The sequence below is a fragment of the Sinohyriopsis cumingii genome, chromosome 6 (assembly GCF_028554795.1).
Source record: "Sinohyriopsis cumingii isolate HCF-2022 chromosome 6, ASM2855479v2, whole genome shotgun sequence".
NCBI classification, from domain to species: domain Eukaryota; kingdom Metazoa; phylum Mollusca; class Bivalvia; order Unionida; family Unionidae; genus Sinohyriopsis; species Sinohyriopsis cumingii.
This window is the reverse complement of record NC_142966.1, coordinates 166,374,014-166,518,192: the sequence shown is the minus strand read 5'-3', so window position 1 is coordinate 166,518,192 and position 144,179 is coordinate 166,374,014. Positions and strand designations below refer to the sequence as shown.

Here is a 144,179-nt window from a genome sequence, read left to right as displayed (position 1 = left end):
TCTTTTCTCCTTGTTTAATCTCTCTGTTTTTTGAATTTCTTCACCTTCACACTCTTTTCCTCTTCTTCCTCCTCGCTTTCTTCCCTTCTTCTTTTTTTCTCCTGTTTCTTTTTCTTCACCTGTCTTCTTTCTTCCTCAGAAGAATCCCTCTCTTCCTCTGAAGAATCCCTCTCTTCTTCTGAAGAATTCCTCTTTTCTTCTGACTCCTCTTGTTTCTTTTTTGGGCAATCTGGAGACCAATGTCCTTTTTCTTTACAATAATAACAGGTATCTTGACTTTTGTCTTTTTTATCCCCTGTTTTTTTTCTTTTTTGACGGTCTGGACACTCTGAAGACCAATGCCCTTTCTTCTGACAGATATAGCAAGTATCTTGACTTTTATCTCTAAAGGAAGGAGAGTAGTCCGTAGGCTGGTCTGAAGAGAATTTTCTAATGACCCCTCGCAAAGCTCTGACGAAACGTTCCATCTGGTTAGTCTCTTCCATCGTTGTGCTCGGCTTGAGAGTGAAATGAATAGTGAAAGGACAAGACACACACCCTTTTATATACGCTGGTCTGCTATGACTATAAAGTAGTTTATGGTGTTTGAACTTGAGTCATTTGACTTTTTGCTTTCAAGATGAAACGATCCCATTCATTCGAGAAGAAAGAAGAAGAAAGTAAGAGGCAGAAACGTGATCTATCGCCTCGTACCAGGGCTGAAATCTTGGCACAAATTCATGCTAGTGATTTTGAAGAGGACATGAGTGAACCAGAATTTGAAACTTCTAAACCAAATTCACCACCCTTAGTCAACCCTGAAAAGTACTATTCCATTCGAGAGACGGAAAAGCGCTCCTCTAGAAAATTTAGAACTACGGCTTACAAATACACGGTGAAGTTTAAAGATTTCAAGGCTGAAGTGCCGTTAGAGAAAGCAGAAGTGTTCATCACCGAGGTGTGGGATTCTTTGCTCACTGCACTCAAGCGACAATGTCAACCCAAAGAAGACGATCGCTTGAGACTTTCCATACAACACGACGGTTTGAAATCCCCTGTTTGGATCGAGTTTAGCACCCCTGCAGAATTGACTGCTTCCAAAGTCATGGACAAGATTCAACACGTACAACAATCTAATGATCAGTTTGACATCACCGATGGTAAAGCCACACTGGACATGACCCACGTCTCTCCTCCTCAAGGGACAGGACGCAAAAAGATGTTATTGGTGGACGACCTTCGCAACACCAAAAAGAGTCTCGTCCGAATTAACAACCCTCATGACCAGATGTGTTTAGCCCGTGCCATCGTGGTGGGACGAACCTATGCCAACAAGAACGACACGGTAGAATGGAAAAGAACCTGGGACACTATTCAACGTTCCGACCGAGCCAAACAACGAAATGAAGCAGAACTCCTGTTACAACAAGCCGGACTGTCCAAAGACACACCCTGTGGCATTCCTGAGATGCAAAAATTGCAAGATGCCCTAGCTCCACGATACACCTTGAAAGTGCACCCTCAAGAAGTGCGCGGACCTCTGTTGTTTCGAGGCCAAGACTTTAAGGACGGAAAATACATTCACCTTTATCATCACGATGACCATTTCGATACGATTACCAGTATCACTGGATTCCTGAGATATGTTTATTATTGTGAGAAATGTGACTATGGTTATAATAATCGAGAGCAACACAAACATTGTGGATGGAAATGCTCAGGATGTTTGGCCTCTCCACCCTGTCTGAGCGAAGAACCAGTGCCTTCTTCCACTTGTCTGCGCACGTTTGTCAGCCCTACCTGTTACCAACAACATTTGAAGACGCAAGGTTCACAGCAGAAATGCGCTTGTCAACTCCTGAGATTGTGCCCTACGTGTGGACAAGGCATACGTACCAATAATACCAAGGCACACGTATGTTCAGGAAAGAAAAAATGTCACATTTGTCACCACATCGTGGACTTGGAACACGAATGTTACGTGCAAAAATACCAATCCCCACCAGAGAAAGAGGACGGTCACAAGAAGAAAGGCAATTTCATCTTTTTCGATTTCGAATGCATGCAAGAGACTGGCATTCACATTCCTAATTTTTGCGTGGCTCATCGAGCGTGCGAGAAGTGCATTCAAGAACCTATCTTCAGTCATTGCCCTCACTGTAGCAAGATTCCCGGAGGGCGTGAAAAAATCTTTCGGGGACCAAACACGTTAGCCGATTTTGCCCAATGGGTCTTAGACCCCGTCGACAAGACGTGGAGCCAAGAGGACATCGAACGTTACGGAGATTGTCATCGCCATGCCACAGTGATGGCTCACAATTTCTCCGGATACCATGGACAGTTTCTTCTCAGATACTATACGGAACAAGGTACCGAGCGTCCTAAAGTGACTTTAAACGGAGCCAAAATCATTTTCATGCAAGTGGGACAAGTGCAGTTTAAAGATTCGATGAGCTACTTGGCCATGCCTTTGAGCCGAATGCCTAAAACGTTTGGAATGACAGAAATGGCTAAAGGGTACTTTCCACACTTTTTCAATACGGAAGCCAATCAACACGCCGTTCTACCCCATTTGCCTGAGGCTCACTATTACGACCCCGACAACATGCGTACCGAACAACGAGAAGCTTTCTACGCTTGGTACCAGATTCACGCCTCGGACCCTTTCGACTTTCAGGAAGAAATGCTAAAGTATTGTCGTTCCGACGTGGACATTTTACGGCGTTGCTGTGGAAAATTTCGAGAACTGTTCATGGAACACGGAGGGGTCGATCCTTTGAAAGAAGCTTGCACCATTGCCAAAGCGTGTTCCCTAGTGTATCGACAACGATTCATGCCTGAAAACACCGTGGCTGTCATCAGCCCTCAAACGACCCACTTTGTCAAGCGTCAATACTCGGTCAAAGCCCTACGTTGGTTACATTACTTGTGCGACAAGGAAGACAAGTGGATTCAAGTGGGATGCGAAAGTGATGCCGCTCGACCTCTTGGACATTTTACTGGGTTTCGTTTTAAAGGGGAATGTTCACTTTCACGTCTACCCCCCTACGGATGTCATCCAGCCCTGAGCAAACTCCTACCCATGTCACTCAACCCTCATCGAAACGAACCTGTGAAAGACGAATATTCGTTCCCTGTGCGTTTGTCGGAATACTGCGACTTTGAAAATCGTCTTCAATCGTTCAAAGGAAAATGGCCTAAGTATCTGGGAGGACCGACCCCCGAAGAATTAGCCAGAGCCGGATTTTTCTACTTGGGCGAAGGAGATAAAGTCAAGTGCTTCAGTTGCGGTGTGTCACTTCACCACTGGGAACCGCAAGATTCGGCCTACGTAGAACATGCTCGATGGTCACCGAATTGTCATTACTTACCCTTAGTGGGATCGAGACATTGAAGTAACTTCTTACCATAATAATCTGTTCATGGATACTTTACAAGAGAACATTTGTGCTTTGCCTGTGGAGTTGAGAGAACGCATTTATCGAGAACTGGTCAAAATACAAGTGAAACGTAAAGAACAATTGCATCCGTTACGTCACCGGTGTTTGAACCACTGGTACCTGAAAGCTATACAAGGATTGATTCAATTGAAAGTGTTCCATCGGACAGACATTGATCAACGATCCTCTAGTTTTCAAAAGGATTGGTTTGGTATGGACGATTGTAGTTACATCATTGTAAACGTACTGCATCGAATTCCAGAGGAAGAGTTAACGAATTACCAACATCTTGAACACAATGTCAACTTAGTGAAAGAGGAAACTTCTGAACGAATTGTAATGTGTAGATTAGTGACTCAACGATTTAAATTCGACACTGAAGTGAAACCATGTTTGTGCAAAGAGTACATTTCTTGTGTCAGACCAAAGAGGATTTAGTATGACCTATTCATGGATACTTTACAAGAGAACATTCGTGCTTTGCCTGTGGAGTTGAGAGAACGCATTTACCGAGAGCTGGTCAAAATACAAGTGAAACGTAAAGAACAATTGCATCCGTTACGTCACCAGATCTTTAACCACTGGTACCTGAAGGGTATAAGAGAACTGATTCGTCAGAAATTGTTTCAGTGGTCAGACCTTGTTCAATACTTCCAGGCCCCCGATGATTCACGTGTTGATCATTTTGGTTACTTCGAGATTCACCTAGAGCAACCCATTGAGGAAGACGAGGTAAAGGATTACCAACATATTTTACGTGGAATCTACTTAGCGGAAGAGGAAACTTCTAATCGAACTCTGACGTTTCGGTTACAGTATGCAAGATTCACATTACCCACTGGAAAACGAACATCACTGGCTAGAAAGTACGTGTATTCTTTTCGAAACAAAGAGACTATAAAAACAGGCAGCTATGCCACGACTTATGTCGTATGTAATCCAACAGATTCCGTGGAAGGAACTCAATGACCATATTCAAACCGTGGATCATTACCATCGATTATTGCAAGAACTGTATCCATTCAATTTGGGACGACAAGTGGTGTGTGTCTTAGTGACTTGTTTTCTGGGATTTCGTTTACCAGCCGATTCTTTGTGGACTCTTTACGATTAGTACTTACCACCTCCATGGCCTTAAATGGTCACGAAAAACTCCTTTTGCTCAAAGCCTTGCGGTTTCATCTGGATACTTCTCGACCTCAACAGGAAAAAAAGATTCGTCAACTTTTAGCTACCCAAGACGTGTATGACGATGTGTGTGTAGCTTGTGACTTACACCCTCATTGGACAGATGTTCGTGACTGGAAAAAGGGGGGTTTTGAGGTTTGGACCCAAGAAGTGGCCCAGTATGCACAAGAGTTGTTCAAGGAAAAAAGTTACTTTTCAACCTGTGTTAGTGACGGTGCCAGAAGAACCCGTCACCGAGAACAACCACTCGCTTCAGGACAGGACTGTCATGGACATTCCTGAAAGGTCATTCCGGGAGGACACTTGTGTGACAATACCTCATGTAGAGACTGTAAGAACATTACACACTGTCCCTAGGACATCTTGGTTAACCAAAACATGTTGTACAGACACTTGTTTATATTCCACTTTGATCGCTTTGCTGTGTTTTATATTCCTGTACATCACTATTTGGGTTGTATGTATTTTTGTCTTTCGTGTTCATATTTGAAACATTCAATAAACGTGTTCTCAAAAAAGTATATAAACTCTTGTCTTGTTTGTTTTTCGTGTCACAAGTGACATTTCTCACACCATGGCTACCTCTGCTGTCTCTGCTCCCTCTTCCTCTACTGTCAAAGTCATCGACGAACACTTAGATCGTGCCAGTTGGGAGGCTTTGTATCTTCGCCATCCCTTTAACATGCTCATTGCTGGACCTAGCGGTTCAGGCAAAACCGAATTCGTCAAACGTTTGATCGAGCATAAACATCATTTGATCGATCGGCCCCCTCAACGAATCGTGTGGTGTTACAAAGAGTGGCAATCGGCGTACAGCCTTTTGCGAGAAAGTCAAGGCGATTCCATCGTGTTTGTGGAAGGCATTCCTAAAGAAGACGACGGCATCGTCTCTGACTCCCGTCTAACCCATTTGGTCATTTTCGACGACATGTTAGGAGAAGACGAAGAAGAAATTAAATTGTGGTTCACGCGCAAAGGGCATCACCGTAATGCCAGTGTCGTTTACATCACCCAAAATTTGTTTCAACAAAGTAAAGCCCATCGCACCATCAGTCTCAATGCGCATTACGTGGTCTTGTTTAAAAGCCCTCGAGATAAATCGCAAGTGCAAGTCTTAGCCAAACAGTTAGGAACGCCTTGGCTGACTCAGGCGTACGACGATGCCACTCAAACGCCACACGCCTATTTACTCGTCGATTTGAAACCTACGACTCCCGAGGATTTGCGATTTCGTACCCACTTGTTTCACCACTGGTGCCAAGACGGAGGGCCTGTCCTGTACACGTCTCCGTCCTCGACTTCATTTCACTCCCCATGAAAAAAATCTATAAAAACCTCAGACCCTTTTTCGTCTGTCTCACACTCAGTGCGAACATGACGTCCCTTCAGTCGCATCTTCCCGTCAAATTGATTCGTGCCTTGTATGGCATCAGTCGAGAAAAAGATCCACAAACACGAGCTCGTGTCTTAGAAGCTAGCCTCAAAGAAGTCTTACGATGGTTCACGGTGACGGCACGTCAATTACTCCAAGGAATCATTCAGATTCCTCATCAAACCCAACGCTTTTTCGATCGAAACAAAGTCGCTTTGGTCCAACTGGCCGATCCCCGCATCGACACTCAAACCAAAAAACAAATCATTTTGAAACCTGGAGGGAGCGGTACTCTAGGAGGGGTCATCATTCGCTCACTCTTAAGATGGGATCCTAATGCCCCCAAAGTTATCCCTAAGACAAAAGTTCAACGAAGCCCCAAGAAGAAAAAGACCAGGTCCCCAAAGAGAAGAACTTCTCCAGTGGCGGGACCCTCCTCTTACCAGACACCACCCCGAAAAAAGAAAAGAAGCCCCCAGAAAAAGAAACAGAGAAAAAGTCCTCAGAAAAAGAAAAGTCCACAGAAGAAAACTAGTCGCAAGAGAGGCACTGCGGCCAGGACGCAGCCTTACACTCGCAAACCACGACCTGCCACAGCGTCTCCGACAGCCTCACGTTTGTCCACTTCTCCGTTGATGTCACCAGGAACTGAAGAGTACTTGGAGACGTTGATTACACCAAGAACTTCTCCGTTGATGACCCCCAAAAGAACTTCCCCAGTGGCAGGACCTTCCCATTTAGCGGCAGTGGCTGCTGCTCACAAAGTACCTTCTCCCAAAATCAAAGTCCATGAAAGATCGGGCATGTTACAAAGTTTACTGGATTTGTCCAAGCAAGAACTGGCTCGATTTAGTCCGTTACGTACCCCTGCACGACGTGTCATGCCTGTCCTCAAACTGATACGACGTAAAGACAATCAATGGCGACGCGTTCCAGTATAAAAAAGGCCTGTGACCGAGTAGGATATCAGTGTTTTTTGGTGCTCCTGAAGACTCAAAGATGTCACCCTCCAGAAAACCCCAAGGAAAGAAAAGGAAAGGACTGCCACCACGTTTAGCCAAACATGGGGACATGTTATCTGTCCTGTCCAAAGCTTCTCCACCCCTACGAAAAAAACTCATTCAAACGGCCTCCAAAGAGGTCATCGATACCGTGTGCGAATGTTGTTTGAACGTCTTGAAAGGTACGATCCCTTTGTCCAAACACCAGAAACAATGCTTAGGCAAACATCGTCACGTTCTTCGGAAAATGGTTCAAAAGAAAATTCCCATTCGTCAAAAAAAGAAGATGTTGGTCCAACGTGGAGGCATTTTACCTCTCTTGTTAGGCCCCATACTGAAAGGAGTCTTGGGAACCATGTTGGGAGGACTGGTGGGAGCAAGATAAAAAGGCCCTCGGAAGTCCCAAGATCTCAGAATTGACCCCTGACAACCCCATGGAAGGACGAAAACTAGCTTTAGTGCCTTACAAACGATGGATGGAATACCATCGGTGGCAAGAACAACGCACCCCGCATTTACCTCCCAATCCCAATTTGAGCGAGATGTCCCAGTTACAACACGAAGTGCAATCCTTGATGGATCGCCAAGATTTGTCCGAAACAGAAAAATCGCAAAAGTACGGTCAACTCTTGCAAAGACTGCAACTCTTTCACCAGAAAGCTTTAGACGAAACAGCTTTACCCACTCTGAAGGATTTTAAGACCTTAATGAAAAGTCCAGCACCATCATCATCATTACCACCACCACCACCACTACTGTCATCCCCAACCGTCACCAGAGATGCTACCCCACAAAGACCTGAGGAAGAAGAGACGCGCGAAGTGTTTCAAACACCGTCAGCAGCTCCCATTTCTAGTAAGATTGCAGCATCCTTGTTGACCCCGTCCCCCACACCCCAACGAGAAGAAATGAAAGCTTGGGTTAAAAAGATGATGTCCACACCTCCTTCGACAGAAGTGAAAAAGAAAGAAGAGAAACCAGAAGCGAAAAAAGAAAAGGAAACCAAAGCCATTCCATTGCCACCTCCACCACCACCACCACTACCTTCGACTTCTACTCCCATAGCCCATCGGACACGTAAATCCGTTTCCAAACCACCCTTTCGACCCACCCAAAGTAGCATCACCGAAGAGTGGGTGACTTATTAACACACCAACCAACACAAAAAAAAATGGAAAAAGTCTTAGCCAGCATTTAGTACGATCCCTCCCATCCTGCAGGTTACGCAGGAGTTCAAAAATTGTATCGTGCTGCCAAAACTCGACTGAAAAGTCTCCGTTTACCTCAAGTGCAACGATGGTTACAAGAACAAGCTACCTACACTTTGCACAAACCCATTCGACGCAAGTTTGCCAGAAGTCGCACCCGAGTGGAAGGCATCGATCATCAATGGCAAGCCGATTTAGCCGATGTCTCTCATTTGGCCAGCTACAATCGTGGCTACAAATATTTGTTTTGTGTCATCGACGTCTTTTCCAAATTTGCCTGGGTCGTGCCCTTGACTTCCAAATCGAGCAGCGAATTAGTGCGAGCCCTGCAACGGGTGTTGAAACAAAGCGGTCGTCACCCTCTTCGATGGCAAACGGACAAAGGCACCGAATTTCTGAACCAAGCTTTCCAAAAAGAATTAAAGAAACGTGGCATTCATTTTTTTACCACCGAGAATCCCGAAACCAAAGCCAGCATCGTGGAACGTTTTCAACGCACTTTGAAAGAACGCATGTGGAAATATTTTACGCATCACCACACTCTGAAGTACATCGACATCTTACCGCACCTGGTGCAAGCGTACAACCAATCTTACCATCGAAGCATCGGACGTGCCCCGCAAGACGTGACTCCCGACAACGAAGTGCTGGTGTTTGAGCGCCTGTTCGGTACGTCCCCGACGAGGGCTGTCCCTAAGAAAAGTGGAGAGTTGACCGTAGGAAATTGGGTGCGCATTGGCAAAACCAAACGCACTTTCGACAAAGGTTACTTACCTAACTGGACGACCGAATTGTTTCGCGTCACTGGACGAGTGCATGGCCGTCATCCTACCGTCTATAAATTGGAAGACATGAACGGAGAAGTGCTCAAAGGAACGTTTTATTTGCCCGAGTTACAACGTGTCACCAAAAAAGAAGACGACGTGTACGACATCGAAAGCATTCTCGAACGCAGAACCCGTAAAGTGGGCAAACGACGTGTCAAAGAAGTCAAAGTACGTTGGAAAGGATATCCACCCAGTTTCGATTCTTGGATCGACGCTTCGCAAGTCATCGACTATAAAAAGAAGAAGTGACCATCATGCCCTTTCACACAGCAGACGCAGCTACGTCGACCAGTCCTTCTTCCCCTAGTTCTTTTGTGCAAGATTTACAAAAACAACCCTTGTGGGTGTGGTGTGGAGAACGTGTGCCTAAAACGCAAATCGTCTTTTTCTGCCAAATCTTCGTGGTGTATTGTGTCATCGGGGCAGCCATCGCCAATTTGAGTTTGCAACAAGGAGACAAACAATTGTGGACCATTTTATTGAGCAGTTGCATCGGTTACCTGCTTCCTAATCCCTCCCTGAAATTCTCCTCGAACGGGAACGTTGTGTCCAGCGCCAGTGTCAGTCACCACTCCAACAACCACAATCAGAACCCCATTTTAGACGGAGACACGCCTCTGACGTCCACTAACCCCTCGGACAGCCACAGAACTCTGGAATTATGAGTCACCAAAACCAATTTTACTTAACTTTACCCAGTGACAGTTCCATGGAGGTGTTTCCCCACAACACGTTGTGCTGTTACACGGCCAAAATACCTCAGGCCATCCCCTTAGATCACGAAGCCCATTGGGAAGTGGCTTTAGTGGAAATGATTCACCCTACACAAATCAAAAACATCACTGAAACTCAAAACACTTTTGACATCGAAATTTTGGACCCAGCACTGCAGCAAACCATGACGGGCAGTCCTCAACATAACTCACATCTTGCAAAGGACCTATTACCCCGCAGCAGTGACTCTTCTCCTCCTCTTTTCGTTTATCACTTTAAAATTAACTCAGGCCATTATTTTAGTGGTCAACATCTGGTGGAAGCCATCGCTGACAAATTCTATGCAACCTTTGACAAAGTTCTGACCACAGCAAAAAAACGTGTCACCATCGAGTACCACAAACTGTCTCACCGTCTACTCATTAAATTTCAAAGTGAGGAAAAAAGTATACGTATTAAATTTTGCCCTGAATTGTATGACATTTTGGGTGGAGACCTCAATATGATCACGGATAAGCAGACCAAAAAAATTATTAAAATGGCAGAGATTGACAACGACATGCATTTTGCAAGGTATTTTCGTTTCCCGGTAGAACTGAACCAAGGACTGAATTTGATGTTCGTGTACTCCGATGTGGTGGAGTACAACGTGGTGGGACACACCTCCGTACCGTTACTGCGTGTCATTCCTTTCAAAGTAAATTCTGCCACGGTCACTGACGATGAAGGTGGAAACACTTACCACATCCACCGCGAATTTGTCCATCCTCACTATTTGCCTATCAGCAAGTCTTATTTGGACACGGTCAACATTGCTATAAAAGGAGATCTGGGACAAAATATTCCATTCACCAAAGGAAAAGTCACGGTGAAACTCCATTTTCGAAAACGGTTCTCTCACGACTCGTAAGTAAGTAAGTCATGTATCCAGTGTACCGAGGGGTTGCTCGACAGCGTGGACACGGTTTAGGAGACATGTTAAAATCGGCCTTTCGTTCGGTGGCCCCGGTGTTGAAACCGATGGTGACACGCGGATTGCACGCCTTGAAAGATGCGGCACTGACGCAAGGCAAAGAATTTCTCCAAAATGTGATCATCGACAAACAAAACCCTAAAGAAGCCTTCATGAGGGCTGGCAAAAATGTCTTGCTGCAAACGGGCAAAGACATTTTGGGCCGACGAGACACACCTATAAATGCCCCGCACGCTACCGAATCAGGCATTCAGCAAGGACAAGGCAGAAAGAGACGACGAAGAAAACACCCTTTCACCAGACTTCAAGCAAGAAAGGCCAAGAAAAGAAGAACCGTTCGAGACTTAGACGTTTTCGATTATTGAGACACAGCAACAACAAAAAATGATGCACCGAGAGTCTTGCGCCTGTTCCAAGACGGAACTGGATCTGTTTGCCATGCCCCCCACCATGATGACCATGCAAGAATCCCAATGGGTGGAATTTAATCCCATCTCCTCACTGATCGATTCTGCTCCCATTGAGTTTGAAATCAAAGGACAGCCCGAAGATTACATCGATTTGAATAGCAGTTACTTGTACTTAAAAGTCCAAGTTCTAGATAAGGATGGTAATAAAGTAGAAGACACTGAGAATATAGCTCCCGTCAACAATTTCATGCATTCCTTGTTCAGCTCAGTGGATTTGTACTTGAATAACAAACTAGTCAGCAGCAGCATGGATACATACCCTTACCGTGCCTACCTGGAAAATCTCTTGACGTACGGAATAGATGCCAAGGATAGTCATCTCAATGCCTGCGTGCTGTGGGAACCTGACGAAGCGAAGGCATTTGACGAAACAGATAAAGACAATGACGGTTTTGTGGAAAGACAAAAGAAAATCCTAGGTGGAAAGAGTTTAGAACTGATGGATCGTTTGCATTTGGACATGTGGTTGCAAGAGAAATATTTGCTGAACGGGGTCAATGTCCGCTTGAGACTGAATCGTAGCAGTGCCACTTTCCATTTGTTGGCTGATGAGGATGCTACTAAGACTGGCAATCCTAAAAGCAAAATCGAGGAGGCCAAACTCTACGTACGACGCGTGGAAGTGTTACCCAAAGTGGGTAACGACATCAGTCAAATGTTGAGCAGAACGACCGCCAAGTATCCCATACGACGTGTGGAAGTGAAAACGTTCACCATTCCCGCTAACCAGCAATCCATAACCCAAGATCATCTGTTCCAAGGACAGTTACCCAAACGTTTGATCCTTGGTATGGTCGAGAATGAAGCCTTCAACGGAGCCTTCAAAAAAAATCCTTTCAACTTTCAACACTTCAACGTGAAGAAAGTCGAAGTCAGTCGTGATGGCAAGACCTTGTGTACCCGACCTTTAGAAACTGACTTTAGTGACAAGAATATGAATTACTTGAGATCGTACTTGTCCCTGTACGAAGCCACCGGCCAGTTAGGAACCAACACCAGTCACGGCATTACGTACGACGATTACGCAGGAGGCTATGCTTTGTGGGCTTTCGATTTCACTCCAGACCAAGGCAGCGACGAGGGACATTTCCACCCTATAAAATCTGGCCAGATTCGTGTGGAACTTCAGTTTGCAGATAAACTGGACAAGACAGTGAACGTCATCCTGTATGCAGAATTCGATAATACCATAGAAATCAACAGTTTGAGAGAAGTCATTCTAGATTATTAGAAAGCCATGGAAGACTGTTATCCCTCATTACCTAGTGGAGAAACTTTGGACATGGAATGTGAGGAGACCGTGGAAAAAGAAGAAGTGATCATGATGAAATCGAGATGGCCAGAACAAGAAGCCCATTTAGTCTCCTGTTTTGCCAAACACTTGGTCGACAAAATAACGGAATTGATCAAGAAAAATTGCTATGGATGTCAAAACGATCATCCCAGTCAAATTCAACACGATAAATGCCTGATGTTAAGTCAAGAAGAAAAATTGGACGAGTATCTGGACGAAGCTTGGAGTCTCATCTCGAACAAAGACGTGTTGCACCAGTGGTATAAAGACTTGCGTGAACATTCTTGTCCACCATTAACCACTCAAGAGATCCATCGTATCGAAGCTCTCCTGAATCAGAGTGAGGAAACAGAACGAATAACCGTTTATTCGTCAGACATTTTCAAGCAAAAAGTCAGGATCGAATTGACGACTTATTATTACCTGTGAAGAAGAAGAAGAAAAACCCCACACAAAACAATGGATACCTGGGAACTTTATTACCTTTTGAACCACAGTTCGTATACGTCTTCTTGGAATCCTGTCGTCTGTGCTAAAGATGAACTCCCTCATCGCAAACCTAAAGACCATCAAGCTTACGTGATCAACACGGACGACAGTCATCTCCCAGGAACCCACTGGGTAGCCGTCTACTTTCCTCAAGAAGGATGTGTGGAATATTTCGATTCGTACGGATTGCCCCCTTTGGAAGACGATATCATCGACTTTATGAGAAGAAATGCTCAAACCACCCGATTCAATAACGTGAAATTACAAGGCACAGATTCCTTGGTGTGTGGACAATATTGTGTGTATTTTCTGCATCATCGCAGCCTGGGCTATTCCTTAGAACATTTAGTGACTCATTTTGATCCTCGTTCTTCTGCTAGAAACGATGTGAAAGTAGATCGATGGTTCTGTGACCATTATGCTTATCTTTTGTCTCAAGCTAGGAAACGTAGTGTCCATCAATGGCCTAATGATTTCCAACAGTGGAAATCACAATTTCATTCACAACGTTGTCAGCCCTGTTCAAAGTAGATTGTCCATTGAGAAAAAAATGTTTGTGATTTGAAAAAAAATTGTTTGATGTTATAGTGTTGGATTATTGTTAAAAAATGTTAGAGTTGTTGTTGTTAAGTGTTAAGTGATTTTTGAATAAAAAATGTTGTGTTTTGAAAAAAAATGCCTTTGTGGTTTGTTTAGCTATAAGAATGTTGAATTGATGCTCTTTCATTTCTTACTATCCCTCTCATGAACGTTGCGGCTCGAAAACCGTGTGGGGATGTTTTCCTTCACGTCCGCGCTTTCACTTTAAGAACCGGGGTTGTTTCCAGTCTAACCATCCATTGTCGACTCATCCTCCTACGAAGATGTGCTCCAAACTAGCTAAACTCAACGAAGCCTACGTGAATTTGCATAGGGTCAGACACAGTCTGATACCGAAGCCAGAAGAAATAGAGAATGTGAGAATGTTAAAAATCACTGAAGACCTGATAGAAGAGCTCTTCAGAGAAGAAATGAACAGGGAAAAAGAAGAATGGACAGAGAAGTACAGACTTCAGAGACAGCAGCAACAGCAGCAACAGCAGCAACAACAGCAGCAACAGCAGCAACAACAGCAACAACAACAGCAGCAGCAACCTGAAGCTGACAGAGGCTTTGTCGATTGTCGTATCGACACCAAAGAGTTCTTCTTCTCTTTCCGAAGAAGCAGACCTATCGCCAGAAAGTCTATCCTCAAAGGACATCGCATTCTTAGAAACTAAAAAAGAATGCCATAGCAAAACAGCCCTTTTCAGGGCTACCCAATACTCTAGAAAAGAAATAACCATCCATTTGCCAATGCGTGTAGGTAGAGTAGTGTGAAAATAAACACTAACTCTTTATTAAAAAATGTGAGGGAATGTGTTTGTGTATAGGATTGTGTGTTTGTGTGTTAGTAAGTAATCAAGTAAGTTGGTATGCATAGTAGATTAAAATGATGTTTGTTTTTTTGGCTGTTAGAGGTGTATATTTGGGGTTAGATTGGATTGATTTGGGTATGTGGATAGTCTATTGAAGTGATTTATAAAAAATTTTACAATAGTGATGGGTAGCATAAAAAAGTGAGTGAGTGTTTCTTTTAGGTCCGCGCGTTGTTGTTTTTTGGTCATGATCTAGGTAAGATGAATTTTATGTTATTAGGGGGATGTTTTCCATCACGTCCGCGCTTTCAGTATAAATTGAAACTCGTTCGGCAGTCCAGCTACCCTTGTTGATTGATCAACACCAAAAAATGAACACGAGACTTGAGAAACTGTTGGAGCTTCATGTGCATCTGGAATATGCCAGGCGCATATTAAATGAACTGGCCGCGGAAGCCATTGTCGAGGAGGGAAGGATAAGAGAGGAGGAAAGAAGAAACAAAGAAGAGGAGGAGAGAAGATATAAAGAAGAAGAAGAGGAAAGAAGATACAAAGAAGAGGAGAAGGAAAAGGAGAGAAGAAATTTCAAAATCCCAGAGAGCGAAAATTGGGATTCTGAAGCGACATATCCTGCCTCTGCTCTCTCCCCCCAAAAGGTAAAAAGTAACTGGGGGATAAGATGCGTATGTGGCGCCAGGCCTGGAAGGTGCCACCATTAACCAGGTGTCCATGAAGTTCCAAACAAAACAGCCCTTTTCAGGGCTACCCAATACTCTAGAAAAGAAATAACGATCCATTTGCCAATGTGTGTAGGTAGAGAAAATAAACACTAACTCATTTTTATAAAAATGTGAGGGTATGTGTTTGTGTGATTGTGTGTTTGTGTTTGTAAGTGATAAAGTAGGTTGGTGTGGATAGTAGATTATGGGTTTCTTAGAGTATGTGAAGAGTATAATTGGGGTTATATTATATAAAATGAAAAAGTAGGGGGATGTTTTCTTTCACGTACGCGCGTTGATGGGTCATGATCTAGGTAAGATTAATTTTATGTTTTTTAGGGGATGTTTTCCATCACGTCCGCGCTTTCACTATAATAACCCACAGTATTCGTCGTTCAAACCATTCTGCAAAGAATAAAAAGAAGATGGCGTCAAACCAAATGGACAAAATACAAACCTTGCAAGACGTTTTAGACAACTTAGGAATAATGGAACAGATGCTAATAAGACTCGTTGAAGACCATTATTCCTATAGTCCCCATCGTGTGAAGATGGAAATTAATAACTTAAGGAAAGCAAAGGACAAGATTAGTGGTGTCATGAAAGAGATCAAGGAGGAGAAGGAGGATGAAGAGGAAAGAATAAGAATACGCAATTGGAACGAAAAAATTGAAAAAGAAGAAGAAAATGAAAAGAGGAAGAAAGAAGAGGAGGAAGAGAAGAAAGAAGAGGAGGAGAAGAAAAAAAAGAAAGAGAAGAAGAGTGTAGGAGATAAAATAAGAACTTGGTGGAGGAAAAGAAGAAATTAGAAGAAGAAGAAAACCCAAAGGCCCTTTTCAGGGCCCCATATTTCTCGTAAAGAGATAGCCTTTGAATTGCCTACCCCTTTTTTAAAAATTTTTAAATTTAAAAAAATCCCATGTTAAATTCCCCTTGTCCCTAAACAAGCCCAAACTCTATTCCCCATGTTAAATTCCCCTTGTCCGTAGAGTGACCCACGATTTATTCCCATGTTAAATTCCCCTTGTCCGTAAAGTGACCCACGATTTTTCGCCATGTTAAATTTCCATTGTCCGTAAAGTGACCCAGGGGTCCCTGTAATGCTAATTCCCATTGTCCGTAAAGTGACCCCTTTCACTACTTATGTACTCTGTATTTTCGCGGACAAAGCTGATGCCACTAATGGATCTTCTAGAAGAATTGGGTCGTCTGTGCTAGTTATCCTTAACTAGTACGCTGTATATTCAACTACAACATAAATGTTTGTCAATTATGGTAGTTGAGTTAAAGCGGTGTGCATCCATTCCAATATGTACGATTACAATCTATGTGTAGTAAATGCAAGGCATTATATAGATGGATTGTTAACCGAGGGCCTGACTATTATGACTAGCATGTCTGTCAAGTTAATCAGATGTACATATGTTAACCTAGTTAGATTAGAATATTTCATTAGATCGCTTTTACAGACTGCATTAGAACATAAATGGCTGAACAGAATTTGAAATACTGTTTTGTTATTTTATGTATATAACACTCATATTCGGTTCCTTCTATTCCGCAGCTAGAGATACAATCATCCTTACCCCGTCTCCCTCTCTCTCTCTCTCTCTCTCTCTCACACACACACACACACACACACACACACACACACACACACACAAACAGTGCTTAATTAACAGCTAGGGTTCAGTCTATAAAACAGAATATGTACACGTACATTTAACTGAATATTTTATATTCATCATATCAACCCATCTCAACCTGTAAGTAGCATTCAACTTTACTGTCAAGTACAGGTCGAAGTCTGTGTGCATCTGTGCGTAATGTGTATGTGTGTGCAAAATTATAAGCATTGTTTAAAGATACCGTTGCGTACAATTTGCCAATACAATTTGAATAAGCATTAAAGAGAAATAATATGAAAATATCCCATGCTCATACTAAATTAATGTATCATTCCACTGTCTCCGTTTTTATCAGTTAATTGTATCCATTGTAATAATTATTTCTTCACGATTTTTATATTAAATGCTAAAAAAGCGGTATTTTGACGTTACAATTTGACACAGTTACATACGTCAGACACATAGACAGACATAAACGAACAGCATTAATACCTGAGCTGGAGACTTTTTGTACTTTTCAGCTGTTTTTACCACTAATGGATCTTCTAGAAGCACTGGGTCATCTGGGCTAGCCCTGTAATTACAAAAAGGATATAAATATTGTTTTAAATGATGCTGCAGTGTCGTTTGTATATGCATTCGTGCCTTGCAAGCACATATGCAGACCGACCCATTAGTTAATTCTCATCTAAGTATAGCCGCTTCGGATTCCTACAACAGATACCACGGTTTATTATCGAGAATTACAAACTTAAACTAAACAGAGCGGAAGGTGATCGGTGCCGTAACCCGCGGACCTGAGTTCAAATCTCCATAGAATAAGGATTAAATAGTATCTAGCCAGTATGATAATGTTAAGTCTTCATATGTAAAATTCACACACACACAACATATATATATATATATATATATAGAGAGAGAGAGAGAGAGAGAGAGAGAGAGAGAGAGAGAGAAAGGATCTACCAAATAAATAAAATTTAGAATTTCTTAAGATAATTAGCCTCTGAGTGTTTAGATTTTGATGTTTTAGGAGCAAAATCGATTGAATCAGTCTTCTTCACTGCTTTTGTGCTCTTTTTTGTAAATTTAGTCCACATTGCCCAGAATACCGTTTTTAATCAGTTTAAAGATTACTGCCTCATTAACATTACAAATTTTAATGCGTATACTAATAAGCAAGCACGCTATTTGAGTAATCAGAGATGAACATTTGCAATATCAAAATGCACAATAGATAACTGTTTCCTCATTCTGAAAATATTTTTAGACAATCTTAATTATTTTCACGTAGCATTTTTGTTTTGCCTGTGCATACCAAGGTCGGGTTTGGGATCCAAGAGGTGCGTAACCCACCACCGCAATATCTTTACTCTTGCAGAACTGAAGAAGCTTTTCATTGGTGCAGTAAGGGGTGATTTCAACCTAAAACATAAAGGCTTCAAAATTAACACAAGAAGTAAACTCAGCTGCTGAAGAAAGTGTACAGTAGTTTAGCAGTTAATTTTTTTAAAAATCGTCCCGTATAAGAGTTTAATTTACTTCAAAAAGACATTAAAATAATCGTTGGACAGCTACTATCATGCTCGCATTTAAATGGATATATTATTGCATTCTCTTGTGATAAACCTTTTTACTTTTTGATATGAAGGTTTCGAATATATCTGAATTTATAAGAATATATTCTCTAGACGCACTTACTGCAGTGCAATAATGTCTGGTACTAATCTCAAATTTTTTCGGTCATGAATAGCGTATTTACTTTTCTCTGAAGTTCTGTCTTTTATTCTGGATGCCGATCATTGAGTACAGTCTGATCCGCTAAACAGTATGATCCACTGTACTGCATTCCGTCATGCCCCACTCACCAGCGATGGTTCATTTCTTATGTTGCCACAGTATGAACATGGCCAATCTGATTAAAATCAGAGCTCCACTGTCCTACGTGAACATCTGACAGCGACCACTTATGGGGTATTGTTCTGGCGATATTTGAATTAGCCAATAGAAATGCAGCTTTCAAAATTCGGCGAGTGAATCAAATCGTTCGGCACGCATTGCAGCTCTTCAGCCACACCCTACGTCTCCCAGATGCGAAGTTATAAGACTTCATCTGATTGGCTGATAACATTAGCGATTATGTTAATAAAAATAGGTCACCAGAACAAGACGCTAAGCGGTCGCTCTCAGATCTTCAAGTAGGAAAGTGGATATATGATTTTTAGATATTCATATTGGAATGTGGCGCTCAGCTACAGAAACTCGTCGCTCTGCAGATGGCATATCAGTGGAGCAAATAAAGCTGGGTGCCTGACTGAAGTGGGTGTCCATCTATGTTTGACGTTTAGCTCCAGATCGGAAATTCCGTTCCGCCAGCTTGTGTTCACAACCTATTTCCAGATGGCATGTCGTGAAATGTGTTAGCACATTTGTACGGAAACCAATATTGGACATCCCCCGAAAATTAGGTGTCGTTTGAATGAGTTAATAACTCGTTTCGACAAGTTTTGAAATCGTTTTAATATCTCTTTCATAAGAGCCTTTACACTTGTCTAAACGAGATTATAACTCGTTTAACACAGTTTATAAGTCGTATCAGCGAGTTTAGAACTCGTTTGAATAACTTTGTGAGTAGTTTGAACGAGCTAAGAACTTTGAAAAGCTTAAAATCCCGTTTAAACTAGTTTAAATGTCATTTGAACGATTTTTAAAACTAATTCGAACCATTCTGAATTCAGTGGCATGACTTAAATATCGTTTGACACGAAATTATGCTTAATTTGAATGAATTTGAAACTGGTTTAAATAATTTGCAAATTATTTGAGCAGGTTTTTGACTAGATTGTACTATTTCAAATCTCATTCGGATAAAATTCTTACTTGTCTGAGAGACTCCAAAACTAGTTTGAACGAGTTCGCTTAAAGTGATTTAAACTTGTTCAAGTGAATTATTAACTCGTTCAAATAAGATCTGAACTTGCTCAAAAATGTGTTGAAACAAGTTAAAATCTCATTCAAACGATTTATAATCTCCCGCAAACAAATTTATAATTTACTTAAATCTTGTTAAAACGAGTTATACAGTTTTCTGAACGAGTTATATTATCGTGCCAACGTCTATAAGCAATCACTGAAATGTAAGTTTAATGTTTTCAAAACAATTTTAAACTTACTGAACCGATTCAAACTCGTTAAAAGGATATTTTAAATCGTATGACTAATTGTATTCCTAGTTCCAATAAGTTTTAAAAATCGGTCAAACAAAATTTAAACTCAGTTAAACGACTACGAAGCTCGTTTGAATGACTGTATACCTTGCTCAGATGACTTTTAATGTTTTTCGGATTCCAAAAATAGACTTCGATAATTTTGTACTGCGGATGTGCAAAAACAGGGTTTGGATCTCGTAAAGTTTCAAATATTTGTTATTAGACGTTGACGAGGAGTTTAATCTGAAGAAAAAAATAACCCACACACATTCAGAACCACCTTGTAACAAATTCGTGCCAAAGTTCATTTCTGAATTCACGTTTAGCGTAAACGCCTGATTTAAAGATCGTCAGTTTTTATCTGTGACTATTGTCTTTAATTTCTACATAAGCCAAAGATAATCAAGAAATTACCTCTCTTTGTTTTATTGGTACAGATAAGTCTAGCTACCTGATTGTATACGGGTTTGTGTTTCAGGCCCTTCATGCTAAGAATATCCTGGAGTTGTTTAATACTGAAGTTGGACACTCCGATGGCCTTTACCAGTCCCTTATCAACCAGAGTCTCCATTACCTGTAGATAAACAAGAATGCATAGAATAAGAAAGAAGGAACAAAAACTAATTTAAAACGAGATCCTCCTCGACTGATTGTAAAATGTATGTTGTAGGTCGGGCGAATATAAGTAATTTAATATATGTACCGTAATGATTATGTTTACTTTCTTTTTTAATCTGGGGTCTGAGAGTTCAAAAAAAATTAGAATGAATTCAATATACTTATCGTAATCGCATAATCGTAAGAAAACATAATTTATTTTCAAATATTGAGGGAAAATGTAATTATTTGCATTGGAAGAAAAGCAGCTTGATAAAAAATATAAAAATAAGTTAAATAAAATAGAACTAATACGTTTACTAATTGAACTAAATGATTAATCATTTCATTGAACATCCTCACCTTCCATGTCTCAGTAAAACGGTGTTTGGAGGGAATAATGTTTCCAGTCCTGTCAGATGGAAAGGGGTCTTTTCCTTCCTGTAATGAGAAAGAATTGGAATCAAGTTTCTATAGGGAAAAATACAAAACGTTATAATAATATTCATGAAACGTACATTGTTTTATCTTTTGTTTTCTTTTTCTTTCACATTACATTGAACAGGTGTGGAAAATCTTTAGGATGGGATCGTTTGTCGTGTCCTTCTTTATTTCATTCCTACTGTAACCACTACATCGTAAAATATCAGTGCCACACTGTGAACTTCCTTTCAAAGTAAAAGTTTAGCAAAGTTGCGACCATGTTCTTTTTATATGACACGACGAATGCAGTACAGTTTTCCTGGTTTAACTGTCAAAACATAGCTGAAAGAAAATAATACCTTTTCGCTTCTTTGTTTCTTTTTACTTTATCGTTCTGCAGAGCCTACAAGTTTTTGAATGCTTCCAGGCTTGGCAGATATTTATAGTACTGTACCCTGGTAATGACACCAAGCAGGTTATCAGATTGTAACTTTTCTTTTCATTGTGTACAAAATGGTACTTCACGTACCATGCTTGCGTCCATTTTTTTTGGTGGACCATTGCAAGAGGCTATAATTTCATCCAAGCATAGCACAACACGTGTTTTATCTTTATAAAGATTTCGTTGCCATATCGTATATTGTAATAATCTGAAATAACTTTTTTGATGACACGGAATAGATTTAAATATTTAGGTCAGACGTGTAATTGGACAGATATAGCTCCTATCGCAAGTTGCCTCTCTTTCACATGTACTCGATGTCACATGTCTAAAGACTATAGATGAGTTATCGCTAACATGTCCGATCCGGATCCTGTGGAGTTCGTTGAGTTTATAGTCAAGCCACAGACGACATTTTGAAATTCTCCAATGCAACGTAGACTGATATCACGTGGTCTCGCAAATATGCATGCCTGTACGTGAGCCTGTTTTGGCTGACACATAAAATATCCACGTAGGTATTTGACATCGTGCCTTTCTTGGCCACATAAAACTGCAGTAAGATGAAAACTAAATCCCCGCCTACACAGACTAAAGTGCAGCACTTTACATTAACGACCTCAAGGCCAATATATTAGATCATATCTCGAATGTATGCAGATAGCTGCCTTCATACCATCTTAGCTATATATGAAGCAAGGATTGACCGAGAAGTTGCCAATGCATCGAACTATTTATCATTTCGTTATCTTCTCGTTCAATCCTACAATTAACCGAAGGGGGGCGGGGGGGGGGGGGCGGTCAGTTACTTCCCTTGATGTTGTAGGTGGAGCTTTTGTCACGTAGGTTCCTTGCATTTCCGGTTTACTTCGTCTATGTTCAACCGATTTTCATGACTTTCTGAAAAGTGATTGTCGTGCCTCAATAAAAAGCGAGTTACCTATATTATAGACATAATCATTAAAAGGATAGTCCAATTGATCAGTCACAAAGTAGATGTGGTCTTTAAATTTGTTCAACTTACTATATATGTCGGTATAACAACTTGCCCAGAGTCAGTGTTTTTATGTTTTCTAGACTTCGATCACGAAAAAAGATTTCTTCCATCGTGTATTTTTTATTTTGGAATTTCAATGCTCTTTTTGTGCAAGTGTTGTAAATAACAGAACTTTCGATTTATCTTCTGCTCCGCCGTGCATTATGGTGTGTATCTACGCATTCCGGCGTTCTTTATTTTTAGGAAAGAGATGCCCACCCTTCTGCGAATAGCCTGATATGAAACATGTCATTTCAGATATGAATTAATACCTTTTGTTATTCAAATGTCAAACAAATACTGCACAATAATAGACCCGTGATGTGAAATAAAATCAAAAGCGTTCCGAACGAGCGAACTACTTGCCTTCGCCACCATCTAAAAAATATCGATTGGGAAGACAACCGGTCGATGTCCTTCATTGTACAAATAGCCAACGTAGTCCGAACATATAGTGGCTTCTCCTTCTTGTGGAGAATTTTTTTCTGCAAATTTCTGCGACAACATACAAGCGAATAACGTATGTGTCTAGAATGTTCCCACTATATAATTTAGCTTTCACAAATTATAGGTCAATCCCCAATAGGTGTTACGAATGCATCGAACAATGTTTTCATTCGTATCTTTCTTGGTCAATCCGATAGTCATTCACTTATAGAAATAGCTGAGGTGGTCCAAATTGATTGTGGTTATTTTTCTTTTGCGAAGGTATTTGTAGCGAGGAAAATGTATGATTTTTTTTTTCTAAATTACATCAGAGATATATTTTGTCTCGAAGAAAAATGCTCCGAATTAGTAATTTAGTTCCGCACATGTCATTTGAAATACTTCTGCTATTTCTGCTAGACAAAAATATGCAGCGGATGTATATCTACGCAGTAATTTACAGAACCATCCTAAATTTTGTTCGCTGGAAATTTCATTCGAAAAAGAGAACTCGGAATTTATTCAGACTATCTCGGCTACTTCTGGTCTGACCATAGCATTGACCAAGAACTTTGAAATCAAAATATAGTTCGATGCATTCACAATTTCTACGTCAATCCTTATTTCGTATTACAAACATGATGTGATCCAACGGCAGAGATCGGCATGCATACGAAGTATGAACTGTTGGAATGGCCTCGAATGTTTTGAATGTGCGAAGCTATACCAATGCATCAATTCGACTAGTATTCTTGCTTATACGGGTGGATTTGCATCATAAAAACTGAACACCTTCCAAAACTAATATACTCCCTGCCGCTTGACGAGAAACAATTAGCCACATTTTTTGTACGTCGCAAAATGATTTACCCTAATAACGCATTTTATATATATATATATATATATATATATATATATATATATATATATATATATATATATATATATATATAATGTCATCACCTGTACATTAACAGAGCATTTTTATTGATGTTGTACAACCTGATGTAGACAAATAGGAACTTTCTTTTTCTGCCTCAAAGATTACATTTGCATGCCCTAAAACACTAAGGCGTTACGACTGCATCGAACAATGTTTTCATTCGTATATTTTTGATCAATCCAAAAACAGTGTCCCGCTGAATTATTGTTAAAAAAAGAATTACCAAGGAGAGAAGGTGGTTGAGGGATGTCATACCTTGAATCCCATTGGCCAATGAATGAGGTAGAGGTCTAAGTACTTTAGTTGAAGTGCCTTCAAACTGCCTCGGCATGCTCCCTCAACTAATGCCGGATCGTGAAATGTATTCCAAAGCTGGAATTGAGAGGGTTACACGTAGGTAAAATCTAAAATTCCTAGCTTTCTAAGTAATGTACATATAAATTACCGTCCATGTTTCAAAGCGTCATTTACAGGAAATACATTTTTTTAAAAATAAGGACATAATACATGTATTACGTGCCTTTTGTCATTTTATGTGGAACATTTTTCAAGTCTGAAATGTCTGAGGTATTTTCTCCTTGTGATCTTCAACCTTTATGAGCCATTTTATGACTTTAAATTGTGTAAGTTTTGTGGCTGTTGAAAACAAAGGGACACGAATGTCGATAGTAGTTAAGTGGGCCACTATACGTACAATGGAAATTAGCATTACGGAGACCCCTGGGCGAATATACGTACAATGGAAATTTAACATGGCGAAAAATCGTGGGTTAATATACGTACAAGGGGAATTAACATGGGAAAAAATTGTGGGCCGATATACGTACAAGGGGAATTTAACATGGGGAATAGAGTTTGGGGGTTGTTTAGGGACAAAGGGGAATTGAATATGGGATTTTTTTTAAAAAAAATTTTTTTTTTAAAAAAGGGGTAGGCAATGGAAAGGCTATCTCTTTTCGAGAAATATGGCTGGCCCTGAAAAGGGCCTTTGGGTTTATGTTAATGTATTCATTAACATAAATGGTACCGCATTGGTCTTCTTCTTGTCCTTAGGCTACGTCTCACTGTTGGTCCGTAAATCAGCACTCTTTTCAGGCATCCTTGTCTTTCTACGTAGATCCTACGTAACCACAGGCTGGTGTTTGTCCTGTGGACAACGGTCCACTTGGATCGGACATACATGAGCATGTCCGTCCGGAACATCATGGAAGACACAAGCGTAGAAGATTGCACATCGGTCCACATCTTGAAGCGACGAGAACAAGTGAATCAATGCAGTGAACTGCGCTTATTTATAGGTACAGGAAGGATTGAAACGGATTGAATTCATTCACCAATCCGAACACGCGTTACAAAATTCAGTCAGCTCGCATCCAATCCGAAGAGAGCAGTCTGTGACGTCACGTGGTCTATATAGATTCGTCAGCGCTTGTGTGCAGCCAATCTATGCGACAGTGATTCAACATGACGGAAACTCAGAAAACGATCCATTGGGGTGCACCAGCAGGGGAGACTGCCCAAGGGAACCCGGACTTACTTTCAGAAGAGGTACATTGGGATTTTGTGGATTTTCTTACCTCGCAAGAATTTGTTCCGGAACCTTCGTTACCTTCTTCATTACCGCAAGTGGAGAATTTTAGACAGAGACAGAAAGAAGAATTGGAGAAATTTATGCAACGACAAAAGGAAGCGGAACAAGCTTTTCTCCTACAGCAACAGCAACAGCAAGAAGAAGAGGTAAGAAAAAAACAACAGCAACAACAGCAAGAAGAAGTAGCAGCAAAGAAACAAGAGGGTGAAAATCAAACGGCTACGGTACTGTTGGACATTTTAGCGGAGTTAAGAAGTCTGAAACAAATGTATCAGACTTCTTTATCACGACCGAAGAGAATACGACCTTCCCGAGCTAAACACGCCAACCCTGTGACTAAGCCTGTCGTACCACCCTTAGTGATTTCAACCCAATCATCAGAAGTAGGCCTTGGCCGTGGCAAAGGCTTAAGGCAGTTAAAGTTGATTGGTTAAACTCACCCCTACACCAAAACAAAAAGGCTCTTTTCAGGGCCACCCACATTTCTCGAAAAGAAATACAATTTCAATTTGTCAATAACTCAAAAATAAACCCCCACCCATTTTACCCTTATAGTACGTGTTTGTGTATGAGTGCGTGAGTGTAGCTTCTTATTTTAAAATCAAAACTCAAAGACACTTACCTTATATCATTCATGTATTCTTTTATCCATTTTTTTACAATCCAATTCACAATTCACCACAGAACACTTTAATTAAAAGTTCATTGACTTCTTCTTTCTCCTTGTTTAGTCTCTCTGTTTTTTGAATTTCTTCACCGTTTTTTCCTCATTTTCTTCCCTTCTTCTTTTCTTCTCCTGTTTCTTTGCTTCTTTTAAATATAATTGTCTTCTTTCTTCCTCTTCTTCCTCTGAAGAATCCCTCTCTTCTTCCGAAGAATCCCTCTCTTCTTCTGAAGAATCCTTCTTTTCTTCTGACTCCTCTTGTTTCTTTTTGGGGCAATCTGGAGACCAATGTCCTTTTTCTTTACAATAATAACAGGTATCTTGACTTTTGTCTCTTTTAGTCCCTGTTTTTGTTCTTTTTTGACGGTCTGGACACTCTGAAGACCAATGCCCTTTCTTCTGACAGATATAGCAAGTATCTTGACTTTTATCTCGAAAGGAAGGAGAGTAGTCCGTCGGCTGGTCTGAAGAGAATTTTCTAATGACCCCTCGCAAAGCTCTGACGAAACGTTCCATCTGGGTAGTCTCTTCCATCGTTGTGCTCGGCTTGAGAGTGAAATGAATAGTGAAAGGACAAGACACACACCCTTTTTATATACGCTGGTTTGCCAAGACTATAAATTAGTCTATGGTGTTTCAACTTGAGTCATTTGACGTTTTGCACTCACGATGAAACGATCCCATTCATTCGAGAAGAAAGAAGAAGAAGAAAGTAAGAGGCAGAAACGTGATCTATCGCCTCGTACCAGGGCTGAAATCTTGGCACAAATTCATGCCAGTGATTTTGAAGAGGACATGAGTGAACCAGAATTTGAAACCTCTAAACCAAGTTCGTCACCCTTAGTCAACCCTGAAAAATACTATTCCATTCGAGAGACGGAAAAGCGCTCCTCTAGAAAATTTAGAACCACGGCTTACACCTACACGGTGAAGTTTAAAGATTTCAAGGCCGACGTACCCTTGGAGAAAGCAGAAAGGTTCATCACCGAGATGTGGGATTCTTTGCTCACCGCACTCAAGCGACAATGTCAACCCAAAGAAGACGATCGCTTGACACTATCCATAGATCACGACGGTTTGAAATCCCCTGTTTGGATCGAGTTTAGCAGACCTGCAGAACTAACCCCTTCCAAAATCATGGACAAGATTCAACACGTACAACAATCTAATGACCAGTTTGACATCACCGATGGTAAAGCCACACTGAAAATGGCCCACGTCTCTCTTCCTCAAGGGACAGGACGCAAAAAGATGTTATTGGTGAACGAGCTTCGCAGCATTAAGCGTAGTCTTGTCCAAATTCACAATCCTCATGACCAGATGTGTTTAGCCCGTGCCATCGTGGTGGGACGAACCTATGCCAACAAGAACGACACGACAGAATGGAAAAGAACCTGGAACACTATTCAACCATCCGATCGAGCCAAACAACGAAACGAAGCAGAACTCCTGTTGCAACAAGCTGGCCTGTCCAAAGACAAACCCTGTGGCATTCCTGAGATGCAAAAATTGCAAGATGCCCTAGCTCCACGCTACACCTTGAAAGTGCACCCTCAAGAAATGCGCGGGTCTCTGTTGTTTCGAGGCCAAGACTTTAAGGACGGAAAATACATTCATGTTTATCATCACGATGACCATTTCGATACCATTACCAGTATCACCGGATTCCTGGGATACAGATATTACTGTGAGAAATGTGACTATGGTTATAATAATCGAGAGCAACACAAGCATTGTGGATGGAAATGCCCAGGATGTTTGGCCTCTCCACCCTGTCTGAGCGAAGAACCAGTGCCTTGTTCGACTTGTCTGCGCACGTTTGTCAGCCCTACCTGTTACCAACAATATTTGAAAACACAAGGTTCACAGAAGAAATGTGCTTGTCAGCTCTTGAGATTGTGCCCTACGTGTAGACAGGGCATACGTACCAACAATGCCAAGGCACACGTATGTCGAGGAAAGAAAAAATGTCACATTTGTCACCACATCGTGGACTTGGAACACGAATGTTACGTGCAAAAATACCAACCCCCACCAGCGAAAGAGGACGGTCACAAGAAGAAAGGCAATTTCATCTTTTTCGATTTCGAATGCATGCAAGAGACCGGCATTCACATTCCTAATTTCTGCGTGGCTCATCGAGCGTGCGAGAAGTGCATTCAAGAACCTATCTTCAGTCATTGCCCTCACTGCAGCAAGATTCCTGGAGGACGTGAAAAAATCTTTCGGGGACCGAACACGTTAGCCGATTTTGCCCGATGGGTCTTAGACCCCATCGACAAGACGTGGAGCCAAGAGGACATCGAACGTTACGGAGATTGTCATCGTCATGCCACGGTGATGGCTCACAATTTCTCCGGATACGATGGACAGTTTCTTTTGAGGTACTATACGGAACATGGCACCGAACGTCCTAAAGTGATTTTGAACGGAGCCAAAATCATTTTCATGCAAGTGGGACAAGTGCAGTTTAAAGATTCGATGAGTTACTTGGCCATGCCTTTGAGTCGAATGCCTAAAACGTTTGGAATGACAGAAATGGCTAAAGGGTACTTTCCACACTTTTTCAATACGGAAGCCAATCAACATGCCGTTCTACCCCATTTGCCTGAGGCTCACTATTACGATCCCGACAACATGCGTACCGAACAACGAGAAGCTTTCTACGCTTGGTACCAGGCTCATGCCTCTGACCCCTTCGACTTTCAGGAAGAAATGTTAAAGTATTGTCGTTCCGACGTGGACATTTTACGGCGTTGCTGTGGAAAATTTCGAGAACTGTTCATGGAACACGGAGGGGTCGATCCTTTGAAAGAAGCTTGCACCATTGCCAAAGCGTGTTCCTTAGTGTACCGCCAACGATTCATGCCTGAAAACACCGTGGCTGTCATCAGTCCTCAAACGACCCACTTTGTCAAACGTCAATACTCGGTCAAAGCCCTACGCTGGTTACATTACTTGTGCGACAAGGAAGACAAATGGATTCAGCATGCCCGCAACGGAGGAGGCGAAAAGACCATCGGAACGTATTCGGTCGATGGCTGGGACTTAGAAAACCCCAAGATCGTGTACGAGTTTAACGGTTGCTTATTTCACGGATGTCTCGTCTGCTACCCTGACCGTGACACTAAAAATCAGTTTTTACAACGAACCATGGAAGACTTGTACCAGGACACTTGTCAGCGACGCCTAAAGTTAGAACAGCAAGGATACCAAGTGGTGGAAATGTGGGAACACGAGTACGATCACCGTTTGAAAACCGATCCCGAGTTTAAACGCCTCGTGGAAAGTTACCAGTTCATGGACCCGCTGAACCCGAGGGATAGTTTGTACGGAGGAAGGACCAATGCCACCTGTTTGCTGTACCAAGCCGACGAAGAGAAAGGAGAAGAAATCAAATACTTGGACGTGTGTTCGCTGTATCCCTACGTGTGCAAATATTGTCGCTTTCTTGTAGGGCACCCGCAATTGTTGACGGAACACATCGACCTGAAAAACATTCGACAATACGAAGGCTTGATCAAGTGTAAAGTTTTGCCTCCCACGAACCTATACCATCCCGTCTTACCTCACCATTGTCAAGGCAAACTGATGTTTCCCTTGTGCCGTACTTGTGCCGAAACGTGCAACCAGGACCAACCTTGCCATCACAGCCAGGAAGAACGTGCCTTGACGGGAACCTGGGTCAGCGTGGAATTGTTCAAAGCTCTGGACATGGGATACCAACTGTTAGAAGTGTACGAAATTTGCCACTTTCCCAAGACACAACAGTACCACAAGAGTGACCCTACTCAGAAAGGCATTTTCGCCGACTACGTGGATGCCTTTTTGAAACTGAAACAAGAAGCCAGCGGCTATCCGTCCTGGTGTCACACTCCCGAAGACCAAATACAATTCAAAGAGAAATACTATGCACAAGAAGGCATCTCTTTAGACCACATCGAAAAAAACGAAGGCAGGCGATCGTTTGCCAAAGTGATGTTAAATTGCTTGTGGGGTAAAATGGCACAACGACCGTGTTTACCCAAGACGGAATATTTGACAGAACCTTCCCGCTACTTCCAGATGATTCACGACAAAACCAAATACATGAAACACGTGGACGTCGTTCGAGAGGATTTGATCTTGGTCAATTACGAAGAAGATCTGGACTTTGTACAAGACGACCCTCTTGGAAATGTCATCATTGCGGCTTACGTGACAGCTCATGCTCGCTTAAAATTGTACGAAGCTTTAGAACTGTTAGAAGAACGCGTCCTGTACTTTGACACGGACAGTTGCATTTACATCCATCACCCGATTCAACAGCACCCTGACATCGAAGGAGACCGTTTAGGAGCCTGGACAGACGAGCATCCCGACGACAAGATTCTAAGTTTCGTCAGTGGTGGTCCCAAAAATTACGGCTACGAATACCGGGACAAACAAGGAGAAGTGCACACAACGTGCAAAGTGAAAGGACTGACTCTGAATCATCGTACCAGTCGAGTGGTCAACTTTGGGGTATTGAAAGAAGCCTTGCAATCGGGAGAGGATGGAAACTTTAAAGTGACCACCTATCAACCGAACAAGATTGTACGTTTACCCACTCACCACATCGTCAGTCGACCCTTGGAAAAAGTCTATCAAATTGTATACCAGAAGCGAGTGCGACTTCCCAATCACTTCACCTTACCGTACGGTCACGTCGGTATTGGTCTGTATATAAAAAGGAACCCTAGGCAAGATCGATAGTTCATTGTTCATTGAAGTAACTTACCATGTCGTTGACGAAGAAGAAACCAGATTGGTTAGGAGTCAAATGTTGGACATCACCGAGACCAGGGTTTTGAGGCTTGGACACAAGAGGTGGCCCAGTATGCACGAGAGTTATTCAAGGAAAAAAGTTACTTTTCAACCTGTGTTAGTGACGGTGCCAGAAGAACCCGTCACCCAGGACAGGACTGTCGTGGACAGGCCTGAAAGACCCTTTCGGGAGGACACTTGTGTGACCTTACCCTACTATAGAACTGGTTAGAACTTTACCCAAAACATGTTGTACAGACACTTGTGTTTATTCCACGTTCATGGTTATCATGTGCCTTTTATTCTTGTACTTAAGCCTTTGGCTTTTATGTATTTTTGTCTTTCGTATTCATGTTTGAAAAAAACATTCAATAAACGTGTTCTGAAAAAGTATATAAACTCTTGTCTTGTTTGTTTTTCGTGTCACAAGTGACATTTCTCACACCATGGCTACCTCTGCTGTCTCTGCTCCCTCTTCCTCTACTGTCAAAGTCATCGACGAACACTTAGATCGTGCCAGTTGGGAGGCTTTGTATCTTCGCCATCCCTTTAACATGCTCATTGCTGGACCTAGCGGTTCAGGCAAAACCGAATTCGTCAAACGTTTGATCGAACATAAACATCATTTGATCGATCGACCCCCTCAACGAATCGTGTGGTGTTACAAAGAGTGGCAATCGGCGTACAGCCTCTTGCGAGAAAGTCAAGGCGATTCCATCGTGTTTGTGGAAGGCATTCCTAAAGAAGACGATGGCATCGTCTCTGACTCCCGTTAAACCCATTTGGTCATTTTCGACGACATGTTAGGAGAAGACGAAGAAGAAATTAAACTGTGGTTCACGCGCAAAGGGCATCACCGTAATGCCAGTGTCGTTTACATCACCCAAAATTTGTTTCAACAAAGTAAAGCCCATCGCACCATCAGTCTCAATGCGCATTACGTGGTCTTGTTTAAAAGCCCTCGAGATAAATCGCAAGTGCAAGTCTTAGCCAAACAGTTAGGAACGCCTTGGCTGACTCAGGCGTACGACGATGCCACTCAAACTCCACACGCCTATTTACTCGTCGATTTGAAACCTACGACTCCCGAGGATTTGCGATTTCGTACCCACTTGTTTCACCACTGGTGCCAAGACGGAGGACCTGTCCTGTACACGTCTCCGTCCTCGACTTCATTTCATTCCCCATAAAAAAATCTATAAAAACCTCAGACCCTTTTTCGTCTGTCTCACTCTCAGTGCGAACATGACGTCCCTTCAGTCGCATCTTCCCGTCAAATTGATTCGTGCCTTGTATGGCATCAGTCGAGAAAAAGATCCACAAACACGAGCTCGTGTCTTAGAAGCTAGTCTCAAAGAAGTCTTACGATGGTTCACGGTGACGGCACGTCAATTACTCCAAGGAATCATTCAGATTCCTCATCAAACCAAACGCTTTTTCGATCGAAACAAAGTCGCTTTGGTCCAACTGGCCGATCCCCGCATCGACACTCAAACCAAAAAACAAATCATTTTGAAACCTGGAGGGAGCGGTACTCTAGGAGGGGTCATCATTCGCTCTCTCTTAAGATGGGATCCTAATGCCCCCAAAGTTATACCCAAGACAAAAGCCCAACGAAGCCCCAAGAAGAAAAAGACCAGGTCCCCAAGGAGAACTTCTCCAGTGGCAGGACCCTCCTCTGACCAGACACCACCACCACCCCGGAAAAAGAAAAGAAGCCCCCAGAAAAAGAAAAGTCCACAGAAAACTAGTCGCAAGAGAGGCACTTCGGCCAGGACGCAACCTTACACTCGCAAACCACGACCTGCCACGGCGGTGACTGCGTCTCCGGCAGCTTCACGTTTGTCCACTTCTCCGTTAATGACACCCAGAACTGAAGAGTACTTGGAGACGTTGATCACACCAAGAACTTCTCCGTTGATGACCCCCAAAAGAACTTCCCCAGTGGCAGGACCTTCCAATTTAGTGGCAGTGGCTGCTGCTCACAAAGTACCTTCTCCCAAAATCAAAGTTCAAGAAAGATCGGGCATGTTACAAAGTTTACTGGATTTGTCCAAGCAAGAACTGGCTCGATTTATTCCGTTACGTACCCCTGCACGACGTGTCATGCCTGTCCTCAAACTAATACGACGTAAAGACAATCAGTGGCGACGCGTTCCAGTATAAAAAAGGCTTGTGACCAAGTCGGGTATCAGTGTTTTTTGGTGCTCCTGAAGACTCAAAGATGTCACCCTCCAGAAAACCCCAAGGAAAGAAAAGGAAAGGACTGCCACCACGTTTAGTCAAACATGGGGACATGTTATCTGTCCTGTCCAAAGCTTCTCCACCCCTACGAAAAAAACTCATTCAAACAGCCTCCAAAGAGGTCATCGATACCGTGTGCGAATGTTGTTTGAACGTTTTGAAAGGCACGATCCCTTTGTCTAAACACCAGAAACAATGCTTAGGCAAACATCGTCACGTTCTTCGCCAAATGGTTCAAAAGAAAATTCCCATTCGTCAAAAAAAGATGTTAGTGCAACGTGGAGGTATTTTACCTCTCTTGTTAGGCCCCATACTGAAAGGAGTCTTGGGAACCATGTTGGGAGGACTGGTGGGAGCAAGATAAAAAGGCCTCGGAAGTTCCAAGATCTCAGAATCGACCGCTGACAACCCCATGGAAGGACGAAAACTAGCTTTAGTGCCTTACAAACGATGGATGGAATACCATCGGTGGCAAGAACAACACACCCCGCATTTACCTCCCAATCCCCATTTGAGCGAGATGTCCCAGTTACAACACGAACTGCAGTCCTTGATGGATCGCCAAGATTTGTCCGAAACAGAAAAATCGCAAAAGTACGGTCAACTCTTGCAACGACTGCAACTCTTTCACCAGAAAGCTTTAGACGAAACAGCTCTACCCACTCTAAAAGATTTTAAGACCTTGATGAAAAGTCCAGCACCATCACCAGTACCAGTACCAGTACCAGTGACCAAGACAGAAAAAGGAAAAGAAGAAGAAGAAGGGTTTCAAACTCCACCAGAAAAAGTACGCAAGTTAACAACACCACCTACCTCCAGAATTGGATGGATTAAAAAGATGATGACCACCCCTTCTTCATCACAAGAGAAAAAGAAAGTGAAGACAGAAGTGAAGACAGAAGTGAAATAAGAACCGATATCCCCCGCTCAGACATCCTCCTCCTCTTCAACACCTATTGCCGGTCGCACACGCAAAGCATTGCAATCCAAGAAAATACCCCAAGAGAAAAAGAGACGCATCCTCCAAGAGTGGGTGCCTTATTAACACACCAACCAAAACAAAAAAATGGAAAAAGTCTTAGCCAGCATTTACTACGACCCCTCCCATCCTGCAGGTTACGCAGGAGTTCAAAAATTGTATCGTGCTGCCAAAACTCGACTGAAAAGTCTCCGTTTACCTCAAGTGCAACGATGGTTACAAGAACAAGCTACCTACACTTTACACAAACCCATTCGACGCAAGTTTGCCAGAAGTCGCACCCGAGTGGAAGGCATCGATCATCAATGGCAAGCCGATTTAGCCGATGTCTCTCATTTGGCCAGCTACAATCGTGGCTACAAATATTTGTTTTGTGTCATCGACGTCTTTTCCAAATTTGCTTGGGTCGTACCCTTGACTTCCAAATCGAGCAGCGAGTTAGTGCGAGCCCTGCAACGAGTGCTGAAACAAAGCGGTCGTCACCCTCTTGGCAAACGGACAAAGGTACCGAATTTTTGAACCAAGCTTTCCAAAAAGAATTAAAGAAACGTGACATTCATTTTTTACCACCGAGAATCCCGAAACCAAAGCCAGCATCGTGGAACGTTTTCAACGCACTTTGAAAGAACGCATGTGGAAATATTTTACGCATCACCACACTCTGAAGTACATCGACATCTTACCGCACCTGGTGCAAGCGTACAACCAATCTTACCATCGAAGCATTGGACGTGCCCCGCAAGACGTGACTCCCGACAACGAAGTGTTGGTGTTTGAGCGCCTGTTTGGTACGTCCCCGACGAGGGCTGTCCCCAAGAAAAGTGGAGAGTTGGCCGTAAGAGATTGGGTGCGCATTGGCAAAACCAAACGCACTTTTGACAAAGGTTACTTACCTAACTGGACGACCGAATTGTTTCGCGTCACTGGACGAGTGCATGGCAGTCATCCTGCCGTCTATAAATTGGAAGACATGAACGGAGAAGTGCTCAAAGGAACGTTTTATTTGCCCGAGTTACAACGTGTCACCAAAAAAGAAGACGACGTGTACGACATCGAAAGCATTCTCGAACGCAGAACCCGTAAAGTGGGCAAACGACGTGTCAAAGAAGTCAAAGTACGTTGGAAAGGATATCCACCCAGTTTTGATTCTTGGATCGACGCTTCGCAAGTCATCGACTATAAAAAGAAGTGATCATCATGCCTTTTCACACAGACGCAGCTACGTCGACCACTCCTCCTTCCCCTAGTTCTTCTGTGCAAGATTTACAAAAACAACCCTTGTGGGTGTGGTGTGGAGAACGTGTGCCTAAAACGCAAATCGTCTTTTTCTGCCAAATCTTCGTGGTGTATTGTGTCATCGGGGCAGCCATCGCCAATTTGAGTTTGCAACAAGGAGACAAACAATTGTGGACCATTTTATTGAGCAGTTGCATCGGTTACCTGCTTCCTAATCCCTCCCTGAAATTCACCTCGAACGGGAACCACGGGAACCTTGTGTCCAGTGCCAGTGCCAGTCACCACTCCACCCACAACCAGAACCCCATTTTGGGCGGAGACACGCCTCTGACGTCCACTAACCCCTCGGACAGCCACAGAACTCTGGAATTATGAGTCACCAAAACCAATTTTACTTAACCTTACCCAGTGACAGTTCCATGGAGGTGTTTCCCAAGAACACGTTGTGCTGTTACACGGCCAAATTACCTCAAGCCATCCCTTTAGATCACGAAGCCCATTGGGAAGTGGCTTTAGTAGAAATGATTCACCCGACCCAAGTCCTCAATGTCCTTCCCAATCAAAATTTTTTTGATGTGGAAGTTCATGACGAACAATTGCAACAGTGGATGGATAGCAATGTCAAATATGGCAAGAAAACCCGTACACAAAAGTACACCACCTATCACTTGTTCATTTCCGCAGGCTATTATTTTAGTGGTCAACATTTGGTCAGCACCATAGCCTCCAGGTTTAATGCCGTGTTTCTGAAAGCTTTGGAGCATGTTAACAAAAGTGTCACCATGGAGTACCACAAAACAGCTCGTCGCTTCTTAATAAAATTTGAACGGAGTAAAATCCTGTCCATTTTATTTTGTCCTGAATTGTATGACATGTTGGGCGGAGACATGAACCTGAGAATGAGCATGATGAAGAAAAGCGAATTACCCATCCTTTACGACAACGAGTCTTTTAGCAAGTTATTTCGTGCCCCGGTAGAACTGAACCAAGGACTGAATTTGATGTTTGTGTACTCCGATGTGGTGCAGTATAACGTGGTGGGACACACCTCCGTACCGTTACTGCGTGTCATTCCTTTCAAAGTGGATTCTGCCACGAACACTGACGAGGAAGGTGGAAACACTTACCACGTCCACCGCGAATTTGTCCATCCTCACTATTTGCCTGTCAGTAAGTCGTATTTGGACACGGTCAACATTACTATAAAAGGAGATTTGGGACAAAATATTCCATTCACCAAAGAAAAGTCACGATGAAACTCCATTTTCGAAAACGGTTTTCTCACGATTCGTAAGTCATGTTTCCAGTGTACCAAGGGTTGGCTCGACAGCGAGGACACGGTTTAGGAGACATGTTAAAATCGGCCTTTTGTTCGGTGGCCCCGGTGTTGAAACCGATGGTGACACGCGGATTGCACGCCTTGAAAGATGCGGCACTGACGCAAGGCAAAGAATTTCTCCAAAATGTCATCATCGACAAACAAAACCCTAAAGAAGCCTTCATGAGGGCAGGCAAAAATGTCTTGCTGCAAACGGGCAAAGACATTTTAGGCCAACGAGAAACACCTATAAATGCCCTGCACGCTACCGAGTCAGGCATTCAGCAAGGACAAGGCAGAAAGAGACGACGAAGAAAACACCCTTTCACCAGACTTCAAGCGAGAAAGGCCAAGAAAAGAAGAACCGTTCGAGACTTAGACGTTTTCGATTATTGAGAAAAGAGACAAAAAAATGATGCACCGAGAATCTTGCGCTTGTTCCAAGACGGAACTGGATCTGTTTGCCATGCCTCCCACGATGATGACGATGCAAGAATCCCAGTGGGTGGAATTTCACCCCGTCTCCTCACTGACCGATTCCGCTCCCATCGAGTTTGAAATCAAAGGACAGCCCGAAGATTACATCGATCTGAATAGCAGTTACTTGTACCTGAAAGTCAAAATTCTAGATAAGACTGGAGGTGCTATAGACGATGAAGCAGTAGCTCCCGTCAACAATTTCATGCATTCCTTGTTCAGTGGAGTGGACTTGTACTTGAATAACAAACTGGTCAGTAGCAGCATGGATACTTACCCTTATCGTACCTACCTGGAAAATCTCTTGACGTACAGAATAGATGCCAAGAACACTCATCTCAATGCCTGTGTGGTATGGGAAGCTGACGAACCTACCAAGTTTGAAATATTGGAAACTGATGAAAAGAAAGACAACAATGATGTATTTGTAGAACGAAGAAAGAGAATCACGGGAGCCGACACAAGTTTAGAACTAATGGATCGTTTGCATTTGGACATGTGGTTGCAAGAAAAGTATTTGCTGAACGGGGTGGATGTCCGCCTGAGACTGAATCGTAGCAGTGCCGCTTTCCATTTGATGGCTGATAGTGACGGCTACAAAACCAAAATCCTAGAAGCCAGACTCTACGTACGCCGTGTGGATGTGTTACCTAAAGTGGGAAACGACATCAGTCAGACTCAACGTCTCAACGCAGAACGACTGCCAAGTATCCCATACGACGCGTGGAAGTGAAAACCTTCACCATTCCCAAGGGACAGCGATCCATGATCGAAGATCATCTGTTCCAAGGACAGTTACCCAAACGTTTGATCGTTGGTATCGTCGAGAATACAGCCTTCAACGGAGCTGCCGAAAAAAAATCCTTTCTACTTTCAACACTTTGGCGTGTCCAAAATCGAAGTCAGTCGCGATGGCAAGACCTTGTGTACCCGACCTTTCGAACCTGACTTTACCAAGAAGAATTACTTGAGATCGTACTTGTCCCTGTACGAAGCCACCAGACAGTTAGGAACCAATACCAGTCACGGTATTACGTACGAGGATTATGCAGGAGGCTACGCTTTGTGGGCTTTCGATTTCACTCCAGACCAAGGCAGCGACGAGGGACATTTCCACCCTATAAAATCCGGCCAGATTCGTGTGGAAATTCAGTTTAAAGACCGAGACCCTGATGAAACGGTGAACGTCATCCTGTATGCAGAATTCGATAATACCATAGAAATCAACAGTTTGAGAGAAGTCATCCTAGATTACTAGAAACCATGGAAGACTGTTATCCCTCTTTACCTAGTGGAGAAACTTTAAAGATGGAATGTGAGGAGACTGTGGAAAAAATGTTGTGTTTTGAAAAAAAAATTGTTTGATGTTATGATGTTGGATTATTGTTAAAAATGTTAGAGGTGTTGTTTAGTGTTAAGTGATTTTTGAATAAAAAATGTTGTGTTTTGAAAAGATTGTTTGATGTTATCATGTTGGATTATTGTTAAAAATGTTAGAGTTGTTGTTTAGTGTTAAGTGATTTTTGAATAAAAAATGTTGTGTTTTGAAAAAAAATGCCTTTGTGGTTTGTTTAGCTATAAGAATGTTGGATTGATGCTCTTTCATTTTTTACTATCCCTCGCATGACACTCACTGAACGTTCCGGCTCGAGAACCGTGTGGGGGATGTTTTCCTTCACGTCCGCGCTTTGACTTTAAGAACCGGGGTTGTTTCCAGTCTAACCATCCATTGTCGACTCATCCTCCTAAGAAGATGTGTTCCAAACTAGCTAAACTCAACGAAGCCTACGTGAATTTGCATAGGGTCAGACACAGTCTGATACCGAAGCCAGAAGAAATAGAGAATGTGAGAATGTTAAAAATCACTGAAGACCTGATAGAAGAGCTCTTCAGAGAAGAAATGAACAGGGAGAAAGAAGAATGGACAGAGAAGTACAGACTTCAGAGACAGCAGCAACAGCAGCAACAACAACAACAGCAGCAGCAACCTGAAGCTGACAGAGGCTTTGTCGATTGTCGTATCGACACCAAAGAGTTCTTCTTCTCTTTTCGAACAAGCAGACCTATCGCCAGAAAGTCTATCCTCAGAGGACATCGCATTCTTAGAAACTAAAAAAGAATGCCATAGCAAACAAAAAAACAGCCCTTTTCATGGCTACCCAATACTCTAGAAAAGAAATAACAATCGATTTGCCAATGTGTGTAGGTAGAGTAGTGTGAAAATAAACACTAACTCTTTTTTAAAAAAAATGTGAGGGTATGTGTTTGTGTGTTTGTGTTTGTAAGTGGTTAAGTAAGTTGGTATGGATAGTAGATTAAAATGATGTCTTTTTTTTGGTGTTTGAGGTGTAAATTTGGGGTTAGATTGGATTGCTTTGAGTATGTGGATAGTCTATTGAAGTGATTTATAAAAAAATTTTAAAATAGTGATGGGTAGCATAAAAAGTGAGTGAGTGTTTCTTTTAGGTCCGCGCGTTGTTGTTTTTTGGTCATGATGTAGGTAAGATCAATTTTATGTTTTTAGGGGGATGTTTTCCATCACGTCCGCGCTTTCACTATAAATTGAAACTCGCTGGGCAGTCTAGCTACCCTTGTTGATTGTTCAACACAAGAATGAATAGCAGAATAAGCAAACTTCTTGAACTCCAGATACATCTGGAATATGTCAGGCGCCTGTTAAATGAACTGGCCGCGGAGGCTATAGTAGAAGAGGAAAGAATGAAAAACGAAGAGGAGGAGAGAAGACAGAGGGAAGAGGAGGAAAAGAAACTAGAAGAGAGGATGTCGTACAATATTCCCGAGACAGAGGATTGGGGTGTTGAAGCGAATCATTCTCCCTCTGCGCTCCCCAGAAGAAAGGTGAAAGGAGACTGGGGAAGAAGATGCGTGTGTGGCGCCAGGCCAGGAAGGTGCAACCATTAGATAGGTGCATCTGGAGTTCAAAAAAAAAAAACAGCCCTTTTAAGGGCTACCCAATACTCTAGAAAAGAAATAACTATCGATTTGCCAATGTGTGTGTGTGTGTGTGTGTAGGTAGAGTAGTGTGATTATAAACGCTAACTCTTTTTTCATAGTGCGAGGGTATGTGTTTGTGTGTTTGTGTTTGTAACTGCTCACGTACGATTGTGTGGATAGTAGATTATGGATTTTGTTTATTGTTTCTAAGCATATGTGGAGAGTATAGTTTGGGTTTTGTAACCGCTCACGTACGATTGTGTGGATAGTAGATTATGGATTTTGTTTATTGTTTCTTAGCGAATGTGGAGAGTATAGTTAGGGTTTTATTATATGAAATGAAAAAGTAGGGGGATGTTTTCCTTCACGTCCGCGCTTTTCGTATAAGAACCCACAGTATTCGTCGTTCAAACCATTCTGCAAAGAATAAAAAAAGAAGATGGCTTCTAACCAAATGGACAAAATGGAAAAATTGCAAAACGTCCTCGACAATTTAGGAATGATAGAGCAAATGTTGGTTAACCTAAACGAGGATCACTATTCTTATAGTCCCCATCGAGTGAAGATGGAAATAAACAATTTACGAAAAATGAAGGTAATCATCAGTGATCTGTTGAAAGAAATAAAGGAGGAGAAGGAGGATGAAGAGGAAAGGATAAGGATGAGAGCATGGAATGAAAAAATTGAAAAAGAAGAAGAAAATGAAAAGAGGAAGAAAGAAGAGGAGGAAGAGAAGAAGAAAGAAGAGCAGGAGAAAAAAAAGAAAGAAAAGAAGAGAAAGAGTGTTGGAGATAAAATAAGAACTTGGTGGAGAAAAAGAAGAAACTAGAAGCAGAAGAAGAAGAAGAAAACCCAAAGGCCCTTTTCAGGGCCAGCCATATTTCTCGAAAAGAGATAGCCTTTCCATTGCCTACCCCTTTTTAAAAAAAAAAATTTTTTTAAAAAAAATCCCATATTCAATTCCCCTTTGTCCCTAAACAACCCCCAAACTCTATTCCCCATGTTAAATTCCCCTTGTACGTATATCGGCCCACAATTTTTTCCCATGTTAATTCCCCTTGTACGTATATTAACCCACGATTTTTCGCCATGTTAAATTTCCATTGTACGTATATTCGCCCAGGGGTCTCCGTAATGCTAATTTCCATTGTACGTATAGTGGCCCACTTAACTACTGTCGATGATACTGATTAAAATGGTTGAGATTATATGATCTTCCATTCTACTCTTTTTCTGGACCAATCGACTCTATGTATGTATGTATGTATGTATGTATGTATGTATGTATGTATGTATGTATCTATGTATGAATGTGTATGTATGCATGCATTGTATGTATGTATGTATGTATGTATGTGTGTATGTATTTATGTATGTGTGTGTGTGTCTGTATGTATGCATGTATGTGTGTATGAATGCATGCATTGTATGTATGTATGTATGTATGTATGCATGCATGTATATATGGGTCTTTTTGTCTGTATGTATGTATGTATGTATGTATGCATGTATGTATGTATGTATGTATGTATGTATGCTAATCACATTTACTATGTCTTGTTTATTTATTAAGAGAGTATCTGACGTTTAATAAAAGAATACAATAGGTGTCGATCCCCTTCTTCATGATTACCATTACGTAGTTTAGTGCCATGAAATATTGATTGAACTATCTGGTGCTTCAGGTCAATCAACCAATCGATCAGTCAAACTTGATAATATTTTCGTTTACATACATACATACATACATACATACATATGTTACTCATTACCTTGGTAACAATAAAGAGATCCTCTCTTTTGACTTTGCCTCCAGTAATATTAGCATGGATTGCCTGCCCTATCTCAGCCTCATTACCATATATATAGGCACAGTCAATATGCTTGTAACCAGCTTCGATGGCAGCGTCTACTGCGACCTTTACCTCACCTGGCTTGGACTTTAATAAAAAAGAAAATTTAAAAAATACATCGCCTTCATCCCTTTCCACATTTGGGTCCTATATCATTATTTTTCATTATATCGTCATGGGTGAAATGTATATGAAGCCTAAGGGTCTTAAAATTCATTCGCAAATGCTATAAAACATATTCACGTTTTACAGCATGACTTTGTGTACACATATGCAATAGTCATACATAATTGTATGTTTTCTTGATTAAGTTTCTACTGATGGTTATATGTTCAGATTGAAACAAAAATAAAAAAAATACTTATTGACATCAGTTCTTCTTAACTACATATTTCCATTTTATGATCATATCGATCTGCCTGTATGATTCAACATGCTGAGTGGTTTTTCCGGAAACTTTCTGAATACATTTCCCACAAGTTATGGGCGCAGCCTGTTTTTATTGTAGTAGCAACGCTAGATTGGTTTAAGTACATCCGGGTTCACTGCTATAAATAACAATACTCAGAAATTGCGGAGGTTATAGTTCACTCAGGCACGCTCCAACCAAATATTATTCTTGATCTGTTTCTTAACAAAATGCATGCTAGACCCGTTAATATTAGACAGGCCTGAGTTGCCATACTATTTCATCAATATATACTATATGTGTTGCTCTACCTATGATAACTGCAATACAAAACCGTGGGCTATATTTTAAGGACATTGTACATGTAATACCACCGCAATGTTTTGAAAGTTAATTTAGGAGTCGTTTGCCATACGTTTGACTCGTACAGCGACAGCAAACACACCAATCACCGTGGTACGTAGCGATCAATAGGGACGAGGAAGTATAAGTACAGTCAACGGTGGACTGATCGATACTTAAGCGCTCATACAATACGTTAGTTTCAACGCATCTTGTATATCATAAAACTGTTGGTGGCAAAATGGTCAAGTAAACAAAAATATCGTTCGATGTTTGAGAGAAAGAGAGAGACTCTAATTTTTAAATTAGTACATAAAACGACAAAAAACAAGAGTCCCAAGTGAAATTGATATCACTCACTTACCTGACATCAGCCTAGCAGCAAAAGACAAGTGGTTGGCCAAGACATCCGGGTTAGTTGGTTGTTTTCTGTAGCAATTTTTTCCAGTGCTATTTGACAATGTATTATCCTCATTGGTAAAGACGTGAAATGAGGCTTTCTGTCATATTTATTCAAGTTCTATTCCATGAATTTTAAAGAGAAGTGTTTTTATTCTCAAGTTTTATTTTGTGAAACAGCAACCATATTTTTACATCATATAAAACCAGGCATTTCAACGAATTATATGCTCTCCTTCTTGATACAAATATGTTTGACTTTCCAATGACCTTTACTTTGCATGAGGTTCACAGAAACGATAGGGTTACATTACTATATAAATTCTGAGCTTCTTAATTCCACAGTTCAAGTATAATAGCTGTCCATCTAAAGGTTTGGGACCTATTATCCTACAGAATAAGGAACAATGATTACTGACTCTACTTTCCAGGATTGTCAGCAATCCATCTAAAAGTTCGGGACGTATGACCATAGAGCAATCAATCTAAAAGTTCGGGACTTATGGCCATAGAGCAATCAATCTAAAAGTTCGGGATATTGGCCATACAGCTATCCATCTAAAAGTTCGGGACTTATGGCCATACAGATAAACTTTAACCGAAACATTAACCAAACCTGATTGAGGGTATGTGTACAATGAATGGTGACCGTCTCGCTAATTCTATAACCCAGGTATAATACATAACCATTCCTTGATCCTAAAAGAAAAACTTAAAAGCAAATCTTAACCAAGATTTTCAAAGGAACCTAACCTTCTTAACGGGATATACTGGGAGGGGAGAGGGTGCATGAAGTTAAAAGTGCAGTGAGTACTCATTGTACCATGAAGGTATGACAACAATCTCTCTAAGTGTTTGGGACAGTGTGCTATACGAAAACAAAAATTGAACAGAAAACTTGACCAAGATTTTCAATTGGACGTATAACAAAACATAAAAACTGTAAATAACTTTAATTAACTTCCACCAAAAATGATCCAATGTTAATGCCAAGCAGCATAAATGGATGACTCCTATGCTAAAGCAGGCGAAGCATAAATTGAAATGCCTTTGATTCAGTTTTTTCTGGTCAAATTTGGTCAGAATATGTTCAGAGGTTTAGGAAAAATCATTTTAAGTTGTTTTCTTCTCCTCCCCCAGTTTATTTACGGCTTACAAATTCTATGATGGCTTGACATAATTTATAGTAATCTGAAAGATCTTCGTACCGGAATGCTCTTGAACTTTAGGCCACATTGATAGCAGATCTTCATACCGGAATGCTTTTGAACTTTAGGCCACATTGATAGCAGATCTTCATACCGGAATGCTTTTGAACTTTAGGCCATACTGATAGCAGATCTTCATACCAGAATGCTTTTGAACTTTAGGCCATACTGATAGCATATCTTCATCATTTGTAAAAAATTTTAAAGGCCTTTACTCCAGAATTCTTTCTTTTAAATGTGGTGAAATTCTGCTCAAAGATTGTTGATAAGTTTGAAGGTATTTCTAAATTTAGTACCGACATCCATATTGGGTATCTGGTCGACGTCATTTTAGTACCAGATTGCTTTCTTCAAAATTTGGTTATATTCTGTTCAGCGGTTGTTCAGAAGCAGTCGTTTCAATGTTTGTCTGTTTGTAGCAGCGTTAGCCATATTTGAGGACGAATCTGGATCTATTGTAGAGATGTGAAAGGTTTGATACAGGTCGGAAACATTAGTAAATATTTAAAAACTCTTCATGTCAGGATACTGTGTTCAAATTTGGTCATTCCTACACAATCGAAATACCTTCATGCCCAAAGGCTCCCTACAAGGTTGGTTGAAATTGATTCAGAGCTTGATTTTTTATCAGTTGAAAATAGCAATTGTTGACGGACACGAGGATGACAGACGACTCAAAGTACACGACCGACGCGGGGCCTAACTTAGAATAGGCATGAGAGCACATGCCTCAGAATACTGCTCATTTAATGATGGAAATGAAGTAAAATCAACTTATTCAGATAAAAAGGGAAGGAAAAAAAAAACAACAGCGCGCTATTGTGCTTTAACTTTAAATTTGTCGCATACACCCATTTTTAATCTAACTATAGTCCCCACCCCTCCTCCTTAACCGTTGGCTGGAAACTCAAGAAAATTAGTGCTTACCTTGAAACCACTGAAATACAGCTAAAATTATTTACTTTCATCCCTATGAAGTGGTGAAAGATGAAAATGTACACAATGAAAACTTAGATTAATATTTAACTTATTTACAAACTGTAAATCGTATATATAACTGATTTTTGAAATTTATTTTGACATCTGTATCGCTCTTCGAGGGTGGGGGTTTTGCCGCGGAATATAATATGAATAAAAAAAAAGAAGAAGCCTGGCATAAAATTAAAACGACTCGCCACTTAAGTATTCGCATTTGAAAATCAATAAGTTTATCAAGGCCAGGGAAAATATTAAGCGTTCTCTTTCGTCAAGATTAAAATGTAAAATCATGGGAAAGTAAAGCACAATTACCTGCCATGTACCCAGTCCAACAACTGGCATTCGCTGTCCCGTTTGAAGTTTGATATCGTTGACAGGATACATTCTGATATTTCTTCTTCAGTGTCCTCAGTCTTTCTGTTTTCAATTCCTGCGGCGTTTTCTTAGTAGTGACTCCCTCGCTTTAAATATAGCCCATTTGGTGCACTGTATTATAAACCCGGACTTCCCTGTTATCGTATACGTCATTACTTAACATACAAGGACAAACACTCGACTTACCTAAGCGTATCAGGAATGTAGTCGATATTTGTCTCTTCTAATCGATTGGAATATCGCTCGGACATTTCCGTCAGGTCGTGTTATTTCAGTGCCTGACGAAAATGGCCGAGTTACGTTTCGATTGTCTTCGATTATGAATTCTGATTGTCTTAGAAAATGACAGCGGAAATACAGCAATCTTCAATCCTTCTTTTCACGTTTAATTTACTAACCCGCTGACTTATATACTATAATTGAACGTGTGGTATTAAAAAATATAATTATGCAATTGTAAATACACGGCACTGGCAGATCTTTGTCGTCTCTGTTTAAAGTTAGGCTCATTTAAATGCAAGTATATATGATAACCAAAACTGTAGAAACAAAGTGGTGACAATATTAGGGACCTGTTGCATGAGATTAATCTTGTTTCAATGCAAGGTCTATAGTCCTCAGAAATTTAATTCAAAGTAAAGCATACTGTTGTTTTTGGTTGAACGTCATTTTTCAGTGCATGATGGTCTATACATGGCGGCCAGTATAAATGGTGGAAGAATACCTCGGGAAAAAACCCAATAAGAACCACCAAACCACGGGAAGATACCGGCAACATTTTTCACATTCCCACATCGGCCGAACCCGAGACTCGAACCCATGAGGACAGAGGTTAGATGGCAGTGATCGGTAAAGGCGAGAGTGTTAGACCACTCGGCCACCTGAGACCTTCCAATTAAGTAAATGTAAGGTTTATATTTTATATTACACTTTTTTTCTTTAGCCTCAACGTGACGAATGCAGGATACCACACACGCACACACAGTGCAGAGGATATACAACTATATTGCTCAAAATTACTCATGCAGCTGAGATTTGACATTGTCATATTTATGATACTTTAGACAGTATCAACCTTTTTATCAGAGTTAAAGATAGTGGACAGGATGCAAATTCGCTTGTTTTAAAACTGAACACTTTAAACCTTTTTTATATTGTAAATGCAACCGAGAATTCATATGGTTTGACGACACACTCAACATTTCAATTTCAACGAATAAACACGCACATAGACACACACACACAGACACACAACCACATACAGAACCACACAGACACACACACATGACCATGTGACTACTGAATGTTCGGTGAAAAACCTGTTATGAACCAACCAAAAATAAAAAATTGTATTAAAAAATCTCAGTATGAGGAAGACATTTTCATATCTTAGGAAAATCTGGTTCCTGTCCGTTGCCTCCTGATAATGAGTTCTTGGATATACACAGAGAGAAATGCAAACATTTGATCTTGTACACGACGCTTTGACGTTTGGTTTTGATTTCGTTTTCTTCTGTTTTTGTTTGTTTTTTAGTTTTGGTAGTGGGAGGGAGGAGGGTATAGGATGGGGTAGACATGCTTACAGCCAGAGATCAATTTTCCAAATGTCAAAGACCATTCCTCCAACTGTCATATACCATCTGTTGAAATCTCAAAGACCATTCGTCCAGTCGTCAAAGATATTATACATCTAGTCCGCGATTGTTTCCCCCTTATTCCTAGTAGACGCAAGTTTCTGAGAAATCAGTAAAGTGCCTTTTCGACGAAGATATTTAGAGTGATCGGTTTTTATTAAGCCGATAGTAAACACTCCATTTAGTATGAAAACAGGTCTCTCTATGCGTTAATATATGTTGGAGTGAGGGTAAAGATATAGGGGGTGGTCCATTAATTATGTCGACAAAATAGGGGGGAGGGGGTTTGAAGAAGTTTGACAATTGTTGACATGGGGGAGGGGGGAGTTCAAGATAAAATGACGTCAACAATGTTATATTTTACAATAAATTTAATAAATCAAAAAATAGGAAATTAGTCGGTGCGTTGGTATGGCACACACTCGCTCGCCCGTCAACAGCCCACCAGTTTAATCCTAAACCGGTTGAGCTCTTGCTAAGGAAGTCATAGTCTTGCATCATCATATTTTGTTTTTATTCAGTGTAGATTGTAGACTGTAGACAGATTAACCACATATGGTATTAATCTGAAGAAATTAATGAAGCAGCCACTATGCCTATTATAACAATTGAGGAACATTTGGCTTCCCCATGGGAAGATGATAGAAGCTAGAATATAAAGTCTCGATTTTTTCATGAATTCAAAGTGTTATAGTCAATTTGAAATGTGTTAAACAAGTAAAAAAAAAATGTATTAAAATTTATTTGTAGACCTTTTAATTTCCATAATTCTATTTTAGCATAAAAGCCAGCCGTATAAATATTGTTAGTTTGTGGGGGGGGGGAGGGTAAAAAAAAATTTGACATAATTTTATTAGGGGGGTCACTGAAAGTTTGACAGTTGTTGACAAGAGGGGGGTGTGAAAAATTGCCTAACAATTGTTGACATAATTAACGGGCGTCCCCTAGAATCGTGTATGTATTGGGGTTTAAACCCACGTCAGCACAATAATAGCTATATAAGTTAATTTTTAAAAAAATGGAATGATAAAAGAGTTGCTATTTTCTACCTTGGTACATCAGCATAAGGTTTCCTTACTGAATTCACACAAATAATAATGATGATGATGATGATGATGTGAATTTAACGTCATTTTTTAAGCTCTCGATGGGCTATTCATGGTGGCCCGTAGAACTGGTGAAGGAAGAACCCACCAAAAAAATAGCTAAGAACCTCCAAGAAGCTACTGGTGAGCTCTGTCCTATACCCACATCCACGCTTTGAGAAGTGTGAGGGTAATGATTTGATATAGGCGCTTTGTTTAGCCACTCCCCCACCCAGGGCCCCAATAATAATAATAATAATAATAATAATAATAATAATACTGATGATGATGTTGATGATGATGATGATGATGATGATAAATTTTGTCTCATTGGGTTGAAGTCGACTCGCTCGATAAGAATGTGCTCCTCTATTAGATATAGTTCGAGTTTCCTCTGACCCTTGTCTCCCCATATTTTATATTTGGACATTTATGTTGGGGTGTAAGGTCAGAGTCCATTCCCTATCGAAAAGTTAGAATTCGCCGACACCATTTGGTGTTGGTATGGGGTAGCCGCTTACTAGCCGGCCCAGCAAGCTTGAACGAACTTTCATCGAGATATACCTACATGGAATCGATAGGAATGTGATTTATTTTCTCAAAACTCACGAGCATAGCATTCGTCATGTCTTTAATCCGCTGACAGACGAGACGAAAGTACGTCGTTTGCTGAAATTTGACCTGGATCTGGCCATTTGCATTCCGAGTCACATGACTATATAAATCTCGCAATCCTCATGTCAATGACATCAGAGGTCATATAGTCACGAGATATCGACAATAAACAAATTTCCAAAGTTGTTGTACATAGAATTTGGACATATTATATAGAAGCACTTAATGTTTGTAAATAAATATAATGCACACTTAATTTTCAACATATTTATTCTGAGAACAACGACCAGAAACCTGTCAGTATTGCAGGATGGTGGAGAAAACCATTTTCATCAAGTACCGAGCACGTGTCGGCGATGTTTTTGTTAGTGTTACGTGACTACCACATTGACATGTGCTCTCTGCGTAGTGAGTCTGGTTTTCTTCAACTTGCTGCAACATTTACAGATTTTCGGTCTTTGTTTTCACAATAAATACTTGGAGAAGTTTGTTTTTTCATTTTTCTATAAAAATTACGTGACATTCATTTATATGTTCGATTTGTTTTCTTACAGCAACACTAGAAATGGTTTATTGTTGATATCACGTGACTGCATGACCTCAGATGTCATCGACATGTAGGTTGCGACAGTTACGTATTTACGTGACTATGAATGCGAATAGCCAGATCCAGGTCAAATTTCAGTAACGATGTACTTTCGTCTCGTCTGTCAGCGGATTAAAGACATAACGAATGCTATGATCGCAATTTCTGAGAAAATAAGTCATATTCCTATCGATTTCATGCAGGTATATCTCGATGAAAGGTACACCCAACATAAATGTCCAAATATTAAAAATTGGGTGGCATGGGTCAGAGGAAACTTGGACTATGTCAGATACAGTTATACAAGTATCATTCAACAGGTACAAGTTTCATTGCATACTGTAATAAATCTACGGCATGTGGCATTTGTATTTACGTTTCCGTGTATAGCTTTGATAGATCAATTGTTTGATTATGGGAAGTTGCTGTTGAGGCACTATTTCTCAGCCAGATTGATTAGGCAATTTCAAAGAAATGACGTTATAATGTATACTATTCCTGAGGCTTTATGATTGCGTGGATATGGATTAGTTTCGTAAAATTTGTCAGAGTAGGAAAAGAATGGTTCCGGTGGGCATGCTAGTTCCTGTCTTAATTAGGGGTTTCGTTCAGTTGTATCCTTTAGTGCGAGGAATTCATCACATATATTTTTCAGTCCTATATTTTGACCTTTCCTTTGTTGTGGTAAAGAGGTTAATGTGGTGGAAGGGCACATGTACGGTATTGTGTAATGCGGTTCGAAATTGTCGCGTGATTTTCTCGGAGATGAATCAGTGTCCTGAATTATTGATGTTCGGCCTTTCCGTTAATGGAGAAGCCATTCAAATGGGAAAAAAAGGAAAAATCATGCATTTGTGAAGTCATTGTTGCGTACTTGTGGTCATTGATCGATTAGAGGTAACTTGTCTTAAGTTTCTACGAGTTATATAATGTACCAGTTGACAACAACCGTTGTCTTAAAGTTCTTAGAAATAAGGGAAAACAACGGACATCCAGCATGGACTCATGCGAATGATTGATGCACACTGTAGAGAGGCCCGTTTACGTGTAACAATATTTGTAAAGATTAACTAATAGATTGTGTATCAGTGTATTCTCTTTGTTTGGGGTGTTTTACATGTATCACATGAAGTCGTCCATTGTTGCCATGAAGAAACCAATTTAAGCACTAACAAAAAATATTGATCTAATCTAATAAGAAAGAAAGATATGTGTATAACCAATCTATCGCTAAGAAAAACATGAATGTAACCAATTTAATCACCAATAAAAACACGGATAACCAGAGTGCTCATCCCATTTCCTGCAACTTTCAGCACACAAGTACAAATCCTTGGTCAGTCACTGCGATTGTCTTTCAAAGAAGAAACAAAAACAAAAGTAAAAACAAACAAAAGCCAATTGAAAAAATCGCTACGCTATATAGTTGATGGAACATTTCACCTTTTTCCGAGAAGTCTACTGGTCTCTTAGATAATAGGACCTTCGCCCACCCAACTTATTTACATATGCATTTATATTTTCATTTGTTGTTTGTTGTTATTTTTAGGCTTTTCATAAGGAAACTGCATAGTTTTAGCTTGCATCGTGTTAACTTAAATCCCACAAGATGATCAAATATTGACCAATAGATTTGAAGATATTGGCACAGTTACCATCAATTAAACTGAAAGTACCTCACTAATTTAAAAGGAAGGTTGGTCTGTCTCCATGTACATACAGTTCTGATGACACATACGGCATAAGGCTTCCTCACGAATGTAAATATTTGCGTCGACAAAACAAGTCATGAAGGAAACAGTGTAATCTCGTAATATGCACGATTTTAGGATCTTTCCTGCTGTGGACGAATTCATACCATTGAAACAAAAAACTGTACAATCGAATCAATTCTACCGTTTTAGCTACAGGTCATTGGCATTCCATTCATATATGGTGATGAAGAGCGAGGTAGATTATTAGATACGTTCATTATAAACTAAATTAACTCTACGAATCTAATTTTTAAGAAAAGTATAATTCTTACGAGTAGTAGATAAGCACAGCAACCAAAAACAGACTATGGCGGAAATTTGTTTCTTTATTCGTCAAAAAGATATACGAGCAGGGATTATACGGAAATTCAACATACGATCTGCTAGACTTTTTATGCTGAAGTAGTCTTAGGTCATATAAATGGGTTTGTGGGGGGACAAGGCAGCCAACAAAATCGAGGACAACACTTTTGTATAATGCAGGTATGGGCATCTTCTACCAGGACTCGGACCTGATAAGTGTTTTCTTTATAGCCGAACCTATGATGTAAATTAACTGATAAAACCACATCATGGGGCGATCCGGCCTGCGGGCCATATTTTGCCCACCCCTGAAATGATCGTAGTAGATGGGATGGCATATAATAATAAAATTATTAAATCCGTAGAAGAGGAAAACGTGCTGGGTCATGTGTGTGAGAGAGAGAGAGAGAGAGAGAGAGAGAGAGTTACGAAATGCCCGATATGGCTCATTTAGTCTTCCATACTTTTCATATAATCATGTTGTCTTGTTTCACGCGCCGTAATATTTCTGTAAATGTAATTTTTCGTCGTATCGCGTGACGCTTTTATTGCTCGCGCGGCACGTGCCAAATAATATATTATTGCGCACTACTATATATATATATATCGGGTAGAGATATTGAAGGGCACAGCCAATATAGAGGGAAGCTCTTAAACATATTCAGCTGTCGGGCAGGTGCCATTGTAATTTAGTTAGAGCCAAACAGTTGGGTGAGTCGAATGTTTTTTAGTTAACTCTTTTTATTATTTACAATAATTATTCAGTTTCGTAAAAGCACGTTCATTGTTGTATTATGTGGTCACATCGTTTATCGTATTTGCAATTCAGTCTATTAAGATATAACCTAGGCAATGTGGTAGCGAGTTATTTTCAACTAGTCGCTATCACGACTAATTTCGAAAACATTATGTATGTATTAATGTCATAGCATTACGTATATTTATTTTTATTGCATAGCATTCCTATGTCATGCTTCGTACCTATCGTATATTAAAGTAGTTGCAACAAAACCCATTCCAATTAAATTAGACTATTGGAAAGGTGTGTTTATTTTCCATATTCAGCTCGCCGGTTATGAGCAGCCGGATGGACTTGTGGATACCATGACGTCTGGGGTACCATTACTAGTATAAACCACCAATTCAGTGCCAACGTACGGGTACAAGTGCGGAGGGGAAAGTGACCGTGCCAGAGAGAAGGCCGTGTCAACCTGTATTTTCCAATCAAGTAGTGTATTGACTACAAGTAAAGCACAATAACAAGTAGTGTATTGACTACAAGTAAAGCACAATAACAAGTAGTGTACTGACTACAAGTAAAAGCATAAAAACAAGTAGTGGTTTGACTACATGTGAATTGTGACAGTAGTGTCTGACTACATCAATGTTTGCAACCAGTAGTTGAGTATATAGGTTTGCAACAAGCATTTATTTATATGAAAGTTTGCTAGAGATATTTGTATACATGAAGTTTATATGGAGTTGCTAGAACTTTTTGACTACATGAATGTGACATAGTAGTCAAAGTATATTTCATAGTGTTTTATATTCATTTTATATGCTTTTCTGTGTTATTTTCATATCATTAGTACCAGTGTTTAATATATTGTTATTTGTCATCCACGAACGTGTTTATTGTTTCTTTAAAACCCTGCCCGGTCTCAAAGGGTCAGCTCGACTACGTTACAGAGAGAGAGAGAGAGGGAGAGGGAGAGAGAGAGAGAACATGCCTTTTGCTGAGACGTAACTTTGAAAACTAAATCCCTTATACGAAAGAAATATAAAAAATACGGTCACTGACGCTAAACCAAAGCCTCTAACTTTACCGAAAGTTTCTCTCCCACTCTCTCACGGAGTCTCTCTTGGGAGTTAGTTATTTTTGTTACTTTATTTTTGTCATTAGTGTTTTTATAAAAAGTATATATGTTGTCGTTTAACCGCCTGACGTCTCACTGAGGTCGCGCCTCCTCTGCTGCTATAATTAAATCATTATTATATCGACCAAAAATTTGATCAAGGCCTATACGATATCGCGACCGAGGATCATGTACATTTATTGATATAAATCTGTTTGGGGTAGTTTGTGTTTTTGAGAAGAAATTTCTAAATCTGATTATATCCATATCTCCTTTGCACCAAGTTTGACGAATATTTCTCCGAGTAGGTGTATCAACTTCATTAAACACAACTAAAATATTAGTTATCTCTAATTACTTTGGGTATTTGTGTATATCTCTGAGTGACATAAATTACATCTGTATTTTTGTCTGCCTCTGGAAAATATTCTAGCTGGATTTGATTGCTTGTCCAGCATCACATCATCGTAAACTACGAGATTATTAATAAGCCCGTCTAGTTCATCTACAGACGGTGCTTCATCAATATCGGTTATAAAATTAGTAATGTCGTCACCAGTTTCATTTACCAATTTTGCATTTTCATTAAAATCCCTAAGTACATCGTAGCATCTCTGATCATCCACTGATGGTGCAACTAAATATAACTTGTCCCACTTTAACCATCCCATTATCAAATTAAGAAATAATTGTTTTACCTGATCCGAAAGGATATATTATAATCATTCTGATGGAATTCGGTAATGCTGAAATATGTTTTACCGGCTCTTGTTTTCGTGTCGCTGCGAAATCAATGACATCCATGTTGTAGAAATATAATAAATAATATGAATCTATATTGTGTTCGATGTAGAGCACATACTCCTACGAATATGTTGACAATAATAACCAAAAATAAAAGACGCACACTTGCAGGCAAATGTGTAAAATGTGTAAAATGTGGTATAAGTAAATATAAATTATTTCTAGCAGCAAAATATCTAGGGATATCGCTATTGCATTAGGAAAATTAACAGGAACGCCATGGGCTAAATACCCAGGAGAATAAAACCTTCCTGGATAAAAATTATTGGATTCCTGGAGCTCGACTTGATTTTGACTGACGAACGAGATCAACCAAAACATGGAGAATACCCTATAAATGATATTGATAAAGCATGTCACGCTCATGATATAGCTTATAAAAGTAAAGATTTACAACAACGAAATATTGCAGATATGAAGTTGATTCATTCATTAAATTCCATAAAAAATATCTGAGAATCATTAGCTAATTGGTTAGTAAGATATCCGATGAAAGGTAGATTGTTATTCGGAGCCGGTAATTAATCAACCACTTAAAATAATGGAATCGAGGTATTATAGCCCAAGAGGATATTGGAAAGGTAGAGCAGCAATTAGCAAACTCGCTGATGCAGCAAATGTTACATGTTTTGCTGCTGCAAATTGGTTGGCACAACCGGCAATATGGCAAATTTTGCAACCACCACCTAAAAAAATCCAGACGACATTATTTCTGATTTTAAATCATTACAAAATCATAAATTTGAAGATAAATATGCACAACCAGCTGAGTATAGGTTCATGAAAATCATACAGCAGGCTATGTTCCAATCTTTGGCTACTGTAAAAGATACGTAAGTTAAAAAAATTAGTATTCCTCTCAAGCGTGATGGAAAAAAGTAGATCAGATTTAGCTCACGAATACGAAATGAAGAAAATTATTCACACACGCGTGAGATAGTTAAGACAGATTATGTCATATCGTGAAAGCAAAAATAGTGAGAATTTTGAAAATGAAAACAGTGAAAATGACAACGTCACTGATGAAAATGAAAGTTAAGGCAATGTCGGGGTTAATTATCATCTGACTTCTATTCTACCCGAGAATCAGTAAAACATATATGCTGTTATAATATATATTTTCCTTCAGAATAAATGAAATTAGATTTTTATTCAGAATTAAACAATATTTTTAAGCTGGTCAAATTTAATACAGGAATGTGCATAACTCAGAATCTGATCTCTATCACACGTGATCATAGAAACGTGTTCTCGCCGCATTTGATTTAATTGTTCCTGCGTCAATAGAAAGTCTTCGTTGCCGTATTCATCAATAATTATATTAACACTAAATTGTTCTGTGTTGACTGGAGGCTGTTTCATATTGTTCTGATGGCGTTTTCAAGTACCTCGCTCTTGTCGTGTATAAAACCCTCACGTGTTGATACATTATATAATATATCTCCTAATTTTAATTGTAAAACACTCTGTAAAAATAACTTCATGAATATAAATCAACGGACAATATTTTTATTATAATGATTCTTTTCCTAAAATATTTTATTTTTCTGAATTTTGGTGAAAATTTATCGTTTCTTCAACCATTTTAGTCATTTTTGTCATGGAAACAATATCATATTTCGAAATTTTTGAGGTTGAAAACCCCCTTGATTAACTAATTGATTTTTACCATTTTTCGATAAAATATCTTTTTTTACTCGAAAACTAGTTAAAAAAAACTGAGAAAAAAGTCCACATGAAAATCATCATTTTTAGGTGTTATACAAGAATTTATCGAAACATTATCGATTTATCGGTAAATCATTTAGAGAAACGCTGGTTATTTCACCCTTAATAATTACGAAATCTGATAGATTTTCCTAGACAATTTTATACCAAAAAAATAATTTGTCATCAGAATAAAATAAATCTGATTTCACGCTAAGGTTGACAATCGTTAAGTCTTAGTTATAAATTTACATTAAGAAATTTTCAATGCAGGTCAATTAAGTGTCCGGACTGGTCAGTAAGTTTAAAATGTATTCTTGATAATAAATTAGTATGACAAGTAGATAAACAGGATTAATAGGTTCTTATACAATCAAATATCCAGGAGGTACTTGCGGACTAAAGTTATACTTAATATATCCTTGTTGAACCTGATTTGATTGTTCAAGATCTATTTGATAGCTGCCATCAATTACGTCACATACAAGATTGACTGCGAATGTTGATGTTATATTAACGATTCCTGGTGAAATATGGATCATTGTTATGTTTGAGAAGAGATGATGGTGGCAATATTTTTCTCCTTGATTCAATGATTTTCATTAATAAGATCGTTAAGTGATCGTTTTAGCCTGTCGGTTTCAAATCCGGATGGTATACATTTTAGTAAAGCTGATTCAGTTATTTGGTAGTGATTAATATATAACTGTCTGATATTTGTTATTTTTTACTCCCTATATCATAAGTACTAGCATTTATAATTTCGATGATAACTCGATTAGCAAACTCAATATCAGATATAATTTTATTTAAATGTTGTATCGTTTCAGTAATTTTCTTTCTTAGATCGTTATTAGGATACTCCAGAATATATTTTTTTACTAATTGCAATAAGGTCGTGAATGTAGTCTATGTTCGATTTTAATTTCCTTAGCTATAATCTGAAATCTTTTTCATAAATAATATGATCGGAAGTTTTTTCTATCAAAGTTAATTATTGAAAACGGTGTTTTAGGAAATAATCTTAGATCAGAAAGTTTAATACGATCATCTGCATAATGACGCCATGGATATACATCTCGATATTGTTGTTCATTTGATGGAATTTCAGTCCGTCCTAAAATAGATCTAATTGACGATTGATAACTATCTACAACGTAATCTGGAGAATATATTTCAGTTGCAGCTGGCAATGTTGGTTCGTGAACCGAAATATCTATTTTTGCTTCTTTTTCGGTTATAGATTTTATTTTGAGCTGAAGTTCATCATTTATTTGAACGATTTGATAACATCCTGTAGGAATAGAAACAATTTGCCAATCGGCAGTTCCATCTTGTCTATTTTTACTTGCAAATACAAGCGAATTATTCTCCTGTAATCCACCAAATGATTTTGATTTGGTATTTGACCAGTTTTAATATACTTGTAATTGTGCTAGTGCGATTTCTTTCACTGGAATTGCATTTGGAAAGTTAACACTAAATTCTGGATTAGTTGAACTCACTTATATCATCGTAGTTTTTGACGGAGTTGTGATTGTTACGATTTGTTAAAGTAGCTTTCTTGGCGATGTCATTGGAGTTGACATTGTTATTTAAATCTTGATTTTTTAAATCAATCATAGTTATTGCTTCTTTGTAGATTTTGATAATCTCCGTGAACTCAGAATCTGATATTTTCCATCACTAAGGCTCGTTGATAATAGCGAGGATAATTTGGAGTATGCTAACGTCGCTGTGTGTAATTTTATTATATAATCATGCAATTTTGCATTTGTGCACGTGCATGTTTTTTTGCAACAATATTAAGAATACCGGCAATCGTTGTTGCACTTGAAACACAAATTGTTGCAACTGCTGGTGCCATCATTGTTTTCGTTGACAGTAATATGCAGGTTCCAACAATAACAGCAGGCGCTGAATAAACAATTATATCAACAATAACTACACGTCTGGGATATTTCTTTATTTTTACTATATTCTCGTGAACGATATTCTTCAATTTTGTTTGCCATTCACGTGCTTGATTATATCTATAATGTTGCGCTGTAACATCACGTTGAACGTTGATCGGAATACTCATTGTATTGTAATTAGGTGGAATTTAGCTGCTAATTCAAGGCACCAATAATAAATCAAGCCGAGTTGTTCTTCCTTAGGTTCCATAGTAAATATTACCTCGTCCTTTTGATCTAACATCACTAACATGGATCCACCTGACACATAACGCCGTAAAAATCGTGGTAGATATTATAAATGTTACAACACCGAATACTGAGAGAGTGTATATTCCGGTAACCTCAGGGAGATGTTTAATGTTTTTGTATATACCATGTTGTTAATTTACATGTGGGGAATTTTAATCAGATTTTTTTAAACGATCTCAGGAATTCCACTCATAACATCTAGTTTTTTTCTAATCGTTTCAATATCTGATATAGCTGTATTAATATAACCAAGTTTTAAGTTAATATCAAGGAGTTTTACGATAGCAATCAACGGGGTGCCAAAGAAATCATCTGCAATTTCATTAAGTTTTTGAAAGTTTCTACGAAGTCTTGTAAACGCGCTTACGTGAGAATCATACTCAGCTCGTAGAGTGGATAATTTAGTATCTACTGTGTCTACCTATTTTTGTGTTGCAGCATCCTCATCAGATGTTGGATCTCTTTAAACAACTATCTTATTACTTTTCAAACGTAATGGAAAACATTGTTTTGTGCTTACGCTTGTACTTGAAAGTGCATTATCACCTGATATAGGAGTTGACGTTTTCTGTGTTAGTCCTAAATCTATCGCTAGCAATTTCTCTTTAGAGTGCACATTTATGTATGCATAATTATCAAGAGAGAGTTATTATTTTGTCAGTTACATTTATGATTTAGTAAAGCTGTATAATTTTCTAGTGCATGTTTCAAGTCATTTCATAGTTATTTTTGAAATACCTTAGCATCCCAAAACGGATTGAAAATCTCTATCACCCGGACATGATAGAAAACATGTAGGTAGCGTATTTAAGTCTTTAGTTCTGTTGTGGAAGTACCTAAGCACTTTAGTAGGGATTGAAAATCAACATCACGCGAACCAATTTGTATCATTGTTTTTGTCTTTGGATAATATCATATCTATATTTGAGGTTATATAAAGAGGGTTATTCTTTCTAGGAATAATGTTCTTTTTAAATTATTTGGAAGATGAGCTTCATTCAATTTCTGTTATGCGCAGAGTTTGGATACCATTTATTTAGGCAAAATTAAAGTCATACTTGGCTGTAGTGAATTCAAAGGAAGTATTTTTATTTTAAGCAAAATTAATAATTTCAAAAATCTTGTATTCTTTAGATCAAAGAAATGGATTGCCGGTATAGTTTCGGCAAATTGAAAGCTACACCACAAGTTATACTACATTGATTTTGGTTTAAGTGTTGTAGTGTTATAGCATCATAATGCTTATAAAGTACCGAGCATGATAAGATAAGAAAAACGGATTGAAATTTGTAAAGGCGCGGAAAACATACTAATATTGGCAGTTTCAATATTGAGGTACATTATCACATCCCATATAATTGTGACTTCAAACGTGAAGGAAAACGTGTCTATTCAGTCACTCGCCTTTTTCTTGTCCTTATTATTAAGAATTTGTAAGGTAACGTTTTCTTTTATTGTGTTTCGGATTTTGTGTTGTACTTGTTGGATCCGTCAGATAAGTTCTAAATACAGCTACAAGGCTCTTCCTGTGATCTATTTTTAAAGTGCAGATCTTATCAATGGCTTAATCACCTAAAGAGCCCTGGTTCTATTTCTTCTTTGTGATCAAATTTCGAATAGAGTACATTAGGAAAGTTCTACTACAGTATAGTGTTATCTGAAGTTAAGGTGGCAAAGGTGTTAACTCATGGGTTCCTTTAAATAGCCTAGGCTTTCCCATGAGTATGGCTATGAAATTTCAGTTATGGGTCATTTTTAGATAGCTCGTTTTTCAACGACTTTCCCATATTCTAGTTGTGAATATACAGTTATAGGTTCTTTTTAGATAGCTCATTTTTCGACAGCTTTCCCATATTCTGTTATTTTGTATATATTTATTTATTCATTTTCAGTAAGCCATATTTTACTTTTTCCAGGTTTCAATTAATATAATTATGCAGTTGGTTACTTCTTTATATAAATATTAATCATTAACTAAATTTGTATATAGTAAGATGGAATCTTCCAAATGACCTATTTTATGTATTATTTTTTGTTTATATTTTCTCTATGTATTTCTATTTTTTATAGAATAATATAATGTGTCTTTTATTATCAAATTGTGATTTGCATATTGGACATGGTGAATTATTTCTGATTATGTTTCTTAAAAAGGTTTTTTTTCTCCAGTCCACCATGCATTATGAATATATTCAAATATTTTTGCTTTATTCTTGTATTAAAGTGACTACTCTTCCTAAAATATACGAGGTTTCCAGAAGTATGCTTTGTAGGTTATGTTCAGACATTTACAGGCTAAATAGTAATAAGGCACACTAGCTATCATAGAGTTTAAGGCAATGTGGGAATGGTAAGGTTTGATTATTGGTGAAACAATTAGTTCATGTGTGTGTGATTTTTATTTTTAACATAGTTTTAACAATTTTCAAATTCTGATCCCAGACAGTCTAAAATATTTTGAGTCATGTGAGATAGGTAACCATGTTAAGATCAGCAGGACAAGGTTAATTCAAAAAAGTTGAACATTTCTCGTGTAATGTTAAGAATGAGTTAAATATTATTATTAGCAATTAATAATGCATAAGTAAAATGTTTCATTACAATGGAATATCAGCTTATACCACACTTCGTCCATCAATGTATTAACTAAAATAAATAATAGAAAGGAATGTATTTCGAGATAGACATCATTTTGATGTTTTCTTACATGCAGTGATAATAGACTTGGAGAAGGTTTATTTTATCCGTCTGACCTATATTTATTGGATATTTTTCATTCTCTGATATTATAAAATAGCGTAGTAGACAACTTAAAAAGGTTGTACTAAAAGGGTTTTATCCCTATCTTCTCATTAAGAACTATTCAAGGAATTACTAAAATCCATACAAGCAGATACCTGCTACTTATATAATCACCGATCAAAAACACATAAATTAACTGCTTGGACCCATAATAAAGAGTAAAATAGCCCTTAAAGAACAACATCAACTAGAAAAGTGTTTTATGTGTTTTAATAGAGGCCACATTCTGACTTTAAAAGATATTTTCGGACATAATTTCACAAATAACATCTGCAATTCGTAAGTGGGACGAGATCTCGTTACTAAGAAAGTCTAGGAATGCAAAATTATTTTGCAATATCATTTCAATGATAAGCTTGAGTTTTCTATGTGCTATTGATGCTGCTGTGCCACATGTTTATTAGCAAGTATACAATAGTGCCACAGGACAAAATATACTTATGAAGGTAAATGAAAATGCATAATGTACTACACAATCTTTAGGACAAGGGGTCGTCTGGACGAAAGCTCGTTAAGAATAGTCTGAGTGAATATATAATTGTCATTTCTTATCCATACCTTGCTAACAATTATCCCTATCTTCTCATTAAGAATTATTCAAGCAATTACTAAAATCCATACAAGCAGATACCTGCTTCTCGTATAATCACCCATCAAAACACATTTATTAACTGCTTGGATCCATAATAAATAGTAAAAGTGCCCTTAAAGAACAACATCAACTAGAAAAGTGTCTTCATGTGTTTAAATAGAGGCCTAATTCTGACGTTAGAAGATATTTTCGGACAGAATTTCACAAATTCTCTGCCACATATTTATTAGCAAGTATACAATAGTGCCACGGAAAAAATATTCTTATGGAGGTGCGTGAAAATGCATAATGTTCTAAACGAAAGCTCGTTAAGAATAGTCCGAGTGAATATAAAAATTGTCATTTCTTATCCATAACTTACTAAAATAATTAATGCTTCCCAAATAATGAGAGATATTACTCTCAAATATTAATTTCTGAAAAGGTAAAAGTAAGTGTTTATGTGCGTCAAAATTGGGTAGTATATGCAGTGTTTCCACCAAAGTTAGATAAAGATTTAAGAACTATTCCAGACCATAAAATAATAATTTCCAGACCTAACGATGTGACAACTTTATTGATCAAAGGCTAATGATAACAACGTGGGATACATTTTTAAAACTTTAATAATAGATAAAATTGGAACAATTTTCTGCATAACTCGAGTGTGCCTAATCGAAAACTGAACTCATCTTCATGATATCTTTTCAGATAAAGTCTCACGAAGCACTGAAACACATGCACTGTCCACCATTTTTAATATTTTTCTTGGTCACTTGCAAAATCTTGACCTCATGTTATTTCAAACTAACATTTGAATATTCCTTACATATGGGTATATAAAAATATTGGGTGAATATTCAGTTGTAGGAATAAATAGACTTTTCCTGTGTTCCAGGTACATCGGAAGCCTTCCTGCGCATTTTCATCAAGTGGCCCCTACCCAACATGTTTGTATGAAATACTATATTCTTGAGTCATATACTATGTTGAAATTATATGTTGCTCTTAAAATTTAATGTATTATGCACAATTTATGTGTACAGAATTCAAAACTGAACTCATCTTTATGATATCGTTTCAAATTAATTCACACCGTGCATCCAAACACTTGCACCATCGGCCATTTTAATATTGGTCTTTGGTCACCTTTTTGCAAAATCTAACATCGTCTTTATTACAAGCTGAAATTTGCTTATTTCTTACATATGGTATTATATAGAATTATTTTGTGAACATTCAGCTTTAATAATAAATTTACTTTTTGATTGATTCTGGTACTTCTTAAAGCTTTTCTGTGCCTTGTTTCAGTGACCTTCCAATATCATTTATTTCATGAAATATCATAATGATGTCTTAAAATAGTGCATAATCATTACAATATTCTTGTACACATAAATGTTGATATGAAATCACAATTTAGAAAACAGAAATTGCCACTTTAGAATTAAATTATGATGAGATAGGTTTGGTTCCTTGTTATATCTTTAAAATTAATGACAAACAATAAACAAACAAAAAAAAATACTTATATAGAATACTTCCAGAATTCTACAAAAGATTCAGTCACATGGGCACAATTCTTGAAAAATTCCTCATTCACTTTCATATTGAGCAGGTTTTCCACTAATTTATTATTACAGTAAATCTGCATTTCTATGGAGTAAAATGTGTACGTTGCAACATAAAATTCTCAATCATTTTTTTTTTCTTTTTTACTTTCTTAATAATTCTGATAAATTCTGAGCAATATCATACAGTTCATGCAGTGGTATGAAAATGTAAAATCAGAGTCTGCGAGAGAAGTAACTGGCACAGAATTCTCACGAAATATTTATGATTATGTTTTTAAATAAAGTGATAACATGTACAGATCGACTGTTTGTTCTTTAAGATATCAATGTTCATAACAGATTGATATTCACAATAGATGCCATGAATTGGTTTTCTTTCTTCTTCAAAATAATTTAAATTCTACCTCTTTTTGCCTATAACAGTACAATTTTAAATTAAATAGGCCTACCAATGCATCTATATATCACGCGTCATTTATACATACAAGTCCTAGTTAAACCTCGAAAATACATTACAAAGTACTGTACCAAATGTATTTAACACATTTCGTATAATAAATGAAAACAGGTTTGCATCATCTGATTTCTTGGTATAAATGTTCATTTTGTCATAAAAGGAGTTTTTCTGTGTTTATGAACTCAATTTATGCCGCATTATTGCCATTAATTACATTTTCACGGACGCAAGTGCCGGGAAGAGTTACTGTTCTTGCTAGCAATAGCTCGGTCCAAGGAGGTCAAATCAAATATCAAGTCCAACTAAATTAAAATAAATACTAACGAGAACAACACAAAACTAAAATTACTGAAATAATCAATGAAATGGAAAAGGTAAATTAATCCTCAACGAGTCAGCAAACACCAGTCAAAATTATGTGGCCTTCTCCGCAGGTGAGTTTTTGCATGGAACAGGATTCCCAAAGTTGATTCGAGTTAATGATAAGTATTAAACTTACTTTTGCATCTGCCAATGCTCTGTAATTCAAGAAGGGATGCACCATAGAGTTTAAAACATTGTCCATATAACTCTTGTCACCGGTTTTCACATGAGCACGGAAGTGTCCACAATGAAAAAACCTCGCGAAAATCGCATGTTTCGGAGCCCGTAACTTCACTTTGGTACAGCGCAGAAAAGTCAATATGGCTTGATGGATAGAAAAATATCTCAGAAGTAAAACAAGCCATATAATATGGTCGTGTTCCTTTAAAGACGGACATAACAGAAGGAAATCAAGGGTCATGGGTGGAGCGAAGTATTTGGAAGTTCCGTACCTTCTCTCTTATATATTATAATAGAGGGTCCAATGTCAGAACGGGTCATGAGGGTAATTTAAGGTATTTTTGTCACTCTGTATGATTTTTTTCCTTTACATGATTGTTTTTTTTCTTGACATCAAGCTTGCTTCGAGCACCTGTAGCCTTCTCCCACAAATTTATCAACAACACTCACCTTGATATGTTGAGTTCTACAGTAACGGCCGAAGGACTCCGAAAAGATTCTTTTGTGAGCTAATAATAGTTGTAAGTTACAAATAGAGGCAACGTTTTATTGATGGAATTTCAGACTCTTAACAGTTTTGAGTTTAGAACACTCATTACTAAAATTAACAAATGACTCTTTGGTGCGGAATTGAAAGCACGTTTCAAAAACGTGCAGGTCCAGAAAAAGAAGTGGCTCATGTCCTTTCCTCTACACTGAAGCTGATATCCAGGTTTCGTCTATATTGATAAATATAGGTTTGATAATGAGCACTCAGTAATTTTAAGGTATTGAATTTTTAATATCATGGTGTTTGCATAGGTTTAGAATGGTAACTGAATTAATACCATGGGTCTTTAAGATGCCACTCTCTCAGAAGTTCAATACGTCTGTGTCGCGCCACTAGACTGGTACTCTATGGTATTTGTAAGTATAATTATCATATATGGGTGGTTGATATATATTGGCCGGGAAACAACTTAGCAGGCTATAAGTAATACGAGAAATGACGAATGAGAGTCATTCTTACAATTATTTTACTGAATACTATTACACCATTGGTTTCAGCGACATCGCACGTGATCGATCTCACTGCCACGCGGATTGGAAATGGAGGAAACAAGACAAATTAAGCATCTGCAAGGTCTAGATCGTGTTAAATACTTTATTATTGTACTGCACGAAAATAAATCACCGTCTATAGATCATACAAAGATTTCTACATTTATGAGAAACCACACATCTATGATCACATAGAAGAAGTAGCTTTTCGAACGTGGATAGTTCTTAAACAGAAAAAGAAGTGGTTACTAGGTACAATAGCTGGAACATTTCACCATTTCACGATTACAGTGAAATGATGTGATATTCTCCTTATAGTCAAGATACACGTCATATTGTAATCATGGTGACAAACACAATCAAAGACTATGCTATCAAATATAAAGAAACGCTGGAAAACGCCATTTCAGATAAAATGTGTTGGGAAGTGATTGACTTAAACCGCACCATGGATTCCAATGGAAGAATTAAGTGGATCCTATCAGAGAGAACTGAAGTGAACCCGGAAAAGAAAGAAGCTTTAAAAAAAATACACGGGATGGTATTTTGAAAATAGAACCTTTGATACCAGTGTATTATGATTATTAGTGGTAGTATCAAACCGCAACAAAGATTGGAAGACTTGGATGGATCATACCGGAAAAAAGAAGCTTGAAAAAGAGGTTCGAAATGGTATTATCAAAAGAGAACTTTTAATCAAACCAAAATGCATCACTCTGTAAACATGGTGTACTGCTAGAATACATATTCACTCGTAAAAAAGACAAAAGGAATGTAAAATGTTTAGCAGTAAAACTGCATTTTGTATTTTACTTTTGCATCTCGACTTTTTTTTTCCTTTTTCCTGGAGTGTTTTAATTCCAGTCGTTCTAGTCTTCCCTATTTTCTATCATACAAACGAGTACAGCAATACAATTTATTTTTTCATAAAGGATGTTTATTTATAACTAACGAAAGAACAAGAGTGATTTTTATTTATGTAAAAAGATTTAAATTAATGTTTAAAAAATTAAATTAAAATAAAAATATTAATTTGCCTTGCATTTGTTCCTTAAAAAGAAAACTCAAGGTAGCTATCTTTTCTGAAGTTTGAGTACCTATATATTTATTAATTGAAATTTAAAAGAAGGAAAAAAGAAGAAAATAATTGACACAAAGGAGAAAACAAAAGATTGAAATTAAAAGAAGGAACAGGATATTTTTCACTCAGTGTTTCCTCCAGAATACAGTACCATAATTATAGAATGGCAATCTTAAACTCTCTTCTTTCTCAATGGGGGTACTTGTTTCATTGTTAAATGTTGTTCTTGATATATTATAGATGCGTTTTAAGTGCCCTGAACACGTATAGCAAAATTTGACATAAGCAACTGTGGGAAATAGACACTTCGAGTAGACACACTGCTACATCAGTTCAATAAACAAAGACTACTATTATGTTGACGTATCACCACATGGTCTTAATCAATGGACACAGTTAATAGCCTCAGCTGTATGCAAAGACGGATAGCCAGTTATGATTAGGGAAATATAAGTGACCAATTTCTTTTAGCAAGACACGAAAAATGACATCTTGCAACGCAACTAGATGTAAAATAAATAGGCTGGCTTAGAGAAAACAATGGTCTTGCATGGGAATAGTACGGTATGGAACGACACCATCGTAAAATGTGGAAACATTATTATTTGATAATTAATGTAACTTTTAAATTTGAAGATTGTTTTTTAATTTTGTCGCACATTGTTCAAATTTTCGATATTTGGCAACTAAAAGTAGTAATTGTCCATGAGCTGTTCATTTAGAAGAAGACTTTAAATATTTAGTGAAAACTATTTTCAGTGGTTGAGAATATTGTTTTGTAATTAATTATCATTATAAATGAAATCAAATAATAGAGTGGTTGAAGCAGAGGAAGAAACAGAATTATTGAAATTGATCGAGAAAACATGCCTCGGTTATTTAACAATTAAAATTTTACGGTACAAAGGTGTTTTTTATGCTACTGGCAGAAACCAGAAGAACGTATTGAACGGTCTTTCGTACATCGTCTGTCCTATAGAGTAAGCTTGTTATGACTACTGCTAAACTGCATGGTCAAGTTAGTCCTCAATAAAAATGGACATCTATTCTGCCACAGCAGCCATTTGAAAGTAGTGTTATCGCCACTTTTCGTACATGCCTGGTCATAACAACATGGGCTTTTTACTAAAAGTCAACCTTTTGTCTTGTTGGTTACAAACAAAAATTTCGATGATCTTTCTTACAATAAAGCCCCCTTGATGGCTATCTTGAAAAACTTGTTATCACTTATCCCGAGCAAAGGGAATTTTGACATGGACGTTGTCACAGAAAGACTTATTAAGATGTCCAATTGTCTGATTTGAAATCCAATATAGCAATCACACATTGATCATCTTGAAAATCGTGTTATCCCTCATCCACCTCTATGGATGGTTGTATCAAAATTGAGTTTTCACTGAAAGACTTCTTCTGATGTCTGGTTGGTCCTAAATTAATATAGTGGTTATCTGACATCAAATGAAGGCCACCAGAAGCTGTATTAAAATAACTGTATTCGTTAATTCTACAAGGCTTTAATTGCCGTTTGGTCCTAGATAAAAAATGGTGCGGATCTGATATCAAATATGGGCACAATAGCATCCATCTTAAAATTTTAATATCACATCTCCAGAGGAATTGAAAGTTATATTGACTAAGGGAAATCGCAGTATTTAATGGTAAAATTAGGGGAGAAAATAAGATTAAAATAATTGAGGTTTAATAGTAACATTTCACATGATGCTACAGCAGAGGTTTAGCAATTACTAAAGATTAAAAATAAAAGAAATTAATGGCCCAAGTAGATGAGAATGCAAAAATAGTGAAAAACAAATGATAATATATAACGTTTTCCATAATTTGTCTTTTTTAGACCAAACTGTACATATTACAACTTTTGATAAATTAATCAATCTTTATTATTTTGTTCACAAAAAGGAGGACATTCAAAATAGGATAGTAACTGTTTTCCAGGTTGCAGACTTTTGCTGTTTTGATTGTCATTAAAAAAAACTGATAAAAGAAAAGAATGTAAGAAGAAGAACAAGAGAATTCAAAATAAAGCAAAGAACTTTGATAATAGAAGAGAACGCTAAGGATTAAAATTAATTTATTTAGTAATGAAACTAACTTTCACAACGCAAGAGTGGTTTTATGATATCACCTTAATCATTAAAAGTGTCAAGTTTTGATACAGTAAAATACCGATTTTATGTCAATTTGTTCATTGAAAATAGAAGTTTCAACGTTCAACTTTCTTCCAGGGTTGAGATACACGGATGCTTATTAATTATCGATAACAAAATTTAAAATTCTGGAGAAAATGGCAAAAGCAGACAAATAAAATAAAAGATTGAAAATGTATGAGAACAATCGTAGAAACAAAGGAGAAAAGAGCATGTTCAAAATAAAAAAGAAAGTAATCAACTGATATGATAGAAGAATTTTAACTTTTGATCAAAATTTTAGTTCTCCTTAAATCAAAACAGGAATTTTTATTACTTTGCTAATAAACACGTAAAGCTTCAAGATAGGATAGTAAGTGAAGAATAAATGACTTGTAATTATAACTAACTTAACTTTTGCAATAAAATAGTGGATTTTCTCTTTGAGATTGTTTTTAACAATTTTATAACTTTGTAAATTAAATGAGTACTTTTCTATGCATTTGCTGATTGCATAAAAGTCTGTCAAGTCTGCATGGTGTATTTATTTAAAGATTGTGACTATGGGTGTTTAATAAATATAATTTATTAAATTGAAATTACAGGAGGAAACAATGTCAGAAGAGAAAATGAAAGATTGAAAATACAAGAGAAAACAATGGATGAAGTAGATGAACAAACAAGAGATTGAAAATAAATGAGAAATAAAAGTATTTGTAAATTAAACTTTTACTATAGAAGACTATTTTCTTATCTGAAACAATAGTAAAAAATTAAATTTTAGTAAATTAAAAGAGTACTGTTATGTTAGTCACTAAATTGAAAAGAAGATTTTCTTCGAGACTAGCCAAGTCCCTATTTGCATTTGCTTCATAGTCAAATGTAGTTACAGAAAAACCACCACCTCCCTCGTTATATTCTAACGCGGAAGTCAGACTAGTAAAAAGCCTCGAGAAAGAACTGGTAGGCATCCAAGGAGAATTATCAAAAAGAATGGCCTCTGCTTTTGACAACCAGCAAACATCATATTGTTCAACAAAGCTAGGGTCTGACATATCTGGAAAGCATTTGCGAAAAAAATCAGGTGAGAGACCACAGCTACATCACCTGCCAATACCAAGGAGATACACGTAAAACTCAAACCCCAGCTGCGGCTTAGCCTGGGAGAAATTAAAGTATATGACATTATCCACAATCTGTAAAACTACGACAGCCACGTGGTAATGACAGCTCTGGGAATGGTCTCTACATCATATATCAATATTGTCCCAAACATCATGACGAAATATATGGTATTTTTTCCGAGGCCATCTGGGACCGGCTAGAAGATGTGCAGCTAACTGCCATTGAGACAATCAACAGTAGCTTTAGCCATATAGGTGTACCGTCCAAGGACAACCTGCACGCCCACAGCGTGTGGGATACATATAGCTGTAAAACTATGGGAGCCTTTCAAAATCTCCACCTTTTGACGGATGTTCTTCTGGCTGATGCTTCTGAAGATTTCCATGTCTCCTCTTTGAAACAATGGCATAGACTATTCTCACTATGTTAGGACTCCAACTATAAGTGGGACGTCCTGTCCTGACCTCAATGGTCAGACAGCTGTACGTGAAGGACAAGCACCCAAATCAAGGTGCAAACAATGGTAGAAACAAAGGAGAAAACAGAAGGATGAACATAAACGAAAAACAATATTAGAAGCTGGAAACACTAAAGCTTAAAGCAGCGAAAATAAGAAGGGATACAAAAGTAAAGGTGAAATCAATTTTTAGAAGCAAAGAAATAAACAAAAGGTTGAAAGCTAAGAAGAAAATAATGTTAGAAGCAGAGGCGAATGCACAAGATTTTCATTAAATGAGAACGACCGATTATTTTATTTAATAATTAAACTAGTTTTACATTACAAGAAGGCTGTTCATCTTTTGGCAAACATTTTTCAAATATGTCATTTTGGGATATGAATATAGTAATTTTCTGCAATGTTTTTCTAGGCTAGAGAAGGATTTCAGGGTAGAAAAGTAATTATATTTTAAGGTTGGGTCTACAATTATTTATTAATTATAATACAGGAATAAAAAATTAAGGAGAAATAATGGAATAACTGTAGAATACAAAGAGCTGAAATAACTAAGAAAACTGGTAGAAGTAGAAATGAACAAAGTATTGATATTAGAAAATGAGCACTTGTAATTTTTACAATGTAAGAGGGAGGTTTAGACAAAAAGTGTAAAACGTTTAAACTTTATGTGAATTAAAATTGCAACCCCTTCTAGTTTCTTCCTTAGAAAGAATGCTTTCTACTTTGTATGGTAATTTATTTCCAAAATTCAAATGACTGTTGAATACTAATCATCAATGACCATATTGCAACTGGAGGAAAAACAATGGCAACAACTGTTAACTTGTAAAAATATCATTACACTCCACGGTAGCCAACCGTTGATTCAAACCCGCACCCAATCGGTCTTGATAGGCTGGTTGGCGTAAATGGTATGCTGCATTATAATTATGAGGTACTAATACTACCACTACTACTACAACTACCCACTTCACTTTTTAATTTAATTTGTTCGCTTTCGATCGACAGACCTATCGATACTGTAGGAACATGCAATATGACTTTACATAATGACATTCTAATAAATCTGATAGCTATTAACCAAGCTATTCAAGGGATAATTGTTAGAACCACTACAAAAAATATGATACTGACCTCTGTTAGAAATATATTGCGCAATTGCCCATCATACATCAGAATCGAGTTATTAATAGTGCAAATAATAATCAAGGAGGTCGGATGACGTGATCCAAACTGAACACCAAACAAGAAATATGATTACTTAAATACTGATAGTAATCTACCAATGGCAACGAATATGCATGCATCGTTTGAAAAGACATGGTACTGAAAATTAATTATGCCACTCTGCTCACGAGATAGGAGGCTGATTCGATTATTATTCAATTACTTCAAAAAGGTAGACTCTCTGTCTTTGTGCTTAGTTTGACCCTTGATATCTAGATGAGAATACAATAGTTTCTTGGCTAAGATAGCTGAGATTTTATAAAGCATGGTTTCATGTTTGACACTTTGTCGACATATATTAATGTATACATATATCATCATTTTCTTCAGGAAGCATTTTGTGAAACGAAAAATGAACAGAAAGTTAGCTACTCGTTTTCTCCTTCTGTTTCTATTTCTACTTTTCTGCTTTCTTCCCCTTCGTCATGCTATCCATTACAACTAGCAAATGCACTTTTCTCTTTATTATCATCATTACCAAAGATGAGTTCGTCTGTGTCGGACTCATCTTGACTTCGAAACGTTTCGTCTTCTTTTGACTCTTTCGTTGCATTTGACAATCCCTCATTCTGACAGCTATCATCCGAAATTTTAGCGTCCGTATTTTCATCAAGAGAAACGTCGTCCTCTTTTTCATTGGATAAAACGTGTCCATCAAAGTTAAGAGAATTTAAATGTACTGTGTTTTCACTAACTGTATTATGTACCGCATCATCGGCATAAGGAAGACACCGGCTTATATCGTCGTCCTCATCTTTGTCTTTTGTAATATCGCTTTTGGAATTATCTCCGTCCTGTCCCTGGTCTACGTCGATAACAATTTTTTCATCAATATTGCTGGATGCATCTCCATTCTTTTGGACATTTGGTTTTTGTACTTCTGGTTTTGTGTTTAATCCCTGTGCAACGCCCTTTTTTATGATTGGACCATCCTTGTATAAGCATACTGCAGGCCACACAATATATTCCACGTACATGCCAAACTTTGTGTAGCTTACAAATTTTGTTGTGTCAAAATGTGAACGAAAGTCGTTTGCGTCATCTTCTGGTGTCCCCTTTCTTTGGCTTCTGTAGAAATCTAGATGCATTTGAGGTTTTTTTATACCCATAAACCAGCATAAACGAGTACATTTCTGAATATATTTGTCGAGAGTATCGTGGACTTTCCCCTCAAGCTCATCCTTCAGTTGATCTTTGATATCCTATTTAGAAGAAAGACTTTGTAAAAAATGAACATATATTTATAAATTACAATCTCTAGTTTACAGCGAAAATTTGAGGCGCCTTATACTTGGAAATGAAATTGGCAATAAACAAACAGTTTGCGCAGAGACGTTCATATTTCACAAACAATAAATAATGTAAGACCGCTCCGGTGGCCTAGTGGTTAGAGCGTCCGCCTCGGATGCGGGAGGTCGTGGGTTCGATCCCCGGCCGAGTCATACCAAAGACTTACAAAAACGGTACTAACAGCTGCCTCGCTTGGCGCTCAGCATTAAGAGGTTAGTGTTAGGACTGGTCGGCCCGGTGTCAGGATAATGTGACTGGGTGGGACATCATGCTACATGTCTGCGGCATGATGCCCCAGTGCTAGACATCACTATAAACTGCCACATTGCAGACATCGTAGCGATATGACTGAAAAATCACATCACATCACACTAAATAATGTAATGATACATTTATAGAAAAAGTATCTTAAAACGATTTGTGAATATTTTGCATTTATTACACTACGCCCAAATTAAATGTTTGCTACATGTGAAAACAAATATGTGGAAAAGATCTTTCTTACTCGAGGACTCTATCAATAATACGCTTGCAAAAAATGATGCATAAATATGAATATACTAAACGTAAGCATACATGAAGTCTATTACAGTCTTTCAAAGTGCACCTATCTTTATTAAAAATGATATATAGATAACAGAAAAGTCTTGTAGGTTCTTTCCCTGTTTCTTTTGCAAAGTTTAGAAATGCAGTTGAGTCATTTATGCAGATGAAAACTTTGCCAGAAATGTTTGCAAAAACAGTAATATATCCACGACTTTCCCAGACCTGAATGAAGGTTGCGATATTGCTCTCAATAACTTTCTGCGATCTAAACATTGCTATAGAGCTTCGTTCAAAAAAAAACGAAACCTTAAAATTGATCCAACGGCTAAAATGTTAAGAAAACTCTTATCCAAAATCGACCTGAATATTAAATCGATTACTATTTTTTTTACTTAATAATTTCTGAGAAATTTCCATTCTCACAAAACATAATTAGGCGGATGCGTTGGCAATATATTAAATTAAATGATTGATTATTTAAGCACAACAAATAAGAAAGGAAAAACAAAATGAGAACGTGACAAATAAATATGCAAGGGCTTAATAAATGTAAGATGGTTTGAAAAATGTAAGGGTGTCAGCAACACATACCCCCTGTAAAAACCTTTTGGCAATGAATTAGTCATTTTCTTCTGATGTTGTATGGAAGTAATAAAACGTTTTGGAAGAAATGACGATTGACACATAGACACCCTACCTAGCAAACAATAGTATATGTTTATGTGCGTGATGAAATCATTTCTTGTTGTATAGATGTGAAGAAGAAATTCACTGGAAACAACCTTTATGACACAGCCAAGAGTAGGCTCCAACTGTTTAGATCTGTATTCTCTCAGTCTTTTTTCTGCTTCCTCCACTGTAATATCAGTTTTATTCTGGAAAAGATATTAGCTTTGTAGTCTGCATTAATTGTACATGAAGAATATTCAGTAAACAATGTGCAATATCATATACATTAATTTTATCCCAAGTGATGTAAAAGAATACATATACGTTTTGCAATAACGGAAAAACTGTATCACATCAAAAACAGGAATAAATGTACAATATCAAATACATGAATTAATGCAAGATTGTTACGTGTATTTGATTTAATTTATATTTGATTTAATCGTTTGCAAGTTTAACAAATTATGTTTAATTTCATTACATGTCAAAATAATGTTGTTTTGTTTACTAGGAACTCGATATCTTTTCTTAAAATAGTTTGAGCTTGACTCTTCAATAGTAAACACCGAAGACTGACCTAGTTCGTGATATTAATTCAAAATTAGTAACAGCCACGTGAACAAGTTCTTTTTTAAATTTATTTTTATTGTGGGAACAATAAGGGTGAGATCGATGTTGTATTCGATACGTGACCATTTGACTTGTAAATAGTTTCAGTGAAGCAAACAACTTTTTATCATTTTATTCCAAGAGTTAAATGATTGATTTTTGTCAGGGCCATGTTGAGAGTCCGTGATGTAAACACGATAACGTGATTCTCATACGAGTACCTGTTGTGCGTATCAAAATTACTGCAGAACCATTGTTTTATAGAAATAATCTCAGTCTGGGCTTGAAACACTTGATGTCAAGTCGTTTTCTTCTATTTGTAGCTCATTTTCAAGTTATATGTTAATGTTTTTCAGATTATTTGGATTCGAAAAGATTAATTCTTTTTTCCTGGAAATGTCTAAGCGCTCATACAAAGTTATTGGACGAAGACATTTATTTAAATTTTATTCTGAATTTCTAACACAACAAATATTATTGACGGTGGAATAAAAAACAAATGTAAACGATACAATGCCGTACTGATTACAGTGTACGTCATTGCCTTCCATTTTGGATTCTTCCTGGGAATTCGAACTTGAATTCATTACAACATTTCATTATTACATTTTATTATTAGGACTTCTACAATTTGATTCGTGGATTATTCTTGGATTATTTTTGGATTTGATTCTTAAAACAGTATGTTCTTATTTTTTCAATTTTACAGAGTTTTTCTAGGGAAATAAATTATTTGTTAAATTTGTCAAAGCTTGTTGTTTTCACTCCTTCAATTTGTTACTGTTTATTCAAGCTTAGAAACGTAACATAAGACCATATCAAAGAAAGTTTGTATGTTTGTTACTTGAGTGATATCTGTAATATTCCTTCCCTTTTGTGGCATATGAAAACCATGAAGTTTCAAAACTGACATTATGAAAATATGGACACCAAGGCCCTGACCATAGTGGTGCCTACAGGGTTTTGTATAAAATACCATTGTGCCTGTCAGCTTGGTCGTCCATAGTTGTTGTTTTAGTTGTTAACGCCATTTATCAGCACACCATAGGCTATGCATGGCGGCCAGAGGAAGAACCCGGGCAAACCCCGGGAAGAACCACCGACCCACGAGAAGCTACTGGCAAGCTTTCTCATATACCCACATTGGCTGAATCCTAGACTCGAACCCACACATACAGAGGTGAGATGGCAGTGATCCGTGGCTGAGAGCGCTTTCGACCATTCGGCCTCTCGGGGCCCCAGGTCGTCCACAATAAGGTGCTTAAATAAATAACAGCAGTCATCACGATAAACTCGACAACATTGCTACGATTGATTATTTGCGACAGCAAATGACAACCTTAAGAGTATTTATAGATCGATGAAGATTTTAAATATGAATATGTTTTTGTTTGTCTTCGCATTCTTTTTATTATTATTATTATTATTATTATTATTATTATTATTGAATGAATCTGGAAGTGAAGAATACGCAGTCAGTTTGAAATATTATAGACGGTTTCAAAGGCAAGCTTTCCAATTATAAGCCTGAAGAAACCTTTCATCGCAAAATATAAAAGCGAAACGTTTTTATTACGTGTGTTGTAACCATGTCATCACGTACTAAACGACGTGGATTGATGTGGAATGATGGTTGTTACCTCCTCAGATAATCCGAGATACGCCAAAATTGCTTTATTTAAATCCTCTGTTTGTTTTCTCGTGAATTTCAGGCATATTTTGTAGATTTTCTGAAACGAATAACATATAGCTTATATAAGAAACACGAATGCACTTATTGAAACCACCAAACTAAACGAATACGGATATATCAATTAGTAATATCGATTATAAGAAAGAATGAATGGACAAATAACATTTGAGGCGAAAAAAAAACATGTCATTTCTTGCTTTGTTTATGTGATACGCAATACTAAACACATTTATACACACAACCTCATTTTTATTGCCGGAAATCTTTTACAAACTATCTTTTCTTTGAGGTCAGTACATTTCCTCCTGAACTGATTAGAGTGTACGGCCTTATTATATTTGACTGACTTCGCACAATCCCTGTGAGTCAATATCAATTGTCCATGATTTAACTTTTACAGTGTACGGCATGAATACCAAAATTAATCTTTCTAGCATTGGTACAAATACTTGATTGGCATTGTCATGAAGGTTTTGTTTCCAATTTGAAGTTGTTGCGGTGCATGCAATATTTTTTAAAAATAAATATTTTCATTCCTTCGTCTGATGCTGATCAATAGGATATGTGCATCTTTGGTATATACGTGATTCAGTTAGAGTGTCGGTATGTTAGTAAAACATAGCATTATATCATGCTGGAGTAATTAGGTATTATTCACAGTTCCAGGGACTATTGTATCTTTTTCGTTTTTCGAAGCAATATACGTATGGCTTGCTTATGTAACAGTTCAGTACTGGAATGCTTAGACGGATGTGCCCCACTCAAGAATATGCACACATGATTTCACTCTTAAATGGCTGGGTCTCCTTCGAGAATTCACCTGTGCGGATACCCAAAGTATTGTGCCCACATAGAGTATGTTAATATTTCTGCTTTTTATTATTTGAATGGGGTATTTAATGCAATCTGTTATCAAATTGCTGAAACTACTTTTGCCAACTTGACCTTAGATTCATCACTAATCCGTTTCTCTTCATTGTCAGAAATGGGATGCAATTAGTTAGGGGTGCTAAATGTTAATATGTACCTTTTCAATTACAGGCTGGAATTTTGTGTAATGTGTGTTCCGTACGGTTGCAAGACAAAACATATATCCAAGGACAAAGGTAATTGTGAAATGAGAATGAGTAGCTAAACTTAGCAAACTCAATTAATGTTCGCTCTGATGTTTTTGCTGCAACTTTGTTGCCGGATAGTTTTGTATGTTTTGAAGTGAAAGATAAGGTTTCTTTGGAAATCTGCCCAACAGGGCAGACGAAGCACGTAGAAGACTGACTCAGGAAAAAACTGGAATTAGAGAAAGAAAGAATATATTTAGAGAGAAACGCAGAAAGGGACAGACAAAAAAAAACAGAAGGGAATAATATAATCAAAAGAAAAGTAACTGAAATGGAAAAGATAGGATAAACTTAGTAAAGAGAAATGAAAAATGTTGAAGCCGACAGACGGGCAAAACAGAAACAGAAAGGATAGGCATGGATCAGAAAAAGACATATTCCCAGGAAAAGAAACGATTGAACGCTACAGCAAAGCTCGTACCTTAAGGTTGAAGAATTAGATCTGTGTTTTGTCTTCTCGCTATCTATGCTTTGACGTCAGTTATTGAAGCTATTTGGGAACGAAACATGCCTCTATTTGAAATAAGAGTATTTGTCAACTGTAGTGGCAATTTGAAGGCCGATAATGGGGGGGGGGGACAACAGGGGATATATTCCTGGGGCCAGGGCTCTTAAGGGGGCCAGGGCCGAATAACACTTTTTAATTTATTAAAGATAAAAGCCAGGGTGTTTCTAATTCCAGGGTCCGTGGTCGCTCTTTACGGCCCTGGTGGAAATAGCCTCACTGCCAAACTCTTTCATATAATCCTGTTTGGTACACTGAGCGCACATGCAAAGTACAATACGTATAACTATCACTCTGACGAGAAAGAATCACTGAAACAGGAAGCCCAGTGACAAAAGCAAGGGTGCCATTTCTAAAAGAAAGAAAATAGGTAACCGCATTGATAAGCGACTCTGTGGTTGTGACCATTGGTTCGTGTTTCGTGCAACTGTCCAAACTCTTTAGCTTGTAACACTATGGTCGTGTTTCGTGTAACTGTCCAAACTATGAGCCTGTAAAAATGGAGTCGGGTTTCGTGTAACTGTCCAATATATAATGAAACTGCTTAAGAGCTGAGTTATCCAGAAAGGAGCACGGATACGGGTAACTTGGTATTTTCTGCATGACAATAATAATATTAACAATGGTTGATGGAGGCCACAGAATGTGTTATTGAGGAGAGCTAAATCAGCCCTTATTACATTCTGGCTGTTAGGGATATGACCAAATGTTGTTTCATACACTCCTTTATTGTAACTCCAAAGTTATGTTGTTTAAGATCGTTAGAGTAAATTGTAACAGATTCCTTTGTAATGCATCCATGGCTAATAAACTAAGCACTAGCTATAGTGAGAGTTAAAACTTTGAAATTCATTATTTTGGTAAAACACCAAAATAGATCATTTTTCACGCAAATTCAAATTGAAATAACCATGTATATTTGCAATATAGTATGTAGGCTTAAAACAAATAAAAACATGCATCAGGTACTCTTATTACCTCTCACGTTTTTCTAATGTTCATCTGAATTTATATTTTTAATGAAAATCTGAATGATTATCTAAGTACAATCTAGGTATATAAGCCGCTTTTAAAAGGAAAACGCAACCGTATAGCCAAGTTACAATTTTCAGGAAATTTATTTTGCAGTTGTATTGTGTTCATTTCATCTGGAACCGCTCCGGTGGCCTAGTGGTTAGAGCGTCCGCCTCGGATGCGAGAGGTCGTGGGTTCGATCCCCGGCCGAGTCATACCAAAGACTTACAAAAACGGTACTTACAGCGGCCTCGCTTGGCGCTCAGCATTAAGAGGTTTGTGTTAGGACTGGTCGGCCCGGTGTCAGGATAATGTGACTGGGTGGGACATCATGCTACATGTCTGCGGCATGATGCCCCAATGCTAGACATCACTATAAACTGCCACATTGCAGACATCGTAGCGATATGACTGAAAAATTGTTAAAGCTACGTTAAAAATCCAAATCACATCACACATTTCATCTGGTGCGCATTGGGTGTGTTTATCAATGTGTGAAGAAAGCGGTTTCGACCTAACACATTTCTGGTTGTTGTCGGCTTTTCGGTAGCTCTTGACAGTGTTTGGACTTTTGTAGCTAGTAATGTATAATAGTATGTGTGTCTAGAACAGTGTTTTCTTTTAGTGTCTAGGATAAATATGTTTCACACGCTTGAGTTTATGTGATGTGTTTAGAAGACAACTTGGACAAGGTTTTTTTTAAAAACCTTTTTTAACATTAAGAAAGTTAGCTTTCTTGCCATAACAGGTGCCTGTAACAATCTCTTGCTCATTTGGCCAAGGAACAAACTCAGGAGTTACAATGGCCACGTAGAATGCATGGTAAGGTAATGAAACGTTATTGGGACGTTTGTTCTAATAGCATTCGTAGATACACTACACCAGTCTGGAAATTTGAGGATAGTGTAAATTCTTGGTTTTCATTCCTTGTGTTTGTACGTTCTCCTCTGCTCTTTTCATCGTCTGTCTCTCGTTAAACTCTAAATATTCTAAATTACATTAACAATCTTACCTTAAAATGATATCACTTCATGTTTCAGTGTTCTTCACCCCCTCCCTACAGTTGTAAGCCATAAAGTGCTTAATAAAAATGAGAATGAGTTAGAGCCCACCAGCGAGGATTCAGACAGTTTATTCGTGTAATCCGCACTGATGTCGTCAGATATTTTAACTTAAGTATATATGATACGATTGATTTAATGAGATATGCCAATAGCTCGACTTCGTGTGCGTGTGTATGTCTGTCAATATCAAAATGTGTTGAATGGTGTGTTGTATAAGTTGTAGAGACCTTAAGATTATGAGTGATCTTTTTCTTATATAGCTCTTGTTGGTGTTGTTCGACCTTAAATCAACTCCGTCAGACACAGCATAAAACAACAAAGGTTTCTTCCCTTAACAAGTTTCTAACGCAAGGAATAATATGACTGAAACAACCGGGCTGTGACAACCAGGTTGAGAGAGTAATGTTAGCAAATGTACTTGACGTTTTGTTTTCTGTCGCAAGGATGAGAAATATAGTTCCATTATCCCCACAAGGACAGAGACATAACTGTGCTAAAGGTACCTCATTGACATTTTCGTGCATGTGCTTTTTAATCTTTGGTCTTCGATATTTTGTATATTACTAGATACAGAATGAAATGTTTCCATTACATAAAACAATGGATGATTGCGTTTTAGCGCCAGGAATGAATTTGGGACCGCTATGACTTACTTTTAATATGTTTAACAATCGCCTCACTGTCTCTTCATCATGTAAGCCTTCAGTTTGGGTAAGGTATTCGAAGGCATGAGTCCACTCATTGTTGTAGAGCTCTGAAATTTGTTCTGCCAGCTTGAGAGGTCTGTTGGCATCACTCAGATCCGCGATGTTTGGATTGTTTTTTGTGAGTCGAACAGCACCAATCTCACTTAACCTTTATCACAAAAATTCAACAGAATAATTAAGACTTGGATCAAGCAATGTGGAAAATCGGATCCACAAACGATGGATGATGAAGTCAGATATGAAAACCGTTAATTGCAAATAAATATTACTGCGTAGGTTTTGTTCTCCGACCTAAAGCACGAACGTCAGCAAAATAAAATTAAAATAAAATGGACGGATTAAGTAATTTGTCGGATTAATTAATCTTAAACAAATAAAATTAGTACAGTACAGCTTATATATAATCATAAATGTTTCATTTGCAGTGCCAGTATTAAGTCTGGGAATGATTCAAATTAATTATTCGACTCTTCCAATAACCCATTATTACATCTGTGTTTAATATTTGACAATGTGTCCACAACCAATTTATCGAATGTATTATGTAAGCGTTGTATATTTTAGACATTATTATCAAAATGTTACAGCAGACGTTTCCATGAACGCAATTCATCCCTTAAAACGAACGTGTGAGCCATATCGCTAAAAGCTTCATTAATGAAGAGGTAACATAATCAATCATCGTTTGTTTGCTAATGACATTTCAGTATTTAATATTTGATACTGGTCTTTGTAGGAAATCTTACTTTATCATGAATTTTAATGTGATTCCACTAGATCTGCGTGTGGCTGAACACATACGTTTTCTAGTGTCAATATATAATTAATTCCACATGCGAAGTCAAAACGGTTGAAGGGCGAGCCGTACAAAAATTATACTTCTGGTCATTTAAGATAGCTTCCTCTCAATGTATATACCATTAAGAATGGTTTGTCTGTTAAGCCTCACAGTGGCATAGTTAACAACGTCTAATTCACTCATAAAATAGATAATGTGGTACATACATACTGTGCCCGTGATCTGAAGGAATTGTTTTGCTCACATATACGGCAATATATACAACAGTATACCTTTTCAAGGTAGACTGGGCATGTAGAGTGAAGGTTTCGATTTTTTGTGTCATTCATCATACTGTAAACTCAGCCCATGTATCATAAAACAGAATGACTGGAGAATTCCGTAGGGTTCATTGTGATGGCAAAAAAAGTTTATGTAAATGATAGTTTTTCAAAATTATGGAACACATGCATTGTTTAAATTTAAAACAGGCTTTTCGAGGGAAAGCTGTTAAACAGTGACAGATAATGTTTCAAATCACCTTGTACAAGGCTAAACACATTTACTACATATTTCAAATTTAATTGTATACAATGATGTAAAATATGAATAAATCACATAATGTTAGTTAAACTACATTGCACTGACAAGCCTTAAATTAAAAGTATTTTTGTGGAATTAAATTTACAACTTATCCTTAATGGCGCAGTAAAGAAAGAATATCGTCGATTTTAACCTAAGGTTACCATCATGGTCGGAATAAGTCACAATCCTATTATATTGGGGAGTGGGAAAGAATTAAATATTTTGAGGTAACCAAGGCAAGCATGTTTCTCCTAACAATGGATGAAAACGGGTGGATACGAAACGTCCAGAGTCACTAAACGTTTTTTCTTTCAGATGAATACTCAGTCCTCAAAACTAGTTTGCGGAATTATTTATTTTAAAGTACAAATAGTATAATCCTGCGAGACCTTTAGAAGTGTTAGGTAAACATTTTGTAGCCATGGTTTGTGTTCGTCTTTCGAGTTCGGAAATGACCATGACGTTACCAGTTTGGGTTCTTTGAGCACATTAGTGTCTGAAAGGGCCAATTTGAGTGCAGAACTGTCTGTGGTATAATGAACAATACAACAGGAGATGCTGCTTTTCCAGTTTTTATGTCGCTTGCGCATCTATACTGCCTCTGCAATTCTCCTCAGCTCATAATTTGTAGAACCAGTAAGGATGGGACAGCGCCAGGTCTAACTATCCTTGATGAGATCTCCCTATGCCCCAGGGTCAATGGTAAATTGTTTTAAGGATGACTTCTCGATAATGAATGTGTTATATCGAAATTATCATAGGATACAGAGAAATGGTCCATACTTTGATGCATGTCAGACTCAGGCTTATCATTTAGGGAAAAGACGTCAGCAAATACAAACAGTCACTTCCTGTAACTTCGTCTGTGCCGGCTGTATCCTCATATTGAATAGCTTATCATCAGTCCTGTATCTGATGTCGATCCCAATCGATGCCAATCATTTACTAAGTACGTCTAATTCATATTTCATATCCACACTCCAAGGATGCAAAAGCTTTACCGAAATTACCTAGACTGTGTTGGACAGGTTACAAAAATAATTGCACTGATATTGGAAACCATTATTTTCAAGTTTCTCATAAATGCAGTTTTGCCACGTTGTGAGGTGTAATTTAATCTATTCATGTACAAATTTTGACAAGTTCTACAGATAATGTCCTAAACAGATACGTTATGGAAACATCGGGTGCGAAGTATATTTACTAAGACATTAGGGTAACTTATTAATAACAACAAGAGCTTAGAATACAACTTTTGTTAGCCAATTAGCAGCTATATTAGATGATGCACTTTCACCTGGTCTATGCACATAGCCACTTACATATAATCATTCGAGCAGTAAAAAAGGATGGATGTACTTTCCCGAGTCATTTTTGTCAACCATAGCCTAGAACGAAATCACACATATGCAGTGCATCTAAAGAATTGGAAGAATAAAATATACTTATATCATATTCTCCTTTCTGTAGATTAGAGATAATGTAACTGATTAGCAACATGTGCAAGCCTTGCAGTAAAACTTTTCAGCCCTAATATATTTTACCTTGTTAACAGTTTGTGATTTTCGTCTTTCAGTTGTTGAATCTCTGCTTCCAAAATGTTTATTCTTCCTTTAAACTCGTGTTCACGGCTTTCGGGTCTGTCCAAATTACTAGTGGATCTGAAATAAGCAATAAGTGGATGACCGTGCCTTTTCAAGGTATGAGCTATTTTCATTCCACAACCGTAAAGGGTCGTATTTGAATTATGTTTTGTTTACATTTCATCGTCATTTAAAGAATACGCATTATTGTAATTTATTACATATAATTATATTACATTGCTTACCTTGCAGTCAGCCGATCAATTTCTTCTCTTAATTGCTTTTTCTCGGCCTCCAAAGCTGCTTTTTTATGTTCGTATTCTTCCTTGCATGTTCCGTCTTCATCATCTGCTCTATAGTTTAAACTACAGACAGGAATTTCAGAATAACAAAAGGAATATTCATAAAGTATGCCAAAAAAAAAACAAAAAAAAAAAAAACAGCATTAGCAGCAAAGATCAATTAGTAAATAAATTACTCTCCAAGTTTGCGAATGCACAACATTAGAAAACGGGTGACATCGTTGTACTTAATATAAATTGTGTAACTGAAGAAAACTTTATTATTATTAGTAGTAGTAGTAGAGGTAGTACTATCCCATATTCCTTTTGTGCAATGCAGTGTATGCTCTTTCGAAAACTAAGAAACGTCCGACAATAGCATTAATATTTTTATCACAGTTATATTGAGCCTCATGTAGTTAACAAAGATCTTCCAGGAAATGTCAGAAAACAAATTTGAATAATACGGGGTGTTGAAGTAAGTGTATTAATAATATTAAGTTAAATCTAGACATTTATTTTGCTTGTATTTTCTTTTGACGTGTTGCTAGTACTCGTTGTCGTGTAATCTCGTTGTGTACATCAAATGGTGTATTCCATTGACTATCTTATGGATGCATTTCAATCAAACGAAATGCATTAAGAAATCACTATGTATGTATGTATGTATGTATGTATGTATGTATGTATGTAATGTAATGTATGTATGTATGTAATGTATGTATGTAATGTATGTATGTATGTATGTATGTATGTATGCATGCATGCATGCATGCATGCATGCATGTTTGTATGTATGCATGTATGCATGGATGACTGGATGGATGGATGTTGCCTTTCTGATCTGCAAGAGTAAAACCAGTTGCAATGATCGATATTCTGGTACATTGCAATACAAACTTAATTATGAACTGTGAAAATAGATGAGGTGTATAATTCAGCAGAGAAAAGTCATAACCGTCAATGCAATAACAGGTTACAAGAATTGACACATAATTTGATACTTTATTTAATTGATAGGATTACAAATCCTTTCCACTTTAATCTTGAAGTCAGTGTATTGTATCCGGTCTTAGCAGAGTGCAGATTCAATATAATTCTACTCTTCTAGACATGATAGCGATGTTTCTGTTGTACATGTAGCTACCTGGACGTTTCTAATGATGCGAGCACGAAATCTCAGTGAACAATAATAATACTAATATTTGACAATTTCTTGGTTGTAATTCGGATTCGTCCCAAGTCAATATGTGGCAAACCTAATCCACACTGACAATCTGGCCAAAGAGAGAAGTTAATGGATTTACATTTAAATCAAATAGTGTTGGGGTTTTTTTCAATCGCAGAGAATATGGATTACTTTCGTGGTATTATTGAGAATATTTTGTATTTCTGTGATATCTCTTTAAAGGATATACATTTTCAGAAGCATACTGTGTGATTGGTAATTATTAAAAATGAATATCTTATTTTGCTACATACAATAATATATCTTGACTGATATACCTTTGATTCAAGGGTCTTCCACGCTTTGTGGACGCAAATCTTTCCACGCGCTTCCATTCTTCGAAACGTATTGAACTATAATTAGAATTACAGTATTAGGTATAGTCAAGATTGCCATTGGTCAGAACATGACAATGTGATTAGGCCGAACTGTGTTTATTTCTGTATAAAATGTACAGAGAACTACTTTATACCAGCTTTTATAAATAGAGAACAATGTAAACATTAAACAGTAGGCATACACACTGCTTGCCTTTAAAATGAAATAAAAATGTCGCTGAATTTATATACTGAAAACGAAATAAAACAGCCAGACATATTTTACCGACCCTATCGCAGAGATGGCATACTTACAATATACAACGAACACTTTCACTACGGCTCCTTACAAATGAAAATAAGACTATTGGTAAATGGAAATGGGGATTGGAAAGAGAGTTTCAAAGACTGGCATTATAACAATTGGACCCTTAGTCCTACAAGGTAAGACGCTGACCCTGACAGTTACGATGTGGGGGTGGGAGTAACTCTCAGGGTCGATGTCCTACTTTATTTGACTTTTGGTACCCCATGACTAGAACTATTTACCAATAATATAAGTTCAAATTGTAATTAGAAACATTAGTAACATAATAATGAAGACGAAATAGATTTACAGAAATGAAAACTGGTTACTCACAAGTCTGGACAATAATAAATCGGCCTGTGCACATTGACTTGTCCATGAAAGCATCACGTTCAACAGTCATGTGTATGTCCAACAAAACAATACATCCATTGAAATGAATATTGAACTTCAACTCAGAACACTTATGTCAATTTAGATGAAAGATTAAGACCATGCTGTGTAATGTTCAAAACCTTAATTCCCCTACCATTGGTGGAGTTTGTTTGCTGTTGTTGATAGAAAATCTACTGCTCTATAAATATCCACGTGGAAGCCCGAATACGAAAATTCATACTCTTAAATAATGCCAAAAACTAATAGGAAATGTCATTTTAGAAAGCACATACAATAATAGAATAAATATCATATAAAGAATTGCAATTATAAGAATTTAATGTGTTTTTTAGCTTATCGTGGTGAAAACCGTCAGTTAGGAAAACCTCGCAAATTAATTTCTTTAAAACTATAACCCTGAGCAAAAATATCAAACCCTATAGCGCTACTAAGCCATATTAACATAAAATACTTAATGCTTAAATAATCTTAATTTGCATGTATTTGTAAGCCAACTGATGCATTTTGTTCGTGCTAAAGATGAATTATTATGAAGCTAAAAAAGGTATTTCTGCAAAATGATCACCATCTCCTTTGACTTTCGTTCAAGGACACTGTAAATAATGTTTGCATTACTTTTTTGGTGACTTGTATATGTTTTTAAACTCTCTTGATGAATTTTGGTTATAGTTGGAATGAAGGGTCATGAAGCTATTACTATTAATTATGTCACAACCACTTGCACGTATGACCCTGGCATAAAAAGCAACATCATAGAAAATAAGTGTCAAGGTTTTCTTTGCAAACAGGTTTAATTTACTATTTCATGTGCCACATGCTAGGATTTGGTCATGCTCTGTACAAATCACCATGGAGCTATCGATTACAGAACTAACGCTGTTCAGTATATTTTACAATCATTCAATATTTTCACAAAAGGATCCAAGTTAATAGCTTCCTTTGAAAGTTGTAGGTAAAAGCGACACGGGTATTCTCCATAATTTACCTACTTGCTCAAGAACCATTTAGAATATCATCATATCCGCTGACGGCGACGTTAATACTGTAAGTATTTTGTCTTATTTTATTTACTGCATAGAAATGAATGTTATAAATAACAGACAATATAATATCATATAATTTTAGAAGATCAAAATAATGAACAATTGATGACTGGAGAATATGCAAATTAGTGTGTATTAAATTCTTTGGAGTCTAGCCAATATGTATGTGGTCAGTAAGTTGGTGTCGAAATTTTAGTCTGATGCTTTTTCAATTTAACTTCAAGTTTGTTATTCAATGAACATAAATACTCTAAGGAATGAATTGTAAAAAAAATGTTATATTTAAACTAGTAATGTATCTTACCTTGCAGTCATATATTTTTCTATGTGTCTCCTAGAAATTAAATATATTCTGATGAGCATGAATATAAAAACCTGGAATTCAAAATTGAAGCATGAAGAAATATATCTTACGTAATACATTTTCTCAGTGTCTGTGGTGATGCTTTTTGAAAACGGACGTTTGGAATACATTGCTCTAGAAACATCAATGAATGATACTGCATTTCACAGAGCGCAGGATGTCAACAAACTAAATAGAATCTTTTAATCATTGTTGAGAACATATTATGTGTAAATAAGAAACAGCTTAAATATGAAATACCTTACCAAAATTTTAAAATCCTCATATGTGAACCAAAATAATATAAAGCAAATCGAAAGCATTCCCTAGAATAAACCTGTTTGAGTTCTGAGCTTCGGAAATAAAATAAGATCCTTCAACGCGTAAATAGATACATATTTTCAGTTATTATCAATAATGACACAATGTAAAAATTAAAAAGAACTCCGACAACCACCATCATAAAGCATCAACCCTGATAGCACGATGGTTACGAATGTGATATGAGTAAATACATACACTTGTTTTCGGCTAAATTCGCAGCACAACGTAAAGATATTGTAGGATTTACCTAGAAAACCTCCAAATGTATTAACCGAAATTGAATTTATGAAACAGAAAGTTTTTATTTAAGCGGTTACATGTTAACTCAGGATACGAAATAGATGTTCGAGATTCAACCCTACGAACGGAACATTTTGACATAAATCCGAGTTCGTTCCTGGGATTGAAAGACTTGAATAAACAAATTGATAAAACGTAAAGCATGTTACAGACATCCACCCTTGTATGTTAATTTTTAACAACAAAAGACAATATATAAACCATACGTTATTCTCTAGATATTTTTTCCAGACGGGCTTTGAGACTGAAGAAAAAGAAAAACAACATAACTTAAGGTATGATTCCCAAACAAGACTATTTTTTCCCTGAAACCTTTCTGACTCCATAGGTTTCGTGTGTTCAAATAGCCGATTATATATTCTACTGAATGCCATACAAAACTGATTCTAATTGCGGAATATGTATATTGTCTTTATCAACGACTGTGTTGGATCAGCTATTGGTATGAAACACTCTTCTTGTCGACCGTGAAGTGGTTCTAAGCTATATCGGAAAATCTTTCCAATGCTATAGTCATCCGGCAAGTAGGGCGTAGTCAGCAATACTTAAAAATTGCTGGTGTTCTTGCATTCTAACATTCATATAGAAAGGCCCGTGCACGCAGAATTGTTGAATTTAATTAAGCTTTTAAATCGGTTCTCAAATAGAAATAGTTGTTATTGTGCAGTATCTTTTTGCAGAGAGTACTATCTTAAGCAATGGAAAAATAACATTTAAATCTAAAACTATAACAAATACAACAACTAATAAATTACGATTTTATTCAGATCCAGTGAATGAACTATTTCGTATTGGTACGAAAATATTGATGTTTGCTGTAGTCTGAAGCAAAATTTTTACAAATGTACAACAAAAAGTGAAATTATCTACCTGGTTCATGACATGTTAGTCCGGCAAGGAGCAAAATCCTTAAGGTAATAACTAATTACACGTTCATTGTTGTTAAGGAAGTACACCTCGCGATATTGCTGGCGTAGGAGACATTTTAATTGTGAAATTTGGCTTTATAATGTATTTGTGTCGTTATAGGGAATTTTAAACCTCCCACAAGATGGAAATGAACTATCTTACATTTACAGCTATCTTACATTTACAGCTATCTTACATTTACAGTACTGAGTCTGGGTCTATTTAATGGCCCTAGATCCTTACAATAGAAAAAATTATTGAAATGTTTATCGGTGCTTCAGACTCGCACTTCAGTAAATTACTACTTTAATTATAAATATAGTAGCTAATGTTACATTTTTGTTATCGGTGCATAAACAGGCTGTCAACGAATTATCAATGTGTAATTTGGAGTTAATATGTGCATTTATTTCTTCACATTTATTCCATACAAGGTCATAACATACCGAGCATAAGTAAAAGATCTTGAAAGAAAGAAAAAATACTTAAAGGAATGCATTATTTAAGTAAGCATTCACTTTTAAGCAGTATTCGTCCAACATTAAACTCTTATATCATTTGTAAATATGACAGCTGTCATTTTTTAAATGACGACGTTAGCATTTTAGGATTTTTACCATTTCAGTTAAAACATATACAGAAATGCAGTAAATTATGAACATTTAGAAAATTGCCTTTGTATGGCCTGTCACGTTTGCATTAATCTTATCAAATGAGCCTCGTCATTATGGATGTTTAATATTGACACAACTTTCTCAAGACCTCATACAAAGGTAACCAGAGCTAAGCTTTGTGGAATTTCAGATCAATTCGTCAATGTATGGTATTGTATATGAACAGTTTAACAGCCGTTATACATAGCATCTCAATGATACGGTAAAAGGACCCACTGTTACACTAACGAAGTATTAACACGCCGTGTTCATGTGTACAAACATTTAGTTATCATCATGGCTCGAGATAAAGCGAATGAATATATAGGAACATACCCGTTTAAGTCTGATTTCTCCAGAGAGCTCGCCTGCTTCGTAGCCTAGAATGAAAATAACATTTTCAATAAACAGGTGCAACATTATAAACCACTGATCACCATTTTGGGTTGGAAGTTTCGTTATATTATATTATGATACCATGGAAGTTATTCGCATTTTGAATAATTGTAATTTAAACATATACATGGAATAATTTTGACCCAGACAAACCCATTTAACATTTGGAACTAGGACAAATACAGTGAATAATTGTAACAATTAGATACAATAATATATCCGCATAGCAATTAATCTCAATTACAAGGAACAAATATTGATCAGAAAGAGTGTTGTTCCTAATTACTTACAACAGCATTGATTGGATGATTCGCCTTGCTTTCATCTATGACGTAAATTGATGAGTCTAATCTTGTAAACTTTTCTGGAGATACTGAGTCTTCATTGTTCGTTGCTCTTTCTTGTTTTTCAAATATCTGGAGGCTGGCATTGTGGCCCATAACTAAGTGTCCTGCAATCACGAAATACGTGATCTGATAACTGCTGTCAAATGAATAACGTGGTTGCAGTACTACAGCAAACTGCTGCTAGAATATATATATATATATATATATATATATATATATATATATATATATATATATATATATATATATATATATATATATATATATGTATGTATGTGTGTGTGTGTGTGTGTGTGTCTTAATTTCTAAGTTTATGATTTCAACGAGTACAAAACCTATTCTATGATAATACATGCACTAAATGTATTATTTGTTAAATTGACGAAGAAAATTTTTCTGAAGCTAATAAATCGTTTTTGTATTGTTATCATATATCATTTGGCGCCATACCTATGGAAATTGGTGGCATCGATGAAAGTGGGCGAATATTTTTCAAGCAAATAAATCATCTACGGGGTAAGAAGTACCCATGACATCGTACAATTTGCAGCTAGTAATACTCCTATGATGAAATGTGTCATAGAATAAGATTCTATTTTTATTTTTTTTCTACAACACTCCGAACCATATAGGTATTGAATCTAACAATGACTTCCACGCCAATGACGATGCCAGAATACGTCCCGATTATGCTTTGCATGCGACAAGGAAGGAAAACGAATAAAATGACAATCATCAACCGAATTTTCAGGAAGCGGTAGACTTATTTTGCGATGCATATGTCATCCACAGGGATTACATTTCCGACGGAGTTATTCGTAATGTTAACGTCAAAATTATTCCGTTGCATTTAGTTGTGTGTACGGTCATGCAACTTTACATACGGGTAATACATGGAATAAATGTATCTTTGACAATACATGTTCCTTTCAAATAAAACGCTAAATACCGGATATTAAATTATATGCATTATTTCACTTACAGTTCCCTTTAAAATGCGGGAAACGTAAATACTTACCATATATTTATTATTTGTATGCATATTTGCACGTTATTGTATATTTTTAAAAAAGTCTATGGTATACAAATAGTTATTCCTACACACCTTAAAACAAGAATAGAGAATCTGTGCATGGGCACTATGATGTTGATAAAAGAAAAAGATTACTCCGTTAGTTACTTCACGAAATGTTTACATACATATGATGGCGAGATTATTCTTTATCTACAAACGTAGAGAAAAGAATCCTGTCACCTATTGCGCATGATGAATTTAAAGCGGAGAACAAAGAACTATGTTTTAAGATGAATCGAGCAAATTGTTTGGAATAAAGAAATCTACCAATCGTATATTTTCAAATACTTAAAGTGGCTAATAGTTCAAATAGGAAATGATTCAAAAACAATTGTATGGATATTCAAAGAAAATGTTACTACGTCCATGCTTAAAGTCTTACCTTACATATCCCTTAGCAATAATAGGAAATACCAAATTTTGCTGAATACAGTCTACGACTAAGCTCTTAGGTGCTACTCTTCCCTCTGCTATCAAAGTCGAGAGGAATGGGCGAAGGTACACATGAAGTTACTTAAGTCTTCCCGTGATTAGATTAACGTTCTTGAACTAAATCGAGTATCACTAGCCGAGTCATATAGATAGGCCATGTGTCAGGTACAAGGATGCACAGCTGATCAGCTATACAACAATATGTATCACTTGGCTGGGGTAAGTAAACAACTGCAATAACTGTGCAAGGTGATATCTTGTATAAATTTCAAGGGGCATGTAGAAATGTAGCAGCATACGTTTGTTAGTTTAGGTGGTTCAAGCCGGTAGAATTAATTGCAGTCTATAGTTTTTATTATTAACATATGGCCAACATACATGGTGCAATAACCTTGGTGGGGAAAATACACCCTCAAAAGATGCCCGATTGCTATGTCGAAATATTCATGTGAATATTTGGTGATCATGTGATCAACAAAAGGGAATGTGACATATTAAATTATACACATCTGCATTTTTAATCTGCTTCTGCAAAGCTTTCCTGGACAATCTTTTTTCTAAATTCGAGATGCTGATTTTTTCCTTTTGCTTTTAATTTAATAGGTGACATTTCCTCAGGCTAAATACAATGCCCGCTTTATATTGCGTTTGAAACTACGAAAGAAACCTACTAGTCAAGTGTTTAAGTCAACAGTGTTAAAACCTGTCAATAAGCAACAAAGTTATTAAGATTATAACCTATTTAATGACAATATGTATTGTAAAATAGAAAAGATATCGAATACGTATAGCGATCCAATTATTATCTTTAGTACTGTACTTGACAATATCCTTTTATGTTTTGGTTATAATCATTAGGATTGACTAAAGTATTGAATGATTTATTAACCATTTGAAAGATGTTTTCATCCAAATATTTAATAATTTGTCATTTTTGTTTATAAGAATCTAACTTATCTTTTCAATACATTTTAATTTAATTGACTTTGACTTTGAAAAACAGTGACCATCATCTACATTTTTGTGCACAAAAAGAGATAAATTTATAGCACTTTGCATCCAATTATATAAATATTTTACACTAATTTGGATAAAATAGTAATGTATTGAGGTGTTATCACACACTATTACAGCCATGAACAAGTTACAGTCACATCTTACCAAATTTGAAATAACTTATGTACAATACATTGAACCTTCAAAACATTCTTCAAAACACAAATAAGCAGACAAAACACGCGAATCGGTACTTGTGTAACTATCAAATGTTAGGTATATCATTGTAATAATTTAAATTTTGTAACAAGCCTCCATTACGCATCCTCTGTCTACAAACTAGAAGATAAGACAATTTAAGCCTTTGTACTGTGTATACAAGCATTTTCCATCAAATATGCTATGAAGTTGGAAGGTCTCTAATTTATACATGATCTAGCCATAGCCACCAATCACAATAATATTTAACATGTTCTCTGTTAAAAAAAAGCCTGCTCTTTTTGCCTTAATGTTCTCCTTCGTTGCGATGTCAAGCAATTCATTTACACATTTTTGTAGTATCCTCAGCTGACTCTTATTTCTCTTTTCTGTTGCAATATTATTAAATTTCATAAACTTACATCTATTGGTTCTAAATTGCCATGGACATCAAAACAATACATTTTCACTCAAAATATATATTTTTCACCCAGAATTTTTATGTCGCGTGACAGTCATTTGTACAATTTTATATTTTTTATTTACTTTGGCACATCGTTTCTGAACAATATATTTTTTTTAATTCGAGATTTTGGTTTTGTTTTCTTTTGTTTCTCCTTTAATAGAATAATTGCCAATACATCTTCTCTCAACTATATAAATTTACATCAATACCTGTTTGTTCCCTATTATGGAAACTATTAGTTAACAACTATATCATTCAATATAAAAATCACTGTTGTCTGTTAAGAATGCTCTAGGACCTTTTCTCCGTTTAGATACCTGCAAAAGTAACAGCGCTGTTCCACCTTACGTTTGTCTTCCCTAAAAATTACAAGGAACAAACTTTGATCTTCTTGCATTTCTTTTCAAGGCTAGATTTGCAAAATCAATGTCAGATATACATGTTCCGAGTGTGATAATTAAAATAATGATCAACATCAACATATTGTATTATTATACCCTTAGTACATTATCAGTGAGTGACACCTGTGAAAGTACGTTCTTGGTAAATGTGGATTCTCTGTTAAAGTTGACCTGATGCAGCGTGATAAAGAACATTTCTTGTTTCAATGACCTGGAAAGAAATTTGCTACATCACTAGAAGACAAAGACTCTAAATTTGCTTGCTTCAGATATTTACAAGGCCGATAATGTAATTGCTACCAAGACCGTAGGTTTTTAATTAAAACTTAGTTGCAATACTTGTCACGAATATTTTGATGACGATTTTACACGGATCTACTTTTTAATATAATCATTTAGTATACTCTCGTTTAATTCGAAAACCATTGCAGAATAGAATATCAAGATAGTTTTAAACATATCGAATGTGTATATTCTTATGAGATATACCTAAAACGGTCACATACCCGCTGAAGGATAACCATATCGCCTTTCGCAGCATGAGTGGAAACTGTTGTAGTCCTCGAATGTCAGGAAATATCCATCGTTGCATTATGCTACAGCAATACAAGCCTTATGACAGAATATATACTTATATTTTGTAGAGCTATCGTCTTTGTCGGTATCTGTGCATATACTCGAGATTCGCAAACTTCTTCTAAACGCACTACGTTCATTGGCTTTCATGTATTAGTTCTTAGTTCGTGTACATACGCAAGCCTCTAGTAGAGCCCTAATGAAATCCACGCACCCATCTGACCAAGTACACGTGAGCCCCTTAGATGTCATTCTCGTACTACCATCGGCATAAAGACGTATGGTATATAAAACTGGGAGTATCCTTTTACATGTGAATATTAGCATTACGCCAGTTATGTGCTTCATTGTTTCATAACCGGTCATGGCCTCCCGCCTGTACATAATCAACAACCTATTTATGGACACTCTCTTTAATACTCCAACCTCACTTTGATGAATAGTGTATACAAAGGGTTAAAATTGCCGGCACCAATTAGCCTTTTCCAGATAATGACTTTCACTCCAAATATTGTTGCTAAATGACATTGTACAAATTAACCACTATATACATGTTCGCTTCTAAACGATACAGGATTAACGATGCTATAAAACGGTATGAAACAGCGGTTCACTATTACTTTACTTATATCTAAAACCGGTGAACTGCTATATTGAAAATAATAAGATATATGCATATTGAGATTAGCTTAGTACAATTAGTGATTTCAATATAAAATCGAGAGACAAAACGATGATAGTATTCTGCACTAGATCAATCAATAGACACTAACTTAAAGTTAAATAAAAGTATTACAGCATCAAGTTATCCACAAATATTCTGATTCAGTACCTAAACAGTTTATACAAAGACGAGTTGATATTCAAAAGACGAGTTGATATTCAAAAACATTAGACTATGGATGATACGAAGTTGGAAGAGATAATGTCTTGGAGAGACAACATAAAGATCAACGACAAAATAAGATATGAGATCTACAAGTCTTTACTATGCAAAGATTTAATATTTTGCATTATGATATCAGAAACATACAAGTGAATGAAGAATAAATCTATCATTTAGTTAACATCCTAAACATTCAGCAATTCTGGAATCGACTAAACCAAATATTAACGCAAAGACAAAAGCATTAAGATACAAAAATCTCAGGAAGAACACCATAAATTACAATCACCATAAATTACAATTACAATTCAATTACCATAAATCACAATCACAACTTGAGAGTTAAGAAAATACGTAAATAATTAAATTCAACAAAACAAGCGTACTAAATGTTGTACAATTTAAAAACGAAGAAAACTCCTAACACGAATACTTTCTCAAAGTTTCCAAAGAAAACTGAATTAGTCGAAATAATAGACAAGATACATCATCTTTGGCGGCTCCGTCTCGAGAGACCATGCGAGTAGTGCCTTGGAGTGTTGTCTGTCTCTGGGGTTTTGGCAATGTCTGCTGTATCTTTGCAGGCCTATGCGTGAGTGACAAAACCTATTGCAGTTGTTGAAGACGCACTGAAAAGTCTGAGTTGCTGTGGTTGCTGCCGAGCTCTTCTTTCTCTCATGTTTCTCTGCCGCCAACTGGCCTCTCCTCACATCAGCGACAGCTATCTCCAGGTGCCTCGGTCCTCGGCCTGCACTTTACAGCCGTCGGCTGAAATGTAGCATGCCTTCATGTCCCTCTTGCACACATCCTTGAAACGGAGTGATGGGCGGCGCACTCTTCTAATACCAGTGGCCAGCTGTTCATATATGATGTCTTTTGTCAGCCTCCGATATTCCATGCGTCGGACGTGTCCCAGCCATGTTTAAGATACTTGCAGTTTGCAGGATCAAAGTGTGTGGGACGCGTTCTTGTCAGCTGATTTTCAGGATGCGTTTTAGGCACCGTATATGGAAGGCGTTGTTCTTACCTCATATAGGTGATTCAGGTCTCGCATCCATATAGGAGGGTGCTGAGATCGCAGTCCTGGTAGACTTGGATTTTGGTGTGCTCTGTCAGCGCGTAGTTTTCCCACACCCTCTTCGTTAGTCGCGCCATTATGGCGTTTGCCTTTCCATGCCTTCTGTCTAGCTCCACATCGAGCGAGAGAGTGTTACTGATGGTTGACCCCCGGTAAGTAAAGTTGTTGACTGCTTCAGGGTGACACCGTCGATTTTGATGGAAAGGGTAGTGGTGGCATCTTGTTTGTCTTCTTCAGACAGATTGTGAGCCCAAACTTCTTCCAGGCATCAGCGAAACGGTCTCCCAGTCTCTGGAGGGCATCCTCGGTGTGATTCACAATAGCCGCGTCATCTGCAAAGAGTATCTCCCTGATGAGCACCGGCCTCACTTTGGTCTTCCAGCGCAGTCGTGCCAGGTTGAACAGCCTCCCGTCAGACCTGGTGTGCAGATATACGCCATCAGGGTACGAGTCGAAAGCGTAGGAAAGGAAAAGGGAGAAAAACATCCCGAAAAAGTTCGTCCACAGCACGCAGCCCTGCTTCATGCCGCTGTTGATGGGGAAGGAGTCTGAGGAGGATTCATCGTACAGGACTGTTAACTTCATATCGGCATGGAAAAAGATTATCATGCTGTGGAGTTGGGGGGGGGGGGGCAGCCGATCTTACTGAGAAGTTCAAATAGGCATTTCTTGCTGATCACTTCGAAGACCTTAGTGAGGTTGATGATCATCATGCAGAGTAGCTCACCATGCTCTTTGCTCTTCTCTTGGAGTTGTCAGAGGGAGGAGATCATATCTGTTGTCGACCTGCCTGCTCTGAATCTATGCTGCGATTACGGGTACACATGGTCCGTCAGCAGCTGCAACCTGTTGATGATCATGTGTAGGTACACTTTGCCAACGATGCTCAGGAGCAAGATTTCTCTGTAATTGTTACATGTCTTGGGGGACTGCTCCTTCCTTCTAACAGGGGCAGAATAGCTTATTCAGCGGCTGAAGCAATGTCGGTTTCTTACGTTTGATAGCTTCAGGCGGGATGCTGTCGCTACCTGGTGCTTTGTCGTTCGGAGGGAGTCGATGGCTTTGCTGAGCTCCTGTAACGTTGGAACTTTTTTCAGCTCCACCATTTTGGGCGATTTCTGTATGGTGCTAAGGTCCGCAACGGTGTACTGACGTTTCTCGGTAGTATAGCTCTGAGTAGTGCTCCACATCTCTGGCTAACTATTGCTCATCGTCTGTGACCTTCTCTCCCGTCAGAGAGTTCATGAGGGAGACCCCGTTCACTGTACGGCCTAGAGCATTCTTGATGCCACTGTTATACATTAGTTGTTACTAGACTAGGCAATGCGCTGCTTTCCTTAACACAGTTGTTGTCAATACTCGTCTGTGTACTGTCTAGCGATGCGGTTTGTGATGTTTCGGGTACTTCTGATGGCAGAACGCGTCTGTTCATTGGGGCATTTTTGTATGCTATGAAGCGTTTCGTTTATCCTCGATTTTTGGTTTCATCCTTGAAATGTGATCGTTGAACCAGTCCTGGCTGGGCCGTTCCTTCTTGTCAAACGGGGACATGGATGTGCTGTTGATGGCACCATTCATGGCATTCCACTTGGCTGTGACATTGTGCTCTGGCAGGTCCTGGAGAGCCTGGTCCAGGGAGGACACATACTCCTCCACCTTGGAGGGGACCACGTCTGCGCAGTATTGATGCGAGGGCGACCTTTTGGTTATGAGCGGTGTAGCGTGTGGCTGTAGGCGCATCATGCTGATCAAGAGGGCGTGGTCGGAATCGTAGTCTGCACTATAGTAGTTTCTGGTGGAGAGGTCGCTGTTCAGCGCAGAACGCCTGGTGATGACCAAGACGAGCTGGTGTCAGCGATGAGACCTGGGGTGTTTCCATGACAATTTGTGTTGTGGTACACGCTTGAAGAATGTGTTTGTAATGTAATGTCATGGTAGGTGCACAGCTTCTGCAGTCTCTGACCGTTTTCGTTGGTCTTGCCAGTGCCATGATGTCCGAGGCAGGTAGTCCTTGACTCGTTGTCCGCACCTACTCTGGCATTAAAGTCGCTGAGGAGGAATAGTGGCTTATCTTTAGGGCATCTTTGATCTGCCGATATAACTGATCAGTTGTGTCTTCTGAAGACATAGGGTGGGGGCGTAGACATTAAAGATGTTGACAGAAGCTGCGGCGGATGGACAAGAGACGCTCAGTGCCCCCTGATGGAGACTCAACTGATGCCAGGAGGGTGTTTTCGATAGCAAAGCCACCTCCTTGATGGAGGGGTCCCTCAGGTTGTCCACCCTTCCAGAATAAGATGTAGTTTTCCTATTTGAGGGAGACGCTGAAGGCGAGCCTTGTTTCCTGGAGGGGAGCTATTCTGACATTTAGTCTGGTGAGCTCTCTGTCAATAATAGCCGTGTTCCTGGTGTCGTCCACCTCCATGAGGTCGTCAGATATGCGTGTGCGCATGGTGCATACGTTCCTGCTTGCGAATCGAAGAGCTGAAGTTTACTTTCTTGGTTTCTTGTTTATTTTGTCTGGTGCGGGGTTTTCGATTGCTTGTCATGCTGAGCAACACACAGAGCTCCAGGAACCCACTGGAGTAGACAGACGTTGGCGGGCCAACACCTTATTGACCGGGCCTGCCCGGCTTGATGCGGGTAGTAGTCGGCCAGTCAGACGCGATGATCCCTCCCACTTTCAGAGCTGACCCGTGGCGACCCTTCCCTACGCCAATCAGGTGGGATTTATAACCCGTAGACTGCCAGCTTCCGTGTTGTTTCCTCACTCAGATGCAAGGCTGGAGTGGCCACTGCAGGGATCAAGCCTGGGCGTGGAGTATGGCGATCCTGGGCTGCCCCGACATCAGGATTCCCCTCTCGTTCTTGCTGGTGGGGTCCAAAGGTATGCTGAGCATGGCATTTGGCACCAGTTCGGATGCAGAAGCTGCCGAAAGAAAGTCGTAGTTGACACCCAGCCGCCTTAGAGGCTCTACTCCGGATTTTCTGTCTGAGTTTACGTCCGTAGCCTTTCCTTCTCGCGAAGATATCCACAAGGCATCCAATGGCTCGGACCTGGTGGGTTTGGCATCAGAGATTCATTCTCCTGTATGAACTGCCCGACAAGGCTAACGAGCTCCACCTGCCCGGGTTTGGAGTCAGGTTTTCCTTCTCTTAGACTGGCTGCCTGCCAAGGCTACCGAGCACAGTCTGCCCACCACTTATAAAGCCGAGCACTCGGTCGCGTCACACACCAAGCCCTGTGAAAACAGGAGGCCCAGCATGAAGGTGCATCTGTGGACACAATAGTGTAGGAGAGGCCATATGCAAGTAACCTCCTGCACAGCAGAGCTAGACAGTGGTACCGCGAAGATCACTACACCTGGAAAGGAGATGCTATGAGAGACGCTTCACTTTCCTTTGGCGAGCGGGGCGTCTAGGCCAGACTTTGCACACAAGATACATATAGCAGCAAAAACTAAATGAATAAAAATGAATCCATTATTGGACGAATGAAAACAGCTTTTTATCTACCACTGATTTAGTCGACAAAATCAAAATGTTTAAAAATAAGGCATTACCAATTTTAAATGCTAAAATTACTGCAGAATTTAAAAATAATTATAAGTGTGAATGTGTTGTCATTAGGGAGAGCAAAAGACAATTATTTGTGGTTTTTGCGAGTTTAAGTAAACTTCAGTTTACAACCGCTAAGGTCATGAGGTCTTTGCAAATATGGAAAACAGCGGACTCGTGCCAGCCTCACGTAGGTATTCCTTGGTTAGCTCGTTTTTTAGATCTCGGACGTGTTACAGAGTTTTTAATACTTTACTTTCAGTACTTTACATTTTTCTCGATATCTCGGAAGCCTTACGAATAGTAAGGTCACAAAATTGTGCCACTCATATTTGAGTTTTCACATTATGTATAGGACAACAGTAATCCAAAGTTACATACATATTGTGAGGGTTGGAGGGTTGGTACTTTTGTGATTTTACATCTCCTATAGGGATGAGAGAACGTAAAAGAAATAATATTAGAAAAGCAGCAAAACATTGGGTTATTTAAAAATTTCAAATCAATAAATCGCTCATATTTTGTTGCTATGTATATATATATATATATATATATATATATATATATATATATAATTTTTGTATATTTTATTCATGGCTGAAAATTGTAGTGACTATCTATAGCTGGATTTGGATGTACATGCATAGGGTTTATTTTAATATGTTACGAATGTTTTTTTCTATGGACAGGTCGTTCAGGCGATATTTTAGAAGAATAAAATTAATTCCTATTAGATGAGTTAGATAACATGAATAGGCATTTTCAAATATTATATTGATTAGTAAGAGATGTCACGTGGGGTATATTGCGTCATATAGTCGTAATAGACTCTTGAATGTGAATATAAGAAGAGAACTCAACAATAATTCCTATCGTGTCTGCAGACGTATTTTATGTTGTATTTCGATATTATTTGATATGAAAAACATTTGTCTGGATTGTTCGGTGGAAATAAAAAGTGCTTATTGGACTATACTTTATTGAACGATTTTGAATTACTTAAATGAGTTCTAGACAACGCCATTTTGATTCTTGGCTCACCAGTACATTTCCAGCTCTGAAGTTTATACTGAATATTTCATTCTTTTCGACTTTAATAGAACTTTTCAGGATTATTTTGGATTAACTTCATAATAATATATGTTCCTTTCACATTTTCATTTATAGCTTTTATAATTAAATTATTTGTTAAGTTTTACAAAACTTAATGGGTTTGCTTCTTTCTGTAGTTTATGACCATTGAGTAATAACATATTATCATCTTCTTGTGAAAGAATACGACAGCCCCAGAAGTAAACATAAAATTTTGCAACCAAAGTTAGAACAGAGTACAAGTAATAAAAACTCTGCTAGGATTTAACAGGTAAATAAATGTTACAAGGAATCAGCGCCCGTCGTGACGTTGTGGAGTGTACCATAACAGACCATGTCATGAACGTAAAATATTTGTCTACAACAAATAGATCTGAGACTCTGCATTAGAAAATTGGAAACAAAGAAAAAGGGATGACATTTTTCATTTTGTCTATACTATACATATATCGACAGAAAGGAATGGAAGAAAAATAGAAACAAAGACAGTTCGCCACAGTGTTCCTTTTTACAACTAAAATGTAACAATTACTCACGAAGGTACTGAATGATGGATTTATTTCCGTAGAACGTGTCAAGTGTTCTCTCTCTCTCTCTCTCTCTCTCTCTCACACACACACACACACAGACACACACACACACACACACTCACACACGCCAACACACACTCTTACACACACAAATAGTTCTCTCTGTACCGCATAAGACTTTAGTTTATTTAGACCTTTAGGAATATATTTATATCTCATAGACAGATTCTCTTTCTTTCAAATATGAACGATTACATGACATGTCAAAATATGCATTGCTTACATGAGGCAAAGCTCTCGATTGAGCACAAGACACTGTAAGGTACATAGTGATTAGTGTGTAACAGTCCCCAAACTAATTAAATAACACCTCAGCTGTTTAAATCAACAATCATAATATGTATGGGTGATCCATTCTAAACATTCTGATCCATATGAAGGTCTTTTGTGTCTCCTTTCATTTAACGGTGCACCTGATATATCAAAACAGTTCATTATCATTCAATTAATTATGACGAGTAAATATGGTTATAGCATATCATATGTTTAATTCTGATTTCTGGATAGGAAATGAAAGTGTGAAGTATAGACATGGCTCGAATTTGACTGAGAGTATGAATCACACATTCAAGGTTTGCACGTGTATTTAACTTGCCATGTGTTTATCTTCTCATCGGAGAAAGGTGAGTGGATCATGTCGGGTGATATACGAGTGACTTGCTTTTACAGACAAGAATATTAATAATATATGCCAAGGAAATGTTAACACTGCAGTACATATACTGTACTTTGTCTTTTATTTGTGACAATAAATTGAACGAAAACTATATCAGTTCTTTAACATAATTCGCCAAATGTTACAAATGTCCTTGTTGTTTACTTCCATTGGTGGTGTGCAAAGTAGAAAGTGTATCCTCTATCCATGTCTTAAACGCCGACACTCTCGTACAGACGGACGGTTTTCCCCGGCATGTCTTAGGTCCCCATGAAATTACACCGACTAAATGGTACTGACCTTGTATCCAGCATGACAAGGGACCGCCACTGTCACCCTAGGAAAAAGAATATATAAATAAATGATTATTATGGGAGAAGTATTCATCCTGTTAATGGTACATTTGACAACTCGACTGTGCTGATCCTCTTCTCAGCGTTCAATATGAGCAGTCATATTGGCAGGATGGTTCAGACACCATCCAATCCACACGTGAATTTTTGCGCAATCGCATCTGCAATACCTCTTCGATCCTTGTACCAGTGCGGTCAACACATCACGTACACAGATCTAAGCGATCATTTTCTTTTTCGCTCAGTGTGAATGACATTTATATATAATGCCAAATAAAGCTTTTCTAATTACAAAACATAATTTTAAAGAAGGTGCAAAAACACTTTGTATCTCCTTAAAAAAGATATGCTAATAAGTGTAGGTAACAGTACAAGATTACGTTGTTGCCGTGCTCTGAATGTGAACCTGTCTCGTTTCATCATTGATCAGTCGTTTTAGCGAATTGATCTTTGTTGCATGACATCATTGTTCATGCCAAAGTGCAATCGAGCATTTCAATGGGTTTTGAAATATTGGCAAGATTATGGATAGGTTAGCGTTCCTGAATACAAAACCCAAAGAAGCGTTTTCACATCAAATAAACAATAATGCTTGCAAACCATATTATTTTCATTCGTGAAGAAAAACAGGAAGTTAAAATAGAAATATATTTTGTTAAAATTTGTACTTTCGATCTGATTCTACTAAGCCTGTTCTCACGCATAAAACTGAAACATGTTTGGGTCACAAACTCTGTCAGAACATGTTCGTTTGGTCAGACCGCCAAAACGCGTTCCACGTCAACTGACTTATCACTAGTGTCAATCAACTATGGTTTATCAGTGATCACGTGAGCGGCTCACCAATCAAAATAATAACTGTTTGTGCCGCCTAGCGTAATTTTCTGTTTACATATTGTTTTACCCACGAAAACTATAAACAGAGCATTCTGACATCTTAATACATTTTACTATATGATATGTGAAAATTCACATCTTTATAAGTTTGTTACTTTTCCATCCGATTCCGAGCAAAGTTTAACTATTTACCAATATATGTAAATTATGTATTATGTATACAGTTTCGAAAATAAAATTAAAGATACAGGCTCCAATTATTTTGAATTGATTTTCTAATTGGCATGTGGAGTATTAGTCGATAGGTAAATTAATGATGACTTACTAGACATGCAGACGTCCGTCTGTTTGTGGCACAGAGTTGGGTTGGAACAATAATACCGTCCCATTGATCCCGCCGATTGCACTCTCTGTTGCTGATAATCGTCATCTCGGCTACCACCAGCTTAGTCGGCAAGGGCTGTTTACTTTTGCCTACTGATGCTGAATAAGGAACATGTGTACGTTGAAATATGAAACAGAGATCATTCATTGACAGCATGTCAATAAACTGACTCATAAATGATAATGAATTACTCCTGGCCAGTCCCATTTTCCTCCTATGTGTGAATGATCAAGTAATCATACAAGGACTGGGCGTGTTTCAACAGTCGTACACCTCCAGGTTGTTTTTTTTACCAAAGAATACATAATATTTTTGAGATCTATTTGACATTTCTCTTTTTTATTTTATTATTGCATCTTCAGCATGTCATTTAAGTTGCACGTTGTTCATCTGGCAAATTTATTTCCAAGAATAAAACGCCAGTTTTGCATATTTAGCTACGCACAATAAAGTTACTAAACATTTTCACAAGGTCCGCTGAGGAGAACAAAAACGCACACTGAACCAATATTTTGCATTCCTGGCATTCGATAGACTAATTCTTTCTTGCTACAATTAGGTAGATGATGCAAAAATTAGTATTTTATATCACATAGAAACAAATTACACAAAAATCTGTCTTTTGGCAGATACACATTTAACTCCATTAATTTACATCATCGGATTCATGCGATATGAAAGGGAAAAAACAATTGAATGAGAAAAAAAAAAGAGTTTTTCTGAGCAATACTACACGACGGTAGAAGTACAGTATCGCTAGCTTCATATTCGCTCACATCTTCCCAGTCGAATTCCCATACTCGTTTTAATATCTAGGATTCATTATAAAATGAACGCATTTCGCTTTTCCTGGACAACTGTAGGTAGCAAAAGTGGAATTTATCATTCACAACAAATGCCTCTTTACGATGCCAGCTCGTATCACTAGCGTAACCTTCTGACATCATTACCGACGTGCTAGGGAATTATATTAAATTACTCCTTTGAAAACAGTAAGTATTTTATTATATATTTGATAATGAATATTGACAAATATTAGTGGGAGAAAAATAATAACGCTAAGTGGCGAATCACTGTTATTACGACATTGGTGATATCACTTTTGGAACTACTTTCTTTTTCATTTTGGAAGTTTATATTTTCTTATGGCTGTTCTTAAAACCAGTATATCAATATTTAGGCCTATTTCATTTGTTTTTGTTTGTCCACCACCCACCACCCTCAGGATCACTATATATTAAAATGAGTAAGATCGTTGATCCTTTAGTATTTGCTTATGTAATTAATGAAAAGGCCCCTTTAAGAATGCATAATAATGAATTCATGACAACAAAAAGTTATCAAGTATTAATGCTTTATAACTAGTTTTCCACTTGAATCATACAAATTGTCAGTGACTGAATTGCTATTCGATCTTTTGTTTCACCTGTACAGTATCGAATACGTGTTACACTCAATGACAAATGCTACACATTTTAATAAATGCTCTAGCATACATGTCGTAATAAATTATTTAACTGTCATTATAATCATGATCATGTCTGAAAATGAGGCTTTGATGAGTGTTGATTTCAAACTGAAATTAAATTAACAACTGAAACCTGGGTACAGCGTCTGTCACCGAAATAGACTGAAAGCCTGCCAAAACAAACAATTGACATCTGAATGCAATGGAAAAAAAAATATAAATAAAAAAGATTAAACATTGAGAGTAGTTAAGGGGGATCTTATAGCGTCAATGGGAATTAGCATTACAGACCCCCTTGGGAACATATAGCGTCAAGGGAAATTTAACATGGAGAAAAATCGTGGGAACATATAGCGTCAAGGGAAATTAACATGGAGAAAAATCGTGGGACTGTTGAGCGTCAAGGGGATTTGAACATGGGAATAGGGGACTGTATAGCGTCAAAGGAATTTAAACAGGGTGGGACTGTATAGCGTCAAGGGAAATGGAACATGGGATTTTTTTTTAAAAAATAAAAAAGGGGTAGGCAATTCAAAGACTATCTCTTTTCGAGAAATATGGCTGGCCCTGAAAAGGGCCTTTGGTTTATGTTAATATGCCCTTAACATAAAGGGCATTTGCGACATCTTCTTGTCCTCAAACTTCGTCTTACAGCAGGGCCATACATCAGAGTCCTCTTGAGGCAACCTTGTCTCTCTATATAGACTCTTCTTATCCACAGGCTGCTGCTGGTCCTGTGGACAACGGTCCACTTGGATCGGACATACATGAGCATGTCCGTCCTGAACATCATTGTTGACACAAGGGTTGAAGATTCAACGTCGGTCCACATGTTGAGGCTCCGACAATAGGTGAATCAATGCAGTGAACTGCGCTTATTTATAGGGACAGAAAGGATTGAAACGGATTGAGTTCATTCACCAATCCTAACACGCGTTACAGAATTCAGTCAGCCCGCATCCAGTCCGAAGAGAGCAGTCTGTGACGTCACGTAGTCTATATAGATTCGCTAGCGCTTGTGTGCAGTCAATCTATGCGACAGTGATTCAACATGACGGAAACTCAGAAAACGATCCAATGGGGTGCACCAGCAGGGGAGACCGCCCAAGGGAACCCGGACTTACTTTCAGAAGAGGTGAATTGGGATTTTGTCGATTTTCTCTCCTCGCAAGAATTTGTTCCGGAACCTTCGTTACCTTCTTCATTACCGCAAGTGGAGAATTTTAGACAGAGACAGAAAGAAGAATTGGAGAAATTTATACAACGACAAAAGGAAGCGGAACAGGCTTTTCTCCTACAGCAACAGCAACAAGAAGAAGAGGTAAGAAAAAAACAACAGCAAGAAGAAGTAGCAGCAAAGAAACAAGAGGGTGAAAATCAAACGGTCACGGTACTGTTGGACATTTTAGCGGAGTTAAGAAGTCTGAAACAAATGTATCAGACTTCTTTATCACGACCGAAGAGAATACGACCTTCCCGAGCTAAACACGTCAACCCTGTGACTAAGCCTACCGTACCACCCTTAGTGATTTCAACCCAATCATTATCATCATCATCAACATTACGCAGTCCAGAAGTAGGCCTTGGCCGTGGCAAAGGCATAAGGCAGTTAAAGTTGATTGCTTAAACTCACCCCTACATCATAAAGAAAAAAGGCCCTTTTCAGGGCCACCCACATATCTCGAAAAGAAATACAATTTCAATTTGCCAATAACTCAAAAAAAAAAAAAAAAAAAAATAACCCACCCATTTTACCCTATAGTACGTGTCTTTGTATGAGTGCGTGAGTGTAGCTTCTTATTTTAAAATCAAAACTCAAAGACTCTTACCTTATATCATTCATTTATTCTTTTCTCCATTTTTTACAATCCAATTCACAATTCACATCATAACACTTTAATTTAAAGTTCATTGACTTCTTCTTTTTCCTTGTTTAGTCTCTCTGTTTTTTGAATTTCTTCACTGTCACACTCTTTTCCTCTTCTTCCTCCTCACTTTCTTCCCTTCTTCTTTTCTTCTCCTGTTTCTTTTTCTTCACCTGTCTGCTTTCTTCCTCTGAAGAATTCCTCTCTTCTTCTGAAGAATCCCTCTCTTCTTCTGAAGAATCCTTCTTTTCTTCTGACTCCTCTTGTTTCTTTTTTGGGCAATCTGGAGACCAATGTCCTTTTTCTTTACAATAATAACAGGTATCTTGACTTTTGTCTTTTTTAGTCCCTGTTTTTGTTCTTTTTTGACGGTCTGGACACTCTGAAGACCAATGCCCTTTCTTCTGACAGATATAGCAAGTATCTTGACTTTTATCTCTAAAGGAAGGAGAGTAGTCCGTAGGCTGCTCTGAAGAGAATTTTCTAATGACCCCTCGCAAAGCTCTGACGAAACGTTCCATCTGGTTAGTCTCTTCCATCGTTGTGCTCCGCTTGAGAGTGAAATGAATAGTGAAAGGACAAGACACACACCCTTTTATATACGCTGGTATGCTATGACTATAAAGTAGCTCATGGTGTTTGAACTTGAGTCATTTGACTTTTTGCTTTCAAGATGAAACGATCTAATTCATTCGAGAAGAAAGAAGAAGAAGAAAGAAGTAAGAGGCAGAAACGTGATCTATCGCCTCGTACCAGGGCTGAAATCTTGGCACAAATTCATGCCAGTGATTTTGAAGAGGACATGAGTGAACCAGAATCCGAACCCTCTAAACCAAGTTCACCACCCTTAGTTAACCCTGAAAAGTACTATTCCATTCGAGAGACGGAAAAGCGCTCCTCTAGAAAATTTAGAACTACGGCTTACAAATACACAGTGAAGTTTAAAGATTTCAAGGCTGAAGTGCCGTTAGAGAAAGCAGAAGTGTTTATCACCGGAGTGTGGGATTCTTTGCTCACTTCACTCAAGCAACAATGTCAACCCAAAGAAGACGATCGCTTGAGACTTTCCATACAACACGACGGTTTGAAATCCCCTGTTTGGATCGAGTTTAGCACCCCTGCAGAATTGACCGCTTCCAAAGTCATGGACAAGATTCAACACGTGCAACAATCTAATGACCAGTTTGACATCACCGATGGAAAAGCCACATTGGACATGACCCACGTCTCTCCTCCTCAAGGGACCGGACGCAAAAAGATGTTATTGGTGAACGACCTTCGCAGCATTAAGCGTAGCCTTGTCCAAATTCACAACCCTCATGACCAGATGTGTTTAGCCCGTGCCATCGTGGTGGGACGAACCTATGCCAACAAGAACGACACGGTAGAATGGAAAAGAACCTGGAAAACTATTCAACAATCCGACCGAGCCAAACAACGAAACGAAGCAGAACTCCTGTTGCAACAAGCTGGCCTGTCCAAAGACACACCCTGTGGCATTCCTGAGATGCAAAAATTGCAAGATGCCCTAGCTCCACGATACACCTTGAAAGTGCACCCTCAAGAAGTGCGAGGGCCTATGTTGTTTCGAGGGCAAGATTTTAAGGACGGAAAATACATTCATGTTTATCATCACGATGACCATTTCGATACCATTACCAGTATCACTGGATTCCTGGGATACGGTTATTACTGTGAGAAATGTGACCATGGTTATAATAATCGAGAGCAACACAAGCATTGTGGATGGAAATGCTCAGGATGTTTGGCCGCTTAACCCTGTCTGAGCGAAGAACCAGTGCCTTGTTCAACTTGTCTGCGTACGTTTGTCAGCCCTACCTGTTACCAACAACATCTGAAAACGCAAGGTTCACAGAAGAAATGTGCTTGTCAACTCCTGAGATTGTGCCCTACGTGTGAACAAGTCATACGTACCAATAATACCAAGGCACACGTATGTTCAGGAAAGAAAAAATGTCACATTTGTCACCACATCGTGGACTTGGAACACGAATGTTACGTGCAAAAATACCAACCCCCACCAGAGAAAGAGGACGGTCACAAGAAGAAAGGCAATTTCATCTTTTTCGATTTCGAATGCATGCAAGAGACTGGCATTCACATTCCTAATTTCTGCGTGGCTCATCGAGCGTGCGAGAAGTGCATTCAAGAACCTATCTTCAGTCATTGCCCTCACTGCAGCAAGATTCCTGGAGGGCGTGAAAAAATATTTCGGGGACCAAACACGTTAGCCGATTTTGCCCAATGGGTCTTAGACCCCGTCGACAAGACGTGGAGCCAAGAGGACATCGAACTTTACGGAGATTGTCATCGCCATGCCACGGTGATGGCTCACAATTTCTCCGGATACGATGGACAGTTTCTTTTGAGGTACTATGCGGAACAAGGCACCGAACGTCCTAAAGTGACTTTGAACGGAGCCAAAATCATTTTCATGCAAGTGGGACAAGTACAGTTTAAAGATTCGATGAGCTATTTGGCCATGCCTTTGAGTCGAATGCCTAAAACGTTTGGAATGACAGAAATGGCTAAAGGGTACTTTCCACACTTTTTCAATACGGAAGCCAATCAACACGCCGTTCTACCCCATTTGCCCGAGGCTCACTATTACGACCCCGACAACATGCGTACCGAACAACGAGAAGCTTTCTACGCTTGGTACCAGGCTCACGCTTTGGACCCTTTCGACTTTCAGGAAGAAATGTTAAAGTATTGTCGTTCCGACGTGGACATTTTACGGCGTTGCTGTGGAAAATTTCGAGAACTGTTCATGGAACACGGAGGGGTCGATCCTTTGAAAGAAGCTTGCACCATTGCCAAAGCGTGTTCCTTAGTGTATCGACAACGATTCATGCCTGAAAACACCGTGGCTGTCATCAGTCCTCAAACGACCCACTTTGTCAAGCGTCAATACTCGGTCAAAGCCCTACGCTGGTTACATTACTTGTGCGACAAGGAAGACAAGTGGATTCAGCATGCTCGCAACGGAGGGGGTGAAAAGACCATCGGAACGTATTCGGTCGATGGCTGGGACTTAGAAAACCCCAAGATCGTGTACAAGTTTAACGGTTGCTTATTTCACGGATGTCCCGTTTGTTACCCTGACCGTGGCACTAAAAATCAGTTTTTACAACGAACCATGGAAGACTTGTACCAGGACACTTGTCAGCGACGCCTAAAGTTAGAACAGCAAGGATACCAAGTGGTGGAAATGTGGGAACACGAGTACGATCACCGTTTGAAAACCGATCCCGAGTTTAAACGCCTCGTGGAAAGTTACCAGTTCATGGACCCGCTGAACCCGAGGGATAGTTTGTACGGAGGAAGGACCAATGCCACCTGTTTGCTGTACCAAGCCGACGAAGAGAAAGGAGAAGAAATCAAATACTTGGACGTGTGTTCGCTGTATCCCTACGTGTGCAAATATTGTCGCTTTCCTGTAGGGCACCCGCAATTGCTGACAGAACACATCGACCTGGTCAACATTCGACAATACGAAGGCTTGATCAAGTGTAAAGTTTTGCCTCCCACGAACCTATACCATCCCGTCTTACCTTACCATTGTCAAGGCAAATTGATGTTTCCATTGTGCCGTACTTGTGCCGAAACGTGCAACCAAGACCAACCTTGCCATCACAGCCAGGAAGAACGGGCCTTGACGGGAACCTGGGTCAGCGTAGAATTGTTCAAAGCTCTGGACATGGGATACCAGCTGTTAGAAGTGTACGAAATTTGCCACTTTCCCAAGACACAACAATACCACAAGGGTGACCCTACTCAGAAAGGCATTTTCGCAGACTACGTGGATGCCTTTTTGAAACTGAAACAAGAAGCCAGCGGCTATCCTTCCTGGTGTCACACTCCCGAAGACCAAATACAATTCAAAGAGAAATACTACGAACAAGAAGGCATCACTTTAGACCACATCGAGAAAAACGAAGGCAGGCGATCGTTTGCCAAAGTGATGTTAAATTGCTTGTGGGGTAAAATGGCACAACGACCGTGTTTACCCAAGACGGAATATTTGACAGAACCTTCCCGCTACTTCCAGATGATTCACGACAAAACCAAATTCATGAAACACGTGGACGTCGTTCGCGAGGATTTGATCTTAGTCAATTACGAAGAAGATCTGGACTTTGTACAAGACGACCCCTTTGGAAATGTCATCATTGCGGCTTACGTGACAGCCCATGCTCGCTTAAAATTGTACGAAGCTTTAGAACTGTTAGAAGAACGCGTCCTGTACTTTGACACGGACAGTTGCATTTACATCCATCACCCGATTCAACATCACCCTGACATCGAAGGAGACCGTTTAGGAGCCTGGACAGACGAGCATCCCGACGACAAGATTCTAAGTTTCGTCAGTGGCGGTCCCAAAAATTACGGCTACGAATACCGGGACAAACAAGGAGAAGTGCACACGACGTGCAAAGTGAAAGGACTGACTCTGAATCATCGTACCAGTCGAGTGGTCAACTTTGGGGTATTGAAAGAAGCCTTGCAATCGGAAGAGGATGGAAACTTTAAAGTGACCACCTATCAACCGAACAAGATTGTACGTTTACCCACTCACCACATCGTCAGTCGACCCTTGGAAAAAGTCTATCAAATCGTGTACCAGAAGCGAGTGCGACTTCCCAATCACTTTACGTTACCGTACGGTCACGTCGGTATTGGTCTGTATATAAAAAGGAACCCTAGACAAGATCGATAGTTCATTGTGACTACCAAGACCGAGCAAACAAGATGAATACTTTGAAAGAGACATCGTTCCAGTTTGGGGATTGTAAAAAAGTTGTATCTTCCTCTAGTGTGACTAATATTGGATGGATAAGACCCAGGCATTGCGACGGAAAATGTCCGGAAGGAAACTGCGATTGTCCATGTGGTTACCATTGTAATTGCGTAACGGAGTTTGCAGACGAGTGCGATTGTGAGCCTTGCGATGGGACCGATGCTGTACCTTGTGACCTGAGCGATGCCGTAAAGCATCATGGGAACTTTGTTCTCACTGCCCCTGTCATGGAAAGTGATGCTGTGCGTGTCAAACCTGTGGGATGCGAAAGCGATGCTGCTCGTCCTCTTGGACATTTTACTGGGTTTCGTTTTAAAGGGGAATGTCGACCTTCACGTTTACCTCCCTACGGATGTCATCCAGCCCTGAGCAAACTCCTGCCCATTTCACTCAACCCTCATCGAAACGAACCTGTGAAAAACGAATATTCGTTTCCTGTGCGTTTGTCGGAATACTGCGACTTTGAAAATCGTCTTCAATCGTTCAAAGGAAAATGGCCTAAGTATCTGGGAGGACCGACCCCTGAAGAATTAGCCAGAGCCGGATTTTTCTACTTGGGCGAAGGAGATAAAGTCAAGTGCTTCAGTTGCAGTGTGTCACTTCACCACTGGGAACCGCAAGATTCGGCCTACGTAGAACATGCTCGATGGTCACCGAATTGTCATTACTTACCTTTAGTGGGACCGAGACATTGAAGTAACTTCTTACCATAATAATCTGTTCATGGATACTTTACAAGAGAACATTCGTGCTTTGCCTGTGGAGTTGAGAGAACGCATTTACCGAGAGCTGGTCAAAATACAAGTGAAACGTAAAGAACAATTGCATCCGATACGTCACCGGTGTTTGAACCACTGGTACCTGAAGGCTATACAAGGACTGATTCAATTGAAAGTGTTCCATCGGACAGACATTGATCAACGATCCTCTAGTTTTCAAAAGGATTGGTTTGTTATGGACGATTCTACCTACATCATTGTAAACGTACTGCATCGAATTCCAGAGGAAGAGTTAACGAATTACCAACATCTTGAACGCAATGTCAACTTAGTGAAAGAGGAAACTTCTGAACGAATTGTAATGTGTAGATTAGTGACTCAACGATTTAAATTCGACACTGAAGTGAAACCATGTTTGTGCAAAGAGTACATTTCTTGTGTCAGACCAAAGAGGATTTAGTATGACCTATTCATGGATACTTTGCTAGAGAACATTCGTGCTTTGCCTGTGGAGTTGAGAGAACGCATTTACCGAGAGCTGGTGAAAATACAAGTCAAACGTAAAGAACAATTGCATCCGTTACGTCACCAGATCTTTAACCACTGGTACCTGAATGGTTTAAGAGAACTGATTCGTCAGAAATTGTTTCAGTGGTCAGACCTTGTTCAACACTTTGAGTTAGTGAATGATCGAAATGTTCATTATTTTGGTTACTTCGAGATTCACCTACAGCAATACATTGAGGAAGACAAGTTAAAGGATTATCAACATATTTTACGTGGAATCTACTTAGAGGAAGAGGAAACTTCTAAACGAACTCTGAAGTTTCGGTTACAGTATGCAAGATTTAGATTCCCTACTGGAGAACGAAGATCTCTGGCTAGAAAGTACGTGTATTGTTTCCGAAACAAAGAGGCTATAAAAACAGGCTGCCATGCCACGACTTATGTCACATGTCATCCAACAGATTCCGTGGAAGGAACTCAATGACCATATTCAAACCGTGGATCATTACCATCGATTATTACAAGAACTGTATCCATTCAATTTGGGACGACAAGTGGTGTGTATCTTAGTGACTTGTTTTTTGGGATTTCGTTTACCAGCCGATTCTTTGTGGACTCTTTACGATCAGTACTTACCACCTCCATGGCCTTAAATGGTCACGAAAAACTCCTTTTGCTCAAAGCCTTGCGTTTTCATCTGGATACTTCTCGACCTCAACAGGAAAAAAAGATTCGTCAACTTTTAGCTACCCAAGACGTGTATGACGATGTGTGTGTAGCTTGTGACTTACATCCCCATTGGACAGATGTCCGTGCCTGGAAAGAATGGGATTTTGAGGCTTGGACCCAAGAAGTGGCCCAGTATGCACGAGAGTTGTTCAAGGAAAAAAGTTACTTTTCAACCCGTGTTAGTGACGGTGCCAGAAGAACCCGTCACCCAAGACAGGACTGTCGTGGACAGACCTGAAAGACCTTTTCGGGAGGACACTTGTGTGACTTTACCCCCTGTTGAACTAGTTAGAACATTACCCAAAACATGTGATTGTTGTACAGACACTTGTGTTTATTCCACGTTCATCGTTATCATGTGCCTCTTATTCTTGTACTTAAGCCTTTGGCTTTTATGTATTTTTGTCTTTCGTATTCATGTTTGATAAAAAACATTCAATAAACGTGTTCTGAAAAAGTATATAAACTCTTGTCTTGTTTGTTTTCGTGTCACAAGTGACATTTCTGACACCATGGCTACCTCTACTGTCTCTGCTCCCTCTTCCTCTACTGTCAAAGTCATCGACGAACACTTAGATCGTGCCAGTTGGGAGGCTTTGTATCTTCGCCATCCCTTTAACATGCTCATTGCTGGACCTAGCGGTTCAGGCAAAACCGAATTCGTCAAACGTTTGATCGAGCATAAACATCATTTGATCGATCGGCCCCCTCAACGGATCGTGTGGTGTTACAAAGAGTGGCAATCGGCGTACAGCCTTTTGCGAGAAAGTCAAGGCGATTCCATCGTGTTTGTGGAAGGCATTCCTAAAGAAGACGACGGCATCGTCTCTGACTCCCGTCTAACCCATTTGGTCATTTTCGACGACATGTTAGGAGAAGACGAAGAAGAAATTAAATTGTGGTTCACGCGCAAAGGGCATCACCGTAATGCCAGTGTCGTTTACATCACCCAAAATTTGTTTCAACAAAGTAAAGCCCATCGTACCATCAGTCTCAATGCGCATTACGTGGTCTTGTTTAAAAGCCCTCGAGATAAATCGCAAGTGCAAGTCTTAGCCAAACAGTTAGGAACGCCTTGGCTGACTCAGGCGTACGACGATGCCACTCAAACGCCACACGCCTATTTACTCGTCGATTTGAAACCTACGACTCCTGAGGATTTGCGATTTCGTACCCACTTGTTTCACCACTGGTGCCAAGACGGAGGGCCTGTCCTGTACACGTCTCCGTCCTCGACTTCATTTCACTCCCCATCAAAAAATCTATAAAAACCTCAGACCCTTTTTCGTCTGTCTCACTCTCAGTGCGAACATGACGTCCCTTCAGTCGCATCTTCCCGTCAAATTGATTCGTGCCTTGTATGGCATCAGTCGAGAAAAAGATCCACAAACACGAGCTCGTGTCTTAGAAGCTAGTCTCAAAGAAGTCTTACGATGGTTCACGGTGACGGCACGTCAATTACTCCAAGGAATCATTCAGATTCCTCATCAAACCCAACGCTTTTTCGATCGAAACAAAGTCGCTTTGGTCCAACTGGCCGATCGCCGCATCGACACTCAAACCAAAAAACAAATCATTTTGAAACCTGGAGGGAGCGGTACTCTAGGAGGGGTCATCATTCGCTCACTCTTAAGATGGGATCCTAATGCCCCCAAAGTTATCCCCAAGACAAAAGTCCAACGAAGCCCCAAGAAGAAAAAGAAAAAGACCAGGTCCCCAAGAAGAATAACTTCTCCAGTGGCGGGACCCTCCTCTTACCAGACACCACCCCGAAAAAAGAAAAGAAGCCCCCAGAAAAAGAAACAGAGAAAAAGTCCCCAGAAAAAGAAAAGTCCACAGAAGAAAACTAGTCGCAAGAGAGGCACTTCGGCCAGGACGCAACCTTACACTCGCAAACCACGACCTGCCACAGCAGTGACTGCGTCTCCGGCATCCTCACGTTCAGCCACTTCTCCGTTGATGACACTCAGAACTGAAGAGTACTTGGAGACGTTGATCACACCAAGAACATCTCCGTTGATGACCCCCAAAAGAACTTCCCCAGTGGCAGGACCCTCCAATTTAGTGGCAGTGGCTGCTGCTCACAAAGTACCTTCTCCCAAAATCAAAGTCCAAGAAAGATCGGGCATGTTACAAAGTTTACTGGATTTGTCCAAGCAAGAACTGGCTCGATTTAGTCCGTTGCGTACCCCTGCACGACGTGTCATGCCTGTCCTCAAACTGATAAAACGTAAAGACAATCAGTGGCGACGCGTTCCAGTATAAAAAGAGCCTGTGACCAAGTCGGGGTATCAGTGAACTTGTAAAAGATGTCACCTCCAAGAAGCCACAAAAGAAAGAGACAAAGGCAGACGCGTCATCCGACAAAGCGCTTAGCCAAGCATCGACATTACCCTAAGAAAAGACACAGTCGTTCCAAGAAAAAGAGGCGTCAACAAAGGGGAGGATTCCTTGGCGATTTTGGGAAAAACATTGTCACCTTTATGACAAAGCGATAGTCCCAAAAAAGATAAAAGGGTGTGCGTTAAGTCATCGACGTTAGTGTCTGTTCGGTGAATGTCCCGGAACCCACAAGCAAAAATGTCACCCTCCAGAAAACCCCAAGGAAAGAAAAGGAAAGGACTGCCACCACGTTTAGCTAAACATGGGGACCTGTTATCTGTCCTGTCCAAAGCTTCTCCACCCCTACGAAAAAAACTCATTCAAACGGCCTCCAAAGAGGTCATCGATACCGTCTGCGAATGTTGTTTGAACGTTTTGAAAGGCACGATCCCTTTGTCCAAACACCAGAAACAATGCTTAGGCAAACATCGTCACATTCTTCGCCAAATGGTTCAAAAGAAAATTCCCATTCGTCAAAAAAAGAAGATGTTGGTTCAACGTGGAGGCATTTTGCCTCTCTTGTTAGGCCCCATACTGAAAGGAGTCTTGGGAACCATGTTGGGAGGACTGATGGGAGCAAGATAAAAAGGCCTTCGAAAGTCCCAAGATCTCAGAATCGACCCCTGACAACCCCATGGAAGGACGAAAACTAGCTTTAGTGCCTTACAAACGATGGATGGAATACCATCGGTGGCAAGAACAACGCACCCCGCATTTACCTCCCAATCCCAATTTGAGCGAGATGTCCCAGTTACAACACGAATTGCAGTCCTTGATGGATCGCCAAGATTTGTCCGAAACAGAAAAATCGCAAAAGTACGGTCAACTCTTGCAACGACTGCAACTCTTTCACCAGAAAGCTTTAGACGAAACAGCTTTACCCACTCTAAAAGATTTTAAGACCTTGATGAAAAGTCCAGCACCATCATCATCATTACCACCACTACCATCCCCAAGGGTCACCAGAGATGCTACCCCACAAAGACCTGAGGAAGAAGAGATGCGCGAAGTGTTTCAAACACCGTCAGCAGCTCCCATTTCGAGTAAGATTGCAGCATCCTTATTGACCCCGTCCCCCACACCCCAACGAGAAGAAATGAAAGCTTGGGTTAAAAAGATGATGTCCACGCCTCCTTCGACAGAAGTGAAAAAGAAAGAAGGGAAACCAGAAGCGAAAAAAGAAAAGAAGACCAAAGCCATTCCATTGCCACCACCACCACCACCACTACCTTCTACTTCTACTCCCGTAGCCCATCGGACACGTAAATCCGTTTCCAAACCACCCTTTCGACCCACCCAAAGTAGCATCACCGAAGAGTGGGTGACTTATTAAAACGCCAACACAAAATAAAAAATGGAAAAAGTCTTAGCCAGCATTTACTACGATCCCTCACATCCTGCAGGTTACGCAGGAGTTCAAAAATTGTATCGTGCTGCCAAAACTCGACTGAAAAGTCTCCGTTTACCTCAAGTGCAACGATGGTTACAAGAACAAGCTACCTACACTTTACACAAACCCATTCGACGCAAGTTTGCCAGAAGTCGCACCCGAGTGGAAGGCATCGATCATCAATGGCAAGCCGATTTAGCCGATGTCTCTCATTTGGCCAGCTACAATCGTGGCTACAAATATTTGTTTTGTGTCATCGACGTCTTTTCCAAATTTGCCTGGGTCGTACCCTTGACTTCCAAATCCAGCAGCGAGTTAGTGCGAGCCCTGCAACGGGTGTTGAAACAAAGCGGTCGTCGCCCTCTTCGATGGCAAACGGACAAAGGCACCGAATTTCTGAACCAAGCTTTCCAAAAAGAATTAAAGAAACGTGACATTCATTTTTTTACCACCGAGAATCCCGAAACCAAAGCCAGCATCGTGGAACGTTTTCAACGCACTTTGAAAGAACGCATGTGGAAATATTTTACGCATCACCACACTCTGAAGTACATCGACATCTTACCGCACCTGGTGCAAGCGTACAACCAATCTTACCATCGAAGCATCGGACGTGCCCCGCAAGACGTGACTCCCGACAACGAAGTGCTGGTGTTCGAGCGCCTGTTCGGTACGTCCCCGACGAGGGCTGTCCCCAAGAAAAGTGGAGAGTTGACCGTAGGAGATTGGGTGCGCATTGGTAAAACCAAACGCACTTTCGACAAAGGTTACTTACCTAACTGGACGACCGAATTGTTTCGCGTCACTGGACGAGTACATGGCCGTCATCCTGCCGTCTATAAATTGGAAGACATGAACGGAGAAGTACTCAAAGGAACGTTTTATTTGCCCGAGTTACAACGTGTCACCAAAAAAGAAGACGACGTGTACGACATCGAAAGCATTCTCGAACGCAGAACCCGTAAAGTGGGCAAACGACGTGTCAAAGAAGTCAAAGTACGTTGGAAAGGATATCCACCCAGTTTCGATTCTTGGATCGACGCTTCGCAAGTCATCGACTATAAAAAGAAGAAGTGACCATCATGCCCTTTCACACAGCAGCAGACGCAGCTACGTCGACCAGTCCTTCTTCCCCTAGTTCTTCTGTGCAAGATTTACAAAAACAACCCTTGTGGGTGTGGTGTGGAGAACGTGTGCCTAAAACGCAAATCGTCTTTTTCTGCCAAATCTTCGTGGTGTATTGTGTCATCGGGGCAGCCATCGCCAATTTGAGTTTGCAACAAGGAGACAAACAATTGTGGACCATTTTATTGAGCAGTTGCATCGGTTACCTGCTTCCCAATCCCTCCCTGAAATTCTCCTCAAACGGGAACGTTGTGTCCAGTGTCAGTGCCAGTCACCACTCCAGCAACCACAACCAGAACCCCATTTTGGGCGGAGACACGCCTCTGACGTCCACTAACCCCTCGGAGAGCCACAGAACTCTGGAATTATGAGTCACCAAAACCAATTTTACTTAACTTTACCCAGTGACAGTTCCATGGAGGTGTTTCCCAACAACACGTTGTGCTGTTACACGGCCAAATTACCTCAAGCCATCCCCTTAGATCACGAAGCCCATTGGGAAGTGGCTTTAGTGGAAATGATTCACCCAACCCAAGTCCAAAATATCATTGCCCAGCAAAATTGGTTTAAGGTGGAAGTTCATGACAAACCATTGCAAGAGGAGTTGGATAAGACTAGTAGCACATATACCAATAAAACCTATGATGACAAACTTAAAACGTGGACCTACAACTTGTCCATTCTCCCAGGCTATTATTTCAGTGGTCATCATTTGGTCAGCGCCATAGCCTCCAGGTTTAATGGCGTGTTCCATAAAGCTTTGGGGAATGTCCAAAAAAGTGTCACCCTGGAATACCACAAAATAGCTCGTCGCTTTCTGATGAAATTTTCTGAGGGGTCCAAAAAATTCATGTCTTTCATATTTTGTCCTGAATTGTTTGACATATTGGGTGGTGACACGGAGATGAGGAAGATAGGAGAACAAAAAAAATCCCCCGAATTACCAGTCATTTATGACAACGACTCTTTTGCCAAGTATTTTCGTTTCCCGGTAGAACTGAACCAAGGACTGAATTTGATCTTCGTGTACTCCGATGTGGTGGAATACAACGTGGTGGGACACACCTCCGTGCCGTTACTGCGTGTCATTCCTTTCAAAGTGGATTCTGCCACAAACGCTGACGAGGAAGGTGGAAACACTTATCACGTCCACCGCGAATTTGTCCATCCTCACTATTTGCCTGTCAGCAAGTCGTATTTGGACACGGTCAACATTACTATAAAAGGAGATTTGGGACAAAATATTCCATTCACCAAAGGAAAAGTCACGGTGAAACTCCATTTTCGAAAACGGTTCTCTCACGACTCGTAAGTAAGTCATGTATCCAGTGTACCGAGGGGTGGCTCGACAGCGAGGACACGGTTTAGGAGACATGTTAAAATCGGCCTTTCGTTCGGTGGCCCCGGTGTTGAAACCGATGGTGACACGAGGATTGCACGCCTTGAAAGATGCGGCACTGACACAAGGCAAAGAATTTCTCCAAAATGTCATCATCGACAAACAAAACCCTAAAGAAGCCTTCATGAGGGCAGGCAAAAATGTCTTGCTGCAAACGGGAAAAGACATTTTGGGCCGACGAGAGACACCTATAAATGCCCTGCACGCTACCGAGTCAAGCATTCAGCAAGGACAAGGCAGAAAGAGACGACGAAGAAAACACCCTTTCACCAGACTTCAAGCGAGAAAGGCCAAGAAAAGAAGAACCGTTCGAGACTTAGACGTTTTCGATTATTGAGACACAAAACAAAATGATGCACCGAGAGTCTTGCGCCTGTTCCAAGACGGAACTGGATCTGTTTGCCATGCCCCCCACCATGATGACCATGCAAGAATCTCAATGGGTGGAATTTCATCCCGTCTCCTCACTGACCGATTCCGCTCCCATCGAGTTCGAAATCAAGGGACAGCCCGAAGATTACATCGATCTGAATAGCAGTTACTTGTACTTGAAAGTCCAAGTTCTAGAAAAAGATAATGGTGGAGTAGATGACGCTGACGAAATAGCTCCCGTCAACAATTTCATGCATTCCTTGTTCAGCTCAGTGGATTTGTACTTGAATAACAAACTAGTCAGCAGCAGCATGGATACATACCCTTACCGTGCCTACTTGGAAAATCTCTTGACGTACGGAACAGATGCCAAGGATAGTCATCTCAATGCCTGTGTGCTGTGGGTACCTGACGTAGCGGGCAAGTTCGACACAATAGATGGAAGCAATTCCGGCTTTGAGGCAAGAGAAGAAAAAATCTTAAACAAGAAAAGTTTAGAACTGATGGATCGTTTGCATTTGGACATGTGGTTGCAAGAGAAATATTTGCTGAACGGGGTGAATGTCCGCTTGAGACTGAATCGCAGCAGTGCCGCTTTCCATTTGCAGGCTGCTGATCCTGCTAAAGCTCCTAAAAGCATAATCCAGGAGGCCAAACTCTACGTACGACGCGTGGAAGTGTTACCCAAAGTAGGTAACGACATCAGTCAAACGTTGAGCAGAACGACCGCCAAGTATCCGATCCGACGTGTGGAAGTGAAAACCTTCACCATTTCTGCTGGACTGCAATCCATAACCGAAGATCATCTGTTTCAAGGACAGCTACCCAAGCGTTTAATCCTTAGTATGGTCTCGAATTCAGCCTTCAACGGAGCCATCAAAGAAAATCCTTTCAACTTTCAACACTTTTAAGTGAAGAAAATCGAAGTCAGTACGGATGGCAAGACCTTGTGTACCCGACCTTTCGAACCTGACTTTGCCAACAACAATTACTTGAGATCGTACTTGTCCCTGTACGAAGCCACCGGCCAGTTAGGAACCAACACCAGTCACGGCATTGAGTACGAAGATTATGACAAAGGCTATGCTTTGTGGGCTTTCGATTTCACTCCAGACCAAGGCAGCGACGAATGACATTTCCACCCTATAAAATCTGGCCAGATTCGTGTGGAACTTCAGTTTGCAGAAACACTGAAACAGACAGTGAACGTCATCCTGTATGCAGAATTCGATAATACCATAGAAATCAACAGTTTGAGAGAAGTCATTCTAGATTATTAGAAACCATGGAAGACTGTTATCCCTCTTTACCTAGTGGAGAAAGTTTGGAGATGGAATGTGAGGAGACCGTGGAAGGAGAATCCCAAGACAAAGACGAAGAAATTGTCATGATGAAATCGAGATGGCCAGAACAAGAAGCCCATTTAGTCTCCTGTTTTGCCAAACACTTGGTCGACAAAATGACGGAATTGATCAAGAAAAATTGTTATGGATGTCAAAACGATCATCCCAGTCAAATTCAACACGATAAATGCCTAATGTTAAGTCAAGAAGAAAAATTGGACGAGTATCTGGACGAAGCTTGGAGTCTCATCTCGAACAAAGACGTGTTGCACCAGTGGTATAAAGACTTGCGTGAACATTCTTGTCCAGCATTAACCACTCAAGAGATCCATCGTATCGAAACTCTCCTGAATCAGAGTGAGGAAACAGAACGAATAGCCGTTTATTCGTCAGACATTTTCAAGCAAAAAGTCAGGATCGAATTGACGACTTATTATTACCTGTGAAGAAGAAGAAAAAAACACAAAACAATGGATACCTGGGAACTTTATTACCTTTTGAACCACAGTTCGTATACGGCTTCTTGGAATCCTGTCGTCTGTGCTAAAGATGAACTCCCTCATCGCAAACCTAAAGACCATCAAGCTTACGTGATCAACACGGACGACAGTCATCTCCCAGGAACCCACTGGGTAGCCGTCTACTTTCCTCAAGAAGGATGTGTGGAATATTTCGATTCGTACGGATTGCCCCCTTTGGAAGACGATATCATCGACTTTATGAGAAGAAATGCTCAGACCACCCGATTCAATAATGTGAAATTACAAGGCACAGATTCCTTAGTGTGTGGACAATATTGTGTGTATTTTCTGCATCATCGCAGCCTGGGCTATTCCTTAGAACATTTAGTGACTCATTTCGATCCTCGTTCTTCTGCTAGAAACGATGTGAAAGTAGATCGATGGTTTTGTGACCATTATGCTTATCTTTTGTCTCAAGCTAGGAAACGTAGTGTCCATCAATGGCCTAATGATTTCCAACAGTGGAAATCACAATTTCATTCACAACGTTGTCAGCCCTGTTTAAAGTAGATTGTCCATTGAAGAAAAGAATGTTTGTGATTTGAAAAAAATTGTTTGATGTTATAGTGTTGGATTATTGTTAAAAATGTTGTTGTTTAGTGTTAAGTGATTTTTGAATAAAAAATGTTGTGTTTAGAAAAAAATTGTTTGATGTTATAGTGTTGGATTATTGTTAAAAATGTTGTTGTTTAGTGTTAAGTGATTTTTGAATAAAAAATGTTGTGTTTTGAAAAAATGCCTTTGTCTTTTGTTTAGCTATAAGAATGTTGAATTGATGCTCTTTCATTTCTTACTATCCCTCTCATGAACGTTGCGGCTCGAAAAAACCGTGTGGGGGATGTTTTCCTTCACGTCCGCGCTTTCACTATAATAACCGGGGTTGTTTCCAGTCTAACCATCCATTGTCGACTCATCCTCCTAAGAAGATGTGCTCCAAACTAGCTAAGCTCAACGAAGCCTACGTGAATTTGCATAGGGTCAGACACAGTCTGATACCGAAGCCAGAAGAAATAGAGAATGTGAGAATGTTAAAAATCACTGAAGACCTAATAGAAGAGCTCTTCAGAGAAGAAGTGAACAGGGAAAAAGAAGAATGGACAGAGAAGTACAGACTTCAAAAACAGCAGCAACAGCAACAACAAGAACAGCAGCAGCAGCAGCAGCAGCAACCTGAACCTGACAGAGGCTTTGTCGATTGCCGTATCGACACCAAAGAGTTCTTCTTCTCTTTCCGAAGAAGCAGACCTATTGCCAGACAGTCTATCCTCAGAGGACATCGCATTCTTAGAAACTAAAAAAGAATGCCATAGCAAAACAAAAAACAGCCCTTTTCAGGGCTACCCCAATACTCTAGAAAAGAAGTAATGATCCATTTGCCAATGTGTGTAGGTAGAGTAGTGTGAAAATAAACACTAACTCTTTCTTAAAAATTTTGAGGGTATGTGTTGGTGTGTTTGTGTTTGTAAGTGATAAAGTAGGTTGGTGTGGATAGTAGATTAAAATGATGTTTGTTTGTTTTTTTTTTTGGGCTGCTTGAGGTGTATATTTGGGGTTAGATTGGATTGCTTTGAGTATGTGGATAGTCTATTGAAGTGATGGGTAGCATAAAAAAGTGAGCAAGTGTTTCTTTTAGGTCCGCGCGTTGTTGTTGTTTTTTTTGGTCATGATCTAGGTAAGATGAATTTTATGTTTTTAGGGGGATGTTTTCCTTCACGTACGCGCTTTCAGTATAAATTGAAACTCGTTCGGCAGTCCAGCTACCCTTGTTGATTGATCAACACAGCCAGAAGAATGACTAGCAGAATAGTGAAACTGTTAGAACTCCAGATGCACCTGGAATATGCCAGGCGGATAGTAAACGAACTATCAGCGGAGGCTATCGTAGAAGAAGCAAGAATAAAGAAGGAAGAAGAGGAGAGAAGACAGAGGGAAGAGGAGGAAAAGAAAAGAGAAGAGATGATGTCGTTTAATATTCCTGAAACAGAGGATTGGGGTGCTGAAGCGAATCATCCTCCCTCTGCGCTCCCCAGAAGAAAGGTGAAAGAAGACTGGGGAAGAAGATGCGTGTGCGGCGCCAGGCCAGGAAGGTGCAACCATTAGATAGGTGCATCTGGAGTTTAAAAAAAAACAGCCCTTTTCAGGGCTACCCAATAGTCTAGAAAAGAAATAACTATTAATTTGCCAATGTGAGTAGGTAGAGTAGTGTGAAAATAAACACTAACTCTTTATTAATAGTGGAAGTGTATGTGTTTGTGTGTTTGTAAGAGCTCAGGTATGTTAGTGTGAATAGTAGATTATGGGTTTTTTAGCAAATGTGGAGAGTATAGTTAGGGTTATATTATATGAAATGAGAAAGTAGGGGGATGTTTTCCTTCACGTCCACGCGATGTTTGGTCATCATCTAGGTAAGATCCATTTTATGTTTTTAGGGGGATGTTTTCCTTCACGTTCGCGCTTTTCGTATAAGAACCCACAGTATTAGTTGTTCAAACCATTCTGCAAAGAATACAAAGAAGATGGCGTCAAACCAAATGGACAAATTACAAACCTTGCAAGACGTTTTAGACAACTTAGGAATAATGGAACAGATGCTATTAAGACTGGTTGAAGACCATTATTCCTATAGTCCCCATCGTGTGAAGATGGAAATTAATAACTTAAGGAAAGCAAAGGACAAAATTAGTGGTGTCATGAAAGAGATCAAGGAGGAGAAGGAGGATGAAGAGGAAAGAATAAGAATACGCAATTGGAACGAAAAAATTGAAAAAGAAGAAGAAAATGAAAAGAAGAAGAAAGAAGAGGAGGAAGAGAAGAAAGAAGAGGAGAAGAAAAAAAAGAAAGAGAAGAAGAGTGTAGGAGATAAAATAAGAACTTGGTGGAGGAAAAGAAGAAATTAGAAGAAGAAAACCCAAAGGCCCTTTTCAGGGCCAGCCATATTTCTCGAAAAGAGATAGTCTTTGAATTGCCTACCCCTTTTTTATTTTTTAAAAAAAAAAATCCCATGTTCCATTTCCCTTGAAGCTATACAGTCCCACCCTGTTTAAATTCCTTTGACGCTATACAGTCCCCTATTCCCATGTTCAAATCCCCTTGACGCTCAACAGTCCCACGATTTTTCTCCATGTTAATTTCCCTTCACGCTATATGTTCCCACGATTTTTCTCCATGTTAAATTTCCCTTGACGCTATATGTTCCCAAGGGGGTCTGTAATGCTAATTCCCATTGACGCTATAAGATCCCCCTTAACTACTATTGAGAATAACAGGCAGTAAAAAGAACTGCCAAAGTCCTTACAGGTGAAGTCACGATCATTAAAATATGCTGCTTAATGATGTTAAGCCCTGAAGTATGTTGGAGAGTTCTTCATGTTGCTAAAGACCTCCACCTCAGTATCGTTCATTGTATCAGTCCGCGAAACAAATTGCATTAACGAAAACAAAAACGCTTTCATTTTCGTGTGGAAATATTCATTAATTTAACCAAATGCACAGTTTCAAGCATTGTATGAAGAATCTGAATGTGTAAAATGTCATTGTCCTAAAGTTATTATAAAATGTCGGAACATCTTTTTATCGATGTAGTAAAACAGATGTTAATTGGTATTGGCACAGAATGATGACACAAATCAATGCAAATCAAAGATTTTTCTCTTCAAAATATCTAATAAAATAAATCTACGTTTATTGAGTGAAAATAAGGAAATGTTTCAACAGTGATGTGAAAACATTGTAGTTTCACGAGTGACTTGGCCACACACACAACATGGATATCTTCCTTTGATTTGGAACAAATCTTCTTCTAAACAAATAACGGATGACCTTGTAGAAGACGCTGACGCTATTGATTTAGCTTAGCTGTATTTGGATCTACTAAATTTGAGTAATTTTAAGGTAGAGATGATACATTTGATGATGTGTGTGAGTTTATTGAGTCCTAAAATCATCTTTCAGTCATGCATGCGAATGAACGTGATATCCGCAATTCCCATCAATAGATCAACGATAACAGACGTGAGACACACTGTGTTGGAAATTTCATTCCTGATCATATAAACACTTTTGGCAGAATCTTCATAACCATTTGCAAATCAATTGTTCCGACTATGAACCGTGCTTTCCGAGTCTGGAGAGAAGAGCGTAAAAAGGCGTCATAAGGCCTAACGTCATGCAGTAGAACCCCAAAGAGCGGAAAGAACCTCTTTCATATGTTGCTATACAAATGCAGTAACATAAATATGGCTCGTTTTCCACCAAAACCAGATGTCGGTTTGGACAGGTTTCATTTTGAATTTTCATCAAGGGAGGAAATATACAAATGTTTAATAAAAAAGATAATCATCATCGTTGTTGCCCCTCTGGACCTCCGCCTGTCTTTTTCACTTGCTAGATGCTTTGTATTGAAAAAATATAGTATGAAATAATAGTATGTCATTTAAAATTACAGTGGAACTTATTTCACAACGTTGTACTCGTGCGTATTGTTCTATAAAATATACAAGTTTCGTTTAGAAAAGAATGTTTTATCCCACGATTTAATTAAAATTGAATACAAAAATATGACGGATGGATAGGTTTTCCAGGATAAACAAAGTTTTCATTTTCTTCGAGTTCCTGCCGATAATGACACAGGATATACGTAATCAGCAATACTCAGAATTATCAATTTCTCAAAGAAATACTGCTGACATAATCGTCAAGATCAAAAAGTGATACTTTAGTTTCACTATCCACAACATTAAATTACTCACCCACATCAGAAACACCCCATCCTGTCATAAAACAGCGGTGGGAAACTTTAGCCTGGGCCACATCGTTTGTCACCCTGGGAATGGGTTTCACGTGCTCGGTTACCAGGACGCTTTCATTCAGCTGGACGATTGCGATGTCATTTCCATGTAAGAGTGGAGAGTTACCGACGTAAATCGGATGCTGAATAATAATAATAATAATAATAACAATAATAATAATAATAAAATTGTATATATATATATATATATATATATATATATATATATATATATATATATATATATATATATATATATATATATATATATATTTATTTATTTATTTATTTATTTATATGTTTGGCAGTTTAGACATTTGTGTATGCTCGTTCTACAAATGAAGCCACCACCCTGTAAAAAAATGAATGGGGTTCGAAGCCAGTTTCATTCAATACTGTAAAAACATCATTGTAGTATCAATTCTGTTCGACTCTTTGTTCCAACTGAGGATAAAGAGTAACCCTGAGCTAATAGAAGTCTTATTATGAAAGGAAAAATGGAAGATGTACATTTTAGATTTGTAAATGCATCTGGACATAGTATTGATGATCCTATCTTAATCGGCGAGGTGGAAGAATATATAAATGATAATAATCCAGAACTGCTTATAATAGACGGCTATTTTAATTCTGTACCTGTCTCACGTTAGATAAATAAAACATAGAAATAATAACCCCAAAACTAAGTTGGCAGAGAAGTTCGGTCTCATCTAAAGGTAATTTTCATTCTGGGGTCTAAGATTATATACATGGCATTCTAACACTTCTCCGCCAATATTTTGCAGGCTAGATTATTATTTAGTCTCATATAGATTGATAAATATTAATTTTAAAGTGAAAGTATCTCCTATATTTGGTCAGATCACTCTTTAAATCTACGTGATCCATAGCTTAACAGCGAGGAAAGGTTTCCAGAATATATCAAACAATATGTTATTTGATTAGAATATCAATAGGTAAATAGGACAATATCATGAGAAAAAATAAATATGGCTGCTGTTTTAGGTGTGCAGTGGGAACAGATAAAAAGTGTCTTTAGAAATAAAACTAACTTTTGCATCTCGGAAAAAGAAAACTAAAATGGAAAATTCAAAGCTTTGGAAAGATACATAACAGTTTTAAAGGTGGAGTATGATAATTACTCTAACGATATAGGAATCAAGAGAAAGTTAGTAAAGGTCATTGAAAATATAGAAAACATATTCAATAAAACAGTTAAGGGTGTTAACCTAAGACCAAAGGCGAGATGGGTGCTTTGGGTGGGGAAAGCAAAATGCTGCAAATATTTCTCCAAACTAGTAAAATGAAAATTTCAAGGTGAAGCAATTACAAAAAAAAATATATGATAAAACTGGACTCAAAAATTAGTTTAAAAAAGGAAAAGGAGTTTCATCCAATCTTATGTAAAACACGATTAACTTCCATAGATAATCATGACGTCATCCTAGACTTTTACGACAATAAAATTGTCAGAGGAAGCAAAATAAGCTTTTGAGACTTTAATACTGATTGAAGAATGTGGAACAGTATTAAAATATGTCACCAAAAAGTCATTCGCGAAATTCAAACTCGCTTTATACAGATTAAAAGAACCCACAACAGATATAGGTCAAAAGATTTTGGGCTTTTAGTGGATAATGTTGAACAAGCAGAAAATTAAGATTCCATGGGTCTGCCTTTCTTTGAATTTGAAGATTCTTCCGATAGTCAAGATTGCTCCTTTCTGATGGAAACTTTAACTGTTCTAAATTTTGGCCCAAATCTCGTAAACTGGATTCGTTTCCTCTACGCCAATGCCGAAAGTTGTATCAAATAATGGTTATTTGCCAACAAATTCCACTTAAAACGATGATTAAGACAAGGTTGCTCATTGTCTCCTTGTTTATATCTACTTGCAATCTAACTCTTATCTTACGCTGTTAAAAAGGATATTGCTATCAAATTATAAAACCTTTACGAAAATGATACCAAGCAAACATTCTATTATTTTTGCGGATGGTGTTATTATAACTCAAGATGTTACGAAAGAAGTTTTATTTTAACTATTTACCTGTTAGATGTTTTTATTACAACTTCAGGTTTTTCATTAAATTATAAAATATAAAAATGGAAACATAAGATAAATGTTATTTTGGTATACTATCTTAGTAATCCCTTCGACTGAACTTTGAAAGTGATAAAGCATTAGGAATAACATTCGACGCCTACTTTGATATCCTAAATATATCAAACATCAGCAATAAAATGAAATATTTTTATATATGTCTTCAAAACTGGAAGTTACGGAAACCTATTGACTGGTAAAGTAGTAGCATTTAAAACTTTTTTTCCAGCAACCAAACCTAATATTCTCAATGAGAGTCATTTCAAATCATTCCATGCAATTATGTAAGAATTAAAAAACTACCAATTTGCATGGGAATCTAAGTCAAATAGAGAATCATTCAAAATCATTATAAAGTTATATACTTATCTAAAATATAATATTATCATATAGGTTTTAAAAAAATTTAATTCGTACTCTACGGAGATTCGACACCAAGTCCGCGGTGAAATGACACCCATCGCTTTGTCTGCATGCCCAAGTCCATATTCCATCACGGCTATGCAAACCAAACAATTATGATTCTAAGTCGGTGTTATGTGCACTCGTGCGTTGGAGACACATTCGTTTGGCGACCTATAAATTAATCCTCATCAATCTAGACACACACACATTGACATATATATATATATATATATATATATATATATATATATATATATATATATATATATATATATATATATATATATATATAGAATAGTACTGCTATAAGGCCACTTACAAAACAACAAAACTAAGTACAACCTTACCAAAGTGATGTTAATAACGCCCCTACTCTGTTCAGTGCCCTCTTCTATCGTACGGTCATACTCCCCCGCTACTACCAGCAATTGCTCGGGTCTGTAAAATACAGCGACAAATTCTTTATTACAATCAGGTTGCAATACGCATTACATCAGGTCAAATATCAGTGTCTCACTTTGCACGCAGGACCATCAGTCATGGAGATATAATGTTTTTCACAGCATTTACAATTTAATTCAGATTGGCAGCAATATCACAGTAAATATTCCAAAAAGGAATACGAACGAGTTCAAACGTAAAACATAAATACGTTGATGTTGACATAATTGGAAAGACAGGATTATACATTATGATAAATAGAACGCAAATTAATCTGTAGTAAACTCATTACACTGCAATTATCAATCTATGGTACTTTTTTCCTTCCTGAAAGAAATGGAAAGAATAATTAGGTATTACAATTTAAAATGAACTTAGATTAACAATGATTGAAATGTGCAATTTCCTTTGTTTTTAGTTAACTATAAGAATTTTATTAAATTATTTGAGACTGAATTGATAACAAAGCTATCTATATTGTACTAAGTAGATTTTGATTGCCAGATTATGTCTTGTTGCCAGCATCAGAAATTCCGGACTATCATCGACTTGCAAGGATTAGCCAGCTAGGATAGATAGATAGTCATAAAAAAAGAAACGAGGCTTGCCGAGTTTCCTTTTAATGAAAAATTTATACTATGAGTGGTATAACATTGTTACAGCGTGCATGATATACATATATTTTATTTATATCGCATACAAATACACATATTTGCACTTTGAATGGAGTTACGATATGCTCCGGGCAACTATGTATTGACAGAGTGAATGAACTCCTCACATTCCTGCCAGTTTGTGTCCACTACAAAATATAGTTCCACTAGTTTTCTTATCATTCATAATCACATATGCAAATTGATAAGTTGATTGTTTTCATTTTGAGTTTCTATTTGTGATCACATTTTTTAAATAAATATAAGACACACACATGATTTAAACATGAAATATGTTGTTTTTTATGAAGAAAGTAGTGCACTACAAACTAGATTAGCTGCTTGTATACTGAACCTGAACAGCTAGACATTCGCGTACTGGCGTTTGGAAATTAGCGTGGAATAGGAACTATACGAAACGACGAACCAACAAGAGGTAATTAAAATATTTTAATATATTGAAAGTTCATCTTAGTCATTATTCTGCGTTAATTAACATTTCTAAAGACTATAAAATTCTCTCTCTCTCTCTCTCTCTCTCTCTCTCTCTCGTTTGGACGGTTTGACTAAACTTTACATTCATTCATTCATAGGTCAAGAGACATCGTCGTGTGACACAAGATTATTTTCATAGATTTCCGCCCGTATCTTGCTACGATAATCTACGGGTGGGGGGCGGGAACGATCATTTGGACATTTTTATATTTAATAATTAATAATCAAGGTTTAGAAAATATAATAGGTTTAAGAAACAACAACAACAAGGCATTAAATACGCCGCAGTATGTGTGCCTAGTAACGGACAAATTTAACATATAGGCCAAGTTTCGACTGGTTATTGCAGCTATGTATCATTGTTATTATGAACACTGTAAATATATCCCAAGGAAAGCGCAAACATACCGTTACGATGAACCAGATTACAGTAGGTTGCTTGATACAAGTTCGGTTTTAACGTTTTCGTCCAGGGCAATATGTTTTTCTCTCTCACTCCATATTTTTGTTTATTTTTGTCCTTTAAGATCGAGAGGGGAAGGGGAATGGAAAAAGGAAGGATTCCGATGATCTTATGTACTAATTTAATTTCATTTAGACAACAGGGACTATAAATATATATATATATATATATATATATATATATATATATATATATATATATATATATATATATATATATGCGCAAAGTTAATACTGGCTTTGATCAAAGAATGATATTCAACGAATTTGATATTATTTTCTGGAACAAACATATTTCGAAAATAATCGTCGTTATTGCGAAGATGATTTGTATTTATATACATACTTCACACTTGGCGACGCCAAGCAATGAGCCGCCGTCAGTATGACGTCAGTCTGGATAAGCGTTCCCCCACATAGAAAGACGGAGTTCATGACATCACTCTGATGCGCAAATATGGCCACCTGCCACGGCCAATCCGCTTTGGACGAAACGACGCCGCCGATTATCTTAGGACTCCTTTCTTTTTTTCCATATGACTTCTGTACTATCAAACCTTAAAAGAAAAAAGTCTCAGACTATAAAATGTCATGATGGTACGAGGAGAATACAAAATGTTTATTCCAAACGGTGAAATAGCACGTTTTGCCACACTAGCGCAACTGTATATGCTACAGGATATGAATTTAAAATACTTAACACAAAGCTTTTCATTGCTGACGGGGCACAGCTTGAATACAAGACCTAAGTTACGTTATCTCCCGACAAATAGTACATCCCTAGTCCTCGGTTTCTGTCATTTTAAATGTGTCGATGTACCTACAGTTCATTACCTCACGGTTTGGAATTCGATATCCTCCAACTAACTGCTGTCATTTTGTATCAGTTTTTTAAACATTCTTTTTAACCGATACCAAATTGTAATACTAATAAATAACTTTTAATCTGTAATAGGCTGATCTCAATCAGATGTAATGCTCTTTGAAAACGGCTGTTTTACAAACAATTTAAAAAATTTGCTTTAAAAGACGTTATAATGGTATTAAATTATCAAATTATCAAATTATTAAAATGGGAAGCAAATTGTCACGGTACCTTAATTCTTGTAAGTTGGTATAATAGTTGAACTGTCTTTAAAGACGCATAAAGGTTTTTGTATAGATGTCATTTATAAACTTGCGCTTCTTAGATCATCTTTATAAATTAACTATTACTGTGTTTCTTTTTGAGTTTGGCTAAATATAACTTGCATTCAAGGGAAGTAATAGTAATTGTGTTTTGTTCTCACTTCGTCTTTATTGGAATCAACTTTGCCTATGTAACACCCACGTTTCCTTGGAATCATTAGATTTGACCATCGACTCCCACAGGTAGATTTAGTAACAATATAAATTTAATACTTTTACGTCAAAGATTTAATAGTTCCAAATAAATGAGGAACGGGAAACAGCATGTAATTTTGTGCACTCTCTAGTTGCTGTCGGTGGAGGGGAGAATGTAGCGTTCTGTCAGGGTTAGTTAGCTATAGTGGTAGCATTGCCTCTTTTTATTAGTTCCCCGATTCAGCTTATGTGGTATTACACCATAATTATCGTTGACACTTTCATAGCTTGGACTTCTTTGCAATGAGCAATCACACAAGGATAATTGCTTTTTAAGTCCAACGTGACATAACGAATAAGTTAGCGAATGAGCATAGTCTCTCTTTTGAAAATATAAGCAATCTCTGTATGAATGTCAATGGTAAAGCAGCCTCTATTGTAGCTATAAGATCACTCGACTCTTATGTGTAAACATCTAAATGTTCAAACATGTTTGTAGATGGCTCTGTATCATGAAGCACTTGCCCATATTGTACGCATCAAAATTATAATTATAAGCCTCAATTTTAAATTTGAAACGTACCACATTATAGACGCACGTACGAAGCAAAGCTCGTGTTTTTTATCCTTAAAAAGCAGCAATATCGAATATATTATTATTGTCAATACATTTTATACCAAATAGGAAAATCTTATCGGAAATATTACACAAAGGAAGGAATTTTAACAAAACATAAAATCATGTGAATAAATTTTCGAAATGTGTATTTGGAAGACTGTGTCTTTTGAAAAATTATATTTTCCCATTTTACATCTCATGGAAGTCTCGAACTAAATTTTTAAAACAAATTGCATTACATTACCTTCAAATAAACTGGGCAAAAGTATAAATCCAAGGAAAGTAAAACAAATTTGCATGATTGAACTGCGTCCAGGAAACAGAGAATGAGAGAACCCACCATCAGCTATAGTAGTAAAATGAAAATGACGTGTGAAATGAGTCTAGTCTTATTGTGATGACAAAATTAGAAGTGCTATGGCTTTAAATGTTTGGCATCATTGTCAACTTTACGTCAAGACTAAAGTAGACCATGCAAGGAATAGGAATGAATCCCTTTTGAAGTGGGATGAGGCTCATTAACCGTTTCCTAGCAGTGTTACTCTGGTTATTTGTACAACTTTGCCATCAAATACTCATTGATTGATGTTTCTAATTCCAGCGTGTGTAAATGTCAAGAACAGAATGTCATCACGTGGTATTATTTAGGAAATGCATCACAGTCGTATTGCTCCTCACTTAATAAACCTCAAGCCGGATTATTTTCATCCCGTTAAAATCATTATTTGTCCATTCGGCTGAGAGTGAAACATAACCTGAATCATTCAATATATGGGGTCAGGGGAAATGTGTTATATATAATATAAAAAAAAACTAAATTGGCCCCAGTTTGGGTCCATATATTTTCATTATACTTTAGTATAAACTGGAGGTGTTGGTGGCATGGAATTTATCAACTGTGTGTGTACACTTGCATCTCTTCATGATATCTTGACATTTATTCCGTCCATATCATTATTTATTAGATGATTTTGTGTATCTGACATAATATATATTGATCAATTTAAAATTTGTGTGCAAAATATAACTACAATGTTTACTTAAGACTGGAATCGAAATCGATGGATACCAATTAGTCACTGGCTTTGTTTAAAAGAACTTTAGAGCTGCAAATCAGATTACAAACGCAATTAAATTTCCGTGGTACCTTTAATCTCTGTCTTTCTATGGAGCTAATACCTGTCCTTGTCTGAAATATGAAATATTAATTATTTATTTTATGTTAAGCAGTGAATTATTTGTTTTTCTAATTAAAATAATATTGATATTTCACTGTAGTGAAACAATAGCAATATTTTTTTAACTACAGGAACTACTTTTGGGGGTCAGAACATACTTACCTCCCTTTGATTTTCTGTTTTATACATTGATGAATTACTTGTGGTTGTTTTCTTATTAATAATCCCTGTCTGTTATCCTTGAAATTTGTAGTTTGTTATTCTGGAAATATTAGTTAATTTTTATCAATCTGATATGGAACTAATACAGCATAACATGTACGGTAAACAGGTGACATTACCGTAAGAAATCTGCATATGTATGTGAGCATAAAATAAAAAGAATATTTGCTTGAAACGAGTGAATAACGGATACATTTCATCTCGTGGGTGAAAAACTCTAGTATTTTCACTCGTGGTTTCGCCACTTGTGAAAATACTGAGTTTTTCATGCACTCGATGAAATATATCCATTAGTCACTCGTTTCAAGCAAATATCCTCTATTTATCACATAGTAGGTATAGTTTTCCTACAGTATGTGCAGTTTCATATTTTTTATATTACCACATGTTAAAATATCACTTTATGTGTTTCTGATTGGTCCAAATAAGAATATGAAATTATTGTGCAGTATTCGCTTTAATGATTGGCTGGGAACGTGGGAAAACATTTTTAACCCCGCCTTCTGGAATGTTTTGTTTTGAGTGAACATTTTTGGCAGCCATTTTTGAACTCGACTCCCGAAAGGAAATTGCGAAAAAAATATCTCGGCTGTCTGAATATGGATATGCTACCCACACAGGAGTTTCTTGTGTCATGTATAGCAATATCATAATGAGAAAAATGGCGTAAAACTACAAAACAAGAACAACAATAAGAAGAAAAAAAATTAAGGGTATTGCGTATTTGATGGCGGGGTGGGAGAGGATCGGTATATATGTAACATAGATATAGAATCCACCCTATATACAAGCGTGGTTTAAATGTTAACTTACGGAAGTAAATAAACTCACCTCTGTTCACAGAAGAATTGGGACATAAACGGGTCTCTTCACTGACATAACTTTATCACATCACATTTGGTCTTTGCGCAGTGTATATGAGATGCAAATCCGACTCAAAAAGAAATTTGTTTACGTCTTTTGTGCAGTCTATTGTTCCAGTCAAATACTGCAAATATCCGGTCACAAATGCATTGCAGTAAATGTGGGAATTTCAGCATCCAGTAATCCTATTTCACATGAAAATTGCAACAATGTAATGTTTAGTTCTGAAAGGGACATTCTAGGGTAAACTTGTACTTTAGGCCTACCGTGTACCATATCTAACAATGTGACATCATATCGCATTGATCATTCTGTTTTGAAAAATGATTTTGCCGCTATAAAATGTTCTGTTTATTCGGATGGAAGCTTTTTCTTTGATTTAAAGTTTGTAAAAAAAGTAAAGTCTACTTTTACTAGTTCAACTTTGTTTGGAACTATATTTTATGCACAACAAATGAAAGGTGCAGCGTATATCAAAACAAACGAAATTATTCGTTCTTCTTTCTATCTAAATAATTTCCAAAGAAATAAAAACTATGTGCTAAAAAGAATCTCAAATGGGTAATGATATAATATTAAATTTATGAAACTCGCTGAATAATATCTAGCATTTGCTCGCCAAGGCTCGCAAAAGTTGGACATTATTCAACTCGTTTCATAAATTCAATATTACATCATTACCCATTTGAGATCCTCTATATCAGGGGTGGGCAAACTACGGCCCGCGGGCCGCATGCGGCCGCCAAGGGATTTTATGCGACCCGCTATGGGTTTTCATGCGGCCTAGGAACAAGTCATCATTCGCACTGACTCTGTTTATGTTACTCTGTTTATCAAATAAATGTGCTTCTTTTGAAGTTTAAGTTTAAGTTTTAAAATATTAACAACATATTAACAACTGAAAATTAATTATGACGTTATTTAGAAAAACCTTTCGCTTTGCTATTTCAAATATTAATTATTTTACTTAATGAACTATACGGCCCGCGACAAGGTGTAAATTTGTGTATGCGGCACTTGCACTGGAAAGTTTGCCCATCTCTGAGTCTATATAGTACAAAAATCGATCAAACAAGCTACTATAAAAAACAATGTGTTATTTTTAGCACAAGTGATAATTTTAGAACGTACGTATTGATCATCTGTCAAAAGAGAATGGGTCTTAAAGTTGAAAAGTGTTTATCGATTATATAAGAAGAAATAATACTGCAGGCATAGTAATGTTCAATGATAAAATAATATCACACGAATGATGTCTACTAATATCTAGTTGAACCACAACTAACATAATTACGTCTTTCAAGGCAATGGTGTCATATCCGAGACACTGGAATGTAATTTAAAGTCATTTAACTAAGCTATATACGGCTTTATTTAATAGCACATTATTTTTCGTCATGTAACACATGTGTTGGTGTTAACAGGATATCAACACATGGAAAGCTATATTGTGTCGAGAAAATCAAATAAAGTATTTTACCCAAAGATAGCACGGCAGCCAACCTGGTCTGATTTAGACAGTATTCGAAACCCTTCATTTACTTTGAGAGATCGATACAGTTAGGTTTTGCATTATTGATTGTTTCAAATGAACTTTATGAAAGTTTTTGAATAAGTTTAACCTTTCCCTCCACAAGGCTTCCAAACTATAGTAAACATGGGTTCCGGACACAACGAAGTTATGTTCATGAAGATGTAACTTATACTGATCTAGGACAAACAACAATATTAGATCAAACTTCATACGGTGTTCGTCTGGATACCACAACAGTGATTGTTGAGAATGTTAGAATACTATAATATTAACGGATCTACCTACGAAAAGATCAAGTCTTTCTTGTCGCACAAAGAATCAACAAGTAAGTACCTGTTCACGGTGCATACTCAGAGTTCCTGTAGTCAGTGAAGTTCCACGTGCATAAGGGCTCGTTAAAAAAAAAAAAAATTGGAGTATCCGTCCTTGAATCAAGATATGGGGGTTCTAACCTGTAACAATATGACACAAGGGAAGACACCAATTCGCACCCCTCGGTAGTTCCAGCATTGCTAGTTTATCATAACTGCGTCTGCTAATTTCCAACTTAAGCCAGTCGTAATCAAGAATAGATCAATTTTAAAAACAGCTCGACACACTTAGTTCAGTTTGTGACGTAATAGTAGTGAAGTGGGGAACTTTGGAGACAATGGCAATTAGCATTAAAAACCACCCTGGGTCACTTTAGCGACAATGGGAAATTAACATGGGAATATATTTTGGGTCTGTTGAGCGACAAGGGGAAATTGAACATGGTAATAAATCGTGGGTCTGTTGAGCGACAAGGGAAATTGAACATGGGAGAAAAAAAGCAATTCTAGGGACAAGGGGAAATTGAACATGGGATTTTTTTTTTGTTTTCTTTTTAAAAATAAAAAAATATAACGAAGGGGTAGGCAATTGAAAGTCTATCTCTTTTCGAGAGATGTGGGTGGCCCTGAAAAGGGCCTTTGGGTTTATGTTAATATGCTCTTAACCTAAAGGGCATCTGCAACATCTTCTTCGTCTTAGGCTTCGTCTAATGGTAGGTCCATAGACTAAAACTCTTTTGAGGCATCCTTGCCTCTCCACGTAAATCCTACGTATCCATAGGCTTTTGGCGGTCCTATGGACAACTGTCCACTCGGATCGGACATACATTGGTATGTCCGTCCTGAACATCATCGTTGACACAAGCGTAGAAGATTGCACATCAGTCCACATGTTGAGGCGCCGAGAACAAGTGAAGGAATGCAGTGAACTGCACTTATTTATAGGAAGAGAAAGGATTGAAACGGATTGAGTTTGTTCACCAATCCAAACACGCGTTACAAAATTCAGTCAGCTCGCATCCAATCCGAAGAGAGCAGTCTGTGACGTCACGTGGTCTATATAGATTCGCTAGCGCCTGTGCGCAGTCAATTCATGCGACAGTTATTCAACATGACGGAAACTCAGAAAACGATAAATTGGGGTGCATCAGCAGTGGAGACCACCCAAGGGAACCCGGACTTACTTTCAGAAGAGGTGAATTGGGATTCTGTGGATTTTCTTACCTCGCAAGAATTTGTTCCGGTACCTTCTCCTTCATTACCACACGAGGAGAATTTTAGACAGAGACAGAAAGAAGAATTGGAGAAATTTATACAACAGCAAAAGGAAGCGGAACAAGCTTTTCTTCTACAGCAACAACAGCAAGAAGAAGAGGTAAGAAAAAACAACAACAAGAAGCAGCAGCAAAGAAACAAGGGTGTGAAAATCAAACGATCACGGTACTGTTAGACATTTTAGCGGAGTTAAGAAGTCTGAAACAAATGTATCAGACTTCTTTATTACGACCGAAGAGAATACGACCTTCCCGACCTTCCGGAGCTAAACACTCCAACCCTGTGACTAAGCCTACCGTGCCACCCTTAGTGATTTCAACCAAATCATCATCATCATCATCAACAGTACGCAGTCCAGAAGTAGGCCTTGGCCGTGGCAAAGGCTTAAGACAGTTAAAGTTGATTGCTTAAACTCACCCCTACACCAAAAAAGGCCCTTTTCAGGGCCACCCACGTCTTTCGAAAAGAGATAGACTTTCAATTGCAAATAACTCAAAAAAAAACAACAAAAAAAAACATTTTACCCCTATAGTACGTGTGTATGAACGTGTGAGTGTACGTTTTTATTTTAAAATCAAAACCCAAAGACACTTACCTTTTAATACCTAATTTATTCTTTTATAAATATTTACAATCCAATTCACAATTCACAACAGAGCACTTTAAAAAGTTCATAGACTTCTTCTATCTCATTGTTTAGTCTCTCTGTTTTTTGAATTTCTTCACCGTCACAGTCTTTTCCTCCTCTTCCTCCTCACTAAGTTCCCTTCTTCTTTTCTTCTCCTGTTTCTTTTTCTTCACCTGTCTGCTTTCTTCCTCTTCTTCTTCTTCCTCTGAAGAATCCCTCTCTTCTTCTGACTCCTCTTGTTTGTTTTTTGGGCAATCTGGAGACCAAGGTCCTTTTTCTTGACAATAATAACAGGTATCTTGACTTTTGTCTTTTCTAACCCCTTTTTTTTCTTTTTTGACGGTCTGGACACTCTGAAGACCAATGCCCTTTCTTCTGACAGATATAGCAAGTATCTTGACTTTTATCTCGCAAGGAAGGAGAGTAGTCCGTCGACTGGTCTGAAGAGAATTTTCTAATGAGTTCATCACCGAGATGTGGGATTCTTTGCTCACCACACTCAAGCGACAATGTCAACCCAAAGAAGACGATCACTTGACACTTTCCATACAACACGACGGCTTGAAATCCCCTGTTTGGATCGAGTTTAGCAGCCCTGCAGAATTTACCGCTTCCAAAGTCATGGACAAGATTCAACACGTGCAACAATCCAATGACCAGTTTGACATCACCGATGGAAAAGCCACACTGGACATGACCCACGTCTCTCCTCCTCAAGGGACTGGCCGCAAAAAGATCTTATTGGTGAACGACCTTCGCAGCACCAAAAAGAGTCTCGTCCGAATTAACAACCCTCAAGACCAGATGTGTTTAGCCAGGGCTATCGTGGTGGGACGAACCTATGCTAACAAGAACGACACGGCAGAATGGAAAAGAGCCTGGAAAACTATTCAAAACTCGGACCGAGCCAAACAACGAAGTGAAGCAGAACTCCTGTTGCAACAAGCTGGCCTGTCCAAAGACACACCCTGTGACATTCCTGAAATGCAAACATTGCAAGATGTCCTAGCTCCACGCTACACCTTGAAAGTGCACCCTCAAGAAATGCGTGGGCCTCTGTTGTTTCGAGGGAAAGACTTTAAGGATGGAAAATACATTCACCTTTATCATCACGATGAACATTTCGATACCATTACCAGTATCATTGGATTCCTGGGATATGTTTATTACTGTGAGAAATGTGACTATGGCTATAACAATCGAGAACAACACAAACATTGTGGATCGAAATGCTCAGGATGTTTGGCCTCTCCACCCTGTCTGAACGAAGGGCAAGAACCAGTGCATTGTTCTGCTTGTCTGCGCACGTTTGTCAGCCCTGCCTTTTACCAACAACATTTGAAGACGCAAGGTTCACAGCAGAAATGTGCTTGTCAACTGCTGAGATTGTGCCCTACCTGTGGACAAGGCATACTTACCAATAATGCCAAAGCACACGTATGTTCAGGAAAGAAAAAATATCACATTTGTCACCACATCGTGGACTTGGAACACCAATACTACGTGCAAAAATACCAATCCCAACCAGAGAAAGAGAATGGACACAAGAAGAAAGGCAATTTCATCTTTTTCGATTTCGAATGCATGCAAGAGACCGGTATTCACATTCCTAATTTCTGCGTGGCTCATCGAGCGTGCGAGAAGTGCATTCAAGAACCTATCTTCAGTCATTGTCCTCACTGCAGCAAAATTCCTGGAGGGCGTGAAAAAATCCTTCGAGGGCCGAACACGCTAGCCGATTTCGCACAATGGGTCTTATACCCCATCGACAAGACGTGGAGCCAAGAGGACATCGAATGTTACGGAGATTGTCATCGTCATGCCACGGTGAGGGCTAACAATTTCTCCGGATACGATGGACAGTTTCGTCTCAGATACTATACGGAACATGGCACCGAGCGTCCTAAAGTCACTTTGAACTGAGCCAAAATCATTTTCATGCAAGTGGGACAAGTACAGTTCAAAGATTCGATGAGTTACTTGGCCATGCCTTTGAGTCGAATGCCTAAAACGTTTGGAATGACAGAAATAGCTAAAGGGTATTTTCCACACTTTTTCAATACGGAAGCCAATCAACACGCCGTTCCACTCCACTTGACCGAGGCTCACTATTACGACCCTGACAACATGCGTACCGAACAACGAGACGCTTTCTACGCTTGGTACCAGGCTCACGCTTCCGACCCTTTCGACTTTCAGGAAGAAATGTTAAAGTATTGTCGTTCCGACGTGGACATTTTACGGCGATGCTGTGGAAAATTTCGAGAACTGTTCATGGAACAAGGAGGGGTCGATCCTTTGAAAAAAGCTTGCACCATTGCCAAAACGTGTTCCTTAGTGTACCGCCAACGATTCATGCCTGAAAACACCGTGGCTGTCATCAGTCCTCAAACGACCAACTATGTCAAACGTCAATACTCGGTCAAAGCCCTACGCTGGTTACATTACTTGTGCGACAAGGAAGACAAGTGGATTCAGCATGCCCGCAACGGAGGGGGCGAAAAGACCATCGGAACGCATTCGGTCGATGGCTGGGACTTAGAAAACCCCAAGATCGTGTACGAGTTTAACGGTTGCTTATTTCACGGATGTCCCGTCTGTTACCCTGACCGTGGCACTAAAAATCAGTTTTTACAACGAACCATAGAAGACTTGTACCAGGCCACTTGTCAGCGACGCCTAAAGTTAGAACAGGAAGGATACCAAGTGGTGGAAATGAGGGAACACGAATACGATCACGGCTTGAAAATCGATCCCGAGTTTAAACGTGTCGTGGAAAGTTACCAGTTCATGGACCCGCTGAACCCGAGGGATAGTTTGTACGGAGGAAGGACCAATGCCACATGTTTGCTGTACCAAGCCGACGAAGAGAAAGGAGAAGAAATCAAATACTTGGACGTGTGTTCGCTGTATCCCTACGTGTGCAAATATTGTCGCTTTCCAGCAGGGCACCCACAATGGTTGACGGAACACATCGACATGAAAAACATTCGACACTACGAAAGCTTGATCAAATGCAAAGTTTTGCCTCCCACGAACCCATACCATCCCGTCTTACCTCACCATTGTCAAGGCAAACTGATGTTTCCTTTGTGCCGTACTTGTGCCGAAACGTGCAACCAAGTCCAACCTTGTCATCACACCCAGGAAGAACGGGCCTTGACGGGGACATGGGTCAGCGTAGAATTGTTCAAAGCTCTGGACATGGGATACCAACTGTTAGAAGTGTACGAAATTTGTCACTTTCCCAACACAGAACAATACCACAGGGGTGACCCCACTCAGAAAGGCATTTTCGCAGACTACGTGGATGCCTTTTTGAAACTAAAACAAGAAGCCTGTGGCTATCCTTCCTGGTGTCACACTCCCGAAGACCAAATACAATTCAAAGAGAAATACCGGGCACAAGAAGGCATCTCTTTAGATCACATCGAGAAAAATGAAGGCAGGCGATCGTTTGCCAAATTGATGTTAAATTGTTTGTGGGGTAAAATGGCACAACGACCGTGTTTACCCAAGACGGAATATTTGACCGAACCTTCCCGCTACTTTCAGATGATTCACCACAAAACCAAATTCACAAAAGACGTGGACGTCGTTCGCGAGAATTTGATCTTAGTCAATTACGAAGAAGATCGGGACTTTGTACAAGACGAACCGTTTGGAAATGTCATCATTGCGGCTTACGTGACAGCTCATGCTCGCTTAAAATTGTACGAAGCTTTAGAACTGTTAGGGGAACGTGTCCTGTACTTTGACACGGACAGTTGCATTTACATCCATCACCCGAGTCAACAGCACCCTGACATCGAAGGAGACCGTTTAGGAGCCTGGACAGACGAGCACCCCGACGACAAGATTCTAAGTTTCGTCAGTGGCGGTCCTAAAAATTACGGCTACGAATACCGGGACAAACAAGGAGAAGTGCACACGAAGTGTAAAGTGAAGGGACTGACTCTGAATTATCGTACCAGTCAAGTGGTGAACTTTGGGGTATTGAAAGAAGCCTAGCAGTCTAGAGAAGATGAACACTTTAAAGTGACGACCTATCAGCCCAACAAGATTGTACGTTTACCCACTCACCACATCGTCAGTCGACCCTTGGAAAAAGTCTATCAAATCATGTACCAGAAGCGAGTGCGACTTTCCAATCATTTCACCTTACCGTATGGACACGTCGGTATTGGTCTGTATATAAAAAGGAATCCTAGGCAAGATCGATAGTTCATTGTGACTACCAAGACCAAGTGAATAAGATGAATACTTTCAGATAAACACAAAACAAGTTCAGACAGGCACAATTCAAGTGTGGGGCTTCTGAAGTGGAATGCGATTGTGAGCCTTGGGATGGGAACGATGCTGTACGTTGTGACCTTAGCGATGCCGTAAAGCATCATGGGAACATTGTTCTCACTACCCCTATCATGGAAAGTGATGCTGTGCGTGTCAAACCTGAGGGATGCGAAAGCGAAGCCGCTCGTCCTCTTGGACACTTT

General features: G+C 38.6%; 3 protein-coding genes across 4 annotated transcripts in view; all 3 read right to left on the bottom strand.

Moving 5' to 3' along the window:
• LOC149798479 (aldo-keto reductase family 1 member B1-like) overlaps window positions 1-45,696 on the bottom strand; it is a 55,285-nt gene extending 9,589 nt beyond the window's left edge. Inside the window, exons 1-7 of the mRNA XM_089963676.1 lie at window positions 45,523-45,696; window positions 41,794-41,961; window positions 24,028-24,144; window positions 20,866-20,943; window positions 20,357-20,479; window positions 18,015-18,121; window positions 17,192-17,273 (exon numbers count right to left, since the gene is read on the bottom strand). Coding sequence (XP_089819802.1) covers window positions 17,192-17,273; window positions 18,015-18,121; window positions 20,357-20,479; window positions 20,866-20,943; window positions 24,028-24,144; window positions 41,794-41,961; window positions 45,523-45,594 — 747 coding nt within the window. The 5' untranslated portion in view covers window positions 45,595-45,696. The remainder of the gene's footprint in view (window positions 1-17,191; window positions 17,274-18,014; window positions 18,122-20,356; window positions 20,480-20,865; window positions 20,944-24,027; window positions 24,145-41,793; window positions 41,962-45,522) is intronic.
• A 22,371-nt stretch (window positions 45,697-68,067) lies between these two features.
• LOC149798478 (uncharacterized) lies at window positions 68,068-90,263 on the bottom strand. Of its 2 annotated transcripts, XM_089963674.1 has the most exons (10): window positions 90,107-90,263; window positions 89,757-89,800; window positions 87,196-87,225; window positions 85,107-85,181; window positions 83,565-83,684; window positions 83,281-83,397; window positions 80,320-80,521; window positions 75,913-76,002; window positions 73,777-73,869; window positions 68,068-72,360 (listed from the first exon to the last, which is right to left on the bottom strand). In XM_089963674.1, the coding sequence occupies exons 1-10, from the start codon at window positions 90,254-90,256 to the stop codon at window positions 71,587-71,589; spliced, it is 1,695 nt and encodes a 564-aa protein (XP_089819800.1). In that variant the 5' UTR covers window positions 90,257-90,263; the 3' UTR covers window positions 68,068-71,586. The 2 variants fall into 2 exon arrangements, with proteins under 2 accessions (XP_089819800.1, XP_089819801.1); XM_089963675.1 differs by lacking the exon at window positions 87,196-87,225.
• Window positions 90,264-101,673: 11,410 nt separating this feature from the next.
• On the bottom strand, window positions 101,674-132,386 carry LOC149798477 (chymotrypsin-like elastase family member 3B). Its single transcript, XM_089963678.1, has 5 exons — window positions 132,076-132,386; window positions 130,026-130,116; window positions 127,132-127,312; window positions 103,682-103,839; window positions 101,674-102,503 (listed from the first exon to the last, which is right to left on the bottom strand). The coding sequence occupies exons 1-5, from the start codon at window positions 132,162-132,164 to the stop codon at window positions 102,309-102,311; spliced, it is 714 nt and encodes a 237-aa protein (XP_089819804.1). The 5' UTR covers window positions 132,165-132,386; the 3' UTR covers window positions 101,674-102,308.
• Window positions 132,387-144,179: the final 11,793 nt, after the last annotated feature.

What these genes read in the sequence shown, in the direction of transcription:
- LOC149798478 (XM_089963674.1), bottom strand. Translation starts at nt 90,256, where the DNA reads ATGGGCCACAATGCCAGCCTCCAGATATTTGAAAAACAAGAAAGAGCA. An exon ending in GGAAGACCCTTGAATCAAAG is followed by an intron (nt 83,685 to 85,106) that starts GTATATCAGTCA and finishes TCCTGTCTGTAG; the next exon opens with TTTAAACTATAGAGCAGATG. An exon ending in CTCTTGGCTGTGTCATAAAG is followed by an intron (nt 72,361 to 73,776) that starts GTTGTTTCCAGT and finishes TCTTCTAAATAG; the next exon opens with GATATCAAAGATCAACTGAA.
- LOC149798477 (XM_089963678.1), bottom strand. Translation starts at nt 132,164, where the DNA reads ATGAACTCCGTCTTTCTATGTGGGGGAACGCTTATCCAGACTGACGTC. An exon ending in TTGGCGTCGCCAAGTGTGAA is followed by an intron (nt 130,117 to 132,075) that starts GTATGTATATAA and finishes TGTATTTTACAG; the next exon opens with ACCCGAGCAATTGCTGGTAG. An exon ending in ATGGGGTGTTTCTGATGTGG is followed by an intron (nt 103,840 to 127,131) that starts GTGAGTAATTTA and finishes TTCCTTATTCAG; the next exon opens with CATCAGTAGGCAAAAGTAAA.